The sequence below is a fragment of the Sminthopsis crassicaudata genome, chromosome 3, assembly GCF_048593235.1.
Source record: "Sminthopsis crassicaudata isolate SCR6 chromosome 3, ASM4859323v1, whole genome shotgun sequence".
Taxonomy (NCBI): domain Eukaryota; kingdom Metazoa; phylum Chordata; class Mammalia; order Dasyuromorphia; family Dasyuridae; genus Sminthopsis; species Sminthopsis crassicaudata.
In genome coordinates, this window is record NC_133619.1 from 354,715,950 (window position 1) to 354,860,128 (window position 144,179).

The 144,179-nt window shown below is 35.0% G+C and overlaps 1 protein-coding gene across 2 annotated transcripts; it reads right to left on the bottom strand.

The window, feature by feature from the left end:
* Positions 1 to 1,957: 1,957 nt before the first annotated feature.
* On the bottom strand, positions 1,958 to 99,873 carry GYPC (glycophorin C (Gerbich blood group)). Of its 2 annotated transcripts, none has more exons than XM_074301756.1 (3): positions 99,639 to 99,873; positions 3,698 to 3,739; positions 1,958 to 2,949 (listed from the first exon to the last, which is right to left on the bottom strand). In XM_074301756.1, the coding sequence occupies exons 1-3, from the start codon at positions 99,670 to 99,672 to the stop codon at positions 2,753 to 2,755; spliced, it is 273 nt and encodes a 90-aa protein (XP_074157857.1). In that variant the 5' UTR covers positions 99,673 to 99,873; the 3' UTR covers positions 1,958 to 2,752. The 2 variants fall into 2 exon arrangements, with proteins under 2 accessions (XP_074157857.1, XP_074157858.1); XM_074301757.1 differs by having other exon boundaries at positions 3,698 to 3,736; positions 99,639 to 99,865.
* Positions 99,874 to 144,179: the final 44,306 nt, after the last annotated feature.

Consider the following 144,179-nt stretch of genomic DNA (forward strand, 5'->3'; position numbering starts at 1 on the left):
GAAGGAAGATTAACAGATTCATGAAGACTGGAGAACATTTAAGTGTTAGATACTAGAGTACCCTAGTAATTAGAGACCACTAGGTGGCACAGTGGATAGAATATATAAGTCTGAAGTCAGGAAGATCTGAGTTCAAAATAGCTGTTTGTGTAACCTTGAATAAGCCACTTAACCTCCATTTACCTCAGTTTCCTCAACTGTAAAATGACAATAAAAAGAGCACATAGATATTTAACAGATGAAGTTTTCTTTCTTCCAGTTAAAGCTTCAGAATAGACAACGTCAGAATTGGAATGGACTTTAGAACACAGAATGGAAGCTATCAGATGAACCTTACAACACAGAACACTGAATATCGGAGCTGGAAGGAGCCTAAGTGATCCTTTAATCCAATCCCCATGATTTCACAAATGGAAAAACTGAAGCCAAGACATGGGAAGTGTCAAAGATGAGCAATGAACAACAGAGCCAAATCTAGACACAATGCTACATTCAGGGTTTCATCCATTGCATCGGACTGCCTTGTGGTAACTTTGTTTTCCTTTTAAGATGACCCATAAAATTCATTAGAATCTGGTTTCACTTGGATATATTGAATGACCAATTGGTAGGCTCAGCAAGATAAAAAATCATTGATACATTTATTTCTTAAATTTGTTATGTATCTAAAACTATAATTATAGTTTTTTATTTAAAAAAGTTTTGCTACTTTATTTCTTTCAAATTTTTTTCTTTGTTAAAAGGGAATAACTCACTAGAAAGGGAAAGAGTATATTCAGAAATGAGGATGATTTAAAAACAAAAGACATTGTAATTTAAAAATATATTGTTATAAATATCTGTCAATTGATTTGCATACATTCCTTTTGTTTATGTATAGAAAGACAGAGAGAGAGAGAGAGAGAGAGAGAGAGAGAGAGAGAGAGACAGAGAGAGAGAGAGAGGGAGAGAGAGAGAGAGAGAGAGAGAGAGAGAGAGAGAGAGAGAGAGAGAGAGAGAGAGAGAGAGAGAGAGAGAGAGAGAATTTAAAGAAAAGCAAGTTTGGCCTTGAGTAGTGAATTGTTTGTGACTAGGAGAATTTACAAAGCCTAACCTTTGTGGCATGAGGAGCCTGTGATCACATTTGATCCTGGAAGCCCTGACATTGTACAACATTTGTAACAACTTTTGAGGGCTGTGTGATATATAATATAAAAGTTCAACCTCGAAACAGGAAATCCTGCCTCTGAGATACAGTAACTGTGTCACCATCTGCAAATCACTCAACCTCTAATTGTTCCAGAAAACTCTTTAAGACAATAAGAAAGTGTTGGTTACCTACATTAGTGAAGGGATTTTGTATACCACAAGTTCTTTGCTCTTTGATAAAACCATAGTCCTGGACAAAAGTAAATAAAATAGATCTTTTGTTATCTGTTTGATTTATATGTATGTGCCATGGATATCCTGAAAGAGCAAGTCTAGCAATGGCATTAAAAATGATCTTAGAACCAAAAAGATGACAGAAGCGAAGCTAAATTTAAGCTATGTACTAATACACAATGACCACGAGATCACAAATATGTAGCTGAAAGGGTCCTCAGAGACAATCTGTGGTTCAATCTCCTTATTTTACAGATGAAGAAACTGAGACCTAGGTAGATTAAGTGACATTCAAGAAAGAGGTACAATCCAACAAAGCAATGTCTCGTATGTACAATGTTCCCCAAACTCTCATAACTGGTTGGGTTAAAGGAATTACCTTGATTATGTTGCATGTATTTTGTATCATTATGTAATGCAAATGTCAAAAGAAGAATTGAAAGGTGTCCTTTTGGGAACAAAGGTAATGGTGAAAACAGTAAAAATGACTCAGATTAGAGGACTTTCACTTCATTTGCAATCTCAGAGAGTGGGAAGTGTTAGATTTCAATTCCTGAGAAGGTCACTCCTTTTCTATCCTTGGTGAGTGCAGAACCAGGATTCATATATATTTATTTTAATGGTTTGTGACCCTGTCAAATAATAGTAACTTACTTCTCTCAAGAGACCATTTAAGTCCAGTAATCCTCTTCCCCCCCTTTTTACTGAGGGATCAGTTTTTCTTAAATTTTTATTCCATGTTGTTGGCAGAGTGTAATGGGCTTTGTAAATATCTATAGTGGAAAAAGATCCACCCAATATAGTTAATGTTAAAAATAAGAAACAAACATCACAAGAGAGATGAGAAAAGTCCCTGACAGGGCATTGAGCCATGTTTTTTTTTCATATAATCACAATGTTATCTGGTTCAGAATGTTCTGTTACCATTTAAAATTTATTTCCAATAGCTCTGCTATAAATCAACGGGACATGCGCATCCTCTGCTGTTAAGGTATCCTTTTTTTTTGCCTTGGCACCTGTTGTTTTCCCTAAATGTCAAGGACTGACATTTGATATCATTATGCCCTGTCAGTATATTAATGATTAAATTTCCCATTCCACTCCCTCCCCTACCCCCTACTCCTGCTCTTGACATTGAATTTAACAGTGACCATCTGTATTGCAAATAAAATCAATAACCCCCAATCTGGCATTCAGTTCTCCCTGAAAAAGAAAATGGCCTCGAAATGGGGGTGTTGGTAGCTTCAGCTTCCCCTCAAAATAGCCATAGCTTTGGAGCTCTCTTCTTTCCCAGATGTATTGTTGCTAGGGGTATCCTCTGGGATAGAGAGCACTAAGAAAATGTCTGTGTGGTAACTTTGTTTTTGGTGGGGGGAATCATTCCTTTTTCTCAAATGAAATATTCCTTTTTGCTTTCGTCCCCAGGTTCCTGAAGGGTTGGGTCGTTTTTCAGGGCTTCTTCAGCACTTTCTGCAAACTCTGTTCCCTTGTCTTCATTTGTGTGGTAAGTGCCCTTGTGCCGGAACATATAATGCAGAATTACAAGCAGGAGGCAGATGAGGACAAAGGCCACAGCAGCAATCACAACTGCATGAAACAAAGAACCACAAATGAATGAACTACTGTGTATGATATACTTGGTAAGTCTTAAAGTTCCATTTAAATGTCAGATATTATTTTATTTATTTTAATTTTAAGTTCTATTTTTAAAGATTCTAAATTTAATAAAGACCAAACAAAATGAGATTTCCATATACAGAGTAGAGCTTAAAAAGAGAATCGTACATGAAAATTCAGAGGAAGAAAGAGACAGGGAAACAGAAAGAGATATTTAGAGAGACAGACAGAGAGAGAGATACACACACAGAGACAGAGGCAAAAAGAGAGAAACAGAAAGAGTCAAGAGAGACAGGAAGGGAAGAAGTCAGTCATAGAAAGACAGAAACAGAGAGACAGAATTCCAAGATTTGTGATTTCCAGGACTAGGTGATGATTTTAAAATTCAGCATGAGAAACTCAAGGGGAGAAATCTTTGTTGTCCAGGTAAGGATTGGGATAAACACCAAAGATAGTACTGCTTTCCCAGGTCAGAGAATCTAGGGTATAGGGTAATAGAAGTGACTTTTGTCCTTGGAATTCCAGAGCCCTGGAACTAGTTTCAACCAGTGAATTCACAGAAAGGATAACATGAAAAATTTCAAAAGTGCAATGGATAGATGGTACAGAGGATGCCAAAACCAAAACCAGAATTTTATCTTGTCTGGCAGATGGATGGATTTGGGGAAGGGATGCTGACAGCAAAGTTGAAATTTCTAGTATCAGAGAGCTTGCTCACCTGCAATGATGGTGATGTCATTCCCTGGACTGGTGTTTCCTGCTGTGAAAAGAGAGCACAAGGGCCCAAGATGGATTAGATATACATAGTTGAATGGAAATCATCATTCCACTGGTTCTTTCCAGCTTCCTTTTACCTCCATCAATCTCTCCCTAAAACAAAATATGTGGCTTCTCCTAAGATTATTAAACAATTCTTCCTTAATTGTTCTGTCCTTCCCTTCTATGCCCTTGTCTCCAAAGAGTTCTGTAAAGAGGTGGGGGCAGGAAGAATAACACTAATAATGGATGAAGTATCATCTGTCTTGGAAAGGATATTAGATTGGAAATTATGAGATCTGTTTTCAAGTCTCAGCACTGCCATTGATTAGCAAATTCACCATATTCTGTGTTTCTAATACATTTAATATATACATTTAATAGGAATATACATTTAAATAATATTTCACATACATTATCTCATTTGAGCTTCCCAACAGCCCTCTGAGATAGCTACTTTAGTTATTATTATCTTCCTTTTATAAATGAAGAAACTAAAGTTGAAGAAGTTTAAATGACTTTTTCAAGATCATATAGCCATTGAGTGTCAAAGGTAGGTTTTGAATACATACTTATTGTATCCAGTTCTAGTGGTCTTTCCACTAAACTGTGTTGACTCTCATATTAATGCTGCATCTTAAGCCCTGCCATCCCTAAAATTAACCCTATTTCAGTTAAACAAGCAGATATATACAAGATAAATGGAAATAATAGACAGAATGCATTAGGGTTAAGAGGGTTGGGATGGGATTACATCTGGGATTTAAAATAAACAAGGGAAGTAGTAGAAGGAAAGAAGGGAGAACATTTCAGACATATGGTGAACAGGGCAGAAAGACATATAGAAAATGTTTTGTTTGTGAAATAGCCAGGAAGCCGGTGTCACTGTATGAAAGAGTGCATGGTAGGGATTAAGTGGTAAGACTGGAAAAGTAGGATGGGGATAATTATAAAGAACTCAATGCCAAATTGATCATTTTATATTTGATCCTGGAGGTGATAGGGAGCCACTGGAGTTTACTAAGTGAGAATGTGACATCATCAGTGCTTTAGAAAAAATCATTTTGGTGACTCAGTAGAAGATGGATTGGAGTAGAGAGAGCCTTAAGGCAGCATACTCCCCCCCCTCAGCACTCTATTTTGATAATCTAGGCATGAATGGAAGAGGTTTCTATTAGATTGGTGGCAGTATTAGAGGAAAGAAGGGGGCATATTCAAGAGATGCAAAGGTAAAATTAAGAAGCCTAGCCAACAGATTGGATTTGGAAGAGTGAGGGATGATCCTGAATTCCTGGGCTGATATTTCCTCAGTAACAATGAGAAAGGGTGTTTGGGAACCGGGAACTTTCCCAATACCCCTGAAATCAGGGGTAAAGGGAAGGCATATACATTTATATAGCATTTACTATGTGCCAGGCACTTTGTAAAATGCTTTACAAATATTATATCATTTGATCCTCATAACATCTCTGGGAAATAAGTGTTTTTTTTTTTTTCTTTATTTTGAAATTAAGAAAATGGAAGCAGACCAAGATTAAGGGATTAATTCAAATTTACACTTCTAGTAAATGCTTGAGCCTGCATTTAAACTGAGACCTTCCTGACTCTGCATCTATTTCTATAATCACTGAGACACACCTATTTGCCAAAACTTATCAAAAAGGTTGTTCCTTAGTTTGTTTGGTCTTAAAAGTCTTGCAAGAAAGGAGTGATTTTTTCACAAAATCTACAAAGACTGTTGGAGATCCTTTCTTTTGACAATTCCCCTCTTGCTTCCTTTGAATGAAACAATAACTTGTTTCTCCTCAAGGACTAGTGTTTAAATTTTTTCTTTTCTTCTTGGGGGGAATAGATATTAAAGTCTATCCCAGGACACTCTCCTTGCCTCTTCTACCTTAGAATATTTTGCATTTTATCAGACCTATGGAGTTTACTTAAGTCACTGTGAGCTCTTGGAATTCGCCTTCCTAACAAGAGCCCTGTGGTCCTAAGAACTAATGAAATTGTGTGTGTGTATCCTCAGTTATTAAGCAGACTTACAACCTCTCCTCTGGGAAATTGGAAAGAATAATGATTTATTAGACAGAGGAAGAAGCATCAGTGTTAACATGCAATTCCCATGTTCCCATTACAAGGACTACACATATTAAAACAGAGAAGACTGCTTTATAATAGACATTTCTGTTCAAATAATCACTTTAATTATAGTGATATGAGGTCATTCTCTCCTGGGGTAATTGCCAGATGCTTCTTTTTGTTAAAGAGCAAGTTGCCAGCATTGGGACCCTGGATATTTAGTAGGAGGGAAATATACAAAGAGGCCAGGAACTCAGAACTAGAAGGACTGGACAATTCACTGAGAGTAGCTGGTGGTACTTGCCTATGCTCACTTTAGGGGTGCTGTCTAGGCCAGCAAAAAGACTTATATAAAAAGTCAAGATCAAAGAATGGAATATCCATCTTCTGGAATACCAAGGTCTAACCATCTGAGGCATCTTGAGCTCTGACATTGCTTGATGCTCCAGGGGTAATAGCCATTATCAGATCCATCCCCTAGAGAATCTCTCAGCACTTAGTTCCAATCAGTTTTGGATTGTTTCTGGAATAGAGCTGCCCTGGATAGGATGGTAAGCCAGTCTTCACAACAGTCTTCTCTATATAACTGGCCTCACACCAGATCATGCTTCTTACCATCTATATCCACATAGAGATCAAGTCCTATTCATCATAGGCATCTTGTCATCTGCTACATGGGTGTAGCTTCAAATGCTTTTCTCCTCCTGCCCAGACACAGCTGTGTCTATAGGATATATATAGGAATACTCCAAGATTTCCAAAAATTGATGTTTGATTTCACATTTATAAGTTTGCATTTGAAAATATAAATTTTAATTTTAAAAAGTGAACTTAGTTGACTTTTAATCTCTAGTAATTTTTTATAATAGGTATAATAGTATAATAAATACTTTTGATTGATAGAAATTTGGAAGACAGGCAGAATACAAAGCATCTTTGGAAATTGGAGGCCTTGGTAAGATAGGGAGTATGTCAGAGACAAGGAAAATTAACAAACTCCAAGATGCCTTTGCACCAAAGAGAAATGAAAAGGAAATAGTAAAAAGGCTGAAATATATGAGAACCCCAGTTACACTCAGTTATTTAGTGTTAAGCAGTGGAAAAGACAGCACCCAGACGATACAGGGGATAGCATCACCATGAACATAACAAACCTTCTGATGTCCAGTACTTCTTTCACTTACAAAAATAATAGGGGTATAAATTTAGACCTGGCCCTTGTAGGTCATCCAGTCCAACTATTTTACAGAGGAGGAAACTGAAGCTTTGAGAGTTTGTAACATGCTCTAGGTCACACAGTGATAGAAGTAGGATCCAAATTCAGCACATCCAGATCTTTTCTTGGGTAATATACATCCTCTTTTATTTCTCTGATTCCTTTCCTTCCACTCATTGGATTCTGAGTCTATTCCTTTTAAACCTTCAGGCTATGGCTGCTGATGGTCAGATTGAATTATACTATTCTTCCATTGTATTGTCGCTCCTTCAAAGTCTTGGCAGATACAAGAAGAAATGGTTAGGGACTAAAGAAGTCAGAGAGTCTGAAAGGACATCAGATTTTTGTTAGGTTTAGAAGTGATCTTGATATAATGAAAGAACCTTTTCCTGAAGGTCAAGATACCTGCGTTCTAGTGTAGACCTTGCTACCAACTAGCTAATGTGACTTGGGGGAAGTCATTTGACCTCCCTCTAGTATTCAATTTCCTAATTTATAAAATGAATTAGCTGAATTAGGCAATCTCTAAGGCACCTTTTTGCTTAAACATACTATGATAAAATGAGAAAATTGGGGTTAAGCAATAACACCAAGTTGATTTAATTCTGTAGCAAGCCCAGTATATAATTCTATACAAAGCCCAGTGTAGACTTTTTGCCCAATATAGAATTTGTGTGAAATAGTTGTTGTGAGCAGTTTAGTAACTTGTAGGGTGTTCAGAGGAAGGGATCCAGGATGATGAAGGACCTTGAATTCATGCTGTGTTAGGATCAGTTGAAGGAGCTGAGAATTTTTTGTCTGGAAAACACAGAAGACACGATAGCTGTCTTCAAGTATTTAAAAATCTGTCATGTGAAACTGAGGTTTTGTTTGTTCTTTTTGGCCCCAGGAGTCATACTTAAATGTCACAAAGAGGAAAATTTAAGCTTGATACCAGGAGAGACTTGCTAGCAATAAGATCTTCAGAGAGCTAAATGCTAAGAGATATAAGGTGCTAAGCCTGCAGTTAGTATTAAGTTCAAATCCAGTCTGACACATTATTTCTGTGACCCCCAGGTATATGACAGCGTCTTTGCCTCAGTTTCCTTACCTGTAAAATGGGGATAATAAAAGCACTTATCTCTTAGGTTTTATGAAGATTGAATGAGCTAATATTTGTAAAATTCTTGGCAAAACTTAAAGATACACACACGCACACACATATTATTGTTGTTGTTATTGTTATTATAATCTGTCCAAAAGTGAACTGTATTGCCTCAAAAAAGTAGTGGTTCTACCATTCTATTTTGGATTTCTTCAGGCAGGGCTTGGATGGCCACTTCTAATTCTTGGTACGGTGGGAATTTCTTTTATATATGGCTTGAAGTAGAACTTGGCTACAGCTCTCAATTTTGGTGATTCTGTGAATAAGAATAGATCAGGCACAGGAACCTTGCTTATAGTACTTATCATGTAAATGTTTTCTGAATATGGAGCTGAGAAGGCAGATATGGTCTTCCTTCCTTCTTTTCATTTTGCTAACAGTCATTTTACCACTTGGCTCTTACTCAATAACTAGATCTTTCCAGATCCTTCAGAGGGTACAAATGCCTCTTTCCTACTAGTCTTGGAACCTTGTCTTAGAAGTCTGTTCTCTCTATGGCTGAACTTAAACACATGGAGCCCAGGAATTTGAGCTCAGTCCAGAGATAACTGATTCTTCTTTGAAACTGTGTGGATTTTTTGAGTGCATATTCAAAACAATTTAAACATTTACCAATAGGCAAGAAGACAAATTCTATAGTGGATAAAAATCTGGTCCTGCTGTCATGAAGACCTGGATACAAGTTCTATCTTTGCTATGAGGTTGGGTGACCTTGAACAAAGTTATTTAAACTTTCAGTGCCCTGAGAAACTTTCTAAGAACACAAGTTTAAGAGAAAGTAACAATAGTTATTTGTGGAGAGTTTGTTCACCAGGGAATTTCCTACTTCAATTAAATCATACCTCTAATTTTCTATTCTATTTTTCTATTCTTATTCTTATATAAGTAAATTCTGGTGTTTGAACTTTAATGACCACTCAGATAACAGAAGTAACTAATTTTTCAGCACAATGAAATAATTAATAGGTCAATCATGATGTATTTATTGTTTAACTCTTGTGCTAAATACATGGTAGATCATCCTCAAACAAGAGATTGGTATAGCCAATTAAAGTAATTCAATGAATTTGTGCTATATTTCTGAGTATTAGTTATCTTTTCTTTCTTTTGATGCACATCACACTCCAATGACGTTTTCTTCTTCATGATATGAAGGTAGTTCTGGATTTTCACCGAATTTGCAATCTGGGCATTCACTCTGGCCTCTCTTACCAAGCTGGAAAACTTTTTATACAGGCCCAGCAATGGACTAGTCCATCTAATTTTGGAAAGCTCACTACTAGAAGGATTCTCTTTGGGAACTGATTTTAACCCCACAGCATTCAAAAGACTATTTACAAAGTAAGGACTAGATTTTGATCTGTGTCAGCAGAAATAACCATCATAGGAAATCCTGGATCCTTGAAGAAAGAAATATGTGCTTTTCTTATCTGAAGATGTGAAGATGACTCTTGGGGATCTCCTGGCTTACAGAACAATGTTCTTACCACTAGATCATGTTTTCTCCTAAAATTAAACTATCCTACCTAAAGAACATTAGGTTTTGTAAAATAACATTTTTATTTATATATCCATTCATTTGTTTTCTTTCTTTGCCTTTTCTTTCTTTTATTTATTTTTGAACATTTTGGCAATAGAAGCAACATCTGTTGTATTTAGCCTGTGATGGTCCTTTAAAGGGATGGAAGGTTGCTTGGTTTCATTTTCATTTAAGGTCTAAAAGGCCTAATCCAGCGGAGCCAGTGCTGGAAGTTTCACCAAAATTCCTTGCTGCTCTGTGAAGGAATGATTTCCTGATTTATTCTGGTTGCCATGGTGACTGTGGAGAAGGAAGAGAGTAGTATTTTATCTAGTCACTATCTTTTTTTTAACTATAGAAATTATATCTAAAATATCTAGTTATCAGCAATTTTTTTTAAACTGGAGTTTATGTTCCATAATTTCTAACCCCAAGCCTGAATTATTTAATTGACCTAGGTTTAGGTCTGGCCCAGAGCAATTAACTTTCAGTATCTCCTTTTTATTAACCTTGCTGACAGACTTTGTGAGTCACTGCCTAGTCTTCATATCTACAAATGTTTATTAGATATTTTAAGTGGTTACACAGCTCTCTACTTCACTGATTTCTTCTTTAGAATTTGGATTTTTCCAAATCATACAGTTTCCTAAAAGCCTAAATGCAGCATTAAACTTATATTTGCAAATGTTTATTGAATTAAATTTATTAAACGTGTGTTGAAAATACAGGGTTTTTTCAACACACGTTTAATAAATTTAATTCAATAAACATTTATGAAGTAACTACAATGTCCAAGGCTCTTTGCTATGTTGTAGTTTTACTAATTATTCAAACATTGTATTTATTGAGCACAGCATATTGAAGGAGTTTGATCCATAGATAATCTGGGCATTCTGTTAAGCAACCCACAACTACTCAGCCTCGAATTTGATGCCTTGGGAGATAACAGAAATATAAGACACAAACTTTTCTCTTGCTGAACATAAAAGTTTAACTGGGAAACCAGAACAACTGGTATATAGCTCTGGATTTGGAATAAAAATAACTGAGTTTGAAACCTGTGAACTTGTGAATGCTGGGTAAGTTACTGAACCTTAATGAGACTCAATTTCCTTATCTATAACATAAAGAAGTTGAACTAAATGACCTTCTAATGTTTTGAGTACTAATTTTATGATCTAGCGAATAACACATGCCACAATTAGAGAATAATACAAATAGAATATTGTGTGTGAAGACACAGTGAGGGTGTTAGGAGATCTGAAAGGGGGAAAATTACTGGGAAAGAGAGCATTTGGAGAATGCTTCATTGAGTGGGAGGGATTTGAGCTCAAATCTAACCTAAGCTATATTTTTCTTTTCTTTTAAGAAATCCAGAAATATTTAGTTTGTGAATATTTACTCATTAATTAGCAATACTCTGAGAAAGAGAGAAGGGGAGATAAAAGATGTGTGTGTGTGTGTGTGTGTGTGTGTGTGTGTGTGTGTGTGTGACAAAAGAGATAGACAGAAAGACAGAGACAGAGACAGACAGACAGACAGAGACAGATAGAAAGAGAAAGAGACGGAGACAAACAGAGACAGAGACAGAAGAGAGAGACAGAGACACAAAGAGGAGGGGATCATGATTTTTATTTTACACTGTATATTAGAACTTATGAACGAAAATGATTTAGGATAAGCTTTTCTTCTGTGACATTTATCATTTGGGCTTTTGGACTAATGAGCATTGGTTATATCTAATGAACACAGCTAATACACCATATTGATCTTCAGTTAAATGGGACAAACAATGAGAGCCAGAGGCCCTTCATTTAATGTTATTTTGTTAATATTCCATCTATATTGGAGTATATAATGATACTAATAATATCAGATTTGAATTGTGACCTTGTTATTGATTGGACTGGTAGCATTAATCAATCAATCAAAAGTATTTTATTGAATGAAATCAAGTCACTGCATGCCAGGCCCTTTGCTAACTGCTAGAGATACAACAAAAGGCAAAAAAAAAATCCATATTTTCAAGGAGTTCACAGTCTTATTATTAAACACCTGTCAAACCCTAGGCATACAATATAATGAATAATGAATATAACAATCCCTATTTTTATTGAATTTATATTCCAATGAGGGGAGGAATAATAGAGATCTCTCACTTATCTATCATCTCTCTCTCACTCACTCTCTCTCTCCTTAAATACACTTTCATGTGTATATATATATATATATATATATATATACATGTATATATGGAGAGAGAGAGAGAGAGAGAGAGAGAGAGAGAGAGAGAGAGAGAGAGAAAGTAAATATATGGTATCTCTTTGGGATGTATCATGTTGCATGATGAAAGGGCCTTCCTTCTATTCTTAATATTTCTTATTGGTATCTAGGACTAATTTGATTGATTGTTAAACCAGAACTCTGTGAATATACTAGGAAAATAACCTTCTACTTATCAGGCTTTTTTTGTCAGCCTTGCACCATTAAGGACCACTCTATGAGCTCATGATCAACAGGAAACATCCAAGGATATCTATGTTTGCTCTGAAATGGGGAGAGGGAGAGAGGAAGGCCCTCATACTAATAGGAGCACAATTCATTGAGAGATTAAATATGCTTCAGAAGGATTTTGGGAGCCAAACAGTACCTACTTGTTGAAGATAAGGACTCTTTTAAGAGAACTCTCATTCTTATCTCCTCAAAGAAGCTGGAATTTTAAAAATACAATCTTATCTGACTCTTTACCAAACTTTTCTCCTATTCCTAACATTTAATGACTTTTCCAAATGCTGTAATGATTACTGAAAAAAAATTCCAACATCCTGTTCCACTGCTTTTCATTCTTCACTCCATTCATTCTGAAATGTATTTGAGCTCAGCTTTGTCTATAGAGTAGTTATCTCTCAATTAAGTTCCTTTTTCATGGACAATCCCTGGGACTTGAACATTCTGGAAAGATTTTGAAGGTAAGAAAGAATGTGATTAAAAACTCTCCAAAACTGGATAAGGGGATTGGGACTTGCTAAAATTTGAAAGAGGGACAAGTAACTTATTTCTATCCCCCGCCCCAATTTAACAAACTTTTATTAAGCAACACCCACTTATGATCAAGGTACTAAAAATTCTAAAAATCCCCTTTGGTTGGATTGTGGATATTCTTCAAGAGAGAATTAATTTGAAGGGTAAGAGAATCTGAAAGGAGTTAGGAATTGGAAACTTTTAGAAAGTTTAAGAGACTCCCTCAAAGTCACACATGTTACGAACGACAGAAGTTAGATTTGAATTGAGATCCTTTAACTTTAAAGTCACTGTCTACTACTCCATAGTTAATTCTTGAACAAGTGTGGGGTAGGTCAGAACAACCCTTAACAAACCAGAGGCTCCTTTCTCCCTTGGTATCACTTCGGTTATCAAACTATCTAAAATTCTTCCGGGTGGCTGGGTACCACTTGGGTAAAATGATATTCCTTCCAAAGGCATGGAGGGCCATCAGGCCTTACTATCTGCTCTGTCAGTGAATCCTAAAATAATCCAGAAAATTTGGCTTTTAGTCTGAATTATTTGTAAATAATTTACATTAATATCTCAGGGAAATCACTTCAACTCTCTCTGTCTTCCTTAGCTTTCTTCCTTCCTTCTTTCCTTCCATCCTTCTTTCCCTCCTTCTATTTTCCTTCCTTCCTTGCTCTCTTCCCTTTCTTTCTCCCTTCTTCCTTCCTTTCTTCTCTTCTTTTTTTCTTTTTTAGGACATTCTATCTCACCTAAGTTGGAAATACAGTAACTACATACAAAACTAATTTTCCTGTTGATTATCATGGATGTTTTGATTTGCTCTATTTTTCACTTGGACAGATTTATCCCTGTTTAGGCAGCTTATTCTTATTAATTCTCTATATTGGTACCAGGTTTAGTGTAGACACAAGATTGACTTTAGCTCTGTTGTTGTTCAGAACCCCTAATCTTAAGTGATCTACCAACCTCAGTTTGCTCAGTAGCATCATATCTGTCATCATACCAAATGGACCTTAGTTTCCTAAAAATGAAAGACTTTGTCTAAAGGGGCTTTAAAGTTACTCACAGTTTCAACATTCAAATCCTGTGTTTGATACCTTTCAGCACTCTAAACAGAGGAACAAGACATTATCCTACTGCCTTTTTTGAAGCATTTGTGTGACAGGTCCTGAGCCTCAAATGCCATTCTCCATCCAGGATATTGTTTTGTCTGCAAAAATGCATCACTAGGGACAGATAGGGCTCAACTGCATTAAAAATACGGTAGTTTTGCCTTCAATCTTGCCAAAGATAATTTTCAGAAAAAAAGGCAATTTCGTATCACAGAAGAAATTGTTATAGACTAAAATATATGTATGACTTCCAAAAAGATAAAACTCCTGGATGGATTGTTAATATCAGCAATCAGTTAATAGAGAGTTTGTGTGGCATAGAGCATATAGAGCTGTCCTCCGAGTCAGAAGTACTTGGGTTAAATTTTTACCTTTTGAAATACACTAGTTGTGTGACCTTGGGTTATTTAACCTTTCAGTTGTTTCTCCATCCCTCCCTGTATCATCCCCCTTTCTCAAATACCTCCTCATCATTAATTCTCTAAGCTTATAAGTTGCAGAGCAGTTGGGGGTCTGCATTGGTAGAAAGATTGTTCTCACAGAGAGTTCTGGATGATGCTTTTGTACACATTTATTGGGAAGCAACTATCTCTGTATTTAGTTAGTACAGGAGCCTGAAAGAATTATTAGACACAGTTCCTGACAATTGGATATTAATAGTATTGCTGGGAAATCAAGACTAACCCAAAGATAAAGATAAATAACAATGCAAGACTGAAGATGCTAAGCAGACTGATATTCTCATGGCCTCCATTGCACTATCAAACATGGGAGAGTAAGTACTATAAGAGTTTAGAAAACAGAGAGAGAGAGAGAGAGAGAGAAAGAGAGAGAGAGAGAGAGAGAGAGAGAGAGAGAGAGAGAGAGAGAGAGAGAGAGAGAGAGAAATAGAGAGAGAGACACAGAGAAAAACAAAGAAACAGAGAGATAAAGAGATAGAGACAGAGAGAGACAGAGACAGAGACATACAGAGAGAGAGAGAGACTGAGAGAGAGAAAAAAAGAGAAACAGAAAGAGAAAGAGAGAGACAGAGACAGATAGAGACAAAGAGAGACTGAGACTCAGAAAAACTGAGGTGACAGCTGTGGGCCAGAGAGGCTTCATGGAAAAAGTGGAACTTCAGGGTGACAAATAAATCTTTGAATTCATTAGAAAGCCTGGAAGAATAAAAAGCATTAGAATTTGAGCATTGAACTTGGAATTATGGGAATTGAGTTAAATTTTTATTCTACTACTTGTGACCTGTGCAACCTTAGCTAAATCATTTAACTTCTTTTGACCTCAATTGCCTTATTTGCAAAATGAGGAAGTTGAACATCTTAGATAATAGACTCTGAGTTCCCTTCCAATAAGAGTTCTATGATTCTATGATTTAATCTGAAGTTGTTTTTTTTTTTCTTTCTCTCTGTACTTGAGTCCAGGACTTAAAGTTCTTCCATGAGCAATTGAGACCAGTTAGCAAATGGATTCTATTAACTGAACTGTTTTAGAGTTAAAACAAGGTCAATGTCACTTTCTTTCCTTTTTTTTTTTTTCTTTTTCTTTTGCACGTTCCTTTAGACGTTCGCTGAATTAATGAAGCACACATGCTTTGGGAAGTTGAGAAGTTATGAGAGTTAGTATCATATAATGTAATTTATTCATCCATCAACCCATCTACCCATCTACCCATCTACCCATCTACTCATTCACTCATCCATCCATCCATTCAATAAGTATTTGATGGGAACTTAACTATATAGCCCTGAATTAAGTTCTGTCTGGGATAAAAGGAAGAGGATAGAAGCATTTTACTCTGTTAAGGAGACAAGATGTATACCTTAGACTTAATCAAATAGGCAAAGAAGTATTTATTAAATGTATACTATTGTGTAACAAACACTGTATTAGGTTCTGGGTTTTACAATGATAAACATGAAACTATCCTTGCCTTCAAAGTCTTTACATTGTATGAGGTGAGATATTCAGCTATATACAGAGAACATGTATACAAAACATAAATGACTTAGCTACATGGTAATTTGGGAGAGGAATGTACTAGCAGCTGAGGGCAAGGGGAATTGAAATAAAAGGAAAAGTTTCACACAGAAGAAAGTTCTTAAGCTGAATTTTTGAAAGAAACCAGAGATTTCAAGAGATAGAGGTAAAAAGAGGGAGCATCCCAGGCCTGAGGCACAGCCTGCACAAAGACATGGAGATAGGAGATGGTATACTGTATTAAAGAAACAAGATAAATAAACGTGATGAGGCAGTAGGGGTGGAGTTTCAAACAAAAGGCACAAACTGGAAGTTTCATAGGAGAGAGGAAAGAGAAATCTTGATTGGGTTTCTCTCTAGTTACTATCTAAAGAGCCATTTCCAATTCAAAGGGAACTGTTTTAGGTAGAGGGAAGTCCACTGGTTCTGCAGTATCTGTCCTGTCTTGATTTCTTTTCATTTATGTTTTGTCTCCTATCAACACTTTCCATTTGAAAAAAAAAAATCATTATTCCATTAACCTATACTTGCTGATTAAATACTTTGAAGTGTGACTGGAACAGGATAAGAAGAACCTAACTGTCAATTCAAAAACTTATTTCTCATGAAAACATCAGAAAGTCAGAAACTAGTTTGTAGATATTTGTTTTGGTGAATTTCATAGTTTCTCCAAATTACTTTTCTGATTATTTATGGTAGCATGGTTATTTTTGAGATGATACTTGCTATTTAATATCTAATCTGTTGCCAATCAATTTCATCTTTGCAATATCGCTTGGATTTGCCTTATTCTCTCTTCCCACACTGTTACCACTTTGGTGTAGGCCTTCATCACCTCACACCTGAAATGCTGCAATAGCCTAATGGAAGGTCTGTTCACCTCAGGTTTCCTAAAAGCAACTTAGTGTTGAATTGAAACTTTTATCAGTTTCTATTTTATGGGTAAATTCATTCCATTCACATTCTGATTTACACTCCTTCCTATTTTTATTCACTGTCCTTCTCACCATATTACTGTCATTTTTCACATCTCTGCTTAATCTAAGAGCATTGAAACTTGACTATGACATTCCTGTACATTTTCCCTTAGAATTTTTTTCAGGCAGTAATCAGTGGATATTTTTTTATTTCTGCTTTTTTGTTCTGTAACTTCAGGGTAATTTTTCTTGATAATTTCTTGTAATAATGTTTCAAAATTCCTTATCACAAGTTTTATATAGTCTGCTTTCTATTTTTTCATTTTCATTTATTTAGTATTTTATCTTTCTGCAGTTTTTTTTTTAAACTTTGGGTTCCAGATTTTTTCTTTCCCAACTCCAAGCAATCTTTCATTTAGATACTATAGTGATTTTCCTGATGCACAGGTCTGACTATGTCATTCCCTTATTCAATAAATTCCAATGGTTCCCTATCACCTCGAATATCAAATATAAAATGCTGTTATTAAGGGCTCAAAGCCCTTCATAATCCAGCTCCCCTTGTATCTTTCTAGTCTTTTTATACTTTGCTCCTTGATATGTACTAGTTGATCTAGAGACACTGGATCCAGAGATACTTGTTCCACAAATAGAACACTCTATCTGTCATCTCCAGGCATTTCCTCTGACTGTCCTCCAAGCCTGGAATGCTCTTCATCCTTATCTCTACATACTTACTTCCATAGTTTCCTTATAGTTACCATTAAAATCCTGCCTTCTACAGGAAGTCTATTCCAACTCCTCTTAATTGCAGTGCTTTTCTATGTTAATTATTTCCTATTTATCTTATATATAACTTGCTTTGTATATGCTTGTTTACACACTGTTTGTCTCCCATTACATAGTAAATTCCTTTAACCCTAACTAAAATACCATTTTTATAGGTAGCCTTTTCTTGTTGTTTAGTTCTGTCTGACTCTTCCTGAACCCATGAACCATAATAAGCCAGGCTCTTTCATCCTCCACCATCTCTCAAAGTTCATTCATGTCTATATTCATTGTTTCCATGATACTTTCTATCCATGTCATACTCAGCCGTACCCCTTTCCTTTTGCCTTCAGTCTTTTCCATTATCAGAGTATTTTCATATCCAGTGAGCCCCATCCAGTATTTGATCTTCCAGTGAATAGTTTTGAATTAATTTCTTTAAATATTTATTGTTTTGACCTCCTTGCTATCTAAGGACTCTCAAACTTCTTTCTAATTTCATAATTTGGAAGCATTGATTCTGTAATCAAGCTTTTTAAAAAATTATCCAACTATGATAGTCATACTTTGCTACTGGAAAAAAACATAGTTTTGACTATATGAACCTTTGTTGGAAAGGATATGTCTGCTTTTTAGTGCTGTTCAGATTTGCCATGGTTTTCCTTCCAAGGAGGAAGCATCTTTTAATTTCATGGCTGCCTTTGCTGTCTGTAGTGATCTTTGAGTCCAAGAATATGAAATCTGAAACTGTTTCCATTTCCTCTTCCTCTGTTTTCCAGGAAGTGATAGGACCAGTTGCCAAGCTTTTAAGAGTGCTTTTTTTAAATTTAAGCTTCAAATCAGTTTTTATATTCTCCTCTTTCACCCTCATATTAATTAATTCCCTTTCACTTTCTGCTATCAAAGTAGTATCATCTGCACATCTGAGATTGTGAACATTTTCCCCAGAAAACTTAATTCTAGCTTTTGATTCATCTAGCTTGACATTTTTCATGATATTCTCCACATGATATACTCTTCCTCACCTCTCAAATCTAGTGTGTTCCTTCTTTTAATTATTTCTACTCTCCCTACCCCTCACTATTTTGCTTGAGGATATTTGTTTACTTGTTTGTAGTCTTCCCCATTAGATTATGATCTCCTTGGAGGCAGAAACTGTCTTTTATCACTTTTTGCATACTTGGTATTTATCATGGTGCCTGGCACATATAAGATGCTTTATAAATGTTTATAGACTGACTGACTAGTGCCCAAGGGCCCATAAACTGCTAGTTGATTAGCTGTTAAATACTAGAACCATCCTTCTCTAACTCCCCCATTTTAAATGACTCCCATTCCCTATTAAATACTGCATTAGATAAAGATTTCCTGGCTCATTTTCTTTTTTTTTTTTTTTTTATTAAATTTATTGACATACCTTTTAAACACTTCCCAACAGACTTAAAAATGTTCCTACAATGTACATTCTTTGAAACATATTCAATCTATTGTAAACAGGAAGAAGAGATATGTCTTTTAACAATATAATATTAGTGCCAAGTATTTTAGCAGAATTTATTGGCTTGCTAGGTTGATATTACACTGTTGTAACCATTAAATATTCTGTTCTTTTAGTTATTTTTATTTCATATCACTTCATATCAACTTTTTCATATTTCTCTGAATTCTTCATATTTTTCATTTCTTATAGCCTAGTAATATTCCATTACATTCACATACCACAGTCCACTCCCATCCCCCAGCTATTCTTGGTTGTTGGGCATGCATTTTGTTTCCAGTGTTTTGCTATTACCAAAAAATGGTATGATTATTTTCATATATAATCTAAGTAGTGGAATCTCTGAATCAAAAGATATGAATGATTTAACTGTGATGCAAAATTTCTAGAAGTCAGAAGACCTACATTTGGATTCTACACCCTCCTTTTACCAGTAAATTATTTTGAACAAACCATTTCACCTCTAAAAACTCAGTTTCCTGACAAATAGAAGTGACAATTTTTAAATAAGCTGTACAACAGGGTTGTTGTCAAGAAATGACATTGTAAAGTTTGTGTCCACACAAACACATACATATAAATGTATTATTTTGGCTATGTTGTTTGTTCTTATTTTATTTTAGCATTGTATATTTTATTTTCCAATCCAATCTAATCCAATCTGATAAGCATTTATTATGTGACTACTCTATGAAAAACACTATGCTCACTGGTAGGGACACAAAGGCAAAATAAAACTATTCCCTGGCCATAAGGAGTTTACATTCCTCAAATGGACTAGATATTCTTTGAAGAAAAGTTTTGTACTTCATAAGAATTTTTTATAGAGCTTAGCACAGAGTAGGTACAGGGGGACTCCAAGAATATTTGTTGATTGAAAAAAAAAATGGATCTATTGACTGCCTGTTTTGTATGTAGTTCTGTATTACATAATGTAAGGAATGGAAGTTGAAGTAAAGGTACAATCCTAGAATATGCTCTATGAGATAGGATATCAGTATAAATGATTAAGAACCTCATAATCAATGAAATGAAACTCACAAAAGACTTTGTCTATACCTTGATCCTTAATTGCTCTTATTTTTCTCAGGAAACAGGTGATGTAGATGGAAGATGAGTATAGTTCAAAAAATACAGCTCATGTTATTTGACCTCTTCGCTTTCCCTACCCTATCTATCATCTTCTTCCTCTCCAAAAAACACTATACAAAGTATATTGAAGCTCTAGAACAGTGATGAAATTGGTCATTGTTTGGAACGCATCAATCTGACATGCCGAACACAAAAACACTACCACCCTCGAACAATAACTCATCAGGCTTCATATTCATCAGTCCTGCTCTATGAAAATTAAGCAACGGTTTCTCAGCTGTCAATCTGGACAGTAGACAGAATAATTTGGCTTCCATTTATATGCTAAATTATTTCAGTGAAACTAATGGGAGGAAAAACAACCACTGCTGATTCATTTAGGTGAATAACTGAAGTCTGTTTAAAATGCAGCGGCAAAAGGTTTATAATTGCTTGGGCTATTTCCAAACGAAGATACCTAATGCTTCACATGTAAATAGTTCATCACAAAAATGACACAGGAAGGAAATAACTATTTGTAACTTTTAGGAGTAAAACAGGCATTTAGAAACAGTGAAGTGATACTTAGCATGATTTGTATCCTGTTTCATCTTTCCTATTTTGAGTTCTGCTTACATCTTTCTAATTTTTTTTTACATCACATTTAGACATAGAATGTATGCTCCTTGAAGACAGCAGACATTATATTTTTTGTGTTGCAAACTCAAGTTCCCAGCTTCATTCCTAACATAAAATAGACATTTAATAAATCATTGTTGAATCATTGATCAGATGTCAGAGATAGAGCAGAAAATTTCACCATTTTTCTTAGACTAGTGAAGCCCCTAAAAAAATACACATTAGGTATAAACTCTTTGCAAAAGCTCAGCCTCACTAAGGAAGAATGGCAGTGGATGTTTCCTGTTTTTAAACAACAAATTAGAAAGATAATCTCAATTCCAGAGTCAAGAACCCTGAGTTTGTGATAAATGGACTGATAGGAGGCAGGAAGGGAGTGGTATGGGAAATCAGAGTCTTTTAGAACTAGAAAGAACCTTTGACATCATCTAGTCTAAACAACTCATGTTACAGATCAGAACTCTTGTCTGGGGCCACACAAGAAGTCAGTGGAAAGACAGGAACAAAAATCTGAGTCTATAGAATCTTTTACTATACCAATGCCTAACACTTCATTAATTTAAAATATTCCATCTTGTTTGATTTCTGGGCTATATAAACAGGCCTTAGTTGAAGAAAAACTAGTCAAATTCAACGTTTTTTATAGATTTATAGTTTTTATATGGTTTTATAGAGCAATTATTTCCTCTGTGAAATGACTCTTTGCACAGGGAAGAGGGTCTATTGAGGACTGCATAGAAGGTAATGAAGCCTTTTGATCAAGATAAAGTTTACTCTGGAAAGTTGACTGTACAAAGGTGAATTGGGGCAGGGCCCTTACACTGGTGTTTTTCTGGTACTGGGAAGGAATCTAGTGAAAAAGCACTGAAATCAAGAGGGGATAGGGTCTGATGTCAAATGATGCATTGGTAGAGATGGACTGAGGATAAATCCATGTTAGTTAGTACTCAACGTAATGAAAAAGGAAACTGTTATTTAAAGTGCTAGGCAGAAGCAAATACAGAAAAGCTTAAAACAAATGATAAGAATCCAGTGAGCACAATTAGCACAATTAAACAATTAGGACAAGTTAATTGTCCTTATCTGCTCTTGACAAAGAGCCAAAGGATCAGTTATATTTTATTCTTTAGTCCATACTAAAGCATAATTATTTGAAGCAGGAGGGAACTAAGTAAAAAGAAGGAATGCTAGGGTACACCATTCAAGGGAGTGTAATGTATTATTTCAAGGCTTTTCTTGCAAGGCAGTTTCACTTATAAGATGATGTCATCATTTGGACTCTGGGTACTGTTATACTTAAGTTCTCCTGTGACTTTTTGTCTTGATGTTACTCTAGTTATCCCTGTATCTTCTGGCTTCGTCTCCTCCTCACTTTCTCTTTCTCTCTTTCAAAATAACAAATGAACTCTCAATACATTCCAAAACAAAGACAAAAAAAATCATCATTTAAACATTTAAAACATTTAAATGGACATATTCATTGAACATATTCAATGAACAGTTCAGAAATCTTAAATCACTGAAGTACAGCACTAAATATTAAATCCCACTAGAAAAGTGGTATTTTACATTTGGGAGATACATGGGCATACACATACATTTTATAATTGATATTTGTGTGTCTAAACATATACATACATATGTGTGGTTTATAGACATATAAACAACATCTATCTAGGTTGTGTGGAGCAGTATCTGGCCTGGAGTTAGGAACACTCATCTCTTCCTGAATTCAAATCTGGCCTCAGATATGTATTAGCTGTATGAGCCTGGAGAAGTCACTCAATCCTGTTTTCCTTGGTTACCTTATTTATTAAATGAACTACAAAAGGAAATGAAAAACTACTGTAGTATCTTTGTCAAGAAAATCCTAAAAGGAATCACAGAGAGTCAAGCGTGACTGAAAATGATTGAACAACATCTCTCTATCTGTATGTATATATGAAGGTATGTAGAATGAATAGGAATAGAAATTATATATTTGACTTCACTGGAATAAAGAAATCCCCAGTGATGCAATTTCCTGTACCAATCAATCCAATGCAGGTTGACTTCTTTTCTGCAATTTATCATCTTAGTTGACTAGAATACTCAAATATGAAATGACTTTCCAGGTCCTTAAAGCTAGAATGTGTCAAAGGTATAACTTAAATGCAGGTTTTCTTGGTTTTGAAGCTTGTTCATTTTCTGCTATGTCACAAACTGCCTCATTCATCTCTGAGACTATTTGTTTATCTATCTATCTATCTATCTATCTATCTATTTATCTACATGAATGTATTTTACTTACCTAAATTAAGATTAGTCACATTATTAGTGCATTTTAATATTTTAATAATAATAATCAGATTATAATGAGGCACTGTTTAACTTACTGTCCCTTCTTTGTCTCTCCTGTAGATTATTCTCCTTATATCAGAAGTCTATGACATTCCACTAATACTTTTTCCTTTTGAATGTGATATGTCTGAAAATAAATTTCCATCCCAATTTTCAAAACATGAGTTAATTTATGCTTGCTTCACCTATTGAATAAGTCATAGAAAATAATCAGTTTTAAATAGAGTTCCTGTCTTGAGGTCAGTTTTGGAAAAAAGAAGCCTAAGAATTTGTACTACTCTAGCCCCCTTATTTTACAAAAGGGGAGAAGTTACATGATTTATCCAAGATCACATCTGTGGGATTTAAACCCAGGCACTCTTGACTCCCAAACCAGTGCTCTTATAAGAATATTCTGATTCTTATAAGATTAAAGGAATCTCAAAAAGAGAAGGAAGGGACATAAAGGGGAGGTGAGGGATCATCAAAACATTTTAGTAACTAGTCCTCTCAAAGTTATCTGAAGGGTTTGGGAGGGTATAATTTATCCATAAACTAAGATAACAATATTCAGATGCTGCTACAAATCTAGCTTATAGTGGAGGAAATCGTTAGATAAGAAGCATTCTGTTGAAGTGAGTTTCTCTCTTTTCTTTCTTTTCTTTCTTAAAAAAAAGATTATGTCCTAAGGATGACCCTGTACATCTGGCTAGTTTTAATACATTATTGAAGGAGAAATGCCATCTCCCCCACATCCCTATGAAAGAGAACTATGGAGATGGTTGGAGCTTGTGAAAGGGTCCTTCCCCAGTTCATGGCAGTCCAGTTTGAGTGCCCCCTTTGTTCCCAGCTCCCACTCCTTGGTCTATTTGGACAGGCTGCCCCCAGGTCTGGGGGCTGGTCATTTTTTCCCTTCTTACCATCATCTTTACTCCAGAGCAACAAAATTAGTTTTCTCTTTCCAACCTTACTTATAATTTGCTGGTTTAATTTGATCTTTAAGATCTCTTCCTGTTCTAGAATTGTTGCTTTTTATTATTTTTGTTTTTCACAGAACAGAACTATTATGAATCCACCCAGTCAAAAAGTAATAGAGACAGCCCTGAGCCTGGATTTCAGCCTGTTTTTTTTTTCTCTCTGTTCTTTTATTCCTTCCACTTGCCCTTTACCTCCCCTTTACTCCCCCCTCATTCATTTAGAAAATAGTATATGAGCTTTAGGCTATGTTCAACCATTCATCCTTTGGTACTTTGAGTTCAGACAAAAACTTAATGTGCTGGGGACAGAAAGTCCTAAGGAGAGAAGGGATATAAAGAGTTCTTCAGGCCCGGTCCTTCTTTCTCTGGGATAGATGACCTCTAAAAACCTTCTTGTCTAGCTATTTAGTCACTTTTTAGACACATGAGTATCATTTTGGTTACTTAACTCCAACTTAATACCTGAATAGCAACCTGAATAGCCTCTGTATTTTAATCCTGGGCTATCCTGCATGATTATCTGGATCTCAGTTTCCTCATCTGAAAAACAATATATTTACCTTCAAAAATTTCTTATTCCTATTAAATCTACAATGCAACCTCCCCTTTCTTCTCTGCCTGTCTATAGCCAATCAGCATCTTACTTCTATTACTTCTATGAAACTTGTTTTAAACCATCCTAACAAACATTTGTCTCTTCCTTTGAATTTCCCTAGCATTTATTTTGCTTCTTTTTGACAGTGTGGTGTGATAGTATATAGAGTATTAAACTTTGTGTAAATATATATATATATATATATATGTGTGTGTGTGTGTGTGTGTGTGTGTGTGTGTGTGTGTGTGTGTGGAGTGGGGATATATATGTATATGTATATACATATATATATATATATATATATATATATATATATATATACACACACATATATATTTATATTTATATTATCTCTATATCTGTCTGTCTGGCTATCTAACTCTAGTCTTCCTAAAAGACTAGAATTAAGATTCAGATGAACTAAATATCTATGTAACCACAGGTAAGTCATGCAATCACTCTGTGCCCATTTCTTTATCTGTAATTGGACATGTCATTTGTACTTACTTGGGTTACTATTAGAATAAAATAGGATGATAAAGGTTAAACACTTTGCCTACCTTAAAGTACTATGTAAATGCTAGCTATTATTATCATCATCATCTTCTATATGTAAATCAATTTTTAATTAAAACATTTTTTTCAATATACATGGATAATTCTTCTACATTAACTATTGTAAAACCTTGTGTTCCAGTTTCCCTCCTTCTTCCTCCATTCCCTCCCCTAGATGGCAAGTAGTACAATATATGTTCAACATAGTAGAAATATATGTCAAATCCAATATACACATACATATTTATACAATTATCTTTCTGCACAAGTAAAATCAAATCAAACTGGAAAAAATGAGAAAATAAAATAAAATGCAAGCAAAATTAAAAAAAAAAAAGAGTGAAAAGGTATGTTGTGATCCACACTCAGTTCCCACAGTCCTCTCTCTGGATGTAGATGGCTCTCTTCATCATAAGATCATGGGTACTGGTCTGAATAACCTCATTGTTGAAGAGAGCCATATCCATCAGTATTAATCCTTATATAATCTTTTGGTTGCCATGTGCAATGATCTCCTGGCTCTGCTCATTTCACTTAGCATTTGTTCATGTAAGTCTCTCCAGTCCTCTCTGAAATCATCCTGTTGGTCATTTCTTACAGAACAATAATATTCCATAACGTTTATATACCATAATTTATTCAGCCATTCTCCAACTGATGGGCATCCGTCCACTCAGTTTCCAGTTTCTTGCCACTCCAAAAAGGGCTGCCACAAACATATTTGCACATGTAGGTCCCTTTCCCTGCTTTAAGATCTCTTTGGTATATAATCCCAGTAGAAACACTTCTGGATCAAAGAGTATGTATAGTTTGATAACTTTTTGAGCATAGATCCATATTGCTCTCCAGAGCAATCCTCCTGGGCAGGCATAAAGAATTTGGGAAGAAGAGTATAGGGAAATATGACTGGAAGAATATTGTGCAACCAGGCTCCATGTTTTCTGCACTCAATATATTTGCCCCCAACTCCAACTATTTGAGCAGCCTGTTGTTATCTAAGCTTAGAATGTCCTCTCCAATGGAAATATCCTCTTCCTCCAAGGCTCAACTCATACGTCTACTTTACCACTGAAGCTTTCATGATTCCTCTAGGTTAGCTTGTTCTCGAGTTTCCTAGGTAATTTTGGTGGATTTATCATATTCCTCCCTGTATCATATATTGTGTATATATATATATATGTGTGTGTGTGTGTATATATATATATATATATATATATATATACACACACACACACACACACACACACACATACACACACACACACACACACATATATATATATATATATATATATATATATATATATATATATATATATATGTATTCATGTTCATGTTGTAGTCATATTCCTCCAACAGAAGCTCCATATGTGTCATGGCTTTTTTTTTTTTTTTTTTTTTTATTCACAGTGCTTAGAACAGTGCTAAACAGATGTTTAAAAAGCTTTCTGTTTGAGGTTTTCTCCAATTTGGTCTATATGTAGTTTGTTTGTACATAGTTATTTGCATATTATCCCTAATTAGACTGTGAACTTCTTGAAAGAGGAACAGGTTTTTTTGTCTTTTTTGTCAGTTTTCTTAGTCCTTAGCTCAGTACTGGGCATGTAGTAAGAGCTTAATAAATGCTTGCTGACTTAATTTACAAAAAACTTAAGTAGTTAGCCAAAGGCAGATTTTGCTGCCTGTATTTCCCCACTCCACACACACTTTCTTCCTTCCCCAACCCTCAAAGCTTAAGACTCAGTCAGACATTCAGGAAAACAAAAGAAGGATGAAGCAGGTTAATATAATACAGTTGATAAATGCAATTATCAGCATTATGTAAGTCCCCCTCCTCCCTCCATACCATCAAAACAATAGCAATCAGTTCCTTTATGAATTCTATACCTGAAATTACTGGAGATTCATAGATTTAAAGTTGGAAAGGGTCTGAGAGGTCACCTAGAACAGCCCCCTCACTTCACAAATAAAAAAATGAGGTCTGAGGGGCCATGGTATCACAGGCAGTAAATGACAGTTCCAATCTCTGATGACTACACTCATTTCAAGTATATAAAAATCTTAATATATGTGGGAGGAGAATCCTTTACATTGTTATTTACCTTCCTGTTGCCTGATGAAGGTGGCCCTGGATGTTGGTGTTGGCAACAAATTAAATAAGCACTTAAATCATCTCCTCTGTTAAAGAATCTGCTGAATTGGAAAATCTCAAAGGATCTTTCTAGTTCTTAACTTTGATGAATAGGCCTAAGGCCATTTTGAGAAATGGATTAAGATTTTGAAATATAGCACCCAGAATTTAGACATGACTGCCATGGCTGAGCTGCCTGACTTGATATTTTTTTCATCATTTTAGGTTTCACTTTTCTTAACTGCAAAAGGAAGGTATTGGATTAGACAGGGGAGAGATTTTAGAATTCAGAGTCCTATCTCCTCCCTTTCTGCCCATTTTACAGACTGAGATTCTAAGGATTTTAGTGACTTTTATAGAAGAAAGTAGCCATTAGAACTGGGATTCAAATATATTATCTGACTCCAAAGTCAGCCTACAGAGAAAGAGACAGAGACAGAGACAGAGACAGAGACGGAGGGGGGTCTGTATTCTAGCAGGGTGCCATATATAATGCTACACATTCTGGGCACAATGAATGAATGTTTTTGGACAGCACTAAGCAGAACCGAGGTCTGGAACCAAAATGGAACTTTTAAGGCATTTCCAAAAAAGGAGACATCTAAAAGAGCTATAAAACTGGAAGAGATCTGAAGGGACTATCTGCAATGAAATGTCTAGGCATGGAAGGACTCCCGTTTCATGGATGGTCCAACTCTATTCCCTCAGAGTCTTTTTCTTCTGCCTGTCCTTGTCCCACTGACTCCCTCTAGAGCTCCAAGTGATCACCTCTGCTGCTGTAATACTTGAGTATAAGAGTTTCACTTATTTCTTTGTTGTATTGACTGACTTGCAGAAATACTTGGGGTATACCATTATCAAACTCACCAATATCCTGAAGTTTTAAAGGAGTAATTGTAAGAAATGAAGGTAAACAAACTAAATAAAAATCACTCCATGAAACCCAATAAGTTACAAAACAAAGATGGAATATAGATTTTTGAATTAATCTGGATACTATCTAAAGCTATTTTCTTCTTACTGTCCCATTTGGTGCCACTTTCAGATTTATGTAAGAGAATCAGACTTAAGAGGTGTAATGGGAAGAAGAGTGGTTTCTAAGGTAGACAGAATGAACCTGAATCCAGATTTCTACTATTTACTATCTTTATGATCTCTATGAGTCTGCCTCAGTTTCCTTACCTGTGAAAGGAGACGGTTAACTGCAATGATCTTTTTGGTATCTTCCAGTGCAAGATTCTATTATTTTATGATTTTACAAAGGCATGGAAAGGAGCACATACAGTCAATAGGGGGAAGAGGAGCAAAGGAAGAGCAGGTGTAATTAATATAAATATTTAAAATAAAAAGAAATATCATGCAAGAGGCCATAGAGAGGCAGCCTCCAACATAGGATGAACTAAGTTTAAATCATGCCTCTGATACAGTCTAGCATTGTGACTGGTCAAGTCACTTAATTTCTTGGTGTTCCAAGAAAATTTTTTTAAGATTCCATTGTATTCTCTAATAGGAGTAGATCTATAGCAGTTGATAATCTGTATTGGTAAAGGGAATTTCCTCACTGGTGAATGCCCTATATTGATGTTATATAGAATAGAAAAAATAACATGAAATGATGTGATTATGCTTCACTAGTATTTCTTTATACTTTTGTGGTATAATAGAAATAATAGACTTAAAATTCTTGAATCTGGATTTGAATATTTACTCTGCTATTTAGCACCAACTTCAATTTTTTTATCTCTTTAGATGATTTATTTGAATAACTAAATTCTCTTCCAATTTTAAAACCCTAGGCTGCTCTTCTATGAATGCAGGAGATATGGGTAAATGGGAGTGAGGAAAGGAGATATAACACAACAAGACAGGATGGACTCAATTTTGTGAGATCTCTTTGCAAATTCATCTCTTCCTTCCTGTGCTAATCCTGGGTTGCAGGACAAGTACAGGAAGCAGTTTTTTTTAATCTGCTCTTTAGGTAAAGTCTTTTCTGTCCATGTCTGCTTTGGCTAGTGACTTTAGAGGTGTGTGAAGGTATATGAATAGAGGTATATGAAGGCTGCTTAGGAATAGGTCAATAGTGAGCTTAATGCCCATCACCACAGCTGTTTGTTGTCTGTGTGATGTATTTTTTATAGACCAACTATTTTTCCCTAAGGGCACACCTGCTATAGAAATGGTTGATTCTGACAGTATAATGGAATCTTTGCTGCTGTTCAGTAATTTTAATCATATTTGACTCTTTGTGACCCCATCTGCAGTGTTTTTTTTTTTTTTTTTTTTTTTTTTTTTCAGATTAGGAAACTGAAGGGAATAGGGTTAAGTGATTTGCCCAGGCTCACACAGCTAGTATACATCTGAGGTTGAATTTGAACCCAGATCTTTTTAACTCCAGGCCTCTCCCCCCCCCCCCCCCATCTACTACACTATTCTAGTTGCTTTAAAAGATCTTTAGTCATTTCCAGAATCCATTTCCGGTTTCTGTGAGTCAGGACCCTGGACTGTCTCTTTTGTCCCCAGGTTGTGCTGCACGTTCCCCCCTCTCTCCCTTCCCAATCTTCTTGCTATATTCAGTTGGAGAATTAAGTGGACATCTTTGGATTGTTCAGGGATAGAAATGACAAGATAAGTAACAAAAAAGGGGAGCCAGGAGGATAAGTGAAAAGATTAACAAAGAGCAGGAACCAAATTCTAGGAGTAAGACCTGAGATACAGTGAGAACAAGTCTGCTCACCCAAGAATGAAAGCCAAATTGAGGAACTGTCAGAAGGGGCCAGAAGGTCAAAGAAGCTGGAGTGAACCAAAAAAACAGGAAGCAGACTGAATGAGTTTTTTTTTAATAGCTTTTTTATTTTCAAAATGTATGCAAATATAAATTTCAATATTCACCCTTGTAAAACCTTGTTTTCCAAAGTTTTTCTCTCTCCCTTCCCTCCAACCCCTCTCTTAAATAGCAAGCAATCCAATGTATATTAAACATGTGCAATTCTTCTATATCTATCTATCTATACATATATAATTTCCTTATCTACCATGCTGCACAAGAAAAATAAAATCAAAAAAGAAAAAAAATGAGAAAGAAAACAAAAAGCAAGCAAATAACAAAAAAGGTGAAAATACTATGTTGTGATCCACATTCAGTCCTCAGTCCTCTCTCTGGGTGCAGATGGTTATCTCCATCACAAGTCTTTTGGAATTGATCTGAATCATCTCATTGCTGAAAAGTCAAGTCCATCACAGTTGATCATCACATAATCTTGTTGTTGCTGTGTATAATGATGTCCTGTTTCTACTCTGTTTATTTAGTACCAATTCCTATAAGTCTCCCCAGGCCTCTCTGAAATCATCCTCCTGATTATTTCTTATAGAACAATAATATTCTCAGCCATTCTCCAACTGATGGGCACCCACTCAGTCTGAATGACAGTTTGACATATTCAAAAGACACCCTGGGCACTGTATTTTTCTGCTGGGTTTGGATGTATTGATTCTAAGCCCTTCTGTTCCTTACAGGAGAAATGTTGTCAAATGCTGTGGTTCCTGTTATTGATTCCTACTCGGCTTCTTGACCCATGGATGAGTAAAATACTTTCTAATATCTAGTCAAAAGATTTTTCTATCTGGGCTTCAGGTACCATTAGGCACTCAGTCAACAAGCATTTATTAAGCTTTCATATGTTCCAGGTATTGGGGAAAGTTCTCTTATGCCTTAAAATCAAGGCAGATTTTGAGATTTCAATGTTTCTTGGTCAACCTATACTTGTGATCCAAAATATATGTGATAGCTGGCTTTTAAATGTGACTCTACCTTTTCATGAGCTTTTGCTTATTCATTTCACTTTATTTCAAATAACTTCAACTGGGAGCTTCTCTAATTATATGAGTCTGTTTTTCATGCTTTTGGGATGTTTGTTTGCTTTTTTTTTTTTTTTTTTTTTTTAAACTGAGGTCCTTTGTATACACCAGGGGCCCTGAGCCCATCAGGTTTAAGTACTCTCATACTGGTTTGCTCTCCTGTGAGATAACAACACTTCAATCTTTAGCACTTCTCAGGAAGACCTAATTCTGTTTTTAAAAAAATCATATAATTGCATTTTCAGCATAATTAGGCACCTAATTACATGCCCAAACTGCCTCCCTCCAGCTGCATGTGTAAATAATGATGATTTAGTTAGAGATGTTTTGTTTCCCGTTTCCTAGAAGCCACTTCAATTGGTGAATGGAATTTTGAAAGTATTTTTCTCTTTCTCACCCCATTTCTCTTCCCCTCCCCATTCCATTTCCTAATGCTTTTGAAAGGACATAAAAACAGAGACAAACATACACGAAGTGCTTCACGTCAGAACAAATTAAAGACAAAATAATGGGCTAGAGTTTGACAATATGCAGCACAACTTAAAACTTCAGAGTAACTGCCCTAAGATTACATGTAAAGGATTGTTATTTTCTTATTTTTCAAGTAAGAACCAGCCCAGAATTCAAATTATATTTCACAGAACAAGTAATTATTGCAGAAAAAAGAAACAGTATGTCTAGAGAGATGCCCATAATCTCCTATGTCATGCTAAGTTCTGAAAATGAATAGAAAATATAAATGCAAGCTGTAAAGATGGAAAGGATTTTTAGAGAAGGAGGGAGGCAGAAAAATTTAGATGGGTGAAGGGAGAATGTAATTGGGAAAATCAGAAACGCATAGACTTCTAGAGTTGGAAGAGATCTTGAATATTAATGTAGTTTATACAAACTCTAAAAAATAGTCAGATACTATTGATACTGATGTTGGGAAACTCATTATCCCAGTAAGAGATCTTTCTATTTTAGGATACATTTAATCATTGAGAAAATCTTCCTAATATCTAAGAAAAATGTATCTCAATATTAATTTTAGAATTGTTTATAGATTTATTTAAGGCTTTAAGGTTCATAAAACTTTTACTTCATAACAAATGTGTAAAATAAATTATGCAAATATTGTTACTCCTGTTTTACAGATAAGAAAATTGAGGAAAAGAAGAGGGTATATAACTTTTTAGGGATCATAGAGTTAGTAATTATCAGAGACAGGATTTAAACTCAAATATTATTTTCACTGAACTTTACTATTTTTCATGAATTTCTCATTGATCTTACTTCTGTCTTTGGAGTCTAGTGCAGTTAAGTCCTTGTTCTGCATAACAGCCCTTCAACTATTTGGCTATTACTGTCACATATTCCTTAGATAACCCCAATAAATGAACAGGAAGGAATGAGGGGATTGTGTTCAAGAAATAGTAAGTGATTAGTCTAATTAGTAAGGTTTGGAAAGGTTGGGTGAGAGTAGATTGTGAAGGTATCAAATAGCAAACTATAGAGTTTAGACTTCATCCAGCAAGGCTGTACTCTTCTATTTTCAAAAGTCACTTCATTTGGGAGGATTGGATGCTAAAAAGTCTTCTTTATTCAACCAGTTGAATTATCTTCCTTATTGTACACTGCCATGCAAAACATAACTGCCATCTATTCATGAGGCAACATGGGAATGTTGGAGAATCGTAGCATTTAGATCTGGAAGGGACATTAGAACTTATCAAATCCAACCTATGCCTTCTTCTTATAGAAGGGGAAAATGAGGGGCTGAGAAGTAAAGTGACTTGCTAAAAGTAACATAGATTTTGAAGTGGCAAAGCAGGCATTTGAATTTTAGGTCTTTCCTTCTGACTTGCTCTTTCAATTCCTCTAAGATGGCATCCATGAGACTTTAGAATATAACGAAAGACTGTGGACTGTACCATACTTTGCCTCAGTGTTTTTGCAGAAGTGACCCTCCACGCCAAGAATGTACCCCTTCCTCTCTTCTACTTTGAAGAATCTCCAGTATCCCTCAAAAGACAACTCAGATACTACTTTCTACATGAAACTTTTCCTGATTCCCCTAGTAATATAGGACTTGATCTTTCTTGAAATTACTTTGTACTTATTTACATTTTAACAACAATAATTAGCATTATATAATATTTCAAAGTTTGTATTTTACAAATATTATTTCATTTCTTTTTTACCAACAATTCTGAAAGGTAGATGTTATTATCTTTATTTTATAAATAAGGAAACAGCCTGAGAGAGGTTAAGTTACAGACTCACATCATTAACAAAAATTTAAAACTGAATTTGAATTCAAGTTCCTGACTTTACCTCCAGCTCTCCATCCATTGTACTACTAAACTGCCATGGACATGTATTCTCTCAATAGAATGTAAGTTTTCAGAACAGAAGAACTGTTTGATGTTTGCCTTTGTATCTCCCAGTTGTTTACACAGTGTCTGGCACACAGGAGGTTCTTAATAAATGTTTGTTGGATTAAATCCCAGCTTCTGAATGTAGCCAGGGCCAACAGGACATCTATTCCACTTCTTCAAGCATAAACTGAACAACTTAAGCAGACAAGCATTTATGAAGTGCCTTCTATGTGCCAGGTACTATGCTAAGAGCTGAGGATACAAAAAAAGACAAACATTCCCTCAACTCAAGGAATTTATAATCTAAGAGACAACATATAAACCACTATGTAAAAACAAGATATTTAGAGGATAAATTGGAGATTATCTCAAAACAAGAGCCCTAGCAATTACAGAGGCTGGAAAAGGTGATATGCAGAAGGTCGGATTTCAGTTATGATTTGAAGAAAGTCTTAAAGCAGATAATAAAAGGAGGAAAATTCCACGTATGGTCAATAGCCAATAAAAATGCTTGAGTTTAGAAGTTGGAGTATCTTATTAGTTGAAACCAGTGACACTGGACAGTAGAGTACATATAGAGAAGTAAAGTGTAAAAAAGTGAAAATGTAGGAAGAGACCACATTATCAAGGATTTTAAAAGCCAAGTGGTATTTTATATCTGATCCCAGAAAGCAACAAGTAGCCACTGGAGTTTATTGAATATGAGTATAACTTAGTCAGACCTGTATATGAGAAAGATCAATTTGATAGCTGAATGTAAGATGAACTGGAGTGAAAAGACACTTGAAGCAGGAAGATAAATCAAAAGACCATTGCAATAATACAAACAAAGAATGATACAAATACTATGATGGCTATTACATACAACCCTTTACGCATTAAAGAAGTCTAAAAAGCTCAGCAGTAGTATCTTTTCTGCTGAGGTAGGAAAAGGATGCTGGGAACTTTCTGTATGGCAGATGTGGAGAGGGCAGGGAAATGCTACTCCAGAACAATGTGCCTTGTTGCTCTGGAATTTTGTGATTGTAGGAGAAAAAATAATTCCCTGCTTCAGTTCCCAATCTATAAAACAAGAATTGTTCCCTGCCTCCCCTCCCCCAGAATGATCATAAATGAGTGATTATTAAACTCAAATTCATGGATGTTCAAGATCTGTGCATATATTTCAGATGGTCTTTGAACTTGGATGGGAAAAATTATATCTTTTCAATAACATATAACTCTAATTTAGCTTTTTTCAGTTATGAATTAAAAAAATATGATTCTGACATGGGATTCAGTACAGTACACATAGTCTATGTCACAAAAAAGATTAAGATAACATTGTTTTGATGATATAGATAATTTTTATGGATAATTGATGCAATATATCTTAAGCTGTAGGAGAGCTCTTTCTATTAAGGTTACAAGGCAGGAGAATCTTATATCTCCTTCAAAGGAATGAAGGAATTAGTGGTACTATTAAAAACAACAACAACAACAACAACAACAATAGCAAAAGCAAAAAAAAAAAAAAAAACAAAGAAAAAACATTGGATGAGGATGCAGGAAACCTGATTTTTGCTACTAAGAATCATGTTTGGGCAGCTAGGTAGCACAATGGATAGATCACCAGCCCTGAAGTCAGGAGGACTTGAGTTCAAATGAGGCCTCAAACATTTAACACTTCCTAACTGTGGGACCCTGGGCAAGTCACTTAATCCCAATTGCCTCAGCAAAAAAAAAAAAGAAAGAAGAAAAGAAAGAAGAAGAAGAAGAAGAAGAAGAAGAAGAAGAAGAAGAAGAAGAAGAAGAAGAAGAAGAAGAAGAAGAAGAAGAAGAAGAAGAAGAAGAAGAAGAAGAAGAAGAAGAAGAAGAAGAAGAAGAAGAAGGAAGAAGAAGAAAAGAAGAAGAAGAAGACTCAGATTAAAATGCAATTGGGAGATATTTAACAAAATAAATAAAATAGAACATAGACAATATTAATATGTGATAGTCTAAATCAAATTGTAGACCCCATGGATTCTATCTGAGAAATTAAGTATTTTACATAGTCAACATATCCCAGACACAGGACTTGAACTTAGATCTTCCTCTTGCTTTTTAGTGATAAAACTCAGTGACAGGGATGCCCTAATTGATTGTTTCATTAACCATCTCTCCTTAGTGAAAAATATGCCTCATCATACTCCAAATTTTGTAAAGTTCAAATGGTTACTTTCATCCTATAACACTCCTTGCCAAGTTCTACATGGCTCCAAAAAGGGTCTGAAGGGTATGATTATGGACCACCAGGAAACCTGAAAGTTGGGTATTTTGTGCACAGCTTGGAATATCAGTCAAAAACCAAAAGATCTCTCCAATATCACTCAAGTTATAATCAAATATTTTGAGTTATGAATGTTGATAAGAGATATCATATAAACCATCTACACTCCACTACTCAATAAACTCCAGTGGCTTCTTAGCACTTCTAGGATCAAATATAAAATCATTTGTCTGTCATAACCTAGCCCTCTCTTACTTTATCAGCCTTCTCACTCTTTATACCCAGCCACATACTAGTCAATTTATTTGACACAAGCCTTCCTGGCTGTTCAACAATTAAGACACTATACTGTTTGGTAATATAATATAATATAATATAATATAATATAATATAATATAATATAATATAATATAATATAATATAATATAATATAATATAATATAATATAATAATATAATATAATATAATATAATATAATATAATATATAATATATGATATGATATGATACAATACAATATGATATAATACATATGATATAATATAACATAACATAACATAATAATGTAATGTTTTGATTTTCTAAGTCAAATTACAAGCCCCATGGATGCTTATACAAATATTATTGTCTTATTTCTATCTGATTTAATAGTAATAACCTAGAGCCCTGAGAAGTTAAATGACTTGTATAGCCAGTATGTCTCAGACACAGGACCTTCCTTATCTCTACATTTCGACTTCTTTTAAGTTCCTATTCTCAAGTCCATTGAATTCATTTTTCTTCTCTTTATTATTTGCTATTTTCTTTGTAAACAGCTAATTTGTACATATTTATGAGCTTATTGTCCCTCCTATCATATTATGAGTTACTTACTTGATATCAGGGAATGTTTTTTAACTCATTTTTTATTATCCACTTAGTACAATAGCTGGCATACAGTAGGTACTTAATAAATTACCCAAAATTGGGCTCTTTCCCTCCCTGCAGTAAAGAAAGAGTCCCTGCAGGATTGTATTTGGCTTGTGACAATCTGAATAATTTACGATTCCTAACAGTTGTACCACCTGAGAGACTTAAATCTACAGGATGTTACTGACATAGGATCCTGTTTGGAAAAGGTTTCAGGAAAGACAGGACAAGGGTCTGCTTTACATCAACACATTATCAAGGGAGAGACAGGGAGAGAGTGAAAACAAGAAATCTGTCTAGCTTATAAAATCAACTTGCCAAATGGAACAATTTTATACTTAAAATAAGCAATTTTGCTAAACTGAAAAGGAAAATAATTCCCAGTGGATTGTAACATTATAAAGGTAAGCAAAGAAGCTTTGGGTGAAGTAGCTTTAGGCAGTGTTTTTAAGAATTTAAGAATTATTTTTATTTGTATAACTCATCATGCTTTTTCAAATAAATTTCAGATTATCTTATTAGAATCTCACAACAGCTTTTTGAAAGAGATAGGAACTATTATTGTCCCCATTTTATAGATGAGAAGACTTTAGCCCATAAAGATTAGGTCAGAAAGCTTTTATTAAGAAACTGCTTTACATCAGGTACCATGCTGATGGGGGTGTGAAACTGTGTTCCTTTTTGATCTGTAAAATTAACATTCTGAAATTCAGTCCCCTTTGACTACTGGTCTCCCAGGCTCTGTGGAGTCTATCAGAGTATATTTCTTAGTCTGGGCCATTTCTAAGGCAAATCACCCCTACTGATAGCTGGATCTCCATTCAAATTCAGGCTGAGAAAGCCTTCAAAGTAATTTCAATTGGGAGATCCTGGTCTAACTAGCTCAAACTGCCCCCAGCCTCCACCAATATCTGCTCATAAAATGGGTTTCTGCTCTCTCATTTCTTTGCAAAATGTCCAAAGTAGTATGCTTTGCTCTTTGGCATAGCTGCCAGGACCCTGCCTGCTGTGAAAACATTCTCTTCTCAGTGAAAAATCTTTTGTTATTTCCCTAACAGGACTTTGCCACTGAAGAAATCAGATTTTCTAGCAAAGCTGGCTTCTCATCCGATGATAAACTTCCATTTTTGCCACTTAAATCTCTTTGGATTCATGAATTCTTTCATGAAGAATCTGCACTGACCAAAAGGGGGTTTCCATAACTCTCTGATTGGCACTAGAGCCCCATCAATGCTAAGGAAGGGGAAGTACAAAGAAAGACAAAAAATTCCTTGCCAACAAGGAGTTCACACTTTAAAAAGGGGAGACAACATGTACATCCAAACAATCCATACATAGAATAAACTAGAAATAATCAATGGAGGAAAAGAATTAACATTAAAGGGTATTTGAAAGTCTTCCTTTAGAAGATAGGGAAGGCAGGGAAGCTATAAGGCAGAGATAAGACAGAATACTTCATGCCAGCAAAAATGCTGAAAGGTGGGACATTGTTCTAGGAATAGAAAGGAAACCAGTGTCACTATATCATAGTTTGAAGAATATTGAAGAGGTTAAGCTCCCCTTGATTCCTGGTAGTCAGGGAGCCAAATGATGAGGGGGATGTTGTGTCCCCAAATGATGAGGTTCAGCACAGGGCAGGAAGTTGTGGGAACCCCTTTGGTTCAGCGTAGAGGTTCTTTGTAAAGGAATTTATGAACCCAAAAAGCTAGACTGGCAAAAAGAAGTTTATTATTGGCATTAGGAAATCAGCCTTTGCTATGCATAAATAGAAAGACTAAATTCCTTGGTGGCAAGGTCCTGAAAAAGGGATATAAAATTTCTAGTGGAGGAATCTTGGCAGAGATAGTTTCTAGCAGAGAAATCATGTAGCAGAGAAAGTGAATAAGGTCTTGTTAGGGAAATAGAGAGAAAGATAAAGGGTAACACTGAAAAAGAATATCATTTCAATGGGCAGAGGGTTGCAGCTGAGCAAGCTACTTTAGGCCTTCTGCAAGGAGTAAGCCCCAAGTTGGCTTTTTTTTTTTTTTAATAATTGAAACCTTGGCTAGAAGCTTGGGGCAGCTTTTGATGGGGGCTGGGAATCAGAATAGAAAATCTTGGAATTGAATGAGTATCCCTGGACTAATCTCTAACTCAATAGAGTTGGATCTCCAGCTCTGGCTAAGTAGGAACCGTCCTGTACTCAACTAGCCCTACCTAGATAACAGAATGAGACCACTTTATCTTGATTTCCCTGGGGTGGGTCTTTCAGGGGAGAGCTCCTCCAAAATCAGAGAGAAAGAAAGAGAAAGAGTTTCAGGGCTCCCCTCATCAATATCAGGGATGAAGTAGAGTACAAGAAGACTGACAAGGTGGGAGGGCAGTTATGAAGGGTTTTGAATGCCAGAGGATTTTATGTTTGATCCTTCAGGTGATAGGGGGTTACTGGAGTTTATTGAATGAGGAAATGACATAGACCTTTAAGAAGATTTTATATGAACTGATGTAAAGTGAAGTGAGCAAAACTAGGAGAATGTTGTAAACAGTAACAGCAATAATCTATGATGAAAAACTGTGAATGATGTAAGGTATTCTCAGCAATACAATGATTCAAAACAATCCCAAAGGACCAGGGATGAAACATAGAAAAAGAATTGATACAGTCTGAACACAGACTGAAGTATGCTATTTTTTACTTTGTTATTTTTTTTCATTTTTATTTATTTTCTTGTTCAAAATGACTAAGATGGAAATGTTTTACATGACTGAATATTTATAAACTATATTGCATTGCTCACCATCTTCAGAAAGAAAAAATTGGAATTTAAAATTCAAAACAAAAATATTAAAATGATTTTAACATGCAATTGGGGAAAATCAAATATTAAATCAATTTTAAAATAAAAAAATGTTAATATGGAAAAAATATATTAAAAAAAAAAGATCCATTTGACACCTGAGTCAAAGATGGAGGGGAAGACTTGTGGCTGAAAGACCAATCAGCAGGTATTAAGTAATGAGATCCTGCAACAAGGTGGAAGTGGTGTTAGAGGAGAAAAAGGGGTATATTTGAGAAATGTTACTAAAGTCAAAAGTCCTTGGAATATTGAATATACAGAATGAGAGAGAGTAAGGAACTGAGCATTATGTCTAGGTTGTAAGCCTGGGGAACTGGTAGAATGATGTCCTCTCCAGTAACAGGAAAGCTAGGAAGAGAGGAAGGATTTGAGAGGAAGAATGATGGATTAACACTTTAATATGTTGAATTTAATGAAGATGTCTGTGCGTTATGAAATTTGAGAAGTCTAACAGTCAATTAAAGATGGGACATTGAAGGGCAGTAGAGAGGGTAGGGTAACAATGCTTCATATTGATAAGATTAACAAATGTAATCATTTATATCTAGGATCCAGTATGGTGTAGTGGAAAGACTACTGAATTTGTAATCAAAGGACCTGAGGTGGAATCCCAGTTCTACTAATTTAGTCTCAGTCAAGTTACTCAACCTCTCTTTGCTTGAGTTTTCTCATCTATAAAATGAGGAGGGTGGACCTCTACATTTTCTTTCCACTCTAGATCTATGATTATAAATGTTAGTGATAGGGAGAGTAATGAGGCAATCCAGACACCATTCAATGGTCATTCCTTCATACCCAGCCCTATGTTCTTATCTCTAATCTTTCTATAAACTAACCATGATTGGTTACCATTTCATGGATTGCCCTAGTTGGTCTCTTCTTTCCTGTATCCCTCCCTCTCTTTTTGAAACTCTGACTATTAGCAAAAGACAAACCCCAGAGGAGGGGATATGCCTGTCCTTTTCTCAGCTCAGAGTATCATTTTATAGCCTCTTAATCAAGGGTCTGCTATACATGTTTCTGTAGAGTGAAACCTTCTGGATTAAACATTTGATATTAGTGGCTCAAATTCTTTGCTGCTGACAACAACTAAACATCCTGGGGATTCAGAAAATAGAAATCCAGCTGGTAACAAACACACTGGTACCTGAGATCTGGAGCCACACGCAACCACCATAAAACTGTTGTTGGCCAAGCATGATACTTATGGTTGAGAAGCTAAAAGGAAGATACAGACATGATTCAGGAGACCAGTGAGATTTATGATACTGCTTTCTTAGCAGCTGTACTCATAGGAAGCAATCTCACCAGTGTTGCATCTAACATTGATGATATGGTTATCTCCACTTCTCAGCTTTTGAGGGGAGGATCACTATTGAATCGGGACACACGACTGCAAATAGGATGCTCATTTAGGGTTTTCCACTCTGAAAAGTTATGTCTCTTTTGAACCTGTAGTTCTGTCTTCAACTTGTTTTTTTTTTTTTTGAGTGAGTTTATGTGTCTTCTCTTTGTGTTTTGACATAAGAAAGAGGTGTCTTATACATATGTTCTCAGAAAAGCAAAGAAGGGGACAGTGAAAGCTTCTCTTTATCTATGAGCAGAAGAGGGTAAGGAGCTGTACTGATTTTCTAGAGGAGGATGGTAGTTATCAGATGGTGGGTTGTTAGAAATGTTGGCATAGCAGGAGCATAGTTGTGGTAGCTCAAATGAGAGCCAGGCTTCTCCAGAACTGTCGAACCCTGGTTCTTCTGAAGAAAATGGGCAGGACAGGGGGAAGGTAGGAAGATCTTTGTCCAACAAAGGACAATGTGAAGACTGAGAAAAAGGAAATGCTCAAAAAATACAAAAAAGGAGAAAAAAATCAAAGCAGCAAAGTGGGAATAAAATTAGTCAGTCTAACCAAGGGGAAATCAAAGAGCAAAAAATTATGAAGTAAATCTGTGGAATCACTTACTCTCATGATTAAGAGGCAATTTTGAACATTGCTGGAGATGACTACTTATAGGCCAGTGCCTCACTATCAGGGACTGTTCTTATAGGCAAGTAGTGACCTCACCTTCCAGTTCTTCAGAAATTCTTCCCCTTTAATGAAATTTGAATAGAAACAGACAAGTTCTGCTTTTGTTGGGGACCAACTCTGAGGCTTTATTGTCTCTACCACAAAGGAACTTGAAAGAACTTATGAAAATCAGACATGCCCATATTATGTATTTGGTACCTTAGGAAAACTGTTTTACCTAAAAAATCTCTCCTCACTCTATCTCCTCCAAAGAGATCTACTCTTTTTATTGAAAGTTTGTAGACAGTTTAAAGCTGTCCTCATTTTGAAGAGCTAATCCAATTCCAACAGAATCAGCTACACCCAGAGAAGGGACACTGGGAAATGAGTGTAAACTGTTAGCATTTTTTGTTTTTCTCCCCAGATTATTTTTACCTTCCGAATCCAATTCTTCCTTTGCAACAACAACACAAAATTCGGTTCTGCATATATATATATATATATATATATATATATATATTGTACCTAGGATATTTAATATGTATGGGAATGCCTGCCATCTAGGGGAAGGGGTGGAGGGAAGGAGGGGAAAAATTTGGAACAGAAGGGAGTACAAGGGATAATGCTGTAAAAAATTACCTATGCATATGTACTGCAAAAAATGTTATAATTATAAAATTAATTAAAAAAAAAACTGTCCTCTTTAAAAAAAATCCTTCTTTGGCCTTAGAGTACTAGACTGTAAAATGAAGGGGTTGGACTAATTTTTTTTTTAATTTCCAGCTATAACTTCTATTAATGACAGTGATGTTATTAGAGACTTGGTGTAGACCATTGCTTTTTCTCCCAAACTCTAAGCCACTGGGTAGGGGATAGGGAAATCACTAAATGTTGACCATCCCTTCTTCCCACCTCCTCATCATTTTTTCAGCAGATTGAGATGCAGCCTAATAGATCTCAATTCATCAACCTGTCAGGTTCCCTCTCTCCCCCTCCTCCAAAGTCCCAATCCTATGATTTATGTTTTCCTGGCATAAATCTTTAAAAGCAAAGAAAGTCGTAAACACACACATAACTTTGGTTCTTGTCAGTTGAAATCCCATGACACAAATCAACTGACATCTAAATTAAATGTTTCTTTCACGGAAAGTGAAATATACTAACTGCAGTAATCAAAAGAAACTAACTCAGACTTTGTGGCATATTGTGGCTAAAATTCATGGACAAGCTTATGCCCCTCCATGATCTGATCTGATTTGCCAACTGTGATTGCCAATGAGCAAATTGTCATTATATTGATACTTCAGTGACCAAGATTGCTTGGTTAATTTATTTACTCTGTCTCATAGAAAAAGAAGCAGCAGCTCAAGGAGTAGGAGAGTATCTAGCACATCAAAAGCCAAGAGAAGAAAGATATTTAAATTGCATATACCACTAATGATGTCAAATATTTATAACCAGTGCTCATGGTAGCATGGTAGACCAACAGATCTAGAAAAATACTGAAAGTAAATTAAGTGGTTGACCTCTTCTCTGATTCAGAGGACACAAGTCAGTTTGAGAAAACAAAAATAAACAAAACAGGATGAAGCTTTATAGCAACACTCAATTTTTATCAAGTATGTTCCCTTTTATTAACTCATTTTATTTTCACAACTACTTAGATTAGTATGAAGGATTAGGGTTAGTAGTAATAAAAACCATAATTGAAAAATAAACAGTTGGTAACCAATTAATATGTTAGAATGCATTCACTGAGGACCTTATTATATTCCTAGCATTATAGTAAAATCTGATAAAAATATTTTGTATTTTGAATATGCTTTTTGCAAATAACTTATGCATATTCAGTCATTGTGTCTAACAGGTTACAATCTGATGGTACCCAACAAACTGTTTCCAAAATAAAACCAATAGTGTTATAAATCATAGAAACAGAGAATGTTATAGCTAGATGAAACAATTTTTTTCAATGCAATTCAATACATATTAAGTGCATGATAGATGAGATATTGTTTTAGGCACTTGGGATATGAAGACAGTTATAATAGACATGTTTCTTAATAGAGAGGGAAAGAATTGTATACAAGCAGCTATGATACAAGGGAGGGTGTGCTAAGTGAAAAAGGTATGGGCAAAAGAGCTTTATAGGGGAGGTACATCCAGTCTTAGAAGGAAGAGATTTTAATAGATAGAAATGGGGCATGAGTACTATCTAAGAATGTGCTCTGGATTTAAATATGTATTGGCGACTATGTTTGTCATTGTCCTTGGTCTATGTGTATATGAGCATGTGTGTGTGTGTGTGTGTGTGTGTGTGTGTGTGTGTGTGTGTGTGTGTGTGTGTGTGTGTATTCTGGGTAGGATGCCTTATTTTCTATTGTTTCCTTTTTTCTGATAACATTATGAATGGAGGTGTTAGGAGAGAGCATCAAAATGAAAAAAAAAAAAACAAACAAACTCTCTCTCCTCATTCTAAGAATGGTTCTCTTCCAGGGGCTTAATTTGAGCAAGAATCCTTCACTACTTAACTGAAATCTTTTGCTTCTGAACTGAACTCACTAATGAACTGATTACTGTGTAAAAAGTATTCTAAAAGTCTTTTGTGACACCCCATATGTGTTTATATTTATATATCTATAAAATATGTAATATATATGTGAACACACATATGCACATCCCTAGTGGGCACTTGATTCTCTTTACCAGTCACATATTGCTTTCTTTTTTGAGATTCATCCTTTGTAAGAATAAGTCTTCTTATATACACATTTAAAACATTAACACATCTACTGATTGACTGTTAAGAATAGAGAACTAACTCCCTCACTCTTTTCAATAGGATTACAGAATTTATGGGGGGAAAGGACCTTTAAGGTCATTTTGCCTCCTCCCTTCATGTTATAAATAGGGAAACTGAGACACAGAGAGGCAAAGTTTCTTATTTCTCAGGAAAATGGGGAAAATTGATTTCTGAGGGAAAACCAGCAAAAGAATTGAGGACTTAAGGACAGAAGGAAAGGTCTAGATCGGTTTTTGTGCAAAATGTGAGATCGATGATAAGAGCTGAAAAATGGCTATAAAGTTGAGGTTAGATGGTCTCAATTTGCAGAAGATCCAGTCATCAAATCCTGTGATCTCAATTACATTGTGTTCCTTCTCCTCTTCTCTTCTCTGTCTCTTTTGCTCTTTTTCCCTTAAAGATTTAATTCCTTGGTGAAAAACTTATTTTCAGATACAGAATAGGATCACTTTCATAGCTTCTGTTCTGAGATTTTCAGGAATATGGAGTTTGTTTCCTATGGCAATATTTTTCTTTCATTTTGGAAACACTTTGATGTATACTTCATTTGCATTCAGGAACCTACTTTTGCTAGATAAGGGAATTACTATTCTTTGCTTCATCTAAGATATCGATGTATCCTATTTAACCACAAACAACAACAAACCATTCAGGAACCCCAATTTAGCTCTTTCTTTTTTATGCCCACAAAGTACTCTATGTCACCTATATCATATAAGTCAAGTGGTAGGGAAATATCAGGGAAAAGTCTATCTAAAATCAAATATCCTTCTTACTCCCATAAAACCTTATCTCTTCCTTTCCTACAAAAGGGGTGAAAAAGGAAAGGCAACAAATATTTAAGGGCCTGTGTCAAAATCTATCCTAAACATTTCACAAATATTTTAAAATTTGATCTTCACCACAAACAAACTTATAAATGAAGTACAATGGTTATAATTTCCATTTTACAGATGAAGAAATTGAGACTCAAAGATTAAGTATTTGGGGACCTAGACACATATAATTAGCACATATTGGAAGCAAACCTTCTCTTCTAACCCCTCATCCTCATTTCCTTCCTCTAGTTCTTTCTTCCACACCCCAGAGGACATTATGGGTTTCAGGTATGCCAAGACGCTTGTTCCTTTGTAGAAGAATTTTAATGCATCTTGTTGCCAATTACCCCTTAATTATTCTTTCCATGTTTTGGGTTTATTTCTGACTAGGAATTCTTTTGCATCTCTGCCATGTCAAATCCTCACTTTAACCCTCACCTATTAGTACTAGTACCTCCTATTTCAATTATTATACTGCTTCATTAAATTTACTTATTAAGACTGTTATTTTTATAAAGCTTTTAATCAAAAGAACTCTTAGAATGGTAATATCAAGACCTGATTTACTTTCCTTAGACCAAGTGTCCTTCACCTTACCCTTTGAGCAGCAGGGAGGGCAAAATGTTGTCAATTCAGATCTCAGGAGCTATTTACTAGGAAGGGAACATAAAGGTTTGTACTCATGAACTGGATGGTTGTTCAGATTGTGCTGATAAATGTAGGAACCACAGGGTGCCTGGTGTCTGTCTGAATGTCACCTATGCTGGCGGAAGCCAAGAGGCAGCCAGAATCAATTTTGCTGTCTTTGGTACTATCAGTAGTTTCATCTTCTTCCAGCTCTATACTGCCCAATTAATCCTAACTACAGAGTTCTTTGGAACAAAATCACCTCCAACATTCTTACATTGTCAATTTGCTGGGAATGATTCTTTACCTGGGACGAAACAAAGTGTTGTAAATGCTGGCTTGTAACTGGTTAAAACTGGGTTTAAATTCTCATAGACTAACTGTGTGATAACTGAGAAGTCATTAATCTCCTTGGAAGCTGTTTCCTTGTCTTTAAATGGGGATTATAATATACTTATTACCTACTTCAGAATGTTATTGTGAGGCTCAAATCAATTAATGCAGGTAAATTGCCTTGTATATATTAACATGGTAAATAAATGCCAGTTATGATCAATAGCTGAATTGAGCTATCTCCTCAATAAAATATGCATCTAGCATTCTCTATATGCCCAACTCTGGGTTAAGTGACTTATAGAATCTATCAAGTAAGCCTTGTCTGTTCTAAGCTTCTTTAATTGAGACAAGTTTCAAATCCAGGTCCTTCAGCATACTTTTTGTATTGTACCGTACTGTTTCCTCTGCCATGAATTAAATATATATATATATATATATATATATACATATATGACACACTATGCACATTCTAATTGAAGGTAATAGTATAATATGTGGGAAAAAATAACTAAATATATAACAGTAAGTTAATAAAGAGTTCCCATTGAATAATACAGACAAAGGGTCTGCAAGGACTGGGGGAGAGAGATGGTTGAATTTTCAGACAAAGAATTTAGGTTCACTATCTTGTTGTTGAATTGGTTCAGTCCTGTCTAATTCTTTGTTATCCCTTTAGGGGTTTTCATGGCCGAAGATACAGGAGTGGTTTGCTATTTCCTTCACCAGCTCATTTTGTAGATGAGGGTTAAGTGGATTGCTCAGAGTCACATAGCTAGCAAGGGTCTGATGACAGATTTGAACTCATGGAACTCACTCTTCCTGATTACAGACCCAGTATTCTATCCGTTGCACTATCTAGTTTGCCCTATTATATATTAATTATGTGCTAAGAACTGTGGTAAATGCTGTTGACTGACTCTCAGATCTCACACTAGGTCCATTTTTTCCTATACTAGATAGGCAGCTGAATGTCCTTCTAGCTGATTTTTGCTTACTTATTTGACATTTGTTTTTTCTTTACATTTACAAAACTATTCTTCTGAAAAGTAAAATTGGGAACTCTTGTTGCCTAGACTTCCCTATTCTTGACCTTTTTTCCTCTCTGAGGTATCTCCAGATAACCAAAGTCCTTACTGTCTTTTTCCCCTCTGATTTTGAAAATCTATTTCCAATAAAGCAGGGCTTCTTAATTCTTTTTGCACAATGGACTTTTTCTCAGAATAATGTTTTTAATGCATAAAATAAAATACAAATGTAAATTACTTATATTATTATGTTTTCAAATTATTAAAAGTTCTAATTTTAGATTCCCTGAAATCAATCCATAGACTACTGGGTTTAGAACCCCTGCATTAAAAAAATATAGGATTTTAGACTTACAATAAAGATTTTGAAGATCACTGAATTCAGATCCCTCATTTTCAAAATAAGGAAACTGAGGCCCAGAGGAAAGTGATATGCCCTACAGCTAGTAAGGAGGGGTGGGATCCCAGGTTGTAGCAGGAGTAGTGCTGTCCTGATACAATTTTTTTCTTCCATCCATAAAGTGGGAAGTGATTACCTAAAAGAAAACAAGGTTATTTCAAGGCTCTTATTGGCCTGGTTCCTTTAACCCAACTTTCCAGTCATCTGAGTACATAAAAAGTCCTAGCCACATAGAGTGTTGGTCCTTCAGATTGATGGATTCTGAAGATCACCAAGTCTCCTTGTCCTTCAATGATATCCCATCCTGGTGACCAAATATCTTTCCATATGGAAATGAATGGAGCCATGTACAGAGATGCTAAGTACCACTGTATTATTTTGGTGTCCTTGTTGTATTAAAGTAAAGTAAACCTCTTCCTATGTTCATCATTCAGTGATCTGCAAGTGCTTCATTTGGCTACAACACTCAAGATGACTTACGAAAGGACTAGAATTAGAGCTATTGCTAGTATAGGAAGACTTGATCCTACATAGTCTCATAAGACATTTCATATTTAGGACCAACAATTGATAAGATGGACTGCATCACCTTTTCCAGGAACATTTTAATTATAAAAGGGAAAAAAAAAAACTTTTTCAGTGTGGACTTTAGGGTTTAAAAACATTAATGGAACCCATCATTTTTGGAAAGTTTTTGAACCATTCTTACCATAAAAAAAGAGATTGGAGAAATTATGGAGGAAAATAGAGGGAATTAATTATATCTTTCTTGCTCAAAAATTGTTACACAGAATAAGTGTTTCTTAATAAATACATCAATTTGTTTGATATTCTAGAGAGAAAATATCATCAGCATCAACATTTTCCTCACAGAATCCTTATTCAAACAATACTTTGGAAAATGTTATTCAAAGTCAAAGGAATAAAAATCTTTAGTGGTGAAATTTCAGGCCCAGGAAAATTATGTCAGGAAAATTGAGCTTTTTTTGACATCACATTACATTATTTAATACACAGTTTCTTTACTTTTTCAAATAACTGACCCCTAACTTGAAATTTTCCTGAGGGAGCCTTACGGAAGTGCAATGGGCTAACAGACAAAAGTCTGAAGAAAAGAGGAGGTAGCTGTCAAGTTTCTACATTGAATAATTGCAATTTAGTTAATATTCAAACAGATTATACTCTTATTAAGAAGAAAAGTGTATTTCTTCTCATATTGCCAGAGTAACTACCATAGAGTTTAATGCAAAGTCAGTGAATGTTGTCTTCCATACTCAGGAATTCACTCACACTTTTCCCATTAACTCATCTATCAAAATCTGCTCTCAGGTAATTATCTGAACTCATTTCCATTCAGATATTTTGACAGTAAATAGTTGAAAATAGTTTAAAGTATTATCCTTCTCACAGAGCTTTGCTGCATCACCATCATCATCATTATCATCAAGTAACTAGCATTTATATAATTCTTTAATGTGTACAAGTTACTTTATAAATATTATCTTATTTAATTTTCATAACAACCACAGGGAATAGGTGCTATTATTATCACTGTTTTACAAATGAGAAAACTGAGGCACAAGGATTCGCCCAGGGGCACACAGTTAAATAAATGTTTGGGGCAGAATTTAAAATCAGGTCTTTCTGATTCCAGATCCAGTACCCTATTCATTGTGTCACCTTGCCATTTCCCATCAACTCCCAAATCAGGTCCTGAGGAGAAAGAGAAGGCCCAGAAAGGCATCAGCAAGTCTAAGAAGAAGGAATTTTATAGCATGAGAAGGGCTTCTTGAATCACTGACATCCCAACCATATGAGTAACCACTGTTTTGCTTTATGCATAAGGCTAAATCTGATAATCCTTCCACAAACAGGACTTATATTGAAATGAATAGAATCTCTCCCTTTCTTCATCCTAAAATGAGTGAGACCTAGTTCTGATCACTATCTTTGTCTCTGTCTTTATGCCTTCTAGTGTTTTTACTGAAAACAGTAAAACCAGGTAGTTATTATAACAAGCAACAACAAAACTCCTAAACCAACCAAACAAACTCTCATTTTAGCTTTAAGGAATTCTTTTCTAGGGCTATCTAAAAGGATTTTTTTCATTATGTAATAAAATGCCTTTTCAGGTACATGTGAGATCTACTGTAATGCTAAAAAGTGTGTCAGTAAGTGAACACTACATAAACTAAACTCCACACTGGAAGACAGTGCACACTGATGTCAAAAATTAATGGAGCAACACACTTAGAGACACTCAACCATGCATGTAGGGCTGTAACATGGAAGAACAAGGCATCCCAAAAATTTTAGGGCAATGTTAAGATCCCTGTGATAAGTCAATCATTTAAGAAACATTTATGTTTCTTATTATATACCTAATATATATATATCAGGTAGTGTATTAGTTAGTGGCTATAGAGAAACAGAAATGAATACTCCTTGACTTTATGGACTCTACATTCAAGAGGAGGAGATACTTTTACACATGCAAATAAGTCCCTGTTCACTCAAAAACTTAAAATTCACAGACATATAGGTTTATTACACTTACAAACACATACACATGGACATAAGCACATAGTATAGAACAGTGGAAATTATGCTACATTTGGAAGCAGAAGATCTAGATGCAAACTTTTCTATTTAAACATCTGGGTGACTTTGGACCCCAGATTTCTTCCTCCTTTGTCAAGTGACACATTTGAACTTTATCGCTCTTTAACCTGGCTCCCTAGCCTGGGGTAGCCAAGCCAAGCTGATGGATAGCCTAGAGAGGTGGACTTGATTTCTCAACTCCCTACAAGTATTTTTAGAATGGTTTGGAAAATTGCTGCTTTAATCACTAGAATAAATAGACAGTGTGTGATCTTTGACCCAGGAGGAAAAGTAACATCAGATGTATTGATTCACACTCCTGAAGTACAATTCAGTATCAGAAATTCAAACTTTGATTTTAGGCAAAAGAATTCAGGGATATCATGGACTGAAGCTTTCATAGCCCAGTGTCCTTTTCTTATCTATATGAGTGACAGACCATTGAAAAGGTTGGTAGATGCAGATGTAAGTAATATAGCTATTAGATGTGCCAGCTGGACTGATAATTGGTTAAAAATCATAGCAAATACCTATGTGTCAGGTATAAAAGAATCTATAGTAGTTAAAATTAGTGCTACCTCTTGGAAATGGAAATTTAAATTTGGTTACAAAAAAGGCACCCATAGCAATACTTCATCAAGGAGACAGTATGAAGTGGGTGAACTTCCCAGCACAATCAGATAAAAAATTTAAATTTTACCCAGTGCTTGTGGTTAAAATTTTAGTAAAAGCCATTGAGAAAGTAGTAAAATTATCTGGGATAAGACCTGGTAAAATAAATATCTCTCATATCAATGCACAAATTGATGTGTGTTATGAAACCACCCCAGAGTGTAAAAATGTATTGACTACAGCTCTAAGCCTTGAACGTGGGTATGTAAGAATAAATTTTGATTCGGCTTATTCAATAGATGTGGTACAAAGAATTACCACAGCTCAAATAAAATTTGTAGTTTTAAAAATATATTATCAACTCTTTTAAGAACTTTGAGAGCGAGTGAGAAAACACTCAGATAAATATTATACCCTGCATGTCCATTTTCAGAGTGGACTTTCAAATCCTATCTTTTATGATCAGGTTGTTAGAGTCTTATATTTGCAAATTGTGATAACTAAAGAGGACGCTAGGAGGATGGCAAAAGGCTACACAGCTTATCTTTCTTTCATTCTCCTATACTCCTTATAGGACAAAACCCTTATGGTTTGAAATTTAATGTTTTAAGACCAATTGACATTATGGCTTCATTCCAATCTGGAGAAGCAGCTAGACATGTGATCAACCATTTTTCCATTGTAAAAATCTCATATGCATTTAAGACAGGTTATGGATTGGCTTATAAATATTTTGCTTTTAGATGTTTTTGCATTAAATTGGATTTTGTCCATTCCATTGGCATTTCTTATAATCCTACTAGTAAAGTCATTACTGGACAGACTATATCCCCAAGATGTTCTCTTTTAAACAAGAGAAGGGAATTTTGGGATATGTACAAGATGTGGCAATACATATATCTGATTGCTTGCAATTTTTAAATTTTGATTTTACATTTTTAAACTCTTTTGATTTTGCATTTTTAAGCTATTTTGATTTTACATCTTTAAAGTATTTTGATTTTACATTACTAAGTTATTTTGATTTTATATTTTTAAGTTATTTTGGTTTTACATTTTAAAATTATTTTAGTTTTATGGTTTTAACTTCTTTGCATTTTACCTTAGCAATGCACTTCTAGCATACACAGAAAGTGCAGCTAAGTGACAGACTGACTAACTTTTGTCTGAATTTTGTTAATCTTTTTGACAAGAACTTTATTTCCACTGTGATGTGGAAAGGCCCGGATGGCATTTGGAAAGGCCCAAGCTGGGCCAGGGTTTGGGCCCCACGTACATTCTTTCCTAGATGCAGATCCAGCAGCAGAGTTCATCCCCACCAGAGACATTTGTGACTTTGGGGATCCAAGAGAAGGACCAGACAACAGCCCAGAGGGACCAGCCAGATGTCAGCAGCCCTCCAGACACTGATGGCAGCGATGCCCCTCCTGACCGTGACACCAGAGACAGCAGACACAGTTCCAGTGTTGCAGCTGAAATGGACTGTCTTGGGTGATATACAATATAAAGACTGTAAATGGACAATGGGCCTGCTTGCATCTCCTGTGGCTACTTGTCATATGGTGGCCTGGGGAGAGGCTTTGCCCTATGCTTTCTATTGAAGGACTATGCTTTTAAATTAGTGGGTAAAAAGCCAACACACCCACCTGCCATTGTTATTGAGACAATGTTATTGGACATGACTTTGCTTATGTGCACCTGTGAAACTAGAATTGCTCTAGGATTGTGAAAAGTGCAATAGAGAATTGTGATAAACTAGAATTGCTCTAGGACTGTGAAAAGTGCAATAGAGAATTGTGATAAACTAGAATTGGTCTAGACTTGTGATAAATGTAACTAGAATTGTGACAACCTACCTCACTGATATTTAATTGTTAACTAGAATTGTGATGTTTTACCTTGTTGACTCCCCACCTCAGTGTTGACATCCTACCTCATTGGCATCCAGCCTCTTTGGCTTATTTATCTCCTTGAGTATGACTTTAATGAATGGGTTAAACACTTGGCCATTGTTGAGCCTGGTTCTCATTGTCATAATTCTGTTTATTGATCTGCTGCTTTGACCTAGTGCTCTTTAACCTGGCTGCCTAACCTGGGGTAGCCGAGCCAAGTTGATGGATAGCCCAGAGAGGTAAGGAGTTTGGTAGTGAACACGTGGATCTTCAGACCAGGTGTTCACTAGGGAGCTGCCAAGTCAGGGCATTATGTGAGTAGGTATAATAAGGGCTTTTAAGATTACATTTGGCTGTTCTTGAGCATGTTTTTGGTTATTAAACTACTTTTCAAGAAATTGTGGCCAGAGACCTTTGAAGGCTTCAGAGGAGGCGAGCTGGGTAGAGTTGACACTGCAAAGGTCAGTGGTCAAAGGTGCTCTGTTGGGCCTTGGACAGACTGGTAATAGTCACTGCTAAGGAGGGCATGTTACAATTCTCTATTGATTTAAAAAAAAAAGAAAAGAAAAACTTCATGAAATTCTACACACTAGGCTATCTGTTCATATGATTTATAGTATATAAGAAGGCAACATGAAATTATGACAAAGGACTGACTTTTTGTTATGTTCATTAGAATTTTGAAGAGGCCTGAATTCAAATCCCTTGTTTTTATCTGGGTAACCCTTATGTTCTTTGAACCTCACTTTTCATATCTTTAAGACAGGATTAATAATTAACCATAAGGCTTGTCTCAGTTTTTATGATGATCAAATGAGATAGTGTATACATAGGGCTTTGAAAACCTTGAAGTGCTATATTCTGTCACCCATAGCAGGGGAATTGTGGTATGATGGATACTTGGCTGAAAAGACTGAGAAGAAAGCTAGTCTTTGAATCCCACCTCAGATACATGTAAGTTGTGTGATAAACAAATAAATGCCTTAACAAAAAAACAAACAAACAAAAAACAAACAAACAAACAAAACAAACAAAAGTTTGAATTTTATTATCCAGGGGTCCTCTCCAGCTCTAGATCTGTGATCCTATATACACATACAATCACATACAGAGTTTACCCCTTCAAGCATGAATAAATACACACATATCAGCTCCCATTCCACATATAATTATATACATTGACTCACCTTTCCATATATAAACATATTCATATATATGCTTATATACACTCATCTGCATATAAAGAGGCTCTTTTCCCCACAAGTATACATAGACATTTATTTACACACATATGCATATGTATATGTGTATCTCTCTCTCTAAATATATATGTGGCCTTGTATGTGTATATCTATTTCTATTTTTGTATATATATATGTGTGTATTTCTGACTTTGTATCCTCAAAATTTAATTCTACATACACATGCATATGTGAACATACATACACACAGCACATGTGTTTATGTACCTATGCATGTATATCTCTCTAGGTATCTCCACAAAAACATAGAAACACATAGCCTTATTCCCCCTGCTCCCCTACCCCAAAGGTACCCACATACCCATATACAATAGAAATACTTGCACTGAGGGCATATATAGGTTCATTGCCTGATTGTAGATCAGAGAGCTTCTACTGAACCAATCCTCTTCTTCTAACTTGCTGCCAGATTACTTTCTATTTAAATTCAGTGACTGTATCAAATTCTATTAAAGGTCGGCACCCTAAGCCTCTATCTCCTTGTTCAAAAGGAAAGAATGCCTCCATTTATGGACTGGGTACTGCAGTTCAGGTGCCATGTCCATGGATTACTGTACCTAGATGAAGTGCCCCATGAAATGGGGAGGGCATGGGGTTTGGGAGGGAAGTTTCAGGCTGCCATTTATCAGTTGCTGGCGGCTGCCTAGGGCGTGTGTACCAGACCACCTTCTGCAGCCTCTTGATAAAAGGCTTAGCTTCTGCTTGTTCTGTTGCCTGGGAGGCTTATCTGAGACTTGAAGAACCAGGATGGAGGTGGGGGGGAGGGAGTGAGGGAACTGTTTTCCATTTGCTTGGGGGGGAAAAAAAGGTGGAGGAAGAAAAAAAAAAGCAAGCAAGAAAATAATACCCTGAAACTCAAATGCTGCCAAGTGAGCTGAGCATCTTGCGATTTTGAACTTTTCTTCTTGCTTTAGAGAGGAAAGGACAATTGGGGAAAATAGATTGCCAAGAAAAGGGACATTTCAGAGGTTGGCCTCTCTTAAATGTCAGGTTAATTAAAGGAAAATCAGTGAATCAGGTATGGAGACTAGGAACCTCGGTAAAGGTTTGTACCAAGGTGAATTATGTTTGACATGTATCTAGATTTGCTTGCTTTGGCAAATTGAAATGAGGCTCTTGTTTTGTTGATTTGTAGATCAATCTTGAATTGGGGTATGGAAATGGAGTCTGAAAGAACTGGCTTATTATCTATTGGGAACCATTATTATCTATAGATACCTTCAGAAACTACCTTTGTCCTAAAACTTGATACCAAAATAGAACCTCTTCCACAAAATAGCCCTTCAAATATTTGAAGACAAGTTATCTTGTCCAGCTGAGGCTTCTTGTGGACAGAATTAATAACCCCAATTATTCCTGTACATTATTCCCTTGTTTTGTTCTTCATAGGAGCTCTGTAATATAACTAGGCCACGGATTATTTTCTTTTTAAAGAAGAGAAATCCTAAACTCAGAGAAGTGACATGATTATTTAGACAAAATGGGTATTAAGACTAAGGGCATCTACTTGCTCTTAGCCTTACATTAAAATTTGCTAATCTTTCCTTCTGCAGAATTGTTTTTAGTCCTAGCTGGATTTATAAACTCAGGGTTCTCTTCCTTTCACCCCAGAGATATCTGTCCCTTTATTCTGCTGTACTTGATTTGGGGTATATGGAATCAGGATGGACCTCAGTTCAAATTCTGCTTCTGTTGCATACTAGCTATGTGTCTAGTCATAGCTTTTCTGAACCTTGTCTTCTTCTTCCATTAAATACAGAGGAGAGAAATCTTGGCAAAGTGGAGTATAGCTCTGGAATTTTGGAAGAATTGGATTCAAATTTCACTTCCAACACATACTTGCTATATGATCCTGGCGGGACTGTTTGAAATGTCAGTTATCAGAATTCCCACAACTCTGTTAAGACTAAATAGCAGAGCTGGTGACAATCTGTATGAGTATAAACATTTTCTTGAGGGAAGGAATGGAATTACAGGTCTGGTAAAAATAAAATAAAATAAAATGAGGACAATGGTATTTATAAAAATTAAACCACTGGTCCAGTCTAAATCTTTATTCCCATTGTTAATAATCTCTTGTAGTACTGACCCCACAGGATTATTGTGAGGCTCAAATGAGATAATGTATATGAAGTATTTTACAAACATTAAAACCACTATTACTGTCAGATATTATAATTCCTAGGACCCACATGCCCTATAAAAGACTTCTTTGTCAGGAGTTCTCCCCCAGCTGCTATGTGAACCCACAGCACAGTATTCTGCATAAAGTAGGAACTTAATAAATGCTGGTGCTAGTAAAAACACAACCACCAATAATAATAATCCTTTGTATTTGGAGAGTGCTTTTTAAACCCTTCAAAAAGAGTTAAAAGATCATGAGTTCATATAATTCTTAGAACCGCCCATTTTATAACAAGCCTGTCATCAGGACTGTCAGGAAATATCATTCCTGTTCAACAGATGGGGAAACCAGAGCCCAGAAAAATGACAACAGCTTGTTAGTGGAAGATCTATATAGTAAGGTCTTTTTTACTTCCATCAGTCCAATGTGATAACGACAGCTTATGTTTATAGAAGGATATTCAGTTTACAAAGCACTTTCCTCATGATGACATCATGTATTAAAACAAAAGTAGCACTGGATTCAGTCAGAAGATGCAGATTTGATTTCTAATTCTGTTATTTTCTCCCTATGTGAACATGAACAAGGTATCTCATTCCATTGGGCTTTCTAATATATATGAGGAAGGTTGTATTAAATGTTTCTAAAATTATGATTGTGGGAAGATTCCAGGTATTATTGTCACCATTTTATAAATGAGGAAACAGAGTCATTTCTACCAATGTCTCCTTTCTATCCAAGCATTGAAGTAATCCTTTGTTTTCAAAATCTATGTTGGAGAAGCACCATTCTAATTTGTTCTATTAAATTAGAAAGACTTTGAGGACCAATTTCAAGTGCAGATTGCATGACAATTGTCAGAGAAGCAGCCTGTCTAAATTTTGTGTCTTTCCAGCATTTGGAACAATATTCTGTCCTCAATATTGAATATTACACATTTGTTGAGTTGAATGGAATCACCACCCCTGGCTCAAACCTATCTTTTCAGTCTCATTAGATATTATTTTCTTTTCTACACTCAGTGATCCTAGTCAAATCAGTTATTTCTCCATGTTTTGCATTGCCTATCCCTTACAGTTTCTCAATTCCATTAATATATAGTCTAATTATCATCTTCAATAGTAATCCTTTCCTGATTCATGCTCCTCCCCAACTCTTTCCCAAATGACTTATATTTAATTACTTTATATAGTTAAATTTAGCATTTATGTTGTTTATATTTATATGTATACTTATCTCCCCCATTAAAATGTAAATTTATCCTCAAGAGGAATTATTATTTCATTTTTTTTTTGTCCTTGTATCCCTAATACCTAGCACATAGTAAGTGCTTAATACTTTTTTTTTTTTTAATGATGGTCTCCTTACAACAAAAGATTTTAAATGGTTCTTCATCACTGAAGTGATCATGCAGAAAGTGATCACAGGTAGGAAGGGGGATCTAGATCACTAGTAAAGTTCCTTATCACTCTGGGATTCTCCTGCTTTCATAAAATTCAGATGGGAAACAGCAAAGACAAGGGCCTGGGACTTAGCAGAGTAAAGAAGTAATTCTTAAAGGTTATGCTGACTGGATAGGATAACAAGGCAGAGTGGCTGGGCCTTGGAGGTTACTTGACCATCTGGAATGGCCCTCAACTTGTGCAGAGAACATCTTAGAAAGGAGAGAGGGGAATGGGTGAAGGAAGGGCTTAAATGGAAACTGATGAGATTTTAATGCTTCTTGTCCCAATCTCATCTTCTACCTACATCCCAATATACCCTTTTACATATTCAGAATAATTGCCTATTTGTTCTCATGCATGCTATATTAATTTCTGACATGAAACTTTTGTTTGCCACCTAACACATAGGGTTTCATTATGGCTAGTGATTTGTAAACCTTGTAGGATATACAAACACACACATGTGAATATTGTACAGTTACATGAGTATATATTCATATATATCCATATACATATAAAGGCATATACATCACATATTCACACATACATGCATATATATATATATATATATATATATATATATTCTATCATTATTACTATCCTTACAACAATGGAGTTCAGATATAGAAACCTTCAAGTAATAGAACAAGTGCCTATCATAATTATTATCCTTTTATATTTAATATTCAGTAAAATGTTTACACAGGTTGATAACAATATTTTTTTTTGTAATTGAGTAAATGTATTGGGTTATAAGCTCATCTTTTGTATGCTCACTGAAAGCATCTAGCAGAAGACAGGACATCAGGGATAATATGCATTTTATCCTGTTCTCACTTTGTTTCCATTTTTCATTAGGTCTCTATATTTTGAGAGCTTTTCATTCAACATAATTTAGAAGTTATGAGTGTTCAATCTATCAGCTTCTACTAAGGCTTTGTTCTTAAATGTTTCTGAGACAAGATTATTTCTGTGTGACTTGCCTATGATTATGCTCTGGCTGCAGGAGAATTTAGTTGTTGAATTCTTAAGAATATATTAGAATTAATATTTGAAATGTAGAGATTTGTTTCAGCAAGTTTATGAAGAATAATGAGCTGCTGGTATAGAATTTTAGAAAATCATTTATGTCCCTCTAGGATTTTGGTAGGTCCTAAATTTTCACAATTTGGAGTGTTTAATTTCTTTTCAAAATCTTCATCAACCAGTAAATTTAGATTCCTTAGGAATAGACCTTCTATAATTGCTGATGGTAAAAATCTGATCTTGTATTTAAATTACAAACCTTTTGGTTTCTGTTTTTAAAAAAGGCATATGATTCAGTAAGTTGTCCAAATATTCTTTGTGGACATATCACTATTAACTGAGTTCATGTGGCTATCACATGAATATCTATTTATAATTATTGTTATATTCATTATTTTTATTTATGCATGCTCATGGTTATTATTGTTATTATAGTATAATAATTATTATTATTATTCTCTTTATCTTGAATAACCTGCCCTCTACTTTCTGCCTGTCTAAATTCATTATAAAAAGCCACTTCAAATCTCACCTCTTTCATGTGGTCTCCTTTAATTATTCCAGGACACAATAATCTTTCTTCTTTTATCAGCTCCTGCACTACGAGTGACATTGTCATTGTCTTGTATCTTATAACTTTAAAGAGACTACATGACATGATGGATACAGCCCTGGAGTTGAAGTTAGGAAAACAGATCTACCTGTGGCACTCTATAAGTACAGTATGACTACAGACAAGTCTCATTTTATGAGCACTTCAGTTTCTTCATCTAAAAATGAGGATAGTGGCTCTCTTAATAATTAGCTATGCCACTCTTAAACAGATTATTTCCCCTTTCTGGCTATTAGTTCCCTCGTATCAAAAATGATGATATCTCATTTTTCTCAGGTTTAAATTTTGTGTTTCTTTTTATTTTTCATAGTGCCAACATACGAGAAGACACAATTTAGGTAGATGTTCAGTAAAATCTGCTGAAATGAGTTGAAATGTATAGCAATGATGGTGATAAGGATGCTACCTTTCAAGGGAGATCAAAGAACTACAAAGAAAAAATAGTTTTTGTGGGGGGAAATTAAGAACTCAGAGATTATAATAAGCATGAAACAGTATATAGACAACAGGACAGAGCTTTGGGTATTGTACTATAAGTTATGTCACAGAGGGGTTCCTTAAAAACTGAAAGGAAATAGGAAAGTAAGAATTTAGATGAAAGAATCTTTATTCTAAAGGAATACAGGATTCCTTGAACAGCAGGTGGCTTCCATATCTAGTGTAATACAGAGTTAGAACTGCAGGAGGTAAGGATGCTGTATGAACCACATACCTTTTCCTAAACCTGGACTAATCTTACATTTAGAAGCAGTTTTTAACTTTGTAAAAAAGATCGCAAATGGACCACTTTCTTGTCTAAAAGGCCATAACCTTATTTTTGTATCTTGGGCAAGCAGCATGAAAAACCTTTGTATCAGTTTGATTAGGATGGGAACATCTGATAGTGTAGCAAGGGGAGAAACAGAGAGGGCTTTCCTGAGATGTAGCTGAAAGGAAGAGGCTAAACTGCCATCTGACAGCTTCCAGTTTTTGATAATTATTCTTACTAAAGATTAAGGTCAATTGTTTCTGTACTAAAGAAAAACTGAAAATGCTCTCAATTTTTGGTCCTCCCCCCCACCCCAGTTATGGCTTTGCTGCTTAGGATCTTTCCTTCTTGTCTTGGCTGCTCTCCAGCTTTGCTCCTTTGCCTATACTGTCCATTATGTACAGAATAAACATTCCAGTCTTTTATTTATGCTTTCATGTTTCAAAGACTTTTTCATGAAATTCTGCCTGATTCACCCATCTCTTTTTTTTTCTTAGCCAAAAATGATCTCTTTCATTGTTTCTCCTAATATTCTCTATCATCCTCTTTTTTGTATTGACTTCACCCTTCCTTGTATTTTATCTGTTTCTATTGTTGCTCCATATTAGTCAGCTCTTTGAACACAAATATCATATTATTTTTTGTCTTTGGAATCACATTCCCCTCAGCCTATAGTAACTTCATTTAGTGTTTGCTGAATTGAATTTGGTCTTTGGCTTGTGGAGTGTATATATCTAGTTATCATTTAAAATGCAAGAAGTGGTTGTAAATGATTTAATTTTGGTTTGTTTTTTTCTCTATTCAAACACTAAATTACATAACTGAGATTATCACTTAGATCTCTTGATATATTTAAGAGTTTCCAGAGTTAACAGTGCTGAAATTTTTTGAACTTCTATTACATAGATGAGCATTAAATTCTCTCTAAGAGGTCATAGATATATGTCCTATGTCCCCAAGCTGATTGGAAGCTCTTTGATGTTTCTAGTCTTACCTGCAAGTTCCATTAATACTTCAAATTTGATATGTACAAAACAGAATACTTCCTCTTTCCTCTTAAACTTATCCCTCCTTCAATGGATGGATATATTTTTGTTTTTTAAAAAAAACATAATTTTTAAGTTAAATCAGTTTTATAAGCTTAAAATCATCCTTGACTTTCTCTCCTTCCTCAATCTTCATATCTAATCAGTTCCTTAGTCTTGCTAATTCTACCTTTTACTTTTCCTGTCTCTCTATTCATGTGGACACTAATCTAGTTAAGACTTTCATGATCTCTTACCTGTACTGTTTTGAGCTTCCTAAATGCTTTCCCTGTTTCCTCTCTCTTTCTAAACTCTCCCTTTCTCCTTTCCAATCTAGTCTCTAAGCAGTTACCAAAATAATCTTCCGAAAACATATGATTGAGATGTCAACAAGCATATATTAAGTGTTTACTATGAGCCAAGCACTAGGTATACAAATAAAAACAAGACAGTTCTTGCTCTCAAGGATCTCCATATTGCCTATAAATTAGCCTGGTATTTAAAGCCCTTTTTGTAGTAGGGATTTAATAAATATCTGTGAATAGAATGGAATTCAATTAACAGAGGGTTTTGAGAGATCAGAAAAGCTTTCTAAACTAAAGGAATGACTCCATAATAGTGTAATTCTGGGCAACATGACAAGTTGTCAGGAAATTTTCAAGACAGAAACTTGATTTCAGAACCCATAAGAATCACTGTACCTAGAAGTCCTTTGCCTCTCTCTCTCTGTCTCTGTCTCTGTCTCTGTCTGTCTGTCTGTCTGTCTCTCTCTGTCTCTCTCTCTCTTTCTCTCTCTCTCTCTCTCTACATATATATATATATATATATATATATATATATATATGTATATGTATATACATATATAACCAGATAAATAAATAAATTAAAGTGGCCCAGTCAGATTTGAAATTTAGTTTTTATCTTTGCCTTTTTGCTGTCTAGCAACACTGAACACTATATATAACATATTTCTTGAATGGTCAAGAAAAGAATTGGACTTTTAAAGGATGCTTTGTAAAAAAGAATGGGTTTTTTCAGATCATGAGTCTGAATTTTGAGTTAGAAAAATGTGGTGTCTGCAGCAATACTTTGTGGATAACAAGGTGCTATATTTTTAATACTTTTTCCTAAGACATATATGCTACAATTGAAGAATTGTGAAAATAAAACAAAATAAAAATAAAAGTTATGTACTGGTACCAAAGAGAAGCAATATGGTGAAGTGTAACAATAGTAAATTTGGTGTGGAGAGATGTGTATTTCAATGCCAGCTTCATTGCTTATTTAGTTTTTGACTATGGGAAAGTTGATTAATATCTCTGAATCTCAATTTCTTCAGCTGTATAATGGGGATAAGAATACTTATATGGAATTATTCCCTCATAGAAATATTAGGAGGAAAATACTCTGTAAAATGGCAAGAGCTTTGGAAATGAACTATTTTTACAGTTTTTTTTTATTCATTTTGACAAAAGGATTATTTATCATGTGCCTCAAAAGACATCAAATTTACAAAGATGGTGGGAGGGAGATGCCAAGAAGGTACCAATGTTCTTATTAGTAGAATGTCAGAAGCCTTATGAGAATCTTAGAGACCTTCATCAGGAAAGTTTTTGTTATGGATAATATAGGTAAAATAGGCTTATAAATAAACTTTTTTGTGAAGACAAGGGAAATTTTTGTCTCAGCCTCCCCCTAAAAAAATCCTCTCTCTGTTTAGATTCAGACTTTAGGGCTCTTTGGAAGCTTTCCTGCTTGTGTCTGTCATCAGAGGCTTAATTTCACAGAACCGGCAGAGTTATTTTAAGGGAGGTACAGCAATCAATGAGTTACAAGGGCTAATTTATTGGACCCAAAGGAATTCCTGCCCTTAATTCCCACACTATAGACTTAAGTGGCACAGTTTACAGAGAGATGGTCCCAAATTCTGAGAGTTGGGTTCAAATTCTGCTCCTGACATATTACTTGTATCATCAATAGCAAGTCACCTAACTTTTCTAAGGTTCAGCTTTCTAATCTGTGAACTGGACATAATAAAATTGGTATGAGGCTTGAATAAATAATATGTTTGTACTTTACATGCTATATACATATAATACACATATATGTGTAAATATATGTATATACATACATTAGCATATAAATAGTATATAAAGAAAAATATATACTTTAATATTATACTATATGTGTATATGTACACACACATATACTATAACTTTATACTGTTATAAAAGTTAATTCACTCCATCTCCAAAAGGGTCTTGTCAGAAAGTGACTTCCTCTGAACTCCCATAGCACTCATTATTTCTGCTATTCATATAGCATGTACCAATTGTTGCCTTGCTTTATTGTTGTTTGTGAAGAGACATTATTTCCTCTTCTTCTGGTTTGGAAGATCTGGGATCTCATCAGTCTGGGTATTCCCTTTAGTGGGGCAGCCTGCCTCTGAACTCTTACTCTACAAAACTCTTGCCTATGTCTTTCCATATATCAAATGAGTCAACAGGGCAAAATGCCATCTTAACCTCCCCAAAGGAGTTTCCTACAAGCACTGATGTGTTATAAGTTACCTCTCTCTGACCCAGCTTTAATGTAAGGCAAGGCAATAAGCATTTTGAAGCCCTTACTATATGTCAGATACTGTTTGTACTAAGTACTATACAAGAGCAATTCAGGAAAATATTGTAATGTAGTGGTTATATTGTAGCGCAGTGGTTATATTGTAGCACAATAGTCTCAGAGCCTAGAGAAGCCTGACTTTTAGCAAAAATGGGTCACTAAATAATACACCTTTGTTCTTTTATGCTGAGGACTTTGTGCAACCCTGCTTCACTTAAACCAATTTAACATGCTAGTCAAGACATCAATCTGTGATGTTATTGGTCCTCTTCAAAAACAAAGGATGAAGGGCAACAGAGAAGTGGGGGACTATGGGAGACAGATGCTATGTATGCTCTCAGACAAAGTCACTGCATTAGTTCATTTTGCTTTTCTGTTTTTCTTCATTATGAGGCATATCTAAAAATGATTGATAATTAAAAAAAATATATCGGTGTACACACTGATAAAACTTATTGAGGAACAAAATTTTAAAGAATCATGAGGTCACTAAAAGGTCTTTGGTGATAGTAATAATGAGTGAGTGGAGGTAGTTTGAGGGAGGAATCAAGGAAGGGCAAGGAGCATGAGAGAGCTCTGAAGCCCATGAATGAGCATTGTGTCCTCAAAGGAGGGAAAATGCTGAGGCCCTCCTCTTTCTCTTCTGCTCCTTGTACCACCAGCAGTGCCCGATGGAGTATGGGGAGCTCTGGGGAAAATAAAAGGGGAGCTCTGAGAGGCAAGGGAGCAAAGCAGACAGAGACAGGCTCTTTATCTAGGAGACAGTCAGGCTTCTGTTCCCATGGGCGTTTGACAAAGAAAGGGAAATTTTCAGATAATTGGGTGGGTGCTTCTCAGAGACAATCCATAATCAGAAATCACTTTGGGGGAAAGAAAAGGGGAAAAAGTTCCAAAACAGGAAAAAAATAGTAACAGTTTCAGAAACCAAATTCTTTAAAAGAATAAAAGGGAGAGAAAAAAAAGGAATAAATAATGTCCACAAACATTGGCAAGCTGCTAGGGCAACTGAACTTTACCAATACAAACACTGATTTCAGCTGCATTTTGACTGTACTGTCCTGGAAGTAGGGGGCTATAACTCTTGACTATTTCCAGAACACTGTAAGTATTCAATAAACATTAAATATAGTTTCATTGTGGATGATTGCTTAAAAATAGCTCAGTTCCCAAAGAGACCTTTCAAAAATTCTGCACTGCTAAGATTAGAAATGACCTTAGGATAATTGGCAAGTAATGACCAAAGACAGAAAAAATATATAGCATGTAGATAGTTCATGTGAACAATGTAGGGTCTCAAGGACTTTTCTAGGAGCCTTCTGCCTTTCTCCCTCCCAGCAATCATTATTAGCCTGACTTCTTTCCTTTTATCCTTTTTAACCCCCATTACACACAATTTATTTGTTCTCACCTCTGTGCTTTGGCATACTATTGCAATGTTTTCACTCTCTCTGGAAGTCTGTAGGCATGAACTTTTTTTTTCCCCAAACATTAACTTTTGGTTAAAACTAATTAATCAGGGTCCAACTAAGCTATGATTAATAACAGCAGATTAGTGAAAAAGTGCCAAAGCAAGGCATTTCTAATCATTTAACTCTTACTCTAAACTGTGTATCTACTTAAATATAATGAGTTCTACTAAATGTTATACTTGACTATATAACTGTTATTTTACTTTGAGTTAAAAAAATTGGGTTCTCATTTGCTTGGGATCATCCTGCTTATGGGAAGAAGAGTCTTTCAGACCAAAAAGTCAATAGTCCAAGTAATACTATTTACCTGGCAATTTCCCCTGATGTATGAAGGAAATATTAACATTAGGAGTACTAGTTTTGCAAATGAAACCTACAAGGACAGATTTTAAGATTTTTCCCCCCTTCTTTCCAGACTGACTCTTTTTCATAGTTACTATCTCAAGTTTTTTCAAACCTTTCCTCTCTTCTCAAACCTTGAGATGTCAACCCATCCCATTTCTCTCATCACAAGATCTTACCACATGCCTTACTAAAAATTTTTGCCTCATCTCTTTTATGTCATATCTTTAAACCCTCTAAATATGTACCCACACTTTCTTCTTTTATGTTTTTCTCTGAGTGATAGTTCCTTGATCACTTGTCTCCTTTTTGAGTTTATGTTCTCTATTTGTCTCTCTTTCTTTGTCTCTCCCTTCTGCCATCCTTTCTCTCTCCCTCCATTTTTGTATTCTTCCCTTTCCCTCTTCTCCTCAAGGTAGCATCCTATATTTCCCTTCCTGTTAAGTGCTATATAGCTAGAAAGAATCTTCTACACCTGTCTTACTCATTTCCTCACCATCCATTCACTTTTTAGTCTGTCTTCCAAGATAATCTGTCTTCCAAGCCTATAAGACTACTCAAATTTCTCCCTCAAAGGTTACTAATAATGCTACAGTGGGAAACCAGTAGTGTTGTACTCTGACACTTTATTATCTTCTGTGACTTTATATAAGATACTTATTCTTGCTCAACCTCAGTCTTTCATCTATAAAATGAAGGAGTTGCATTAAATAGCATCTAAGTTCTCTTTTAACTCTAAGTATATTATCCTTTGATTATATGTGTTTGAATCCATATCTGCCTGACTTGGATATCCAGTAAGTCCTGTGCCTTTCTGATACTCAATTTTAAAAACTGATTGATATTATAAAATATAAATATTCTCAATTCTTTTCACCAACTCATCATACCAGATTCCCAAATGAAGTTAAAAATACTGAGTTCTTAATGTTGAGAACAAAACACCTTGTAAAAGTAACATATAAGATTCAAATAGTCTTAGGGTGAATTACATGATGACTATGGACAAACACTTGACTTTAATGAAGGCATTTTATTGTTTATACTCTATTTTTCCTATCAAACAACCTGGCACTTTCCCTAAATTAAAAGGATTCAGTGGATTTTAGACTCCAAAGTAATAACTTTTATGGCAATTAGCAACAGAGAAGATTCATTTCCTGGGAAGAATGGGAGCAATGCAGATATTACACCAAATTTTATTTACCCTTTTTGACTGGGTTAGGTCCCAGATTTGAATCCAATTCATAAAATACAAGGAAAAATCCCTCACCCCAGATGAACAACATTGTTGTGCACACTCATTCAAAGATATTTGTGTGATGATTTTAGCAGCTGATAACCACGTAAATGAATGACTGTCTTCCTCAGTTGTGACATTTAGTTATACATTATCTAGTTATTATAGTATATAGGTTTTTTTTTCCTTTCCAGGAAAAGCAAAAAAAAAATTAGGGGTCATGAACTATCTTCTAGACTTCTGTGTTTTCTCCAATGACTACAATAAGTAAAAGAAAGTATAGTTTTCTGAAAAAAATATTCAACTTTTTATCAGAAAAATGTATTTTCAGGTCCAATTTATATCTATGTTATCAGATAATTCTTAGTTTTCTCATTCTCCATATGGCTTTGGATAAGTGATTTCAACCCTCTAAGTCCCCTTATCTAGAAACTGGGAAGAATACTACCTGTCTTGAAGGGTTGATGTGAAGCTCAAATTAGATAATCTGTCAGTCAACAAGCATTTATTAAACATTTACTATGTGCCAGGTACTATGCAAAGCACTTTTCAAAATGAAAATTGTATAATCATAAGAGATGGGTTCTTTTGGAGCTCAGCAAAGAGTCATGTATTGATTGGACATCTTTCCTTTCTGATGGAATTTTTGCAGGGCTAAAATTATATGAGATATGTGGAAATAAAAACAGTTCAAAAGCAAGTTCCTTTAGCACAGGGATTGTATCTGATCCTTCCCCTTGATCCCCTTTTATCTCTATAATACAAAAAAAAGGGCTGTGTACACAGGAACATAGATTTGGAACTGGAAGGAACCTTAGAAGCTCTTTAAGCCAAATTTTTCCTTTCACAGTTGAGAAAACTGAGGTTCAGAGAGGTTAGGTGATTTGCCTAAAGAAAGACAGATAATAAATGAAAGAGACAATATTTGAACCCAGGTTTTTAAATTCCAAAAACAGTGCTTGTTTTCCTATTATAAACATTATTTATTAACTTGAATTTAGCTAAATTGAAATAGAAGTTGAATTAAACTTAACTGATACGGAGAAGGCTAATAGAATTAAATTGGATTACAGCAAAACAAACAAAATGGACTTTCAGAGGTTACTTGCCACCAAAGATCTCATCTCAGCGCTTGGAGGCTTACTAAAGGAGGTTATCCCTTATGGGCTTATGATAAAGGTTTTTCTAGGAGTAAAGAGGAAAGAGAGAAATGAAGTTAAAAAGAAATTATTTTGGAAAATTAGGATTCAGTTCCCAATGTTTAAATAAACGAACAGAAACTTTTAAAAAGCTTAGTATGTATCACTAGGTCACCATAATCTAGTATGGCATTGGTAAATATAAATTACATGGTAGAATTATTACTGCTTTCTTTGGGAATCTAGGCACATTTCCAAAAGTATGTGTTTGTTCTTATTATTTTTTAAAATAAGAATGTCCATCATGCCAGGATTGGAAGTAAGAAGACCCCGTTCCACAACTGATTGGTATGGGAGGTTTGACCTGCTCTTTTTCTGACTTTAGCTAATTTCTCCCTCCTTAGATAAAATCCCCCACTGGACTGACTACAATAATGTTAAACTTAATGCAGATAACTGGGGTGTATTGCCTAGAGAATCTCAAAATTCTCAAGAGACCTGTAAGCCTCTATTTAGCTGGGATCTGAGATGACAGATGTGCACCATAAAGCCAAACCCTTAGATTATTTGTTGTGGAGAAGTGGTTACTTGCAGTGTGAGAGAGAGCTTCTTTATCTGGGTTCTCCCTAAACCCATGAAACTCTACGTCTGTGTACTTATTCTTTATTGACATTTTTTTTAATAAAAAATTGGGGATGAAGCATACCTAAGTTACTTTGAACAGTGATTGAGAAGTAATATTTCTGTAGTTGCTAACATGTAAATGATATAGGAGACAAAGAAGGGGAAAGTAAATTAATAATAATAATAATTAAAAACAGAACTCCAACCCAAGAAAATACGTTAGGACGGTGAAGAGATTGTAAACTGCCACATTTGAAGGACTTGGATCTTTTATTCTTGGAAAACAACCCCAACAAACAGCCAGTCTTCAAACAACTGGGGATGCAAAACCAAAAGTATAAGAAAATATGCCTGCCTTCAAGGGCCTTACATTCTATGAATTAGAGAATGATTAAACAATATCATGATATAAAGATATAATGAAGCACTATTGTGTTCTCTATTAGATTGTGAGGGAAAGGAATGTCTTTTTGTGTGTGTGTGTGTGTCTCTAGAATTTATTACAATTCCTGGCAAATAAAGAGTGCTTAATAAGTGTTTATTGATTGTACTATAAGAAGTGAGGGAAAAGGTGGTTTCAAAGGTACATGGAAAAACTTTTATGAGCTGATGCTAAATGAAATGAATAGAACCATAATGTTCTATGCTTTACCTTTAATATTATAAAAAAGAACAATTATAAAAGACTTAAGTACTTGCATTATATATAAAGACTTAAGAACTTGAATTAACTAAATGATAAACAGTGATTCAAGAGAGTTGATAACATGATATAAATTGATAGGTTTATATGAAGAATAAGAAAAATATTTTTGGACATGACAATTGGGGGAATTTGTTTTGTTTGATTATGGTTATGTAATAAAGGAATTAGGAGATGTGAGAGGATGAAAAAAGTAAATGCTGATAATTTTTTAAAAACAAATTTTCTATCAAGATTATACATATATGTGTGTATCTGTCTATCTGTCTTCTATCTATCTATCTAAAATAGAAGGTATTTCGGAAGACAGAAATCACTAGTAGCTAGGAAGAGAAGGAATGACCTCTCAAAGGAAATGGCATTTGTGATAAACTTGGAAGAAAATTAAGGAACTAAAAATCAGATGGGTTTTGTGGTCTTTAAGGGCCTTTTTAGCTCTAAATCTTTAATTCTATGATGCTATATTGTATACAAATGTAAGGTTATTTTTGTATTTTGTGTATTCTGCTGAAGCTCACAAATAAATGAAGTATTGATATGAATTTTTTAAATATATAAGTTCAGAAAAACACATTATGTTTCAGAGTCTAAATATCTTATTGACATCACCTCTCTCATATAACATTTCCCACTCATTTTTTAGGAATCAGTGAGGTCTAGAGACAGAGGGTCTTGCCTGTTGCTTGGTAAAGTACACAATTCAAGAAGCCTCAGCCCTTTGGGAATAATTTCTTTCTCTAGAATCTTCCAGAATCATCTGGGGACTAAGAAGAAAAGACAGCACAATGACAATCTTTGCCAATTTCCCACCTGTTGAGTCATTTTAAACCTCACAACAATCCCCTGAGGTAGGATAGGCTTTTAGACAATCCATAGCAATTATCAAAAATTCTGCTATAATAATTTCTGGTGTTTGAAGAGAAAATATAAAAGCTTTTCAAAACTTCAGGTACTTTATAAAGGGTTAGCCATAATCTATGTGATCTATTTAAAGTATGTATATTTTTAGTTCTGCTCTCTGTTTTTGTCTTTGTCCCTTTGCTTCTCAGACTCTATTTTTCTGTGTCTCTTTCTGCCTATTTCTCTCTTTCAGTCTAGTATATCTAGCGCCCTTATGTACCTTAATCCAATCTTTATATCCCTAATGCCCTATATGTGTTTTTGTTTGAGGGAAGTGGATCTTGGAATGGGGTGGGAGGGCTGATATTGGACAAAATGTGAAACTTTTTTGAGTTTCTTTGCCACTTTCCAAGCAACACCAAAATCATCTTGAAGGGATCATTAGTTCACATTTACACATCATTACAAAGTTTGCAAAATACTGTTTCCATAGCAATCCTAAGAAACATGTTACCTCAATTATAATCATTTCCATTTTACAACTGAGAAAATTATGTCTCAAATAAATTAAGTGACTAAGTGATTTCCTCAAAGTTACCCAACCATGCAAGTGACAAAAGTGGTACTGAAACCTTGATCTTCTGTTTTGTAACAATTATAGTCTTTCCTCCATCTCATACTTTTTTTTCCATAGGCTAATCACAGTAATGGGAACTCAATAGGATTGTGTTTGTAATTTGCATTCTTCCTTACAAGTTTTGGTTCAGTGATTAGATCAAGTTTCTTAACTAAGAGATCATGACTTTTTTTAAAAAAAAAGATAACTAAATAAGATTGGATTCCTTTGTAATCCTGTGTATTTTATTTTCTGCATTATGAAAGCATTATTCTGATAAGAGGTCCAACATTTTTACTGGGGGTTTATGACATAAAAATATTAAGAACCCCTATTCTGGATTTATAACTTTTATCTCTCCAAGCTTTAGTATCTTCAGCTGTCAAATGGATAAGTTCAATGAAACCATTGTCAAAAGGACCAAATAAGATAATGTGTATGAAAGTAATTTGTAAAATATAAGGCAATATAGAAATGCCAACATCCTTATTATTTATTTGGAATGTTTATTTGCATTTTGACAAAGGACAAAGCCTTAAACAAAAAGAATGATCCTTTAACTATGCAATTTCAAGCATGAATAAGACAGTGGGAGAGATATTTTTTCAATAGGGCCCCAGAAATCACACCATGTAGGTAGCTGCCTACTCCTCCAACGCTTAAGGTCTGCCCTATGTATATCCTTAAATAGTAGGGCTGGAGGGGAACAAATCACTGAAGCCTTTAAAACACTGGTCCCAGTTTGCAACTGGTCATTGTGAAAAGTTATTAATATTTCATTAGCCATTGCTATGTAAATGGAACTAGAGAAAAGGATGGAGGTCCCCTAAGGACAAGTGTGATATAAAGTTCTTTTCAGGAAGGAAGGATGGATTGAGGAACAAATGCAAACAAGCCTTCACTAGTTCTGATTTTCTTCACAAATCTGAAACTCTCTAACATTGCTCCAAGATCCTAGTTTTCTCTGTTCCTGTTCTATATTACAATTCTAATCATTATTTTCTAGGCAATAACTCTACCTCAAACTCCAAACTTAACTTCCACTAGTCCCTAGCATAGGCTAATAAATAGATACCAAAATGGCCTTTTCAATTCCTGAAATTCAGACTTCACTTCCTCTACATGATCTTCTCTCCCCAAATGAATAGCCTCAAGTATAGAAATATCTAGTTATTGCCTTGAATGTACATTCCTTAATGCATTCTTCTTATAATCTGCCCCTAACCACCCCACCTTTGCTCAGAATTCACTCTCCTTTCTGTTTTCCCAAACTCCATTTTTCAGGGTCCCCTTCAAGTTTCACTTTCTCTATGAAACCTTCACCAATTACTTTATCTCAGATTGATGCCTCCCATCTCTGAGCTCCTATAACAGCAATTGTACATATATAGTGGGCATGTACTACATACTACATGCTATAATATTTTCTAATTGTCTCATGAGTATATGTCCTGACTCCTAAATACAATATAGCAAGAGCAACAGAAATGTATGAAGCAGCTACTTGGAATGCACCAGAGTTAGTTTGAGGGAAGCTACACAGTTTAGAAAAGATAGGGCTCCTCCATTCCAGGAGCTTATATTGTAGTAGAAATATATGCTGCAAACATAGATAGGTATACTGAACAACATCAGCTGATAAGTGCCTTTTGGTAAAGCTGGCTTCTACCTCTAATCCTGAAGTCAAGCTCTCATTTTGGAATTCCAGGATGTGTGTATCTGGGATTAGAAAAATGATGAGGAAGTTAGATCCAGAAATACTGGGTAGCTAGCCACCAATTGGTCCTAGGGTGACTTAGAAATCGAAATGCCATTAATATCTCAAGGCAAAATCCAACTGGATATGCCTAGCCTAGAAAGGGACATGAAAAATTGAAGTGTAGAAAGCCAGAACTCTGGAGAAGTATACTTGAAACAAGGTATTATCTCAAAGGAATTGATGATACAATGGTTATATAGCTTACATATACTTGGTACTTAGCATGGTGATGTAATAGTTCTACAATTGATGTGATTGTAATAGAGTATTTAAACTAAGGACAAAGTTAACCATAGACATTCCACTCCCACCATCCTGGTGGTTCTTCTGCCTCTTGCATTTGTCCACTAAGAAGACCAAGACCCATCTAGGTCCCCCAGAAAACTATCTGGCCCCAGACTAAGGAAACAGATTGTGAAGTAGATAATAAAGACATTTCTGACTATTCTTGTGGTATTCTGCTGAAACCAAGGCCATTCAGAGGATCTCCAGAGAGCTAACCAGAACATTACACTTAACTCCTAGGGATTGTAGCTAGAATAACTTAAGAACCTTAGGGCCACCAGGTAAATTACTTTTATTCATACTTTTACTTTATCTTGTTTATTTTTACTGAAACTGTATATTCTATTTTCCATTGTAAATAACCATAAGAAAAATAGTTTTGTGATCTGTTCCAAATGGAGACAAGAAGGTAAAAACAAAAGAGGGAAGTGGATTCTGAGAATGGATGCCAAGAGCTGGTGGCAAAAGAAGTCTAATTACAGTTATTTAGATGTGACAGATATTTAAACTTAGGTAAGTCATCAGAAAAAGGGATCAGAAGCTCCAGGATGCTCATAGTCTTGAGATCAGGAATCAAAGAAAGTTTAAGAAAGAGTGAAAAATGTTAGTCCTAGAGCCAAAGACAATATCTCTTGCATAGGTTTTCAGCCAAGAAACGTGTGGCTTTGGAAGGCTGACCATGTGTAAGAAGACCTAAAGAAGAATAAATCCTTTATATAATCTCTGTAGATTGGAGTTTACCAGATCTTTCATGTGATACTTGTGTGATCTTGGACAAGTCAATAAACTTCTATGGGTTTTACATTTCTCATTTTATAGTGTGTGTGTATGTGTGTGTGTGTGTGTGTGTGTGTGTGTGTGTGTATGTGTGTGTGTGTATGTGTGTGTGTGTGTGTGTGTGTTTAAACTAGATGGATTTCTGAGATCTTTGCCAGTTACATATTAATCATCCTATGGTTCTCTTCTATTAACTATAGAGAATAGTCCCTACACTACCTACTTTGCAGAGGTTTTATGAGGTAGTTTATGTGAGAGACAGAGAAAGAGAGAAATAGATATAGAAATATAGATATACAGAGACAGAGATATAGAGAGAATATCCGAGAGTTAGAGAGACAGAGACAGAGAGAAAGTTCATGCTGGATAGAAGTCAATATAGTCACTTCAGGTGAGGAGGAGGACAAGAGTAAATTGCTATAGATGTAAGAATTGAAACAAAATGACAGATTGGAGAAAGGAGAAGATGATAATTGTGGCAATGATGGAACAAGTTATAGAACAAGATGGAGAAAGGAAAAGCAGGGAAAGACAGAGTCAGATTTTTAATCCTTAACATGGACCAGGAGAGGGGTGAGAGGAGCTAACAGATGTAAATAGGAATTAGGGAAGAAGGAAGCAAGAAAATGCTAAGAGCAGAGGCAGAGTAAGGGAAAGGAGGAAAACAAACTATAACAAAAACAGGAGAAAATAGCTGGGGGGTGGGGGAGCAAAAAGTCCTGTGATTTACCTTTTTTTTTTTTTTCTATTCAGTAAAAAACTATCTAAATAGTTTGTGTGAGGGGAGGGGATTGGGGAAGGGCCATGGGATCAGAGAAAGCAATAAAAGAAGAAAAAAATAAAATTCTATGGAAGCCTATAAAGACTAAATAAGAGCATATAAACAGTATCAAGCACAACCTAAAATATGAACCTATAATAGAGAGAAAGGCTAGAGATATAGTCTGAGATTTTGAGAGAAGAGTGTAACTGTAATATAGGAAGAAAAGCTGAATATGAATAATAAAGTGTATCACTTATGATGAGAGAGTTTGAGGATTCTTCACCTTCACCTCAATGGGGAAGAATATATGTATGATACAAAGCAAAGAACACTGGCACTGGAACCAGAGGAACTGGGTTCAAGATCCACTTCTCATAATCACTCTCTGTAGAAGTGAATCTCTTGGAGAAAACAATCTTCTAGGACTTCATTTTTTTCTTTTCTGTAAAATAAGTGGGTTTATCCTCTCAGTGGTCCTCAAACTTTTTAAGTAGGAGGCCACTTCACTGTTCCTCAGACTGTTGGAGGGCCGGACAATAGTAAAAACAAAAGCTCACACTCTGTATCCGCCCCTCAGCCCATTTGCCATAACCTGGTGGCCTCATAAACGTCCTCAGAGGGCACGCTGGCCTGCGGGCACTAGTTTGAGAACCCCTGCTGTAGATCTATGATTCCCAGAAGATGAAGGCACTAGCTGCTCTGGTGGAACCCAACTTGCATATTCAGCACTTCTTGTAGCTGCTCTCTCACCTCCCAATGAGATCCTTGGAGGTTCTGAAGCTCTTGAGACAAAATCTCCATCTTCTCCTGAGCATTGCTCTTGCAAGAGTGCCTAAGCCTATTTCTGAGTGGCAAGAAGACTTCACCTTCAAACTACATCTTCCAGGAAACTATTCATTCAGATTCCAATTATTTTTCCACATGTACAGAAGTCTATCTCAAATACCCACTACATAACTATAAATTTTGTTTAAAAATGGAAAAGTTGAAATTTGTGGCTTGTTTTTCCCTTCCTCCACCCTAATTACTTGTAATAAGTAATAAAGGAAATGTTTTTATCATCCTTTCTGTGCATATAAAGAAGGGTGATGTTTGGAGGTTATTTCAATTATCCCAGGAAATGCTGATAGGCCAGAAGTAACCAAAAAGTGACCCATGAAGCCAAATATTCTAAATCAGTCCACAAAAATATAAGTTTATTTAGATACAAATGCCGACAATCTGGAATATATTTACAAAAAAAAGAAGTGGATCTTTAGAGTTGAAAGGATTTATGTACACAATGAATAGTAGTTGTGACCTATTTTTTGACCAGGCCCTAGTGACAACTGGAATTAATTTCTTAAAAGCCATAAAAGTTGACAGAGTTACTTAAGGGATCAGCAAGTTCCTATTTATAAAGGAAGAAATTAAAAATATGATAAGAGAGATGATCAAAGGGAGGGTATTTCTACTTCCCTTTCAAGATGTTGGAGAGTTGTGAGACATTTAAAATATGATAAAGAAAGCTCTCAAGGGAAGGAGTAAGGCCAAAGGCTTCAGAAAGAAAAATGGATGTTTTCTGCTGGATAGGAATTTAATATAGAGCACAGATTTTTTTAAAAAAAGGTGAAGAGATTAATTAGAGTACAAATGAGAAAAATCTGTGTAGACTGTCAAAGAAAGCTGATCAGTAAAGAAAAAAGGCATACTTAAAGATATCTTATGTGAAAGAAAAAGGGAGAGGAGGCTGGTGATGTTTGTTTAATAGATAAAAATGAACAGATTAGGATGGCATCAAAAGAGAAACTTACATAATGGAATTCTTTGTGCCATTATTTTGAGATCAAGAAAAGGCACCAAGAAAATGATCTAAATGCTAAGGTTGTAAAAAGGTGAAGGAGAAAATAATTTAAAGACAGGTGTCCCAGTTCAAAAATTGAGGAGGCTGTTCAAATGGAAGATATCAAATGCTCCCAATGGTTTCTTTTGAATTGTAAATGTCTTTTGTGGGTAGAGTCCCTATAAAAACCTTTGGCTATTGTCAGTGATACACAGGAAAAAATATAAAGTGAACATCATAACAAGATATAGTTCTCTTGAGAGCAAGAAAATGTTCCTCTCCTGGTTTAAGGGATAGAGGGTGGATGTTTGAATAGGAAGACTGATTCAACACCTGTCTTTGATATCTATAAGGTATGAAAATACAGTAAAACAATTAGCCATGCTCTGTCATTATTGGCCATAGACCTGGAGACTGTTAAATATCTAAACTTAGAGTCAGGAAACACGGGCTGAAGATGTCCAGAGTCATAGTATATGACTTATACCTTTGTACTTATGCCAAAGGGAAAGAAAGGAAGAAGGAGGGGAGACCTCTTCCTATACAAAATTGATTGTTGTGTTTAACATTTGTGCAGTAGAGGATATTGCATGTAGCAGTGAACAGTTACACATTCCAGATAGACACAAATACAGAGATTTAGTATTAAAGAACAGCATCTAGATAGATAGAGAAGAGAACTAATAATTGACTGAAGAAAGCCAGCAGTGACAATCGAGAGTTGAGCTATAGAGGGAGTTACATGAGGCAATCTCAGAAGTCTAAGTTTCCTTGGCCAATATGTATCTAACACATGTGCCTCACTACCACTGTACTCTAAATTTTTGCCTATCCTTCCCATAGATGCTGAAGGCATTTGGGAGAAAGTACATTCTAGCGTCATGTGAAAATATTTTGGAGTGTGTTATTTCAGTAAATATTATTGCTTTGAGGTAATTATGTCCACTATCTGACTTTTAAGAGAATTGCATTCTGGTAGGGGCTTCTGGACTCTAGTGTTAGGAATAGGTACAAATAGAGTACTTCCTGGTAACCTGGAAGTAACAGCTACCCTCTAGAGATCCAAATTGTAAAAGCATATTGGCAAAAGTAGCTTAGAAATAATTTTATGCTAGTTATATTAGTTAGTTCACTGGAATCAGGGTGATGTTGGAAATCAGATGGGAGTGCAAAATTCTTCCAATAAAGGAAGGATAGTAAGGTATTGTGATCAGTGGAGAATTTGATATTTCTGGTTATCAACTTGAGGAAGGAAAAAATAAGGAGACAACTGGGCAGCAGGATACAATAAAAATTGGAGAGCCAAGTTCAAATTTCACTTGCTCATGTTTAAAGTTGAGGTAAGAAAATATTCCTGGTGAAAAAAAAGTAAAAACAAACAAAAAAGGATTGTTTCTGAAAACAATATGTTTAAAAATATAGTAGAATGAAGGTTAAGCAGGGAAGAGTTATTAAAAGGAAAATTTAGGATTATAAAATATTAGAGTTGGAATTGACCTTAAAGCTTGACTAATCCAATCCTTTCATCAACTCATTATACAAAAGAAAAAATCAAGGCCCTTAAAGAAGCTGTGAGACATGTAAGGATTCATACCTATTAAGTAGCAGTATTAGATTTCAAACCCAAATATACTAAGCATAATAGAATTAGTGAAATTTAAAGATTTCAGTGACATCCAGAAAAAAAGTAAAACAAAGTAAAAGTTGCTAACATTATTAAATCCTGATTTCTTTTTAAAAATTCTTTGGAGGATGCAGGAAATAGAACTAAAACCAAATCATATATTAGATAAAGTAGAATTTCTTTGCAGGGGAAAAAGCACCTGCCTAAGAAAATAGATATTGTCTCAGAAAGAAAAAATATTTTTGTAGCCTTGATAATATAGGAAAAGAACAGACAAGCTGCAGTTATAAAGACAAAGTTTATCAGTTTATATTAAAAAGGAGGAGAGCAGAAGAACAAAGAAGTGGGAACTTATAGATAAATACATGCTGATAAAGCATAAAAGTGAAAAACTATAATTGTATAAAAGTCAGGAGAAAAACTTGCCAGAAGGGTAAACCACATTATAAAGAAGAGAAAAATGTGAGATTATTGAATTCACAAGAAATTGATATGTTATTGCCTCAGATATTTTGATGACTTTGAGGTGAGTGAAAATCGTGAAATATGTAAATATACACATACATACATATATATATATATATATATATTATAATATTAAACATGAGGAATATTAAACCTGAAACTGCTTTGGAAAGAACAAAATGATATGAAAATATAAGAAGGTCATAGTTTTATATTACCCTCATTATACACTTCTTTTCAATTTTTATCTTCTGCTTTTTCTCCCTCATCTTTTCTTTTTTTTTTTTTTTTTAATTATAGCTTTTTATTGACAGAACAAGATCAAAATCATGGGTAATTTTTAGACCATTTTTCCTTGCACTCACTTCTATTACAACTTTTCCCATCCCTCCCTCCACCCCCTCCCCTAGATGGCAGATAATTATATTCATGTTAAACATGTTAAAGTATTTTCTAGATACAATATATGTGTGCAGATCCGTACAGTTCTCTTGCTGCACAAGAAAAATTGGATTCAGAAGGTAAAAATAACAGTTTACACTCATTTTCCAGTGTTCCTTTTCTGGATGTAGCTGATTCTGTCCATCATTGATCAATTGGAATTGGATTAGCTCTTCTCTATGTTGAATATATCCACTTCCATCAGAATACATCCTCATACAGTATCATTGTTGAAGTGTATAATGATCTTCTGGTTCTGCTCGTTTCACTCAGCATCAGTTGATGTAAGTCTCTCCAAGCCTCTCTGTATTCTTCCTGTTGGTCATTTCTTACAGAACAATAATATTCCATAACATTCATATGCCATAATTTACCCAACCATTCTCCAATTGATGGACATCCATTCATTTTCCAGTTTCTAGCCACTACAAAAAGGGCTGCCACAAATATTTTGGCACATACAGATCCCTTTCCCTTCTTTAGTATTTCCTTAGGATATAAGCCCAGTAGTACTATGGCTGGGTCAAAGGGTATGCACATTTTGATAACTTTTTGGGCATAATTCCAGATTGCTCTCCAGAATGGTTGGATTCTTTCACAACTCCACCAACAATGCATCAGTGTCCCAGTTTTCCCACATCCCCTCCAACATTCATCGTTATTTGTTCCTGTCATCTTAGCCAATCTGACAGGTGTGTAATGATATCTCAGAGTTGTCTTAATTTGCATTTCTCTGATCAATAGTGATTTGGAACACTTTCATATGAATGGAAATAGTTGTAATTTCATCATCGGCCAATCCAAGAGCACTGAATGTCTTTCCAATTATTTAAACCTGACTTTATTTTTGTGGCAAGTGTTTTGTAATTTTTCTCATATAATTCCTGACTCTCCTTTGGTAGATATATTCCAAAATATTTTATACAATCGACTGTTATTTTGAATGGAATTAATCTTTGTATCTCTTGCTGTTGGATTGTGTTGGTAATATATAAAAATGCTGAAGATTTATGTGGATTGATTTTGTCTCCTGCAACTTTGCTAAAATTCTGAATTATTTCTAATAGCTTTTTAGCAGAGTTCTCTAAGTATACCATCATGTCATCTGCGAAAAGTGATAATTTGATTTCCTCATTTCCTACTCTAATTCCTTGAATCTCTTTCTCAGCTCTTATTGCCGAGGCTAGAGTTTCTAGTACTATATTGAATAGTAATGGTGATAGTGGGCAACCTTGTTTCACTCCTGATCTTACAGGGAAAGGTTCTAGTTTATCGCCATTACATATGATGTTTACTGAAGGTTTTAAATATATGCTCCTTATTATTTTAAGGAATAGTCCATTTATTCCTATACTCTCAAGCGTTTTTAATAGGAATGGATGTTGGATTTTATCAAATGCTTTTTCTGCATCTATTGAGATGATCATATGTTTTTTATTGATTTGATTATTAATATGATCAATTATACTAATAGTTTTCCTAATATTAAACTAGCCCTGCATTCCTGGTATAAATCCCACTTGGTCATAGTGTATTATCCTGGGGATGATTTTCTGAAGTCTATTTGCTAATATCTTATTTAAGATTTTAGCATCAATATTCATTAAGGAAATTGGTCTATAGTTTTCTTTCTCAGTTTTCGATCTACCTGGTTTAGGTATCAGTACCATGTCTGTGTCATAGAAGGAATTTGGTAGGACTCCTTCAATCCCTATTTTTTCAAATAGTTTATATAACATTGGGGCTAGTTGTTCTTTAAATGTTTGGTAGAATTCACCTGTAAATCCATCTGGTCCTGGGGACTTTTTCTTAGGAAGTTGGTTAATAGCTTGTTCTATTTCTTTTTCTGAGATGGAACTATTTAGACTACTTACTTCTTCCTCTGTTAATCTGGGCAAGCTATATTTTTGAAGGTATTCTTCCATTTCATTTAAGTTATCGAATTTATTGGCATAAAGTTGAGCAAAGTAGCTCCTATTGTTCTAATTTCCTCTTTATTAGTGGTGAGTTCACCCTTTTCATTTTCAAGACTAACAATTTGCTTTTTCTCTTTCCTTTTTTAAATCAGGTTTACTAAGGGTTTGTCTATTTTGTTGGTTTTTTCGTAGAACCAACTCTTAGTTTTATTAATTAATTCAATAGTTTTTTTACTTTAAATTTTATTAATCTCACCTTTTATTTTTTGAATTTCAAGTTTTGTGTTTGTCTGGGGGTTTTTAATTTGTTCCTTTTCTAGCAATTTTAGTTGTAAGTCCAATTCGTTAGCCCTCTCTTTCTCTATTTTATGCAAGTAGGCCTGAAAAGATATAAAACTTCCCCTTATTACTGCTTTGGCTGTATCCCACACATTTTGGTATGATGTCTCATTATTGTCATTTTCTTGGGTGAAGTTATTAATTATGTCTATGATTTGCTGTTTTACCCAATCATTCTTTAGTATAAGATTATTTAGTTTCCAATTATTTTTTTGGTCTATTTTCCCCTGGCTTTTTATTAAATGTAATTTTGATTGCATTGTGGTCTGAAAAGGATGCATTTACTATTTCTGCCTTACTGCATTTGATTTTGAGGTTTTTATGCCCTAGTATATGATCAATTTTTGTATAGGTTCCATGAACTACTGAGAAGAAAGTATACTCCTTTCTGTCTCCATTTAGCTTTCGCCAAAGATCTATCATATCAAACTTTTCTAGTATTCTATTTACCTCTTTGACTTCTTTCTTATTTATTTTGTGGTTTGATTTATCTAATTCTGAGAGTGCAAGGTTGAGATCTCCCACTATTATAGTTTTGCTATCTATTTCTTCTTGCAGCTCTCTTAATTTCTCTTTTAAGAATTTAGATGCTGCACCACTTGTGCATATATGTTTAATATTGATACTGCTTCACTATTGATGCTACCCTTTAGCAAGATATAATGCCCTTCCTTATCTCTTTTAATTAGATCAATTTTTCCTTTTGCTTGATCTGAGATGAGGATGGCTACTCCTGCTTTTTTGGTTTTGCCTAAAGCATAATAGATTCTACTCCACCCTTTTACTTTTAGTTTGAATGTATCACCCTGTTTCAGGTGTGTTTCCTGTAAACAACATACAGTAGGATTCTGACTTTTAATCCAGTCTGCTAACTGCTTCCTCTTTATGAGGCAGTTTGCCCCATTCACATTTATGGTTAGAAGGACTAATTCTATCTTGCTTGCCATCCTGTTAACCCCTGCTTATGCTTTTCCCCTTTCTTTCCCTCTTACGCCCCTACCCAGTATTAAACTTGTGAACACCATTTGCTTTTTACCTTTTTAAAAATCTCTTGACTTCTGTATTTGAAGATCAAACCTTTTATGTAGGTCTGTTTTTTTCATCAAGAATAGATGGAATTCATTTATTTCGTTAAATGTCCATCTTCTTCCCTGGAAAACAATTCTCATTCTTGCTGGGTAAGTTATTCTTGGCTGCATACCAAGTTCCTTAGCCTTTTGGAATATCATGTTCCAGGCCCTTCGTTCTTTTAATATGGATGCTGCTAGATCCTGGGTTATCCTTATTGTGGATCCTCCATATCTGAATTGATTTTTTTCTAGCAGCTTCCAATATTTTTTCCTTTGTCTGATGGTTCTTGAGCTTGGCCACTATATTTCTTGGCATTTTGATTTTAGGGTCCCTTTCAGTAGGTGATCGATGATTTTTTTCAATGTCTATTTTACCCTCTGTTTCCAAAATGTCTGGGCAGTTCTCTTTGATAATTTCCTCAAAAATAGTGTCCAAGGTCTTTTTTTCCTCACATTTTTCAGGGAATCCGATTTTTCTCAAATTGTCTCTCCTGGATCTGTTTTCCAGGTCTGTTGTCTTTCTAATAATGTACTTGACATTCTTTTCAATTGTTTCATTTCTCTGGTTTTGCTTGACTACCTCTTGGTTTCTCCTTGGGTCATTCATTTCTACTTATTCGAGTCTAATTTTCAATGATGTATTTTCTTCACTCACTTTTTTTATATCTTTCTGTAATTGTCCAATTGTGTTTTTATCTTCTATGGAGTTTTTTTCCATTTTATCCATTTTATTTTTTAGAGAGCTGTTTTCTTTATCCAGCTCACTAATCCTGTTTTTCTTGGAGTTGTTTGACTTTTCCAATTCACTAATTTTGTTTCTCAATGATTTGATCTCTTTATCCACTCTGGATAACTTCTCCAGGCTCTCTTTCCAAGCTTCCCTTTCCTTTTCCCATTTCTCTTCCAGCTCTCTTGTGAGAGCCTTTTTGATTTCCTCTATGAGAGTCTTGTGTATTGAGGAGCAGCTCATATCCCCCTTAGGGGATTCCTCTGGGAACCGTCTGTTTTTAGTCTCCTCAGTATTTGAAGTCTGCTCTCTCTCCATATAGAAGCTGTCAATGGTTAGAGCCTTTTGAATTTTTTGTTCATTTTGTCAAGAGTTGAATGGAAGAAAACAAACTGACAAGAGAAACAATTGGTCTGTTTTGGGGGGGCTGGGGCTGGATGGTGTTAATGGGCTTCCTCTACAGACTGGGGGTAGGGCAGCAGAGAGCCACTAACAGGACAGAGATGGCTGCACTGAGTCTGTGCTCTGAGGCTCTGAGAAAGTGCTGAGTCACTCCGGGTGGGGGTTGGGGGTGGCCGGGTTCCAAGAGACACTAGCTTTCCAGGGTTTTAATCCTCACATCCAGTGTTTACACCCTCTCTGCTGCTCCTGGTTTGCTGCCAAGATGGAGTATCCACAGTGGGGTAAAAGCCTTTTCCCAGAAAAGGCAGAGATAGTACCCCTCCCTCCAAGGGTCTGAGCTGTGTGAGCTGCCTGCCCTCAGTCTGCGCCCAGTCTGTTCAACCCTCCCCCGAGCAAACACAGACCTTCTCTGGCGAATTTCAAGGATGTCTTCTCTTGGTGATTATTTGTGGATTTCTTTCTGGGTCAAGCATTAACTCCGAGGCTTGTCATGAAGTAAGTTCTGAGAGTAAATGCGGAGCTCAAGCAGCTGTCTGCCTCCACGCAGCCATCTTGGCAGGAAGTCCCTCATCTTTTGTTTCTATTCCTTCCCATTTATTCCCAGATACTCCAAAGATGCCCTTCAGCATTGCTTTAGGTGGTTTAGAGCTCAATGACAACCAAGTTGCTAATCCTAATAGGTGTCCCTATGCCCAAACAAAGGAGGGCTTTATTGTTTGAACCTATTTTTAATATCATTCATGATCTTCCACTAGTGTGCTTCCCTTTAACAATCAGTTAAATGGCTAATTGGAAAGACCCCATACTCTTTTTTTTTTTTTTTTAAACTTCTTTTGCTTTCTGATGAGACTGAAGAGATCAATGCCTGAAGGCTAATGCTATACCTTTTTGATCTAGTGACTTGAGGAACTGAGGGGGGAAAAAAGGTGTGTTGTGTGTGTGTGTGTGTGTGTGTGTGTGTGTGTGTGTGTGTGTGTGTTTGTGTAAATAGCACCAAAAATAAAGGCAAGGCTAATTCTAGGACAGGATAGGCCTATGGATCAGGCAACTTGTGTGTTCCTTCTATACCTTTCATTTTTACCCCAACATTTTATATAATTAAAGTCAGATCGAAATGATTAAAATGACCACAAGGAGATAATAGATCAGAAAAGAATAAGTTAAGAATACTTGTGAAAGAGAGAGGAGGACTTCTGGTCTCGGCAACTATGAGGAAGAAGGTTGATTATGTAGGTGAATGAACCTAAAGTCTAAAAAAAAGCATCAGATGGCAAGTCTAACATTATTTGCCTCTTGGTCCTTTGTCCTTTTCTCTAGAGTTCAGCATGAAAGAATAGCAATGTCACTGTATTTCGAATTAGGAGACTTAGTTTCTAGTCTTGTCTGCTAAAGAATCAGGTTAGACTACTTGATCCCTAGGATATAATTTAGACATTCTAAGATTCTCTTAATTGGCAAGTATTTACTATTTATAACACATATCTAAACACATGTTAGATGTTAAAGAGAAACCTTCCTTGCCTTTAAACCTTCTTATACTGGTTGAGGAAACTACCTCTTTTGTGGTTCCCCAGTTTACAGCCTTGAAGTCCTTCTCATCTCTTCATTCACACTCACCTATTTATCCCATTTGTTGCCACTTCATTTTTAAATCCACATGTCTCATATGCATTCCTTTCTCTCTACTACTCACTTTAGTAAATCATCAGCCCTCAACAGCCCTTATCAATTCCCTAATTGTTCTCCCTAATACAATGATTTTTTTTTGCATCAAGTTTCTCCTCACTAAAATCCATTCTCTCAGCAACCAAAGTAAATTTCCTAAAGCACAGGCTTGACCATGTCACTTTCCTCCTCAATAAAACTCCAAAGGCTCTCTATTACTTCCAAGATTAAATATATGTATTCTTCCATTTTCTTCACAACTTGGCAGATTACTACCCTTCTAATCTTTATACCTAACTCTTTTTTATGAACTCTCATGACCTAGATAACGCTGGTTAATTTGTACTTCAAGTAGGACACTCTCTCACCTAATTCTTGTATCCCATGCTGGAATGCTTTCCCTCTCACTTCTGACTCTTAGGTTTTCTTGTTTCCTTTGAAAATAAGCTCAAAATTTTACCTTCTGCAGGAGGCCTTTCCCTGTTTCCCTTATCCCCATCCCCACATTGCCTGCCTTTTAAGATTACTTTCTGTCTTCTCTCTTCTTTGTCTCTCCCTCTGTCTCTCTCTCTCTATGGGTCTCTCTGTCTCTCAAAGAACTTGTGGTTTTCTTAGAGAGATAAAATTAATACATGAAATAAAACTATTAAGTTTTAAAATTTGTGTCATTGAAGTACAGTGGGATGTCAGTGGGATAACCAGTGTGAACTGGAGTAAACTGCCTGAGTCACAACTGACTTCTGCTCAAATGTCTTCTCCTGGAAGAGCCACCACATATTAGTCTAGATCATGAACAAATATTTGTTGATTCATAATATGATAGGATGCTAGAGTTGGAAGGAGAGATGGGAGTAGAAAATGAAAAGGATTATATAGACCCTAACACAGAAGCCCCACTCTTCCTTCTGACCTTTTCTTCCATTGTTTGGGCAGTTCTTATTTACCCAGAGACTAAATATGTACCCCAGAATATATTTTACTGTATTAGGTACTTAAATGCTAATGAAAAGATGTGTGTGGGGAGACCCGAGGGAAATGTTTGTTTGCCTAAGATAATCAAACACCTTTATCTTTTATCTATAGCTCAATTTGTTATTGCAAAGTCTTAAGTCACAATTAGGGGATAGGTCAAGACCACATTCTTTCGAGAGGTCTTCAATCAGTTTATCCCATTCAATCAGAAAATGCTATATGTTGCAAATTAAAACATCTCTGAGGTACCATCTCACATCTCTCAGATTGGCTAAGATCACAAGAAAAGATAATGATAAATGTTGGAGGGCATATGGAAAAACTGGGACACTAATACATTGTTGGAGGAATTGTAAAATGATCCAATCATTCTGGAAAGCAATTTGGAACTATGTCCAAAGGGGTATCATGCTGCACATACCCTTTGATCCAGTGATATTTCTACTGGGCTTATATCCCAAAGAGATCATAAAGGAGATAAAGGGACCCAGATATACAAAAATGTAGCAGCCCTCTTTGTGGTAGCAAAGAACTGGAAAATGAGTAGGTGCCCATCAATTGGGGAATGGCAGAACAAGCTGTGGTGCATGAAGGTAATGTAATATTATTGCTCTATAAAAAAATGATGAACAAGCTGATTATAGAAAGGCCTAGAAAGAGTTATATGAACTGATGCTGAGCAAAACAAGCAGAACCAGGAATACATTATACACAGTAACAGCAAGCATTTGTGATAATAAACTATATAAGACTTGGTTCATTTCAGTGCTTCAATGATCCAAAGCAATCCCAATGGACTTTGGAAAGAAAATGCCATCTGCACCCAGAAAAAGAACTAAGGAGATTGAATATAAATCAACATATTCTATGTTCACTTTTTTTTTTCCTGTTTTTTTCTCTCCCATGATTTTTCCTCTTTGCTCTAATTTTTTCTCTCCCAAAATGATTTCTAAAACAATGTATATTAAAAATAAATTTATCACAATAAAAAGAGAAAAAAAAGAAAATATTATGCTTTGATCCATGTTCAGTCTCCGTAGTCCTCTCTCTGGATGTAGTTAGCATTTTCCATCCCAAAGCTATTACTCCACATGTGAGAGGCTAATCATGAACCAATTCAGCTAAAGGAAAGAAGGGCTAGACAAATCCAGTCACAATAGGAACTGGCCATATTTTCTGGTCTGTCATTTATTTTTAGATCTTAAAATTATAGCAATAAGAATGCCATAGTTGATAGACTTCAGGGTTTATGTAGTTCAATATTACATTTCTAACAAAAGCATCCAGCAGCTAAGTAGCACAGAAGATAGAATCCCAAGCCTGGGGTCAAGGAGATTCATGTTAAACTCATATGAGTTTAAAACTGTCCTCAGGTGCTTAAAAGTTGTGTGGCTCTGGGCAAGTCACTGAACCCTATTTGATTCAGTTTCCTCATCTATAAAATGAATTGGAGAAGGAAATGGCAAACTGCTCCAAAATTTCTGCCAAGAAAACCCGAAATGGGATCACAGGGTCATATGCAACTGAAAAACAACAAAATAAGAGCATATTTTCCTAAGAGCAGAAGTTATGTCCTTCCTCCTCACGTACAAGAATTATGTTTCCCTGATAAGACTGGGTGATTCCTCAAGGTCAAAGTTATGTCTCTCCCAACAGACTAGTGTTTTCCAAAAGCAAAATAATGTCCCTGCCATTTCTTATAAGGCCAATATTGAAACATAGAGGCTGTTGAGAAGGAGATTCTTTTTTGATATTTCATTGATTTAATAGAGCCTTTTAGCTCCCTGCAACTGCTCGCCAAACTTTCTCAGGAGACTGGACAGAGCAGAAAATTAAATTTTTCTCCATACCTCCCGCTAGTTCCACAGTTTACTTTTTTACCCCAGCTATACTGCCCTTGGTTGTATCTCTACCATGCCAATTATTTAAGATGTTCATGGACATAATGTCATCAAATGAAAATCTAATGGTAATGGGTAATATGACCTCTAAAGAGTAGAGACCAAGGTTGGGGGAGTGAGACCTAAGAAGCAGTAGTTTGAAGGAGGAAGTATACAGTTTCTGGGGCCTAAATATAATGTACAGTAATTGAAACTAAATTCCTTATCTATTATTATGAGAAAAAATAAAGGCTATACTTGTAGGTTATGATTGTGGATATTTATAGAAAGTCATATATATGGATCCTATAAGAATTTAGCTAATCAACAGCAACATCTCCCTCAGGAACAACAGGGAGACAGATACCACAATACACATACACACAGATACACACACGCAGAGGAACAAATAGAAAGTGACAGAAAAATAGAGACAGAAGTAAACAAAGATAGAGACAATGACACAGAGAGCAGAGAGAGCTAGCCTGGTTTTCATTATTCATTCAGCTAAATGTAGGATGTAGATTGTGAGACCAACAGTGTGATACAGGTTTCCCCATGGAACATGATCTCTCTCCTACGTGATATGTATCATAATATTTAAATTTTATATGAACACTTTACAGTTTTCAAAATACCAGCCCCACAACAACTCTGTGGGGGGCTATGTAGTAGTAATTTTAGTTTTAAATTTACTTATTTTACTTACTTTTAATAATTTAGTACTCTAATTTTAATATTTAAAAAATATAATTATCTTCATTTTAGAGATGTAAAAACTGGGGCCAAGGGAAGATACACAATTTCTATGTGGTAGAATTGTCTGAATTCATTTTTCTTAACTCTAAATATGTTGAGAATAAATTATAAAATGGATACATAAAAAGAAATAACAAGTTGGTTAGTTACAAGATAGTAAATAGGTGGGACACTAGAAGATAGCTCAGATAAAGTTCCATTTGAAAATAGTGCTTTACTTTAGTGCTTATTGTTTTCCTTCATTTTCAAAGAGGTGATATCAAGTCTTAAATTGGATTTAAATGAGATAGAGTTGCACAAAGCTGCCATCTTACTCTCTCCTCCTGAGTCATCAAAGTCTAGTAGCTCTTCTTAAAACAAAAGAGGGATTCTATGATGGTAAGTCAGAGGATTCTAAGCATGAGGTAAGCCCTTTTAAAGTCATGGAGAAAGAAAATGACTTGATAAGTATGAGAAACAGAAAAGCCAAGTTAGCTGGAATATATTTTAGGATCAAAATATCTTTCTTTCAAGAGTTATACGATAGGGAATTTGGGATAGGATGGGAATTGTTTGGCATGCACAAATGTCACGGAGATAAAACTAACTTATAAGATTAGGCATAGTAGAGCCAAAGAAGCTAATCTAGACCTTAATCACAGATTTTTATTATGAGTTGATGTTATGATGTTGGGGCAAAAAAATTATGCTTTGATACTACACAACACAAAGTATTAGTCTGACCACATCAATCTCTTACTCAATAAACTTTAGTGGCTTAATTATTACTTATAAGATCATCTATAAAATGCTTTTTTTGGCTTTAAAACAAATTAACATTTTTTATTTATGTGTAAAAACAATTTTAATATTCTTTGTTCAAATTGTGATTTCTGAATTCTCTCTCCCCCTTTACCCTCATTGAGAAGGCAAACAATTTGGCATAAGTTATACATATGTAATCATGCAAAACACATTTCCATGGAAGTTATACTGTGAAAGAAAATTCAAATAGCCCTTCAAGGGCTTCAAGAAAAGCAAAATAAAGAAAAAGTATTTTTAATCAGCATACAGTCTCCATTAGTTCTTTCTTTGGAGGTGGACAGCAAATTTCATCATAAGTTTTTCAGAATTGTCTTGAATCATTGTATTGCTGAGAACAGCTAAGTTATTCACAGTAGGTCATAATCCAATGTTGTTTTTACTGTTACAATCTCTGGTTCTGCTCATTTCACTTTGCATCATGTTTGTGTAAGGTGAGCTTTTTTTGGTGACAACATCCTACTTGTTATTTCTCATAACAAAATGGTATTCTATCATAGTCATATATAACAATCTATTTAGCCTTTTTTCAAATGATTGACCTTCTTTCAATGTCCAATACTTTGTTGCCACTAAAAAAGCTGCTTTAAATATTTTTTGTACATATATGTTTTGTTTCTTCTTGGTTTTTTTTTTAAACTTTTTGGGACACAGACCTTCTAGTACCATTGCTCTTTGCATTTCAAAGCCCTTAACAACTAGGACTCTTTCTACTTAGCAATCTTCTTATACTTTATACACCTCTACATATAGTCCAATGACATTGATTTTCTTTCTATTATTTCCACCTATCACTCCATCTCCAAATTCAGTGACTTTTCATTGGTTGTCCCTTTAGCTTGGAAAGTTCTCTCTCCATACTTTGACCTCCTCATTCTCTTGACTTCTTTTATGACTGCTCTCAAATTTCAACTTCTGCAAAAAGCCTTTCTATTCTTCCCCTTCCACTCCTATTCCTAGTGCCTTCCAAATTACATACTATATATTTTATGTGTATATAGCTATTATCCTCCATAAGGTTATAAGCTCCTTAACAGTAAAGATCATACTTTTGCTTTTTTGGTTGATTTTGTTTTGTTTTGTGTACCTGGCTTTTTTTGTATAGTGCTTGATGCAAAAATAATTATCAAATACTTGTTGAGGAAGCAACAAGATGGCAGATTAGGGATAACCACCTAAGTAAATTCTCCAACATTCATTCTCCTTCGAACAACTTTATAATAATGCCTCAAATCAAATTTTGTTGCAGCAGAACTAACAAAAGTCAATGTTAAATAGTTTTCTGGCTTGAAAAAAATCAAGAAGCTGGCAAAAAACCTCTGAAACACCAGGGTGGAAATTTGTCTGGAGCTTACACAAGGAAGGACAACCAGTTGTTACAGCATCTTTGGGAGTTCTCAGCTCAGAAATGGTAAGGAGGTTGGATGACTGGTCAGAAAAAGATTACAAGGGACTCTTCACTGCTATTGGGTACAGTTAGCAGTCGTTATCAACTCTAATGCCCTTGCACAGTTTTGGGTTACAGTTCCAGAGCAGAGAGGAGTGCTGGTGATCTGTCACAAGGGATCAAGGGCATTTGTCACAGTTCCAAAACAATGAAGAGCTCAAGTCCATCCATCTACAGGGGATCATGGTCCTTTTGGGTAACAGAGCACAGACTAGGAGAGCTGTGACCATATCTCTTAGGATCACATGACTTTGGAACCAAAAACTTATAGATCTTCAGAACTAGTAAACAGCAGTATGAAAAAAGTCTGAAGCTTTTGTCTTCCCAACTCAAGGTGAGGGGAGCTCAATTTTTAACATAAAGCTCAAAGGAAAAATGAATAGGAAATAAACAAACAAAAAAAGAATTTGACTACAAAAAGTCAAAGAAGACCAAGACATAAATTCAGAAGAAGACAACAGTGCTAAAATATCCATTGACAAAGTCTCAAAGTTTGTATTCAGCCCAACAAGAATTGTTTAAAAAGATAAATAAAATAAAATTTAAAAAAACGAAGAAATAAAAAGGGGAAGCTAGATGGCCAAGTGGATAGAGCAACCAGCCATGTAGTTAGGAGAACCTAAGTTTAAATTTGACCTGAGACAATTACCTGTGTGTAACCAGGCAAGTCACTTAACCCCAATTGTCTCAAAAAAATTAGAATGATGCAAGAAAATTATGAAAAGATAATTAACAACTTGGTAAAAAAAAAAGGTATAAAAATTACTGAAGAAAATATAATCTCAAAAAGTAGAATCAGCCAAATGAAAAAAGAGGTACAACATCTTATTGAAAGAAAAAATTGTTTAAAAATTAAAATCAAGCAACTTCTAGTTAATGACTTCATGAGACATCAAAAAATAATAAAACAAAGTCAAAATATGTAAAAAGTAGAAGAAAATGCGATAACCTGCTGACCCGGAAAATAGATTGAGGTGAAATGGTTTAAAAATAATTGGACTATTTAAAAGCTAGGATGAAAGAAAGAGTATAGACAACCTCTTTCAAGAAATTATCAAGGAAAACTATTCCAATGTCATCAAGAGGGTAAAATAGAAATTAAAAGAATCTACTAATTATCTCCTAAAAAAGATTCTAAAATAAACATTTCTAGGAATAGTATAGCCAGACTTCAGCACTCCTTGGGCAAAGAGAAAATACTTCAAGAAAATACAGTGAGTAATCATCACTATTAATGTGAAAGCGATGAGCTCACCCATAAAATAAAAGTAGACAACAGTATGTATTAGAAACCAGAATCCAACAACATGTTTACAAGAAATACACTTGAAACAGAAAGGCACACACAGAGTTAAAATAAAGGACTGGAATAGAATAGAATATGCTTTGATTTAATTTAAAACGCCAAGAGTAGCAATTATGATTTCAGACAAAGCAAAAGCAAAAAAAAAAAAAAAGAGCTAATTAAGAGATTATCATAGAAATTATATTTTGCTTAAAGATACCATATGAAGTAATATCACATATTTTTGCAGAAAATTTTTCTGATAATGTCATTTCTCAACTAAACACTGTGTATAGATCTGGGTCAAATGTATAAAAGTAATTAACATTTTCTAATTGATAAATGGTCAAATACCATAAATATGAAGTTTTCAAAAGAAGAAATCAAAGCTATGGATAGTCATATGAAATGTTCTAGATTTCTATTTATTTGAAAAAGGCAAATTAAAAATAACTGATGTTTTAAAAAACACAACTCACTTATCAGAAATGAAAAAATGGGATTTCAAGTTCATTAAATTTCAAGCTCTTCAGATTTTTCCCACAAACAGAATATATTTGTTTCTCAGAGTGAACATAAAATAGTGGGAAAAAAAACTTGGGATAGAACAGGGGTCCTCTTGGAACAACCCCAGAAGATTGTTAGAAAGACTCCAGGTTGGAGATTAATCAGTGTGAAGTGCACAGAACTTCAGGCTAACTCTTAAGAAATACTAAGTGGGGAACCCTGGGGTGAGTTGGGTTTGGCTGGAGTCTCAGAAAGAACCACAGAACGTTTTACTTCCTAGACTCTGTGCAGAGTTGTAGGTTTGACTCTGGGAAAACTGAGGAAATTTTGGTTGATTAGGAATATCATGCCCAACTGTGTTTAGAGATGCAGCTTTGAGTGAGAAGGAACCACCACACCTGGTGAGTATAGAGGCAGCAGGGCAGGTTCCCTGCTGGCTATGGGCACTTGCAGGAGGATGGAGCTCTTGGTTCAGGGTTCCAGGTCACAAGCTAAAGGCACCATCCTCCCATCCCAGGAACAGAGATGCTAACACTAGTATTGCTCATTAAAAGAAGGAGAAGAAGAAGAATGAATACAAAGAAGAAGAAGAATGAGAAAAAAAGAAGAAAGAAGAATGAGAAAGAAAGAAGAAGAATGAAAAAGAAGAAGAAGAAAAAAAAAGAAGAAAGAAGAAGAAGAAGGAAAAGAAGAACCTAATTACAGAAGCATACTATGGGAACAAGGAAGACCAGGGTTCATCTTCAGAGAACACTGAAGTAAAAACAAAACTTTCACACCAAAAGAGTAACATTGAATGGCTCTCTGTCCAGAGAGAATTTGTAGAAGAACTCAAAAAAGAATTTAAAAAATAAAATGAGAGATATTGAGGAAAAACTAAAAAGATCAAGAAAAACAAGATTATAAAAAAGTACCAACTAGAAAAGGAAATAGAATCTCAAAGATAAAAATAACTCTTTGAAAATTAGAATTGGTCAAGGAGAACACAGGGAAGCTTCAAGAGACCAAAAAATAACAAAACAATACAAAGAAAGAAAGAAAAAGAACAGAATGTGATGCATAAGAAAAACAGCAAATCTGGAGAACAGATTAAGAAGAGAAATATAAGAATAATTGGACTATATGAAATGCATGACCAAAAAATTACTTTGACATAATAATGTAAGAAATAACCCAAGAAAGTTGTCTTGAAGAGACAAAGTAGGAGGGAAAGGTAGAACTAGAAAAAAAAATCTACCAATCACCACCTCAAAGAGATCCTTTGTGAGAAAAAAGTCAAAAGTAGCAATTATGATTTCAGACAAAGTAAAAGCCAAAAAAAATCTAATTAAAAGATATTATCATAGAAACTATATTTTGCTCAAATGTACTATAGCCTCAATAGATGTGTGAAAAATACATAGAAATATTATTAGAAATTTTCAGGATTCCCCAAATCAAAGAGAAAATTCTGAAGAAAACTAGAAAAAATAATTCAAATACACTGGAGGTACAATTAGAATTATATAGGACTTAGCAGCAGCCACAATAAAAGACCTCAGGTTCTGGAATCATATCTGCTGGCAAATGAAAGAACTAGATCTGCAATCCAACATAACATATTCAGCAAAATTATCAATTATATTAAATGAGAAAAATGGATATTCAACAGATTTGCAGATTTTCAGAACTTTTATCAACTAAACTCTAACTCAATAGAAAATTTAACATATAAGAGCCAATATTAAAGATCAATTCTGAGGAACTTAACATGGCAAATTGTTTATGTTTTTTACATGGAAATATATACCATATGTTTTAGATTGACATCAGTAATAGGTAACTCTAAAGAAAGATTGGAGCAGAGTTGAGGTAAAAATAGTGATTATGTTGTATAAATGAGGTGCAGAGAAAGAATAGACACAGAGACATTAGAGGGAGGAGGACAGATCATAATTCTGAAAACCTCATATTGGGAATGGGTTAAATAGATAACATTACATTTATACCATCAAGAGTATAGTATCCAGAAAAAATATATAAAGAAATAAGGGGAGAGGGATGGATAGAGGGGGAAGCAAAGAGTAGGGGAAGAAGACAAGGGAGGGATCTCTGAGTGGGAGGGGTTAATAATAGCAAGGCAAATTAAGGAGCAGAATTAAAGCAAAGAGTTAGCAGGGATAGGAAAGATGTGCTTATGTGTGTATGTGTGTGTGTATATGTATATATCTATATATACATAAAGATATCCTTGATGAACTATAGCTTGCTTGGGTTTGGTGTGGGGGATTCATGAATGAGGAAAAAAATAATAAAGTAAAAAAACAAACAAACAAACTGCATAGCAGAGAATGAAGGAACAACCTACAAAGAAGGACACATGAATATAATTTCTTCTTTTATTATATATTCTTTCTTGAACTAGTAATTTATAGTTATATATTTTGAATCTTCCCTGATTTTCTGCTGGGCACATGACAACACTTTTGTTTTGTTTTACTTCTCTATTTTTTTTATTCTATTATTTTTCATAAATTAAAAATTCTAGAGGGGATGAGGGAAAAATAGGTACACTAAAGAAGTATAGATGGTATAGTAGTGAACTAGTCCAACCATCTGGAGAACAATTTGGAACTATTCCCCAAAGGATTATAATTTTGACCCAGCAATACCACTACTAGGTCTGTATCTCAAAGAAATCGGAAAACAATTTATAATATAAAAAATATTTATGTCAGCTTTTTTTGTGGTAGCAAAGAATTGGAAATTCAGGGGATGCCCATCAATTGGATAATGGCTGAACAAGTTGTGGCATATTATTGTGATGGAGTGCTATTGTTTTTTTTTTTTTTTTTTTTTTTTTTTTTGTTTGTTTTTTTGAGGCTGGGGTTAAGTGACTTGGCCAGGGTCACACAGCAAGGAAGTGTTAAGTGGCTGAGACCAGATTTGAACTCGAGTCCTCCTGAATTCAAGGCTGGTGCTCTATCCCACTGCGCCACCTAGCTGCCCCCTATGGAGTGCTATTGTTTTATAAGAAATGATGAGAATCATTTCAGAAAAAAAAATATGGTAAAACCTGCATGAACTGATGCAAAGTAAAAATGCAAAGAACCAGAGATCAGTGATTTCAGCAATAGGAATTGTAATGATAATCAACTGTGAAAGACTGGGCTACCTTGATCAATATATGTTTCAAAATACTCATGATGAAAAAATGCTACCCACCTCCAGAGAGAGAACTGATGACCTCTTAGTGCAAAGTGGAGTATAATATTTTCTTTATTTTTCTTGTTTTTAATTTTAAAATATGTCTAACATGGAAATATGGTTTACATGATTTCACACATGCAATTGATATATTGCTTACATTCTCAGTAGGTGGGAAAATAGTGGAAAGGAGGAAGAGAATTTGAAACTCAGAATTTAAAAGGAAAAATAAATATATCTGTATAAATAAATAAATATGTATATATACACATATATACATATATATATATACATATATATATATATATATATGTATATATATATATTTAAAAGAAACAACAACTTGACTGATCATTATCCCAAAGAAAATACTTGAAGGCCTTCTCAGAAGGAATCAGATAGCTTTAATCTAGTTTCTTTTCATCTAAATCTGGAGTTTGGACTGAGTCCAAAATCCCAGCTCAGCTATTTGCTATTACTCTAGGTAAGTCACTTAAATTCTCCAACCCTCAATTTCTTCTTCTATAAAAAGAACATTGAAAGGTGATTTCTGGGGGTCCTTCCAGATTTAAATTCTCCAATCCTCTATGAGTGAGCTGTGGTGCTAGCTCCCTGGCAGTATGACTTCATTAATTAATTAATCTGATTAATCTATCAAAAGATTTGCCATCTGCCTAGGACCAAATTTTGCAGGTGAAATTAGTTGGAATCTATAGTTAGAACAATTCAAAAAGGTGCTCTTACTGAATTCAAAGAGTGAACACAATAACTATATATATATATATATATATATATATATATATATATATATATACATACATACATACATACATACATACATACACACATCTGTGAATTGAACTGGTCAAGAAAATTGGGGAGTTTGGGGAGATTTAATTCAGCTCTTAAAATTGAGTAGGGATAGGGTAATTAAAAAGGTGGGTTATTCCAAGAAAGAGTAACAAGGTCTAAGACATAAGTTTGGAAATGAATATCCAAACTGGGCTACTTGTTTGGGGCAGAAAGATCACTATGCAGAGCAGTGGGGATGGTTAGCACTAGTGTTATTGGATAACATATAGTATTATTGGATAAAGGTTAGACTGTGGAAGGCCCTGAATTCAAGGATAAGATACTATTTGGTAGGCTGTTGGAGTGCATTATAGGTTTTTTTTTTTTTTTTTTGAGAATTTGTTTACAAACCAAAACTTGATATGCAGATTATTACTAAATACCTTTGAAAGGACTTAGGCACTTTTTGCAATAGTACCATAGAAACCCTTTTTATTTAGTTCCATATGGTTTAGCAAATATTTATTACGTAAGTACCATGTGCAAGGTGTGCCTTACAAGTCTAAGTACTAAGAAGTTTGAAAGTCTGGCTTGGAATATATACAGTCAATTAAAAAAAAAGTATTATTGATTTTTTTTTGCACATCAGTAATTTTTTAAAAATCTCCTTGAAATGAGTCCTCCTTTGTAATAACTAAAAGCAGTTAAGAAAAGGTAACTAATGCAACACTCTTCATCCATTGTCCTTAACCTTTCTACTGAGAGGAGGGAAGTATTTTTGTTTTTGAATGATTTGTTCTCTGGGATTGAAATTGGTCATTACAATGAGAGTTCATCTGCAAGGCCATTTTTCCAGTTAGCTGTAAAGTCTAGAAATGAGTACTATTTGAGTACTCTTCTATAATCACAATAGATGTCAATTAACATCTGGGGGTTGGGGGAGAGTTGAGGAGGAAGGCTGTTTAGTCTGCAGAATCAGGTTCAATTAACTTGAAAGTTTTCTTTTTCATCCTCTATAATCTCTGATACTTAAATGGAAAATCAAGAACATTGTTCCTATTTACTCCAAGGAATAAATCCAGAAAATGTTTAGAGTTTTTCAGAGGAAAAAAAAAAGTTCTGTGTAAGCTAACACTTTCACTGGTGCAATTCCCAACTCTCTGTCCCCAACACACACATAAAAACTCTTGGTGACAGTTTCCTGGAGACAGACAACTCCCTTATTCTGGCAGAAACTTGCTGTCAGCAACAATCTAGCTATCTTGACCAAATTACAGTGGGGGGCCCCCTTTCCAAATAGCTTTGAAGTACCCCCTTCCCATTCCAGTATATTTTGCAAGTACCAAGAAACTAGTTGCCCAATTCTGGTAAGCCATGGGGACATTGGCTTCTCAACATCATGAATGGACTCAAACATCTGACATATTTTTGGGGAATTAAGCAATCACAGAAGTCTTTTCTTTGTTGTGCTTGATACAGCCCTCTTTGCTCCTGTCAAAAGCAGGGATATATAAAAATTCCATACCTGGCCTCTTACTGACTAAACTTCAATGTCTCTTTGATTCAGTTGCTGGGGATTCAAGGTTACTGAACACGAGTCACTTGAAAAAAAGACCTTCTGGAATCTGGGCCCAGTCCTAGCTTTGTGAACACAGCTGGATCAAGAAGGCTATGGAAGCGCTCACTGGTTCTATCGATTTGAAACTTGGTGCATTGCTTTCAATCCCCCTCCCCTCCAACTCTATTTCCAGTTCTGTAATGCAAATCAAGACAGGATATAGAAACATCCTGTCTGAATTAAGGGGGGGGGGAATGACAGGCAGGCAGTTTTCCTGCAAGATGCATGCTAACATCATATAAATCAAATGTGAGGTTTAACAGGATGCAAAGTTGGCCTATAAAATTAAATTCTCTGGCCATTAAATGTGTGTGATCTACTCTCATCTTCAAAATCAGAGTTCTTAAAGAATTACTTCTAAGAAGAAAAAAATCACAAACTTAAAAAACAAAACAAAACAAAACAACCCAAACCACTTCATAGTTCTGGCCAAAGACTATCTTCCTGTCTTGGTTTGACATAAGGAATTAACATCTCACATATCAGTATTTCCTCTGTATTCTATCAATAACTACTTGCATTTGAGTAATTAAAAGTATCATTCGTTGTTTTCCTGCCGTCTCCCCACCCCAGCCATGAAAACTGCCCACATTTCCCTGGCCATACATGGGAGGGCCAGACCTCATGGAAAACTCAGAAGTCTCACAACAACACAAATGTTCTCGAGTTATAAAAAGCGGTTCTCTCTGACACCCACATATTAAAGAATATTAATCCCAAATCCTCCTTGAATGCTTGGCTTTTCTCCCCTTTAACTACGGACACCATTTGAAATGTGGGAGCCTGAGTGCCTATAATGATTGAACCAAATCAAAATTGAGAAGGCCCATGAAAGTCGGGGGGAAGAGAAAAGAGTATTGAAAAAAAAAGTTTGTAATTTCAAAAGATGGATAGTGTGGGTGGGGAAGAGCTCACAGAAGCTTCTACACATCCTCACAATGAATCTTTTCACATAAGGCTTCCTGTTAGCAAACCATGTGCTAGCTCAAAACTAAAAAGAGAACGAAAACAGACACCAGCGGGCTAACAGAAAACTCCAATGAGTCAAGAGTATCATCACCCTCCCTGTAGCTTCTTTTGCCCATTCATATTACTTTGTTGGGCTATTGGAGTTTGTTTTGAATACTGCTCAGCGCTTCTACTTTCAGCAGTGCTTTCTTGGCAGCTTAGAAAAAAAAAAAAAAAGTTCTCAGAAAGTTCACTTCAGTTATTAAATGCTTGGACTCCCTCTCCAACTGTCTGCATTTTTATTATTTTATGAAGAAAAAGTTCTTGCCCAAGATCTCTCTCGTGCTCTCCCTCCCCCTTTCCTCCCTTCCTTCTTAAACTTCAGGGGCGAGGGTGAGGAGGCGGGGACAGATAACAGTATCATGCTTTTAAATATGGACAGTTTTCAGCTTCAGTATCAAGTTACACATAGCCAGCTTGTGGCTCATGCCCAGATCGAGCCAGGCAGCTTCTAGGAAAAGCACTATTGGAGCCTTAAGACCTCAACTATTCACTAATCCCCCCTACCATGTTTTGTTTTAATTCCCCCAGAGGAAGGGAAAATGTCCCAACAAATGAACAAGCAACCAAAAACAAGGACTGTGTCTGTTCCCTTTTCTTTCTCATCATTAACTTGTTTTTTAGATTGGAGAGGAGAAAAGGGAAGAATGTTGTTTTGAAAGGTGTCCCTCTTTAATGAGTTTATACAAAACTCACTGACTAGAGCCCCCCCACACTCTCCTAGACTCTCCTTACTACTCAAAAAGCAAAGAAAGATAAGACACTTTGGCTTTACATCCAGTATTCTTCCCTTCTCTTTCAGGTCCCTCAGGGAAATGGGGAACCTGAGAATATCGCCCCCCTTCCCCTTAGCCTAACTGTTTCCAGGCAGTGTGGGACAAACACAGCACAGACAGGTACTCACCGTCACTGACTGTTGTACTGTTTGGGTTACTCATAACTGACAGACTCCAGAGCGTCTTGGGCCACTGGTCTCCGCTGGCTCAGGAAAGGCTGGGAAGATTGAGCAGAACAGCTGGAAGGATCAGAAAAAGGCAGGAGTCTCCTGGAGAAGCCTCCTCTTGTTCTTGCTGGTTCCTGACCCTTCGACAACTGGGAAAGGAAACAGCACATGTGTCATTCTCTTTACAGCTCACATGCTGAGGGGAGGGGCTCAAATTTGGAGATAGGCAGGGTTCTCAGTTTGTTGTTTCTTTTTTCTTTTTCTGTTTTCCTTTTCTTCTCAATGCTAGCTTACTAGGTTTCTAATAAATTTTTTAAAATGAATATTCACTCACTCTAAAGTACATATGCTCATTTGCACATCTGTTTGTCTCACACATATACTCTGTCTCTCAGTTTTTCTCTCAGTCACTCTCTCTCATCCTTTCTCTCTCTGTGTCCCTCTGTCTCTGTCTCTGTGTCTGTCTCTGTTTCTGTCTCTGCCTCACTTCCTCCCTTCTTTCTCTCTCTCTCTCTCTCTCTCTCTCTCTCTCTCTCTCTCTCTCTCTCTCTCTCTCTCTCTCTCTTTCTCTGTCTCTCTCTCTCTCTCTCTCTCTCTCTCTCTCTCTCTCTCTCTCTCTCTCTCTCTCTCTCAGTTTCTATGTCTATGTGTCTCAGTCTCTGTCTCTCCTCTCTTTCTCTGTGTACCTTCATAATTATTAGTTGTGAAATGGAAGTACAAGTGTATACAGCTACAGAGTGAAACCTCACTTATATGAAAATTACTTATCTAGCAAACCTATTAAAAGGTTAAGAATTAGAAAGGAAGTTGTAAATGTTTTTGAACAACCTAAATAGATTTCACAAAGTCTATATCCTAAAATATAGCCACTTTTACTTTAGCCAGTAGTATGCTAGTGAACGTTTGTTTAACAACCAACTCTAAAATATACACATTGACACATACTCACACACTTTTAAGTTTATCTTCATTAGTGATATTTTCTCCATTGCTTTCTTAGGTCCAGACAACCATAACAACAAATCAAGTCTTGATTTGTAGGATTTCTCAAGCCTCTTTGGTACTAATTCTAGCACATCCCTGCTTTAATATATCTAATCTCTAATATACTTGGTTATTTGTTTTCTTAGCATAGTGACCTCCAAACTTTTTAAATTATGTAGCATTATCAGAAAAAAATCTCTACCCATCTATCATGTATATATAATTGTATTAATACATATAGATAGTAGGACTGACACAAAACAGAAAAAAAACAGAATGAAAAAAGGATGAAAGGCCTTGATCCTAGAAGTAATAGGTAGTCATTGAAATTCATTGAAGAGAAGAAAAACAGGGTCAGATTTGTGCTTTAAGATAATCATTTTGTTCTTTAAGAATCATTTTGGTAGCTATGTGGAGGATGAATTGGATAGGGGAGGAACTTGTTTGAGGTAAGGAAACTATTATACTAATACTGGCATAAAGTAGCAAGGTCCTCCATTGCGGTGATTGCTGTGTAAGTAGAGAAAAAGGGAGAAATGGGACTGATATAATAGAAAAACAGGATTTGGCAATTAGTTGCTTGTATGGTACAAGGGAATAAGGAAACAAAAATGTACCAAGATAATGAACATAGATGACTAGAAAAATGTAATGCTTTTGACAGTAATAGTAAAATTTTAAAAAGGAGTGTTTTTTTTGGAGGGGAAGATAATGGAATGTGATACAAATCTAAATCTCTTATTATTTTTCCATGTTTGTTCATCCTGGACTACTCATACTATGAAAAAAATACAAACAAAAACAGGAAGGAAGACTATTCTTACATCCGACTCAGAGTGAATGCTCTGCATTCTGACAAGTACCTGATATAGCTGTCAGGTTATCCAAGGAACAGAGGGACATTAGCATATGTGTGCTAGAGTGGGCAGAAGGTTTTCCAATAGCACTTGTGTAGTTGCTACTAAGGGTACCTGGGTGAAAATTATGTTATAACTGCTCCAAAATATCAATAGTGGCTCAGAAGGTATAGATGGTAGATGGCAATGTTAGGAATTTCTACAGTATAAAGAAGGGCTGGGATAGGGACAGATGTTGCAAGATAAGGGTAGGAGTAATTGTGGAGGCAAGTTCCACAATTGGTTATTTGGGGGGAAAGGATGTTAGGAATCTTCCTCCCACTGATGATTGGTCCACCATAATTCTCTTGGGAGAAGGACATATCCTCCATTTTTAGAAAGCACAGTCCTAGTAAGCAAGGGATGAAAAATAGCTATTTGAAAGAGAATGGGAAATTGTTAGAGACTGGCCTACTGACAGTAAAAAGTCAGCTGATGGTCTGTTAATAAGGGATAAGCAAAATCCTATAAAAAGCAGACACAAAATTTAAAAAGCATCACAGCCTGGGAATATTTAGTGTAAGAGAAGAAATCAATAACTGCATATACCTCAAATTAATATTTTTCCCTGAGGCAGTTGGGGTTAAGTGACTTGTCCAGAGTCACACAGTTAGGAAGTATTCAGTGTCTGAAACCACATTTGAACTCAGATCCTCCTGATTTCAGGGCTGGTACTCTATTCACTGTGCCACCTAGCTGCTCCTAAATTAATAATTTTTAAAATTTCTTTTATTCATGTATTTTTGTATTTTCCCCTGGTACAATGTAAGCTCTTTGAGGTCAGAGAATATTTTTTTGTGTTTTGGTTTATTTTTGTATTTTATATGACCAACACTGAGTTTTTACATAGTCGGCACTTAATAAATATTGAATTGAATTGAATTAACAAATAGACTCACTAAATATTTGAGTATCTAATGTGAAAAGCAGTATTCTATGTGCAACACAGGATATCAAGATGACCAAGAAGCAATTCTTGCCTCATGCAGCTTACAATCCATGAAGTGAGAAAAGACATATACGTATATAACTATAATACAAAACAGAATGGAAAAGTGTAGTAAGAGAAGTATAAACTCCAGGCAAAAGGAAATTTAGAGTAAATTATATCTAGTTGGAGAGGAACAAAAAACCCTTTACAGAAGAGGTAACAAAGCTTTAAGAAAGGGTCATATAAGAGAAAGCTGTAGATAGCTCAATATCTCCTGGGGTCAATATTTTGTTATGATGGTCACAATTCAGCTTTATAGAGATAGAAAAAAAAAAAAAAACTACCCATCTGAGGACAATTCTTGTAAAGTTTGCCTTACTTAGGAAATAGTCTTCTTAGGTATTGCCTAGACTCCTGGGTTGGCATTTCAAAGATTCTATACAACCCTAGTCTTTTCATCAGGAATGCATGAAAATTCTCTATTTTGTTTAAGATCCATTTTCTTAATTTCTCCCATAGTTTTTCTGAGTAAGTTATCCTTGTAAATCTATGCTTTTTGCGTTCTGGAACATTATATTCTAGATACTCTTTTATAGTAATAGCTGTTAAATCTTCACTGATCCTGACTTGTGACTCTTTAGTATTTAAAGTCATTTCTTCTAGTTATTTATAGTATTTTTCTTTGAATAGGAATATATGTATTTTAATTATAACATTCCTGGGAGTTTTCATTTTGGAGTTTCTTTCAGAAAGTGGATTCTCACTTTTCTTCACTTTGCCCTTATATCCTAAGGAAGCTAAATCTTTTATAATTTGTTGAAATATCATGTCTAGGAAATTTTTTGGTCATGCCTTTGAGTAGGTCCAGTGGTTTTTAAATATTTCTACTTGATGTGTTTTCTAGGTCAACTGTTTTTGGTAGAAGGTTCTTCTAAGGTTCTTTGCTATAAACGTTCTTCTATTGCTTTGTAGTCTTTTAATATTTAATGTTGTATATAAAATTGACTACTATTTTGTTCATTCTGATTTTCAAGGAGTCTCTTTCTTGGAAAAGTAAGACATTTCTTGTTCCAAGTGTAAGTTTTCTTTCCATTTACATCTTCCATAATTTTCATTTCTTTTTCAAATTTCTCCTATCACTTTCATTTATTTTTCAGCTCTTTCCTCTGATGCTCTTATTTCATTTTAGATTTTAATTTCTTACTTTATCTCTTCTAGAATTTTTAGTTGGATTTGTGCCCTGAATGTGTTTTAAGTTTCAGATAAATTTAAATTCCAAGTGCTTTCCATCATTACACTAAAAAGCTAGATCTATTAAGTTTCACAGAATAGGTGATTTATGTGCTATTTATCCTTGAAAATTTCACAAAATGTATTTTTTTATAAAAACAAATTTTACAAGGATACCCCAAAACTCACATATATATGTATATATATATATATATATATATATATATGTGTGTGTGTGTGTGTGTGTGTGTGTGTGTGTGTGTGTGTGTGTATATATATATGTATATATATATACATATATATATATGTGTGTGTGTGTGTGTGTGTGTATATATATATATATGTATATATATATACATATATATATATATATTTTGCATATAACAAACTTCTACTAAGGTCCCTATCAGATGGAATAAAGAAAATGTAGTGAATTCTTGGAATTAACCAGTTTCAGGAATTCTACATGGCATCTTAAAATGAATAATCTTCAACCTTCTTAATCCCCAAACCTCTAAAACCAACTATGATGTTTTTTAGTAGTTACCATAATTTGGAAATTTATAAAGATACAATATTTCAGTGACAAATGTAGTCTCTAATTCATTTATGATGGCATAATTTTCTACAAAGCAGGAAAAATGGTTTCCTTTCTTTGATTATCTGACTTTATCTCTTTTAACTTTAACCTAGTCAGAGAGAAAGTATTTTGCAGAATTTTTTTTCTTTTTTTAATTTAAGTTCCTACTGAAAGCATAAAGTAGGAGTTAGTCTTACTGGGACAAAGAAAGAACTACTTCAAGTATGAAACAATGAATGAAATTCATGAAACTTCATTAATATTCCCCAGCATTCTCAATTCTTGGGTTACAAAGGTTTTTTTTGGGAGCATGTTATAAAGACAGTAAATATAGACAATATTTCTGTATTATCATATGGAAAAATAATGTGTGTAATTTTCTAAAACCTGAAGGATGAATTTATAGGAAAATGAAATTTAAGTATCAAAACAGAGTCAGTTTTACAAGATAGAGTAAGCTTGTTTCATAGAATTCTCTCAATTGTTTGTTCCTGATTTATGTCCTCTTGGGTCCTGCTGTTGATTTTTTGGTTGTTGAATTTTGAATTTGGGGCAGTTCAACCTGGGGACCTTCAAACTTTCAGTGTATCTATAGTGAAAGTGTGAACAATGCTCTCCTAGTCTGAGTTCTGCTAGTCCTCATTGCTGTATTGACCTATGGACCCCATCTCAGTCTTTCAACTCTAAAGCTTTGTAGATTCAGAATGATAGAACTATAAGCTCCCATTTTGTCTGAACTTCAAAATCACACTTTTGCTACTTGTGGGTTTTCCTGGAGATTTTCTTAGCTCCAAGGGCCTCCTGAAATTGCCCTAAAACGACCTATCCCAGCAGTCTATTCACCCTAGAATATTCTTCCCGCATTCTTGCTTCTCCTATTGGTGAGTTATTCCTGGAGCTTCCATTTTGTGGAAGATCCTAGGCCAACCTGTGTTCATTCTCCTTCTATCTTTGGCCCTAAATTTCTAGATGTCACAATCACGCCTTTGTAATTTTCTTTTTTCTTCCTTTCTCTTTCCAGCTCCACTTTGTATGTTGTCTTGCCTTATTACAATGAAAGCTTCTTGAGGGAAGTGATTATATTTGAATCTTTAAAGCTTAATGTGTTTCCTGAAACATATTTAAGGCTTAATAACTGCTTGTTTTGTTTGTCTCTCCCTCCCTCCTCTCTGCTTTCCCTCTTTTTCTTCCCTCTTTAGGTTGGAATGCTCAATGCAACTGTTCTAGCTCAACTCCATCCCTTCCCCACAGCTATTCCCATTATTCAAAGACTTCTTTGTCTATTTCCCAATGTTGACATAGGGTAGCAAAAATGATTTGTGATATTTTTTCTTGGATGTCTCAAACATGAGTTGGGCTTGTAAATTTTCTAAATGAGAAACCAGCTGTATTATTTTCTTTTACTCTGCCATCTTGGGTGGTCTTTCTAAAATTATTTATTAAATGTTCAATATATGAAAGGCCTAAGATATAGTGTGAAGAACTCTGGCATTGGGAAGGAGAGAGGACTAAATATTTATGTGGTGTTTAGTATGTACCAGGTACTATGCTAAATTCTTTACAAATATTATCTCATTTGATCCTCACCAGCAACCTTGCAGGATTGGTGTTATTATCCTTATTTTAGAATTGAGAAAACGGAGGCAAATAGAATGATTTACCAAGAGTCACATAGCAATTAAGTGCCTGAGGTAAAATTTGAACTCTCTTTGACTCTAGGCTCTGTGCTCTATCTATTGTGTCACCAACCTGCCTTTAAGCAGAGTTCCAGCTGGGATCCTAACAGTATGACTTTAGGCAAGTCACAACCTTTCTGAGTCACTGTAAGAAAAAAAAAATGAACATGATAATATCTGCAAATTGTGGGGAAAGTGTTTTATAGGAGATGGTTTAGAGATGGAGTTAGGAGAACTCCAGATCTTTTCAGGTGACTACAAATAGCTAAGTCTAACAGTTTGTATAGACTGTCAGGGGAAGTCATGGAAGGCAAAGTTGAAGAAGTAGATTATATGTGTTAAACAGTTAAACTTTATCTGGAAAACTCAGTTATGTGAGACAGACACTATTGCTTGAAGCCAGCCCCAGCTGTGATCTCTGTGACTGTGCATGAAAGGAAATATCTTTTTATGGTTTCACTCTTCCTCTTTATATGGCTTAAATGTGGGACAAGTGAATTTGACTTTGTGATTCCGGGAACCAAGAGGCAAGAAGTTAAAAACTGTTCTGTTGTAAATTCTCAGAAACAAGCAATCTGCTTCTGTACTCAAAGGCTGAGTAGATGATTAGCATAAATGAGGAAAAAGAAAAGAGAAATTTACTGAAACCAAGATTAAGATCTTCTTTAAGGATACTACCATTTTCTTTTTTTTTTTTAGGTTGGTATTATAACATTTATTAAAATAATTCTACGGATTAATAGAAACAGCAAAGGATCAAATAATTTAAATGAAAGCTATGTAAAATACCAACTAAAACCCAAATGTATCTAATGTATTCATTCAGTACTTAACTAAAATTTCAAGAAAGACAGCACTCTCAATATAATAAAGAACTACAAAAACAATTGGTAATTTTCAGTTATTAAAATTGTGGGTTTTACATTTTATATCCTTTTCTCTCTCTCTCTCTCTTTTTTTGGCTGAGACAATTGGGGTTAAGTGACTTGCCCAGGGTCACACAGCCAGGAAGTGTTGAGTGCCTGAGACCAGATTTGAACTCGGGTCCTCCTGAATTCAGGGCTGGTGTGCTATTCACTGCATCATTTAGCTGCCCCTTGTATCCTTTTCTCAATCAGGAAAAATTATTTTTGAACATTATATAATATACATATAAAACAAGATAGGAAAATACATTATAAAGTTGTAACAATGGCTGTAAATACATTATCTTACATGTTTCTCATAGATAATAGGTTGATTATGGTACATATATACATGAAATTACTAAGGTAATAAAAAATCGACAAAATACATGTCAGCTGTATGTAGCATACAAGCAACACTTCCATCTACCCACTCTAAAAAATTGCATAATAATGTCAGAAAAATGTCTTAAAACTACATATTTTAATAAGAAATAAATTCAATAATACCGAGAACCAAGATATTCAGAGATTTCAAAAGTTATGCTTTTTTAGTTGATCCAAAATTGTGTCAACTAAGTTTTCAGAAGTTTATTTAGAACAAACATTACTCATAAATGTTACACATATATTTCATACACTTACTTTCTTCCCAATAAAAGATCTTTGATAAATATCTAAACTGTCCAGGTTTATCATAGTTGAGATGAAACTGGAACAAATACTGGTATCATTTTAGCAAATCTCTCCTCAAATATTTTGAGTGTCATGACTTTACTCAATCAACCAAAATAAAAATCATAATGTCACTGCATATATTGTAAGGAAATCAAAATATTGCATGTGTAACAGGAGGACAAAGTGATACCACCATTTTCCCAGCAACCCAGACTCCCATCCTCCCTTGGTGTCCTTCTATACTCTTCACTTCTAGTCACCTCACATATTCATTCTGTTACCCGTTCTTGCCATTTCTGCTCAGCTGTCTCTGTGGTACAGATCCTCATAATTTCATTTGGACTATTTCAATAGACTTCTAACTGTTCTTCCTTTCTCCAGTCTTTCCTCACTCTTAAAGTGCAGATCTGACTAGGTTATTACCACCTTCCCCTGAATGAATAAATTGTGATGACTCCTTAGAACTTCTAGCATTAAATATAAAATATTCTGTTTAAAGACCTTCACAACTTGTCCCTGTTTCTTCTGTTCAGTCTTCATACCCTTATCTCCTCTGCATATTCTTTAGGATTGCTCTTCTTCCTCAAAAATACTACTGATCTCCAAATTTTGTGCAGTTTCACTGACTATTGCTCATTTCTTAAAATGTTCCTCCTAATCAATCACTTCAGCCTTTTGCTTTCCCCATCTTCTTTCAAGTTTAAAGTCTAACCTTCTCTAAGAATACTTTGTAGGTCTCCCTTAATGTCACTGACTTCTTTGCGTTTATATTGCAAACTGTCAGTTCTTTGGAGCAGGTCTGTCTTCCTCTTGTCTTTGTATCCCCAGCCCTTAGCACAGTGCCTGGCATATAGTAAGCACTTGATAAATGCTTGTTGACCAACTGCTTCTAAAAGGGAGGTTAGAAAAAACAATTGAGGAATCAGCTCTGAGGCAGCTAGTTTTGTCAAATGTATTTTTATTACCTCTAAGCTACTAAAATACTCTTTCCTTCCCTAAAGTATATTGGGGGGCTCTCAGAATGTGGCTGGCTATGCCATTTTGTCATACTATTTAAATGTAAGATTTGACTAAAAGATCTAGGAAGTTTTGAAGTAAAAGATCACTTCAGTTTGGGGGATGATGGCAGTGCTGGTGGGATAGAATGAGGAAGTTTCTTGGAGAAAGTGATATCTGAACTGGTTCCTGAAGAGAACCATTTAAACAGGCAGAGGTGAGGAATGACTGGCATAGAGAATGACTTATGAGAATGCACAGAAGAGATGGAGGATAAGGAATATTTAGAAGTCTAGTTTGTTTGGAATATAATGTTTGTTCAGATGAGGAGTAGAAATTAAGATTGAAAGATAAATTTTGTTCAAAGGTAGATTTTGTTCAATCTTTCACATCTGGTTCAACAAAGCCAAAATTTTGAAGAAGGCAAAGTTTAATTTTAATATATCATTATTTTTCATTTCTGAACTTACTAATCTTTCTTAATTGCATTTCCCTTTAACATCCCCACTAATAGCTCCATCCACCCTCACCTTGCCCTCAAAACTTTTATCCTTCTCTTCAGACTCTGATTTTCTCTTGATGAGGATGGAATAACTAAGACTAAGTAATGAACAAATTTCTGCTAATGTGTTATAACCCTCGTGTCATATGATATGAATTTCTTTAATGTGAAGAAAAATGATCAAGAGGAAAGAAAAATTCTGAACCTGGTGTCAAACTCATTGAGTAAGGAAGAAGAATGAGCTGGGGTATGGATATCAGGGAGAATCTGTAGACAACTATTTGCTTGTGTGCTAGATATGAATTGCATGGACCTCAAAGAAAGAGAATGATGAAGGAAAGGGGAGAACCTGGAAGTGACAATATAGTGAAAAAGCTATTCCAATTCTTCCACTTTGGTGAGCCAAGGTGAAGGTACAGCCAATATTGGAAAGGGTGTCCCAAGGAGTCTTTCTTAGCAATAGGAAATATCAATAGGAAAGCACATTTCAGTATGAGTAAGTAAATAGAAGGATCAGGAGAATTGAGGGGTAAGGTGTTCAGAGTTTGGAATACAGTGTATGTAAAGGGTATGTGTAAATAGAATGTTCATTATTGAGAGGAAGACTTTGCTCTTCTACCGTTAAGGAGCGATAGAAACAGGAGACGGAAAGTTTAAAGTCAAGGTGGGTAATTGGTTTGCTCTTCTCTGCAATGAAATTTCTTAAAATCTCTCTTACAGAATGAGCTGGTGAAAGGAGGTTCAAGATGCCTTGTGCTGGTGCAGATAGAAGTTGTTGCTTTGGGGCAGTTGACAGATAACTGGCTCTTAGCAACCTTTCCTCAGGGGACTTGTGCATATGATCTGAGATCTTCTCACCTGCAAAAGCTGCTATGAGGCAGCAGGAGGAAGTGGTAGTCTTTTGTTAAAGAGGAAGACATCTGGCTGGTCCCCTAGCAGCTTTTTCTCAGGGAACAGACTGTACCCAGTAAGCCAATAAAGGCAATCCTCAAAAAGTATAATCAATGAAATAAATTTATTTGGCTAACTTTCTGGTGATGAATGTCACTGAACCTAGCAAGTAGACTTGGTTCATAGAAGTCACACACCTACTCTATTTTTTGGAATCATACTAAAATTCTTTCCAAATGGGTAGGACTAGCAGAGATTACATGACTCGTTGGCAAAGGCTTCAAGAACCTAAGGTTAACACAATGCTAAGATGAGGAATAAGAGGAGGACTTAAAATATACATAGATGATATCATGTGATATGAATGATATATGATGTGATATATGATATAATATGCTACATTTAAAATATAGCTAGCCAAATTAAGACCTCTCTGAGATACCACTACACACCTCTCAGATTGGCTAAGATGACAGGAAAAAATAACGATGAATGTTAAAGGGGATGTGGGAAAATTGGGACACTGATACATTGTTGGTGGAGTTGCAAAAGAATCCAACCATTCTGGAGAGCAATCTGAAATTATGCCCCAAAAGTTATCAAACTGTGCATACCCTTTGATCCAGCAATGTTACTACTGAGCTTATATCCCAAAGAGATACTAAAGAAGGGAAAGGGACCTGTATGTGACAAAATGTTTGTGGTAGCCCTTTTTGTAGTGGCTAGAAACTGGAAGATGAATGGATGTCCATCAATTGGAGAATGGTTGGGTAAATTGTGGTATATGAAGGTTATGGAATATTATTGCTCTGTAAGAAATGACCAGCAGGAGGAATACAGAGAGGCTTGGAGAGACTTACATCAACTGATGCTGAGTGAAATGAGCAGAACCAGAGATCATTATACACTTCAACAACAATACTATATGAGGATGTATTCTGCTGGAAGTGGATATGTTCGACAAAGAAAAGATCTAATTCAATTCCAATTGATCAATGATGGACAGAATCAGCTACACCCAGAGAAGGAACACTGAGAAATGAGTGTGAATTTTTTGCATTTTTGTCTTTCTTCCCAGGTCATTTGTACCTTCTGAATCCAATTCTTCTTGTGCAACAAAAGAATTGTAGAGTTCTGCCCACATATATTGTATCTAGGATATACTATAACATATTTAACATGAATAAGGTTGCCTGCCATCTAGGGGAGGGGGTGGAGGGAGAGAAGGGAAAAGTCGGAACAGAAGTGAGTGCAAGGGATAATGTTGTAAAAAAATTACCCATGCATATGTATTGTCAATAAAAAAGTTATAATACTAAAAAATAAAATATAGGTAGCCTTGGTTTATAAAGATCATTTAACCTTCACAACAACCTTGGGAAGTAAATGCTATTATTTTTCCTATTTTACAGATGAGGAAATTGAGAGAGGCAGAAGTGAAATGACTTGCCCAGATTTGAATAGCCTATAAATATTTAAGACTGAATTTGAATTTGAGTTTTTTTTGGACACCAGTCCCATGTTTCTCTCACCATCTTGATTATTCTTTTTGAGATTTATTCCAGCCTTTGTATATCTTTCCTACGCTGTGACACACTGAACTAAATGCACTTTTTTATTTGAGTTTTGACCATGGAAGTATACAGTAGAACTATCTTCCTTTGTTTGGACACTGTTGCACTTTATATATCCTTATAGAGAAATGGCTTTTTTTTTTTTCAGTTTGGCCATGTTACAACATTGATTCATATTAAGCGGAAGGTCTAGTTACCTTCCCACCACATTTCTTCCACAACTTTTACCCTTATCTTTCACTGCAAAGTGTTATCAATCCAATCATCTTTTATCCTGCATTTGTGAAGGTAATTTTTATACCTATGAAGAAATTTATTTTTCTTTATTAAATTAATTTTGTTTGATTTTGTCCATTGGTCTAACTAATTGAATCCTTATCCTGTCATTCAGTGCATCAGAAATCCCTCTAACCTATGGGTCATCTAGAAGTTTGGAAAGGATGCTACTCATACTTTCCTTAAAGTCACTGATATAAATATTGAGTAGCACAAGTCAAGTTCTAATGACTGCAATGCTCCACTAGAGACCTAGTTTGAAATGAGTTTTATTCCATGAATGAGGATTCATTGGATTCAGCTTTTCTATTAGCTCTGAGAGACTCAATTACTATAGTTTAGTTCACATGTTCCATCATTTACACACACACACACACACACACACAAACACACACACACACACACAAAAGAAATTTGGAATTTTTCAATATGATCTTTGTGAATTCACATTAGTTCCATTAGATACCCTCTTTCCTCCCTTATTTGTACTTATCAGAATGATTTCTGCTTGTATTGTCAATATTTTACTTTTCAGTTTACTATTGCTGTCATGTCAACTTGTCCTCACAATATTAGGTCATCAGTTCAGGGATTTTGTGGTACTCAAATGAGACAATGAACTTAAATGCTTTAAAAATCTTAAAATACTACATGAATTCCAGTTTACTATTACTATGATTATAATTATTATCCTCTAATCACCATATCTCCAGTTTGGTGATGACTTCATTCTTTGGGCCACATGTCTGCTATTCCCAAGAAATGTTTATAGAATAATAAAAGGTATTCTGGTAAATGTTTTGCAATAGGGCTCTTGAAGAAATACATGCATGTACATTCTTAAAACTTTAATTTGTATTATTAATACTTTGTGATGTTTAAATAACCAATAAAATGAAGAAACAAGCATTATTTCTAACAATTTCCAATTTCAGAGATGTAAATACACTAAAATTTTAAAATATATTTTATTTTCCCCCAGTTACATATAACAACAATTTTTAACATTTTAAAAAATGTTTTGAGTTCAAACTTCTATTCTTCCCTCTCTTCTCCCTCTCTGAGATGGTAAACAATCAATTACAGGTTATACATATACATTCATATAAAACATTTCCATATTCACACTAAAATTTTAACAATCATCTCAGAAGCTGGTGATAGCTGAACTTCAGCTTATCCCCATCCTTTTTTTTTCCCTTTGTATGAAGTCCAAACAACTAATCAATCAACAAGAAGTTATTAAAGATGTATTATATGTCAGGCACTTTATTAGGTTCTGTACTATAAGTATAGTGAAATAAACTGTCCCTATTTCCAAGAAACTATAGCAGGTGGTCCGCTGTGATGTCATTGCACTTGGTTTGTGATCTGCTTTCTGATCTCTTCATCTAAAACCTCCTTGGGTCTATATGGTCTGAAGTGTAGCCCTGTACAGTTAGTCAATTAATAAGTTTTGTTATATACTTACTGAATGGGTGCTGACCCAGTCAAACTGGGTCCTGTTAAAGATCTTATCTTAAAAAGGCCAAGAATTCCGATTGCATCCAGAGCCATCTCCTTATCTATATATCTGGTCACTGGACTCAGATGGCTCTGAAGGGAAAAGTAAGGCAGGTAACCTTGCACAGCTCTCCCTCACTTAAAACCAATTCACTTGCATATCATGGCACCACCTCCCTAACGTCATTGTCTTTTTCAAAAACAAAGGACAACAATAACATTTTGTGTTTACTATGTTCCAGGCACTGTAGTAAGCTCTAGAGATACAAAAAATAAAAAATAAAAAAATAAAAAATAAAAAGGCACCACGCTATTCTGCTCATGAGGAACTCAACAGTTTAATGGGTAAGTCAATTTGCATGAGTTAGGAAGATCTGTTTACTTCATTTTGTTTGCCTCAGTTTTCTCATCCATAAAATGAGCTGCAGAAGGAAAGGGCAAAGAACTCTGATATCTCTGCCAAGAAAGCCCCAAATGGAGTAACAACCAGTCAGACATGAATGAAAATATGAATAAACAACAACAAAAATGTACAGACAAAATAAATAGAATAAATTGGATACAATCAAGAAGGAAAACATTAGTATTAAGAGACTTAAGGGGCATTTTTTATAGAAAGTAGACTTTTAGTGAAAATTTGAAGGAAGCCAGGGAAGCCAAAAGGCAGAAATAAATGTTACCACACATCTATATTTCTTTTTGAATAATGTCTACCTTTTTAAAGTTTTAGATATGAATTCCATACTACTAAGGAGAAATTATACTTTTGGGGTCAAATTTCAAGGCAACAGATACTCTTTGATCACATACATTCTCTATGAATGTATCCCTCCAGTTGTATGCCTTGGTTAATAATAGTCCCTGTGTGGGGTCACTCTTCCATGCAATGAGTGTACTTCAAATACATGAGGGAAATGCTTTGTTGCTGGGATTTCTTTTATAATTCCATTTCACTAAATACTTCTTTTTTTGAAAATATTTTGTCATCTGTTCATAAAAAGCAAATGTAGGATCTCATGATCCATGTTATGAACCCATTGAGTATCTTGAATTCTGAGTAATCCATTTCTCTGGGAAATAATCTGTAATTTTTCTTGGGTGGACAAGTACCATCAGGAATTTCACATCTTTTCTTTTCTGAATATTCAGTCTTTTAATTGTTTAGTTGTTTTTTCAGGTTATCTATGTATATTAACTTTTTAATACATATTTCTTTATGAATCATGTTGAGAGAGAAAATAGAACAAAAGGGAAAAAATCATGAGAGAAAAAAAAAACAGAAAATAGATGTGAACATAGTATGTGTTGATTTAATTCCATCTCCATAGTTCTTTTTCTGGATGTAGATGGCATTTTCTATCTAAAATTTTTTGAGATTGCCTTAGATCATTGAAACACTGAGAAGAACCAAGTCTTTCATAGTTGATCATCACAAATTCTTGCTGTTGTTGTGTACAATGTATTCCTGGTTCTGCTTCTTTCACTCAGCATCAGTTCATGTAAATCTTTCTAGGCCTTTCTAAAATCACCTTGTTCATCATTTTTTTACAGAACAATAATATGCCATCTTCATATAACACAACTTATTCAACCATTCCCCCATTGATGAGTATTTACTAATTTTTCAATTCTTTGCTACCACAAAAAGAGCTGCTTTTTTGCACACGTGGGTCCTTTCCCCTCCTTTATGATTTTCTTGGGATGGAGACTCAGTAGTGGCAATGTTGGTCAAGGGTATGCACAGTTTTATATGCCCTTTAAGCATAGTTCCAAATTGTTCTCCAGAATGATTGAATCATTTCACAGCTACACTAACAATACATGTGTCTCAATTGTCCCATATCACCTCCTTTATCATTACCTTTGCCTTTCATCTTAGCCCATCTGAGAGGTATGAGATGATACCTCAGAGTTGTTTTAATTTGCATTTCTCTAGTCAATAGTAATTCAGAGCATATTTTCATGTGACTATTGATGGCTTTAACTTCATCATTGGAAAATTGTATATTCATATCCTTTGACCATTTATCAATTGGGGAAAGACTTATTTTTTATAAATTTGAAACAGTTCTTTATATATTTTAGAAATGAGACCTTTATCAGAAATACTGGCTAAATACATTTTCCCCCAGCTTTGTACTTCCCTTTTGATCTTGTTTGTGTTGGTTTTAAATATTTTTTTTTCAATCAGTTTTTTGTCTTTCATTCTCGAAGAGAACCAGTGGTATTGGGAATCTAATATCCTGACTTGCAAGTGAATTAAAGTGAGGTAAGACTATGAAAAGTCATCAGCATCACTCTCTCCTCTGGAGAAATACGGGATCAGTGGCAATCAAGATGATGAGATAACACCAGATGCACTTGGAAACCTTGGCTTTTTTTTATAAGCTAAGGTCTTTCCCAGGTCTGTATCTGTGGCAACACATATTCACTGATTTGAGCTAAAGTAAAAAAATGAGGGAAAAATGGCAGTATGTGTGTATGTCTACATTTGCCCATGACTTCATTATCCTTAGCAATATAGGTTCTTTAAACAGGGATTTTTAAAATTATTATTGTATTTGTATCCCTATAGTCTAATACAGTGCCTCACACATTGTAAATATGTGATGACTACTTTTGTATTTATTGACTTATTGATTAAATGATTGGTTTGTAGATTACTTATGATATTACAAATCACCGGAAGTAGATAAGTGACCTCAAGTTTGTTAATAGTCATGAAGTTTTCTGTTATATCCCAGACACAAGTATACCTCATTTTATTGAACTCATTATGCTTCATAGACACTGCATTAATTTTATTTAATTTTTGCAAATTAAAGGTTTAATGTCAACCTGTTGTCAAGCAAATTTTATCGGTGCCATTTTTCCAATAGCATGTGCTCATATCACATTTCTGTGTCATATATTTGTAATTCTCACAATATTTTAAACATTTTTATAATTATCAAATGTGTTATGGTGATCTGTGATCAGCAATCTTTGATGTTACTATTGTAACTATTTTGGAATGGCATGAACCACTCCATATAAAATGATAAAGTAAATTGATAAATGTGTTTATTCTGATTGGCCATTTCCCTTATTTCTTTCTCTCCCCTAGGGCCATTCTATTCCCAGATTCACAATAATCCTGAAGACTATTACATTAATTTAACTGATAAAGCAGCAGTAGGGTTGGAGAGAATTGATTGCAATTTTGAAAGAAGTTCTACTGTGTGAAAAATTCTACCCAAAAGCATCACATGTTATAGAAAAATATTTTGTGAAAGAAAGAATCAATCTGGTAAATTTCATTGTTGTCTTATTTTAAGAAATTGTTACAGCCACTCCAACCTTCTGCAGCCACTACCCTGATTAGTCAGCAGCTACCAACATCCAGAAAAGATTCTCCACCAGCAAAAAGATTATGATTCACTGAAGGTTCAGATGATAATTAGTATTTTTGGCAATAAAGTATTTTCAAATTAAGATATGCATACTTAAAATAGACTATGGTATAGTTTAAATATAACTTTTACATGCATTGGGAAACCAAAAAATTCATGTGACTTGCTCTGTTGTGGTGGTCTGTTGCCCAACACTTAATATTTCCAACGTATGTCATAGCTACTGCACATGCTCTGGGAAATTAACTGGCCTCTCTTTTATTTCATATCCATACTCTTTAATAGGGATTCACAGACATACTTCTATACTCTCCTGAACATTCCAGGATTATAGCAATACATCATCATTCCTTGGAATATAAGAAGCATTTTTCCCCTAAGGATGCTTCAGCTTCTCTCTCTAGAGGAAGAGCCTCATATAGCTAGCTCCAAAGGTTCAGTAATGCTTTTTCTCCATCATACACCAACTTCCACACCCATGTAAGAATTTTCCTTTACCTCTATATGTTTTCTTCTTTGTTTCTTCCCTAAAGTCTGTATTAGATAATACTTTACTTTTACTAATTATCTAGAGACAAAAATTAATTCTGCTCTATTATTTGATATCATGAAGATATATCCTGGCTCCAAGGCTTAACCTCTTAAAGTTTGTGTGGAATAATAGAAAAATAAACACAATAAACCAGGAACTAAAAGATTCAGTCAGTTTTCAGTCCCAATTCTGCCCTTAAGCAATTGGGTGACATTAGTAATTTATGACTCAGTTTCTTTATTTCAAAATGAAAATAGAGACTACATGTCATAAACAACCATTATCAAAATTTTAAAAATCTGAGTTGAAGCCTATGTATGCTGAAGCATACATATTATGGAACAGGTTTCTTAACCTTTTAGTGTTTCTAGGCAACTCAAAAACAGAATTGCAGAAAAGGTGCTTGTTTGCTATAGTAGAGAAAGATTCCTTATCTAGTGTCTTATACCAATGAAATCACAAATCCATGCCCTGCACCCACCCATAAAAATGAACATAATATTTGAACTGCCTTCCTCATGGGCTTATTTGTAAAAATCAAAGGAAATAATATATGTGAAAATGCTTTGTAAATTCTTAAGTGCCCTAAGAGTACAAGGAATAATTGTAATTATATCTCCTCTGTCTCTTTGGAGACAGAAGAGAGATATAATAACAGAGATGTGTATATAGTAGGTGGACAGTGAAAGCAGTTGATTGAGTGATTGTTTGATTAGGTCTTAAGTGAATAATATGTAATCAAGAAATGACTGTAATTTAAAAGTTTGGATTCCCTTATTTCAGGGGTATTGAGACTTTTGGAACCCTGAGAAGAAATGAATCATATCTCATATCCTATCACATCTCAAAAAAGATAGCAATACTATTAATGGTATCACCATGGAGATTAAGTCTCCAGTACTCCACAGCATCAGATGTTAATAATGGTACTGATGATAATGGTCATGGATGGAGGTTTTGATTTATTTTCCAAGCAGGCCTTTGGGACATTTTAGTACATCACAGATATTGATGTACTTGAATATTCTGCATGTACTGCAACATTCTTGCATGTACTGCAACATTCTTGCATGTACTGTCACATTCTTGCATTTACTGCAACATTCTAGACTTCTCACATTTTTCAATTTGTGATGGAAGGGGCAATAATTGTAATGACTGTAGTAGAGGAAAGAGGGAGGGAAATTCCAATTTATACAAATATAAATAAATGTAGAGTGAAATGTGAGTGAATTTAGAAAAAAATAATTTAATATGATTTCATTTTGTGACAATGGTAGTCATGTATATGGTTCTATACCAGATTGACTCAAAGTATCTGACTTTGATCAGATGAAAACAGATTGAGGTATCTTTCCTGATCTACCTTCAAGAATGTTCATAGGAAAATACTTCACAAACCTTAATCCATAAAGATTGTGTGTTATGTTTTGTGTCAAGCATATGCATCTAATTGTTCACTTTTGTTTTATTTTTAATACTACACTTTTAAAGAATGAATTTGGCTAAAAGGAAATGTATAAAACTTGTAAATCGTTAAGAGCATACATCACTGACTATTAGAGATATTAAAGAGGCTTTTGATAAAGAGTAAATCAAATGTTTAAGGATCATTCAAGCGTGTAGTGAAATAGAATCAGTTGCACCAAAGTACCAACTCAAGTATTGTAAAAAATGAAGATAACTATGGGCAAACTTTTGTTATAAAAGCCTAATTAATAAGAAAATAACTTGAAAAGGATATGACAGCTAGCAAGTTGTTATTTGATTCTTCTACAATATTATATATGAGCTTATTATACATAAGCTTCTTGGTGTTGGGAAAATAGTAAGATCACCAGTAAACCATTAACTGATAAATATAGATAGAAAAGAAAAAATATTTCTTGAGCTCAAGACAATATAAAGACTAGAATATTGAAGATTGGGAAAAAAAACTAATTATTTACTGATGAAACTCAGTTTTTAGTTCAAAGTCCTATCAAAGTTTTCCAGAAGTCCATGTGATTTTATAAACAAAGTCATTAGTTTTTAACACATCCAACCCAAATGTTTTGGAGATTGTTTCACTTTCAGTAAGCCTGGAAGGCTGGTTTTCATTTAGGAAATGATAAATTCTGATTAATGTGAAGATACATTTTCTATAAACACACAGAAAATTTATATGTATTCTCTCTACCTAAAGATAAATAGAATTGTAAAACTTTACAAATGGAGATGGAAAAAATATATATGTATATATTATGTACAAAAATATATAGCAGTTCTTTTTGTGGGAGCAAAAAACCCTCTAGAAACTAATAGGAGAGTAATCAATTGAGGAGTGGCTGAACAAGTTATACTACTTGAATGTGATGTAATATTTCTGTGCTGTAAAAAAAGGAAGAAATAGTTGATTTCAAAGGAAATTGAAAAGGTTTGTATGGACTGATGCAGAGTGAAGTGAAGACGACCAAAAGAAATACAATTATACTATAATATCAATATTTAAGAAAAAAACACTGAAGATTTACAATCAGAAAATGCTGAAATAAGCAGAACCAGGAGAACAATTTATACAAAAGCAATAAAGCTGTAAGGAATATCACCAGTGTAATGACCATCCTTAATTTCAGAGTATTAGTGAAGAAGCCTGCAACTATTTTCTGACAGAAAGATGATGGATTCAGGGCAAGAATGAAACAAATGTTTTTTTTTTATTTATTTATTTATTTATTTTTAATGAGGGCAATGAGGGAATGTGTTTGTCTTGAATGTACATATTTGCAGGAAGAAGAGAAAATAGATTTCTATTCATTAAAATTTATAATTTAAATAAAAGTTTTAAAATCTTAAATTATCTCACATTAAAAAAGAGAGAACGATAAAATGCAGCTTTGTGTCATGCCCCATGAGAGAAGTATATTTTAATGGACTGAGAAAATATGATTTAAATCCCAATGAAAATCTATGGCTTGCAATCAAAGGTAGACTTGAAAAAAACTGATTATTTGTCTAATATTGATGTGATTTCATGATGAAGAGTCAAGTTCTCTCTTTTTTTCTCCTGATCACTGTCTACATATATGTATAATATATGTACATATAAATCTTATCAATTCAGTGTCAAGTCATGAAAAACAAGAACTTGAAGCAAAAGGAGGATATCACATATTAAAAGTTTCTAAAGATGTAGAAAAGTTGAAGGTTTATTATAGATCAATACATTTACCTATTTTTAAATACTTATGCACATTACCTTATATGTGTAATTATTTTTTTATTAAAGCTTTTTATTTGCAAAACATATGCATGGATAATTTTTCAACAGTGACCCTTGCAAAACCTTCTGTTCCAAATTATTCCCTCCTTTCCTACTCCCTCCCCTAGATGGCAGGTAGTCCAATACATGTTAAATATGTTAAAATATATGTTAAATCCAATTTATATGTTTAATTTTATGGGGAAGTATATTCATGATTGCTGGTACTGATTATTCAGGATGCAGATACAGATAACCAGTTAATTCAAATTGTAAAGTACTTGTGAAGGTATATAATGTGTTTCTGGGTCAGCAACAGAAGTGAACAGAAAGACAAGTCTGTGGTTGGCTGGAGGAAGGAGCAAAGTGGCCCTCCCTCATCTCCTTCTTTCACTCTGCAATGCATGTCCTAATAAGTCTATAGGTACATTGTAGAAGTAGTATTGTGCATAGGCAACTGGTTAAGTGAATACAGTACTGAGTCAAAAAATAAGAGTTCAAATTCAGCCTCAGATACTTATCAGCTGTGCGACCCAGGGCAAATGACTTAATTTCTTCTGTGCTGTTTCAGTAACTGTAAAATAGGGATAATAACTATAAATGCTAGCCAGATATCTAGGTATCCTCAATCTTTTCCTATAATTTTTCAGAACTTTTTGGTCTAGACATACGATGAGGACCAAATGTAGCAATTGTCCATAACTTATGCTGATCATAATGTTGCACTCTGTTGGCAGAAGGGATCTCATAAATTCCATCATTAGCTTTTCCCCAGTCATTAAGCGGAGTGGAAAAAAACATTCTTAAAGGAGGAAATCTCAGTGAGGGAAAGACTGAGTTTTATTATAGATCTTCTTTAATGATTTGTTGCCTTCAATACCCATTGTGAAGCTGAGGAACTAAAATAAAAACATCATCATATTATTGTTGTTAATACCAGGCGGCACTAAGTGGGGAGAGTGTATTTTAAAAACAATTTTGGGAGTGGGGAGAGGTGAGGGTAAAAGGAGACATGTTTTAAAATAGCTCAAAAAGAGCTCTTATTCATATCCAGAAAGTTGTTCATTGTTAATTGACTTGGGTTCCAAGGCCAGCACATCAGCTGTTTTTTTTTTTTTTTTTTAAATCAAAGGACCTTAATTTTATCTTCCCCTTCCAGAAATCAATATAATCCAAATCCATTTCATTTTATAACTACTGTTTTAGTATAGCTTTTATTTTAAAAAGGGCCTTAAAATGGGCTGAACTGATATGGGAGAGGAAATGTCAGCTGATTTTTACATCCTTGGATTGGAAGAGATTGGTACATAAGAGAAGTTTAATAAATATGTATTGATTGCTTTCATCTGTGTAGACAATCTCTTCCTCTCTGGTACAAATCATTAGATTTGCAAAAATGTTGGTAGATAGTCTCCAGGTGTTGCTATGGGGAAAACAATTCATAACCTGGAGAACACCTTGATAGAAAAAGCCTTTTTGCAATTAGGTAACTAGACTGATTCTCTCATAGCAGTAATACATCAAATAAATCAGTTCATTGCTGGACCTATATTTTTCTTCTTGGTAAAACCACTAAAGTTTGTGCTTTTCTAACATAACTTCTGAAAACCCAGTATCATTTCCTCACTTGGATAATTCATTAGAGTAATTTAGTTGGGGGGGGAAGACATTATTACCTTCTCTCCCCACTTCCCCACCTCACCCCATAGAAATGAAAACTTTATCTAGAAGGAATAAAACATATGTCTGGATTGCCTGTGAGAGGATCCCTTGGGAGATGAACCACAAGAGAAGTGAGTTTTTAGATATGTAAGAAGGATGGTAGGGGTAGAAATACCTGAGGCTTGGATGGGGCAGATGATCTGTACAATGGTTAGAGCACCAGTTCTGCAATTAGGAAGACTCCTCTTACTGAGTTCAAATCTGGCTTCAGAAAGTTACTTAACTGGGAATGTTACTTAACTCTGTTTGTCTATCTCAATTTCCTCATCTGTAAAATGAACTGGAGAAGGAAATAGTAAACCACTCTAATGTGTTTGCCAAGAAAACCCCAAATGGGATCTCAAAGATTCAGATGTGACTGAAAAAACTAAACAACAACAGTATAATAGTAAGGGGATCTAGAAGATAAATTGTAGAATTGGATTTCAATGGAGAAGAGCAGAGAAAGGGAGAATAGAAGATTTAGAAAATAGTCTTTGCCTTATTTGGTATTTGTTTTAATTTTCATTTGTAGATAAGCCTTTTGTCAGTGTTTCAGGATATTGATAAAAGTACACCTGAGAAAATAGGGAAGACCAAAAATGTAATTTTCACTGAGATTTTTGATGCAGTCATTGTCACTGAATCTTCAAGTGTTTTAGGCTTCTAAGACCTTAGGCAGCTTAGAGCACAATCTAGAGGACAACATTTCCCTAGCATTGTGCACACCCCAGGGAAACACTAGGTTTACTTGGAACCCATCAAAGTCTGTCACTGCTCAGCTATGAAGTAGGCTGGCATTAGGATTGTTTCTCTTTCTAGAATAAAATATTCTGAAATTGCAGTGTAGTGAGCTAATGCAAATACCAGCCCTGAGGCATGCTGGTATTTTCAAACAAGTATCCTTAAACCACAGATAGCCTCAGAATATGAGAGACATTCATGCCCTCATTAGATCTTTGGCAAAAGCTTCTTATTTTATTGTCTCACATTTTGACTATTCTGTCTACTCATTTGTGGTAACATCTTGAATGAAGTAGTTCTATATATCTTTTACAGGCATGTTTGCAACTCTGAAAAAATCTGGGGTAATGATATGAGTTTTATCAAAATTCATTTTAACACTTACTATGCATAAGTTATTCTCTCACAGTAATTAGGACTAGGAAGGAAATGGAATGTGTACTTGTTTTAATTTTGACTAGATCTAATTTAATTGTTTCGGAAGTTAAATGACTCCCTCTACCACTGAAAATCAGAATCTACTTTGTGGCTAAATATCTTAGAGGATTTCCTATATCCTCATTTTATAGAAGAGGAGACTGAGGCTCAGAGAAATCAAATGACTTGCCCCAAATAATAAAAATAGTATGTGTTGGAGGTGAAACTTGAATCTAGATCTTTTTGTCTCTAAGAGTATCTGTGTCACAACATGTCACTCTCTGGATGGGGGTTGGACTGGAATTAGATATATAAGATTTAGGTAAATGAATTCAAGAGGAAGCATCTTTCCAGACAGGATAACTTACATCAGCAAAGATATTATGGTTAAAATGCTCTAATATAATTCAAGAGATATGAATATAAGAAAAAAACAACATAAAGCAGTCCCAAATAAGTGATATAGACCAGAGCTGGAATTTAGGATAGGCAAGGTATTATACAGTTTAAAAAAAAATTCTTTAAAAAAATAAAAGCACATAGTATTTTAATATCAGAAATATTCCACTATCCATAACATATAAGAATTTAAAATTTTAGGGGTGCATGTTATATTTTGATTAAAGCTTTTTTTATTTTCAAAACATATGCATGGATAATTTTTCTTTTCTTTCTTTGTTTCTCTCTCTCTTTCTCTCTCTCTCTTTCTTTCTTTCTTTCTTTCTTTCTTTCTTTCTTTCTTTCTTTCTTTCTTTCTTTCTTTCTTTCTTTCTTTCTTTCTTTCTTCCTTCCTTCCTTCCTTCCTTCCTTCCTTCCTTCCTTCCTTCCTTCCTTCCTTCCTTCCTTCCTTCCTTCCTTCCTTCCTTCCTTCTTCTTTCTTTCTTTCTTTCTTTCTTTCTTTCTTCTTTCTTTCTTTCTTTCTTTCTTTCTTTCTTTCTTTCTTTCTTTTCTTTCTTTCTTTCCTTCTTTTTTCTTTCTTTCTTTCTTCTTTCTTTCTTTCTTTCTTTCTTTCTTTCTTTCTTTTTTCTTTCTTTCTTTCTTTCTTTCTTTCTTTCTTTCTTTCTTTCTTTCTTTCTTTCTTTCTTTCTTTCTTCTTTTTTTTTCCTGAGGCAATTGGTATTAAGTGACTTGCCCAGGGTCACGCATCCACAAGATCAGGTTTGAACTCAGGTCCTCCTGATTTCAGGGCTGGTGCTCTATCCACAACACTAACTAACTGCCTCCATGGAAATTTTTTTTAACATTGACCCTTGCAAAACCTTGTGTTCCAAATTTTCCCTCCTTCCCTATTTGTCAAGCAATCCAATATAGGCATTTATTTTGTGATAAATCACCAAGAGTGTTATAGTGAAGACTGAGGGAGTCTGAGGTATAATAATAATACATGTGGTTGAGAGAAGAGCAGCTTTTGGACTTTATTTAGGGTAAACAATTGCTTGCTCTAAGCTCTAGATTCCCTGACTCCTGAACACTAATTGCCTCAAAAATTCAGGGAAACTTTCAGAAACTGAGAGTTGAGGGATAGTTGCAAAATATTGATAATGGAGGTGGGAACTGAATCTTTAAAAGCAGGTAGGATGTAGGTGAATGAAGAATAAAGGGTGATGTCTTTCCTGGCTAGGGACATGATGTCAGCTAAGGTATTATGAAGGAAATAGCCTGAGTAGATAAATGTGACTAAAGCAGGAGTGGCCTTGGTGGAAGTCAAGCATGTCAAAGCACTAGATGTCACTTGTAAAGCAGACTACAGAGTTTTGACTTTATAATATAGGGACCAGGAGCCATTGAAGAGTTTAAAGCAAGGGACTGATATATAGAGTTATACTTTAGAAGGCAAATGTGCCATGGAATGTCAGCATAAAAGGTGAAGTTCAGTTAAGAGACACATAATCAGTGACTTCTGTGTGGGAGGCAGAAAGGTGGATAGGGTGCTTAATTTGCATTCAACTTTATCTTCCTTCCTGTCTGTCTACTTTAAGCATCTAGTTCTGACTCACTTACCAGAGAGGTATCAAAGAAGAAAAATGATACACATGACATTACATTTCATTTGTTCTCTGGATCTGTCTGGGAGGCAGATCTATCTAGACTCTGCACAGTCCTGACAAACTGTCTCATAATGCTCTGACTCCTTAAGATTCTTTCAGGTCCCATGAACACAGTATTATAGGATTCGAAGTAAGAAAAGAACTGAGTGGTCATCTACTGGAAAGTGTATTTTACAGATGACAAAGGAAAAGCTGAGCGATGGGGTGTGGGGGGGAGGGGAGGAAGAGCAAGGTTGCAACCTTCTCTGAATATTTTCATCTGGTCTCATCCATGAAAACTGAAGAGTTGTAGAACTGATCTGTAAGAAGAAAATTCCAGAGAGGGAAATGGAAAAAGAATTCTAGTATATTTGTCAAGAAAACTCCAAACAGGATCACAAAGAGTTGGATGTGACTAAAACAACTGAGAAATAGCAACAAAACCATATGGTTAGAGGTAGCATTTTTTAATCTGTTACTTAGTTGGAACAGTCTGCATATTGTATGGAGAAATTGTTCTTTCTTTCCAGCTATGATTAGGAAGCATAAAGGTCCTGCTCACTCACAATGAATTGAACTGAGTGAATTTTCTCTCATCCCCCCATTTTAGACTCTGTAGCTCAGAGAAATGGTTTAGGAGTCCGAGATGTTTTTGCTAAGTAGAACAATACATAGAGCACTAGACTTAGAGTCAAGTAGGAAAACCTGTATACAAATTTAATTTCAAGCTTTTGCTAGCTCTATGATCCTGGGCAAGTGACAAACCTTGTTTTCCTTAGTTTTCCTCATCTATAAAAATTGTAATAATTGTAACATCTTAATTTAGTCAGAGTTGTTGGGAGAATCAAATAAGATTATAATTATCAATCCCTTAGCATAGTATCTGGAACTTTGTAAGTACAAAATGAATGTTAGTTATTTTTGCTTTCTAGTTGTAGGAAGTAGAATTCACTACCATGCAATAGTGACTCTGGAGACAGGATTCTAGATGTTGCTGCCAGGAAAAAAGTTTTCATAAGCTAGAATGTCTGGGACTTGTAAAGTCCAGGATGGGCTTTGGACTTTTGAACTTGGTGGGACTGTGTTACATAGGAACTAAGCTAAGCTGTGAACCTAATCCTCTTCTCCTTCCTAGAAACAGAAATGGTAAAAGGGAGGAATCAAATGCTCTGTGTGTTGGGATATATTTGTTCTTGCTATGCATTTGAAGTAAATATTCCTTCCTAAAAGCTAATCTGAATGTGAATTAATTAAATGGAACTGGGGCACAAGGGATCTCTAAAACTGGGGGAACATCATTGGTGAGAGCTAGAGACAATGATAGAACACCTCCAAATTACATTAAGGTTATCTCCAAAGGCTCTTATAAATTGATAGAATTCTGGAAAAGTAGTGAAAGAAAACATATTTAACCTTCAGGCAATGTGGGTCAAAATAGTCACTGTCACACTATGAATAATGAAAAGTTCACTGTACAGGAAGTTAACTGACCTGGATTCCAATATTGGCTCTGCCCCTAACTTTGAGACCAGTTACTTTGGTTCTTTGGGAAGACATTTCCTGTTTTGTTAAATAAAAAGGTTAAATTCAATATCCTGATTTCTTCTTCTGGAGCAAACATTCTGCACTTCATAATGTTTCCAGGTGTCAACCCTGAGTCTTCGAAGGTCAAACTAACTAGGTGATCTAGAATCCTAGAGCCAAGAGACTTTAGAAATGACCTAACCCAATTATCTCATTTTACAAATGAGAAATCATGGCCCAGAAAAGTCAGCTGACTTGCCTTCAGTCCACAGAGTTAGTAAGTGACTGAGCAGGTATGCAAACTGCAGTCTTCTGTCTCCAAATACAGCACCATTAACACTACTCTATACTTCCTCATTTCCGGAAAAATTAGAATTGCTCTTTTTGGCTGTTTTGACTTCTCCCAGAGCATGACGGATAATTTTGATCGAGTTCTATAACTTTCTGTGACTTCTAGGTCTCAGTCTGTTCAGTGGAGGTCATTCTCCCCGCTTTGCAGAGGTTGTTTTGAGGGTTTGTTCGATAGTGTATGATTGCCAGTGAAAACTGCAGGCAATGATGAGAGTCTGAGGCATATCAGGTGGGTTGGGCTGATTTACTGTACATTGCTAAAATGAAAAACAATAAAACATGAAATAGATTTCGTTCTCCAGACAAGAACAAATAGGACAGTGGGCAGATAGTCTGATATTCAGCCCTGGAGCTGTAGGTATCTGTCCTCCTGGAAACATTAAACAATAGGAACAAAAAACCTTTTCAGCTCTGAAAAGAAGAAACTAGTTTAAGGAAGCTGCTGCCTTCAAATCAGAAAAAGAACCTATCTGCATTAATGAAATGTAAAAATGCAAAAACAAAACTGTAACCCAAAGGGATGGAAATAAGTTAAATCACACTTTCTGCCTGTGGTAGAAACAAGAGGACAAAGTAAATTGAGCAGCTGTATGCACAGAGGGGAAGAGCAGAGATCCCCACAGGGTGGCATGTTTTCCACAATGAACTAGACTTTTGGGTTGTGAGGACTGGAGCTACATCTTTATGCCCCACAAGACTGAGCCCTATGTATACTTTTTTGAGATGCTGCATATTAGCTGTGTGACCTTCAGGGAATCACATAACCTCTGTGAGCATGAATTTTAAAAATAGTCATAATAGTTCTTGCACCTATCATGTCAAATTGTTGTTAGACAGATAACACTTTTTAAATTTCAAAATACTATAAAGGGTTCTTTCTATGAAGTCCATGTATGCCTAAGGAGTCTGTGGATAGATTTTTAAGAGTTCTCTGATTTTGGATAGTAAAAGAAAACACCATCTTTATTTCATGATTTGCTTTGTAATTCTGTGTATTTTTGAAGATATTATTCTGTAAAGGGGTTCCAAGGTTACACTGGACTGTCAAAGGGATCCACAATGCAGAAAAGGTTAAGAAACACTGTCATAGCCCTATGGTGGTGAGCATGATAATGCTTATTAACTATATGTTGATTAGTCAGCAAAATGAAAAAGTTCTGGTCATAGATATCTGATTTTGGATCCTGACTTTGGCATTTACAAGTGTGACTATGGACAAATCACTTAACCTCTTTTTATAAAATGTTTTCTCAACTATAAAGTGGAGTTAATTGTAATTGTCCAACCTTAACAGGGTTGATTTTAGGAGAATACTTTGCAAACCTTAAAACACTATTGAAAATGTGAGTTATTATTCTTATTACATAGCTGTTTTTTCCTAATTTATTTTCATCAATTTCTAGAAATCAGTAATAGGAAAAAAATTATGAAAGAAGCAAAACTTAGAATCAAAGATTTATTCCTACAAGTGACTTTATAAATCCTTTGGTCCAGCTCTCTTATTTTACAAATAAGAACATTGAAGCCCAGAGAGTTAAAGATGCTTGATCACAGGTAGTAAGTGACAAAATAAAGATTTAACAGGTCTTCTAATTCTGGGATCAGCATTTGTTTTATTTTTTAATATGCTCTTTTTTTTTGTTTTAATTTCTCCCATCTTCCATTTTTAGTGAGATCTTTCTCAGGCACAATTTCTCATCTCTCCCCTGCCACTCAACCTTTAGGGGCTCAATGTCCTTCTTCCCTCTTCTCCTTTAACTATTAAAACTTATAGTTCTAGATAGATGGAAGGTGGTATGGTAAAAGTCTGGAAGATCTGAGTTAGAAACTGTCCTTAGTCACTTACTATCTATATGACCTGGGACATATAAACTCTCATTCTCAGTTTTGTTATTTGGAAAATGAAAATAATACTGGCACCTACTTCACAGGATTGTTGTAAGACTAATATAAAATGGTATCATAAAGAGCTTTGCAAGTATTAAGATGCTATATAAATATTAGCAATAACAATGCTGATAATGCTGATTCATAATATGGTGTTCTTGATGGGTGAGATATTAATATATTCCCTCTTTATTGGCCTAATAAGATGCTTCTGGCAAAATAGCATAGTGACTTGTGAGAACCCAGTTCCAGAGCATCTCAGGGCAGTGAGAGACAGAGAGAGAGAGAGAGAGAGAGAAAGAGAGAGAGAGAGAGAGAGAGAGAGAGAGAGAGAGAGAGAGAGAGAGAGAGAGAGAGAAAGAGAAAGAGAAAGAGAGAAGAGAGATTCAGAGACAGATACAGAGAAACAGAGATAGAGAGACAGAGAAAGAGAGAGACAGAGAGACAGAAACACAGAGAGAAATGGAAACAGAGACAGACAGAGAGACAAAGAGACAGAGAGCGAGCATTGGAGGAAGGTTAGGTAGCATGTCATAGCCAAAAGTTCTGCAGGAAAATTATCTGAGGAATTATGGGAAACTCTCAAGAATGAAATTATGTGACAGGGAAAGATAATGCAGAATGTTGGAGGGGATGTGGGAAAACTGGGCCACTGATACATTGCTCGTGGTACTGTGAATACATCCAGCCATTCTGGAGAGCAATTTGGAACTGTGCTCAAAAAGTTATCAAACTGTGCATACCCTTTGATCCAGCAGTATTACTACTAGGCTTGTATCACAAAGAAATTTTAAAGAAGGGAAAAGGGTCCTGTATGTGCAAAAATGTTTGTGGCAGCCCTATTTGTAGTGGCCAGAAACTGGAAACTGAGTGGATGTCCATCAATTGGAGAATGGTTGGGTAAATTGTGGTATATGAATGTTATGGAATATTATTGTTCTGTAAGAAATGACCAGCAGGATGAATTCAGAAAGGCCTGGAGAGACTTACATGAACTGATGCTGAGTGAATGTATACTTCAACAACAATACTATATGATGATCAATTCTGATGGACGTGGCCCTCTTTAACAATGAGATGAACCAAATCAGTTCCAATAGAGCAGTAATGAACTGAACCAGCTACACCCAGTGAAAGAACTCTGGGAGATGACTATGAACCACTACATAGAGTTCCCAATCCCTCTGTTTTTGTCCACCTGCATTTTTGATTTCCTTCACAGGCTAATTATACACTATTTCAAAGTCTGATTTTTTTTAGCAAAATAACTGTTGGGACATGTATACATATATTGTATTTGACTTATACTTTAATATATTTAACATGTATTGGTCAACCTGCCATCTAGGGGAAGAGGTGGGGGAAAGGAGGAGAAAAGCTGGAACAAAAGGTTTGGCAATTGTCAATGCTGAAAAATTACCTATGCATATATCTTGTAAATAAAAAAGCTATAAAAAAAAGAATTCTCACAAAAAAGTGAGGTATACCCTTGTTTGAAATCCCCATGAGGCAATAGTATTTCTGAAGGGCACTACCAAAAATGACAAAGCTATCTGTTTTGACTCGGTCCATCCAAACTAGATTGGGCAGAGTTTATATGTTAACTGATATTTTTACTTATATATTTAATAAAAGATTTTTAGCTCATTGAAATGAACCCCCCCAAAAAAATGAAATTCTGAAGATTCAAAGAACATTTTGATGAGGAAGAAAAACAATCACTAAAGAGACTGATGCAACTGTTCAGAGAACTTACCAATAAACTTAAATGTAAAACAGTTAATATACAAAAATAGGGAGCAAAAGATGTGTTATGAAACTGCAAAAACAAGGTCATGGTTGCTAAATAAAAGAATAAATTAAAGTGGAGAGGAAAGTTAGAAAAACAGAAAGATGTTCCTTCCTCTCTTAAGGTGTATTGGAAGAAAGTGGAGGGCTTACAAGGCTGGGGATTGATCACAACTCAGGATGACTGAAACATAACTAACAAGAGAGATAACAGAGTCTCTCAATTCTCTTTTTTACTTCAGTTTTAGAGGCTATGTGACATAATGGAGAGAAGCCTTGGGAGGTCAAAAAACCTGGGTTCAAATTTCACTCCTGGAGCATGTTGGCTAGATGATCCTATAAAAATCATTTAAATGCTGAGCATTTCCAGGAAACTCTTTAAGATTAGAAGTTGCATTAGAAATACTAGCCTCTGCAATAAGAGTAGAGAAAGAGATTAAAGGAATAAGAGTAGGAAATGAGGAAATTAAACTTTCACTCTTTGCAGATAATATGATGGTATATTTAGAGAAACCCAGAGATTCTAATAAAAAGTTATTAGAAATAATTCACAACTTTAGCAAAGTTTCTGGATACAAAATAAATCCACATAAATCCTCAGCATTTTTATACATCACCAACAAAATGCAACAGCAAGAGATACAAAGAGAAATTCCATTCAAAACAACTGTCAAGAGTATAAAATATTTGGGAATCCATCTACCAAAGAAAAGTAAGGAATTATATGAACAAAATTACAAGGCACTTGCCACAAAAATTAAGTCAGATTTAAATAATTGGAAAGACATTCAGTGCTCTTGGATAGGCCGAACGAATATAATAAAGACGACAATACTCCCCAAACTAATCTATTTATTTAGTGCTATACCAATCAGACTCCCAAGAAACTATTTTAATGACCTAGAAAAGATAACAACAAAATTCATATTGAAGAACAAAAGGTCTAGAATTTCAAGGAAATTAATAAAAAAAAAATTCAGATGAAGGTGGTCTAGCTGTACCTGATCTAAAGCTATATTATAAAGCAGCAGTAACCAAAACCATTTTTTATTGGCTAAGAAATAGATTAGTTGATCAGTGGAACAGATTAGGTACACAGGACAAAATAGGGTACAACTATAGCTATCTAGTGTCTGACAAACCCAAAGATACCAACTTTTGGGATAAGAATTCATTATTTGAAAAAAAAACTGTTGGGAAAACTGGAAATTAGTATGGCAGAAATTAGATATGGATCCACATTCAACACCATATACCAAGATAAGATCAAAATGGGTCCATGATTTAGGCATAAAGAATGAGACCATAAATAGATTAGAGGTACATAGGATAGTTTACCTTTCAGACTTGTGGAGGAGGAAGGGATTTATGTTCAAAGGAGAACTAGAGGTCATTATTGATCACAAAATAGAAGATTTTGATTACATCAAATTAAAAAGCTTTTGTACAAACAAAACTAATGCAAACAAGATTAGAAGGGAGGTAACAAATTGGGAAAATATTTTTACAGTTAAAGGTTCTGATAAAGACCTCATTTCCAAAATACATAGAGAACTTACTCTAATTTATAAGAAATCAAACCATTCTCTAATTGATAAATGGTTGAAGGATATGAACAGACAATTTTCAGATGATGAAATTGAAACTATATCCACTCATATGAAAGAGTGTTCCAAATCACTACTGATCAGAGAAATGCAAATTAAGACAACTCTGAGATACCACTATACACCTGTCAGATTGCCTAAGATGACAGGAAAAAATAACGATGAATGTTGGAGGGGATGTGGGAAAACTGGGACACTGATACATTATTGGTGGAGTTGTGAAAGAATCCAGCCATTCTGGAGAGCAATTTGGAACTATGCCCCAAAAGTTATCAAACTGTGCATACCCTTTGATCCAGCAGTGCTACTACTGGGCTTATATTCCAAAGAACTACTAAAGAAGGGAAAGGGACCTGCATGTGCCAAAATGTTTGTGGCAGCTCTTTTTGTAGTGGCTAGAAACTGGAAGTTGAATGGATGCCCATCAATTGGAGAATGGTTGGGTAAATTGTGGTATATGAAGGTTATGGAATATTATTGCTCTGTAAGAAATGACCAGCAGGATGAATACAGAGAGGCTTGGAGAGACTTACATGATCTGATGCTGAGTGAAATGAGTAGAACCAGGAGATCACTACACACTTCAACAGCAATATTGTATGAAGATGTATTCTGATGGAAGTGGATATCTTCAACATAAAGAAGATCCAACTCACTTCCAGTTGATCAAGGATGGACAGAAACAGCTATACCCAGAGAAGGAACACTGGGAAAGAAGTGTAAAATGTTTGCACTATTGTCTTTCTACCCAGTTTACTTATACCTTCAGAATCCAATTCTTACCGTTCAACAAGAAATTTGGTTGTACACACATATATTGTATCTAGGATATACTGTAACACAGTTATTATATACGGGATTGCCTGTCATCTAGGGGACAGAATAAAGAGAAGGAGGGGAAAATTTGGAAAAGTGAAACGAGGGACAATGCTGTAAACAAACAAAAAAAAAATTACCCATGCATATATACTGTCAAAAAATTATAATTATAAAATTAATAATTTTTTTTAAAAAGATGAGAAGTTGCAGAAAAGGTACCTACCTATCCTGACAATAAGGATTTCCACTTCTAGGAGTTCCCTATATCAGTGAAATCATAGGTACTATCCCTATCCATTCTCTGCCAAGTATAATGACTTTGAACTAGAAAACATAGAAATAATGGCTAATAATGTTATACAAACTAGATATTAATATAGTTGTTATATTATAGGCAGCCAGTTTTCATATGCAAGATAAGAAAAATGATAACAGGAGAGTATTGTTTCTGTATTTGTCATCTTCCCAAGATGGATTAAATAAATAAATAAATAAATTCATGTATGTATATACATATACACAAACATATTATGTACTGAAAAAACTGATGTCTGTACTTAATCTACCACTCTCAGTCCTAATAAACATCATGGAAAACAAGATACATCCAGACATGAAGGAGAGAGTGAGGAGGGGAGGAAGAGGGGGAGGGACTGAGAGGGAGAGGGAGAGAGGAACAGGGATAAAGGAAGACGGAGAGGGAGAGGAAGAGGGAGAGAGAGAGGAAGAAGGAGAAGGAGAAAGAGAGGGAGAGGGAGAGGGAGAGGGAGAAGGAGAGGGAGAAGGAGAGGGAGAGGGAGAGGGAGAGGGAGAGGGAGAAGGAGAGGGAGAGGGAGAGGGAGGGACTGAGGAGGGAGGGAGAGAATAGATTAAGGAAACTCTAGCCAAAAGTTTGATTTCAAATTCTAGGTATATTTTAGAATGTACTGTTGAAAAACAAAATAAAACACAATATGGTTAGTGAACATTCAGAAAAATAAGAAGATAATTACAAAGAATTAGACATTTAAAAAGTTTTTCAGTTCCTAATTTTCCCCCTTCCCCCTCCCTTATCCCTTGAGAAGGCAAGAAAAACAAAACTTGTTACAAATATAGTTAATCTAAATAAATTCCTTCATCATCCATGCACACACACAAAAAGCTTCAGTCTGTATTCTGTGTCCATTAGTTCTTTGAATATGGGCAGCAAGTTTTATCATGTTCTCTGAAACAGTGGTTGGTCAGCTAGCATGACTTCATCAATAACTAAATTTATATCCTTTTTTGATGGGTTGCTAAATAGGCAGATTAGAGGAACTGTGTCTGATTTTTGCAAAGCCCTTGATGAAATATTTCTGGAACTCCTATGAAAAAATGGAGAGATGTGAGCCAAATGTTAGGACAATTAGATAGATTCAGAGCTAATTGAATGGCTGGTTTCCAAAAGTCATAATTAATAGTTTGATGTGAACTTTAATGGACTGTTTCAGGGTTTTGTGCCATGCCTTAAGCTATCTAACATTTCCATAAATGACTTGAATAAAGGCATGGATGACATACTTAATCAATTTTCAGATGAAACAAAGATAGGGAGGATGTGAGAACAGCTAACATATAAAATGGCAGATTCCTAAAATATTATGGCAGATCAGAAAACTGAGTTGAACAAAATAGCATCATAAATGTACATTTGGAATTGATGAATCAACCTTAAAAGTACAAAGTAAGTAAGATATGGCTAGAATGGGAAGTTGGAAGATGTGGGTTTTTTTTTTTGTTTTGTTTTGTTTTTTTAATAGATGACAGATTCTAAATGATTCTGTTGGCTGATATGATCTTAGTTAAAAGAAGCAGAGAAAAAAGACTAATAATGGTAAGATACTACTCCGGTCAGGCATCTTTAGTAATGTATTCTATTCTTGAGCAAAATTGAAGACACTGATTAAGTTGAAGAGCATTTAGAGAAAGACAACCAGGATCTTGAGGCACCATAGGTTCATATTATATAGATATCAACTGAAGGAATTGGAGATCTTTAGTTTGAAGATTAGAAGAGGCTCAGAGGGAGTGTAAGAAATGTCTTCCAGAATCTGAAAGTGGATAAAACAGTAGATTTTATTCAGTTTAATATTAGGATATAAAACTGGGAGCAGGATATGGAAATTGAAAAAAAAAGCAAATTTAGGCTTAATAATAGGAAAAATTATATAATTAGAGGTACTGAAAAGTGGAATTGGCTTCCTTAGGAGATAGTGGGTTCCCCCTCAGAAGTTTTTAAGCAAAGTCCTAAAGGCCTCTTGTAGAATACTTTGTTGTAAAAATTACTTTTGGGTATTTTTTAGATTTGCTTCCAACTTTGAAGTTTTATGATTTTTGTGGGAAAAAGTAACCAAAAAGCCTCATAGAAAAAAATAACCAAAGATATAAACAAACAGAATAGTAAGAACAGCAGCAAGCACCAACTCCCAACATGATTATTAAACATTGTCTTAAAAAAATGAAGATACTAGAAGGGAAAAAATAACATTAACAATGGTTTCCAATATTAAACTAGAATGATCCTAAGACACACAAGCTTTGATAATGAATGCACTTAAGGAAACAAAGGGCAAATTGACATTAGTAAAGCAGGAAAAAAGATATAATTGCCTTTAGTTAAGGACAATGCCTTCATACCAATAAGTGAATAATACCTGACATTTATATAAAACTCTAATGTTTAAGCACTTTAAATTATTCTCTCATTTGATTTTCACATCAATGCTATGAGATTTGTGTTACTATTATGTCCATTATTAGAAGAGAAAACTGAGGCTCCAAAAGTTAGTGATTTCTCCAGTGTCACTCAAATGCTCAAATAGATCACAGATCTAAAACAATCAGTTTATTATGTGCCAGGTATTCTTCTATGCCCTGGAAATACAAAACCAAAACTAAAAAAAAAGATTCTCCTAAGCCTCCCCCCAAAAAAATTACAACAAAAAACAAACAAAACCCCACAAAGCTGACAATCTCTGCCCTTAAGGAGTATATATTCTAATAAGGAGATCATATTGCCTGTCATCCTCATCCTCACCACAAAACCAGTTTGCCTTTTTATTCTATCATATTGTTTCCTTACATTTTTACTCCTATCCTTCTTCATGTTCCTTACTTATATGTTGCAGTTGGCTCCTATTCACTTGGAGTTTCCATGTCACAATTCTTTTTCAATTCTTTTAAGATTATAGGGTTTGGTGTCTTTTAGTTACATGTCGTCTCTAGTAGAATATTTTATGGTTGTTCAACCCAGAGCCAAAACATAAGTACCTGAGAAGTATTTGAATATAAATGTTCCTGACTCTAGATTCCATGCTCTATTCATACATCTCACAATGATACTCTAATGGCAGAAATTCAGCCATCAGCAAAAAGTGTGTGCCTGTATGTGTTTGTGTGTCTTTCTGTGTGTGTGTGTGTGTGTGTGTGTGTGTGTGTGTATGTGTGTGTGTGTTCATGCATATGCCTGTGTGTGAGAGCACCGGTATGGATTTCATGTCAATACTCCACAACTATATCACCTTCTCAGTGATCTCCTTTTTCATACACTTTGTCAATATTTCCACAAGGAATGAGCTAGTAAAATGTGGCACAAAATTGAGTAATATTTTTGCTATAAAAATAGTGCAGATTTTGTTGGCATGGACAATATAAATAGACAACTTTATATCAAATGTCCATATGATAACATTTGCCTTGGACTAACTGTGGGACTTCAGACTTGGAGTCAGAAATTAAGATAGCACCGGGGATAGCTCCTACAATGGGCATCTTTATTGTTCCAGTAGCTGTACTCATTACTAGATTATCAGGGGCCAGTTTGATTTTCTACCAACAGTGGAATTCTTAAATGAGAAGTTTATTAAATAAGGTTCCAATCCTTAGCAAAGATACCTTTGGTGTTTCTTGTAGACATCAGCCATATCTTCTGAGTAGGTTAAGCATTCAGTTGGAAACTGTGATCTTCCACGGATTCCTACTTTTATGAAGACTACTTTGTCAGCATCCATGAAATAATGCTCTTCATTTAAGGCTCAGTCCACTTCAAGGTTCCAGATAGTGATTATAACAGCTGAAATTTTCTGGATCTTCCCTCTAAGTTTTTTTTTTTCCAGCTTGAGAATTCTTTATAATCTCCTATGGTTCTTAAGAGTTTGAAAAGGCAGGGAGTCTGCTTCATTTCCTCCCATTGGTTTTTATTCTGCTAGTTGCATTTAAGTAGGTATAGAAACATAAAGAAATTAGAATCAGAATATCTGGCTTCAAATACTGTCTCTGCTATTTAATGCTATTTTTAGGCAATCACTTCATCTCCATGGATGTCAGTTTCTTCATTTGTAAAATTGTGGAATTGGACTAGATTACCTCTAAGCCCTAACACATTATGATTCTTTTTTTTTTGTTCAAGATACCATATTCCATGGCATTCTCCTTCTCATCTTATGGCAGAAACTACTCAGAGAGAAGATCCATATTTTGTACCACAATAACTTTTAGATCTTCAAAGAAGTACAGAATGTACTCTTAGCATGTGCATCTCTGATAAAACCTATATTGATTAAAAAAAAACTACATAAGTTCTGCATTAAGCTCAAAGCAGCCCTCTAAGATACTTCATATTCACAGTTAAAGATCAGGCCTGGTTGCAACTATAAGGTAAAATCACAAGGAAAGTTTAGAAAGCAAGGGGATAACAAACAAATCTCATCAACGTAATATGTCCTTCCCAAATGAGGGTCACATGACCTGAAACTTTGATTATGACTATTTGACATCAAACAAGTTCAGTAAATATTTCAGATGTTTTTAAAGATCTGACTGGTTTGCATTATTTTGACAAAATGCCATGATTCCCCTCTGCAACTGCTTGTATGTGGGGAGATTAGTTGAATCTCTGCCCTTTCTCCCAACCCTAACCCTCTTTAGAAGTTTTGTTGAATCAGTTTTCTCCTCTCCTTCTACCAGATATTTGAGTGTCCCTATATTCAAAATTGACTTGAAATTTTATAAATGATTCACAGGTTGCCACCAAGTTTCTTCAGATGATAACCATATACTTACTTTGCAATATCATTCCCTTTTATCCAATGGCTTTCAAGGGCTTCTAAATTGATTTAGGACTTTTTGCACTTAATCTAAAGCCTTTGATAGATTTGTTTTTCAATGAAGATATCTAGAGTAAGTGAAAAGAAGTAGAAATACCACAGCAGGGAATAAAATTATAGGATTTATAAGAGTTAAGAAAGGATGAACATCATAGTTTCAAGTGAAGTTTAGATAAATTCATAGGTGATAACTAAACAAGGTAATATTAAAGGAAATCAGTGATGTTTTTAAAGTGTCCCTAACTTTTAAGGTTGATGTCAGGGAAAATGAATATGCCCACCCATAAGATGTCAGGGTGATAAAGAGAAAAGGAGCCTAGATGTGGAATCAAAGTACCTTTGTTTCAATCTTTGCTTTGCTACTTACTATTTGCATGATCTTGGGCAATCACTTAACCTATATTGGCCTCAGATTAATCTGTAAAATGAAAGGGTTGACCTAGATGACCTAAAATTACCTTTATGTCTCTAAATGGCCTTATTGGATACAGAATTATGCTTCATAAGGCCCATGTATCTCTTTAAATATTTAGACTTAGACTATAAATACTAGAACTTGAGTGACATAGATTTAAACCGTCAAGTATTGGACCTTTTATGAAGAAGGCAATGTGAAATCATCTAGTCTTATCACCCTACCTTCATATGTCAATGCACCTAGCCCATTCTAAACTTCTTAGGATGTAAGGAGTTTATATTAATATGCATACATACATATATACACATCAGCATATGTATGTATCTACACATATATGCACATCCATACATGTACACACACACATGTCTCAGTTACTATTTTGTGCTAGCTTGGTTATTTTTCCAGCTTAGATATCAATAGATTTTGGAAATATATAAAAGTTATAACTGTATGAATTAAGTTTTATTCTGAAAAGATATGGATGAAAAAACATCCATATATTAGATATTGAGGTAAAAGTGAAAAATTCTAACAATATAAAAAGAAATAATTTCACCACAGAAAAAGACTTAGAAGAAGAATGACTCTCTTGTGACTTAACATAGAAACATGACATTCAGATTATTACCGATGTCTCCAAATGTTGTTTAACTCTTCCATTTTGGAATGATCTCCTTTCTCTCTATTCAAATCCCACCATTCTTTAAGTTCAAGTTCAAATCAAGTCTTTTCTATGAAACCTTTTTTAATTACCTTAGCCTATACTCATCATCCTCTTTCTCCATAGGTTATGGTATTGAAATACATTTTATGGTTTTTCCCAACTATTTCATGATTCATTAGTATTTGTATACATAAATACACACACACATATATATATATATATATATATATATATATATATTCTACATGTGTGTATGTGTACATACACAAAGACATACGTCTATGTATTTTTAATTATTTCTCCAACTGCATATCTTTCTTGAGGATGGAAGAACCATACTTTAACTTTTATCTTTTGTGACATCTAACCTTTAATTTAGCTTACTAGTAGGTACTCAATAAATGTTTGTTGACTGATTTAAACATAGATCAATTTTCCTGCTGTGCAAGATATAACAAGTCTTTGTCAGTTCATAAGAGAGAAGACATTACAAGAGTAATCCTGTCTATCTGTTCAAGAAAAACTTAAAACAATTTAAAGGATATTATTTTAGTCATCATGGTTTCATAGGTCATTCTAATTTTGAAGTCAAATAATGCACCAGAACAAAGTTTAAATTTTTTTCTACAATATGAATTAATTATTCAGACTGTTTCCTATGGGCCAAATTGCTGACAGCAAATTGAAAGAAATTGAACTAGAAAAAGTTTTGAATAGAGAAAGGGGGAAAGGAGATAAGTACTGCTAGGGATGTATTATAGGAGATCAGGTTAGAAAAGGGTTCCATTTTTCCTAAGCAAGAATCAATTACTCCCCAAATATTTAATAATGCCTACAATGTTTCAGGCATTGTGTTGGTCCTAGTTCTCAAGAAGCTCACAATCTAAGGGAGAAATAACATGTAAATGACTATGTACAAGCAAGTTATATACAGATTAAAACTCAGAGAAGAAACTTATGGTGGATATAAGAAAATGCTTCTTGTTGGATAGAAATTTACCTGGGATATGAAGAAAGCAAGTGTTTTAAAGATCAAGACAGGATAGGAGCAAGACCTGGTCAGGGGAAGGAAACTTATCTGTAGTGTTCCAAGATGTTGATAACTCTCAAAACAAAGGAGAAGTAGTATTGGAATTAAAATGTCAACCAGAGAATGAGGACCCACAGGGAAATTAATGTAAAAGATAGTGTTATCAAATAAAAGAGACTAACATCAAAGGATCATAACTTTTGATACTTGAGGTGTTGATATATTGACCAGACCAACCCTCTGTATCTGCCTTACTACATACCTTGCTTTCCACTTCCTTTTCTAGATATTCTTGTCCTTGATAATGCCTTTTATGCCACTTACCCCATGAAAGTCATAACTGATAATGTAATGTAGTCTATTTGCAATCATCCATTTCCTTTGAGTTGCTCATATATTTGATTCTTTCAAAATCATAATGTTCCATGATTCATAGTTGTAAATATTGGTGTTAAGAAGATGAACTCTTCATCAATGATTAGATTATATTTATTGGAAGCATTGTATATTATTGGAGAATCACTGAAAACATTTGGCAATAGCTTTATCTGAAATGCTGGCTATGGAGACATTAATATCAACAAACACAACCACTTCTCTTAAATGAAAAATCTTCTCTCTCGTCTTTTAATTCTTGAATATACAGATTCATATCCTTTAAATACAAGTAGATTCAGTTGATTGTGATATTTCATATGTTTGAAGTCCAGCAGATCTAAGAATATAGATTTTTTTCAGCATTCTCATTCAATCTAATTGGGTGAAAAGTTGCATGAGCATTTTGTGCTTTGTATTTTTTAGGATAGAAACAGTGTCTTAATGCTTACTACAAATCTCTCAAATCTGTTACCTCCAATCCATCTTGAAGTTTTACTGAATTTTAAGTAATTAGTACAATGCCATACATGCAGTGGGTTATCTGAAAGTATTTATGATGATAATTTTGATAATCATATTTGTTGATAAGTAGTTTGATGTGGTAGAAAATATCAGATTTGGAATTAGAAGACATGAGTTTAAATCCCAATTATATTATTAGCCATCTATATGACTTTGGGAAAATCACTTAATATTTCTGAGACTCCATTTTCTCATCTGAAAAATGAGGGGGCTGGGCTAGATTACCGTCTATTTTCTTGTCATGACAATAATCATGTAAATTTAAGATTTATGAATAGAATTCTTGGAAACATCCCAGATATATACATACTTAGTGATACTTATCAATACATATATCAATAAGCAAATATTTGGAAGACATTTACCATGTATAACCCTGTTCTAGATAGTATGAAGGAAATAGTAGAAGGAGAATATGTAGTTCTTACTTTCAAGGATCTTGTAGATTTATTGGGAAATGAGGCCAACAAAAATGCCACTAATAATAACAATATCAACAACAATAATCATGACCAAGACAATTTCTCCCCAGGGCTTTGTATCATTTCTCATCCCTGCCTTTCATTAGGAACATTCTTTGCTTCAGCATCACTAGGCATTCTGGTCCTTATTTCAAAATGCATCCAGTGAGATGGTTGTTATTATTTTTAGCAATATTTTGATAACAACAATCATGACCAAGACAATTTCTCCCCAGGGTTTTGTATCAGCTATAAAATGCTTCTGATATCAGTTAATCAATAAGCATTTAATAAAGGTATGCCATACACCAGGCACTATGCTGAAGATAAAAAGAAAGGCAAAAGACAGTCCTTGCTTTTAAGGATCTCATAGTCTAATGGATAACATCACATGCAAGCTATGAGCACACATGATACAGATAAGTTTGATCCTAGATAGACTCAGAAAAAAGTTGCTTTGATAAAAGAAAATAGGGACTACTGCTTGTAAAAAGTAAAATTTTAGCTGAGACTTGAAGAAAGCCAGGAAATCTAGGAGGCAGAGATGAAGAGGCAGAAAGATATAGATTTTGGGGACAGTCAGTGAAAACTCTGCTCACAGAGGAAGAATTCACAGAGGAGTATAAAGTAATGCAGACTGGAAAGGAAGGAAGTCACTAGGTCATGAAGGGCTTTGAAAATGTTATTTGTTAGGTCCTGAAGTTTATAGGGAATAGGGTTTTTTGAATTTGAATTTGGATATGATATGGTAAGATCTTCATTTTAGAAGTCAATTTGGCAGCTGAAAAGATGATAGATTTGGATAAATGGTAAAGCAGAAAGACAGAGAGAGAGAGAGAGAGAGAGAGAGAGAGAGAGAGAGAGAGAGAGAGAGAGAGAGAGAGAGAGAGAGAGAGAGAGAAGAAGAGAAGAGAAGAGAAGAGAAGAGAAGAGAAGAGAAGAGAAGAGAAGAGAAGAGAAGAGAAGAGAAGAGAAGAGAAGAGAAGAGGAGAGAGAGAGAGAGAGAGAGAGAGAGAGAGAGAGAGAGAGAGAGAGAGAGAGAGAGAGAGAGAGAGGAGGAATTCCAGGAAAGGAGAACCATATGATCTCTCTTGCCAAGATTTGATAGACATCTATAATCTGAGATTAGTCAGTCAGGAAACCAGCATTTCTTAAGTACCTGATTATGTGCCAGGTACCTTCCTATTGGTTTCAACTAGTTATCTAGGCTTAATTATATTTTGTTGTTGTTGTTCAGTGAGGTTCCACTCTCTGTGACCCCATTTAAGGTTTTCTTGGCAAAAACACTCGAGTACTTTGACATTTCCTTGTCCAGCTCATTTTATAGTTGTGGAACTGAGGCAAAATGAAAGTAAAGGGCTTATCTAAGGTTAACAGCTAGTAACTAGCATCTAATTAGACTTTAGAAAGTGATATTTATGAAAGTGATAAAATTGGTACAGTTGATAAATACCACTCCTCCTTTCCTTGTGATTTATTTTTCCATTGGTAGATATGGGATGTGTGTGTGTGTGTGTGTGTGTGTGTGTGTGTGTGTGTGTGTGCATGTACAATGTACTATTATTTATTAAATTTCATAAATTAAAAATAGTGAGAAAATATGGAACATCTAATTAGAATTTTAAAATGTACAACTTTTATTTTTCTTAACAATCTGTCATATTGAACATTGCCATAATTAATTTATTATTTCCTTTGGTTAATGTTTCTTCCCCCCCCTCCCCCTCCTCAGCTTTAGAAAGCATGTGTAGCAAGAGTATAACACTAACAAATCCTAAGTAGAACTCAAGATGTTCTACTTAGATATGGTGTGGCTCTTTTGCTCAGCTCTTTGTGGAACTGTGAATCCCTATCTAGTCTGTCATTGGCTCTTATTTCAGGCATTGCCACCAGCTGGGTTGTACTGGAATGCTGTGAGGATACCTGATGCAAAAATCAATTCCTCTGGATCTCAGAAATAGATAAGGCTTTTATTCAGGCAAAGGAGGTAGGACTGGGGGAGATCTAGATGAAAGCTCTGGCCTGAGAGGCTTTCCCCCCAATCTATTCCTTTTCAGTGGATTAGCTGGAATACTCTTTTCTCTACTGCTACTCATGTGAAATCTGATTCCACCCAACTCGGTCCCAGAGGGTATGACCGAATCTCTCAGCCATTCAGAACAGACTTTTCCCATTGATTCCAAGTAGTTATTCAGGCCTTATTCACACCTAGGCAATAATGGAATTGTGCTCTCTCCTGCTATCAGTATGTTGC

Excerpts from the sequence above, each read along its gene's own strand:
- GYPC (XM_074301756.1), bottom strand. The coding sequence starts at position 99,672 with ATGAGTAACCCAAACAGTACAACAGTCAGTGACG. Across the intron at positions 3,740-99,638 it reads CAGTACAACAGTCAGTGACG|CAGGAAACACCAGTCCAGGG; the intron begins GTGAGTACCTGT and ends CTCTTTTCACAG. Across the intron at positions 2,950-3,697 it reads TGACATCACCATCATTGCAG|TTGTGATTGCTGCTGTGGCC; the intron begins GTGAGCAAGCTC and ends TGTTTCATGCAG.